This window comes from Brassica napus, unplaced genomic scaffold (genome assembly GCF_020379485.1).
Source record: "Brassica napus cultivar Da-Ae unplaced genomic scaffold, Da-Ae ScsIHWf_1320;HRSCAF=1886, whole genome shotgun sequence".
Classification (NCBI taxonomy): Eukaryota; Viridiplantae; Streptophyta; class Magnoliopsida; order Brassicales; family Brassicaceae; genus Brassica; species Brassica napus.
Window position 1 is genome coordinate 37186 of NW_026014737.1, and position 130188 is coordinate 167373.

At 36.0% G+C, this 130188-nt stretch overlaps 19 protein-coding genes and 1 pseudogene across 22 annotated transcripts; 13 read left to right on the forward strand and 7 right to left on the reverse strand.

Moving 5' to 3' along the window:
- Window positions 1-4239: 4239 nt before the first annotated feature.
- On the reverse strand, window positions 4240-17163 carry LOC125596913. The gene is made up of 2 exons (XM_048771915.1): window positions 16662-17163; window positions 4240-16225 (listed from the first exon to the last, which is right to left on the reverse strand). Exon 2 carries the CDS (start codon window positions 14555-14557, stop codon window positions 13478-13480), a length of 1080 nt encoding a protein of 359 aa, XP_048627872.1. The 5' UTR covers window positions 14558-16225; window positions 16662-17163; the 3' UTR covers window positions 4240-13477.
- A 184-nt stretch (window positions 17164-17347) lies between these two features.
- LOC106357494 (glycine-rich protein 5-like) lies at window positions 17348-18121 on the reverse strand. Its single transcript, XM_013797155.3, has one exon. The coding sequence runs from the start codon at window positions 18072-18074 to the stop codon at window positions 17523-17525; it is 552 nt and encodes a 183-aa protein (XP_013652609.1). The 5' UTR covers window positions 18075-18121; the 3' UTR covers window positions 17348-17522.
- Window positions 18122-37436: 19315 nt separating this feature from the next.
- On the forward strand, window positions 37437-39144 carry LOC106356082 (tubulin beta-4 chain-like). The gene is made up of 6 exons (XM_048771909.1): window positions 37437-37461; window positions 37511-37548; window positions 37706-37752; window positions 37864-37945; window positions 38491-38632; window positions 38711-39144. Exons 1-6 carry the CDS (start codon window positions 37437-37439, stop codon window positions 39142-39144), a joined length of 768 nt encoding a protein of 255 aa, XP_048627866.1.
- A 6879-nt stretch (window positions 39145-46023) lies between these two features.
- Window positions 46024-53532, forward strand: LOC125596906 (DNA mismatch repair protein MSH5). Its single transcript, XM_048771900.1, has 34 exons — window positions 46024-46324; window positions 46644-46675; window positions 46860-46954; window positions 47172-47252; window positions 47328-47400; window positions 47564-47627; window positions 47872-48026; window positions 48135-48236; window positions 48328-48355; window positions 48431-48462; window positions 48555-48612; window positions 48809-48895; window positions 49185-49241; window positions 49478-49579; window positions 49690-49734; window positions 49991-50068; window positions 50148-50198; window positions 50276-50357; window positions 50695-50768; window positions 50864-50963; window positions 51053-51149; window positions 51297-51386; window positions 51488-51552; window positions 51639-51697; window positions 51802-51878; window positions 51965-52051; window positions 52225-52286; window positions 52383-52444; window positions 52547-52600; window positions 52688-52773; window positions 52860-52891; window positions 52974-52997; window positions 53101-53216; window positions 53304-53532. The coding sequence occupies exons 1-34, from the start codon at window positions 46289-46291 to the stop codon at window positions 53382-53384; spliced, it is 2424 nt and encodes an 807-aa protein (XP_048627857.1). The 5' UTR covers window positions 46024-46288; the 3' UTR covers window positions 53385-53532.
- A 601-nt stretch (window positions 53533-54133) lies between these two features.
- On the forward strand, window positions 54134-56856 carry LOC125596907 (purple acid phosphatase 18). The gene is made up of 5 exons (XM_048771901.1): window positions 54134-54477; window positions 54865-55533; window positions 55745-55933; window positions 56044-56132; window positions 56382-56856. Exons 1-5 carry the CDS (start codon window positions 54343-54345, stop codon window positions 56605-56607), a joined length of 1308 nt encoding a protein of 435 aa, XP_048627858.1. The 5' UTR covers window positions 54134-54342; the 3' UTR covers window positions 56608-56856.
- A 3343-nt stretch (window positions 56857-60199) lies between these two features.
- On the forward strand, window positions 60200-61767 carry LOC106356079 (protein FATTY ACID EXPORT 6). The gene is made up of 3 exons (XM_013795917.3): window positions 60200-60571; window positions 61229-61316; window positions 61461-61767. Exons 1-3 carry the CDS (start codon window positions 60373-60375, stop codon window positions 61531-61533), a joined length of 360 nt encoding a protein of 119 aa, XP_013651371.1. The 5' UTR covers window positions 60200-60372; the 3' UTR covers window positions 61534-61767.
- Window positions 61768-62113: 346 nt separating this feature from the next.
- LOC106357490 (glycerophosphodiester phosphodiesterase GDPDL5) lies at window positions 62114-65073 on the forward strand. Its single transcript, XM_013797152.3, has 9 exons — window positions 62114-62270; window positions 62353-62613; window positions 62695-62804; window positions 62874-63375; window positions 63462-63503; window positions 63588-63872; window positions 63947-64089; window positions 64176-64659; window positions 64737-65073. The coding sequence occupies exons 1-9, from the start codon at window positions 62183-62185 to the stop codon at window positions 65000-65002; spliced, it is 2181 nt and encodes a 726-aa protein (XP_013652606.1). The 5' UTR covers window positions 62114-62182; the 3' UTR covers window positions 65003-65073.
- Window positions 65074-65142: 69 nt separating this feature from the next.
- On the forward strand, window positions 65143-68294 carry LOC106356078 (probable serine/threonine-protein kinase PBL23). The gene is made up of 4 exons (XM_048771910.1): window positions 65143-65146; window positions 65705-65886; window positions 65971-66160; window positions 66393-68294. The coding sequence occupies exons 1-4, from the start codon at window positions 65143-65145 to the stop codon at window positions 66854-66856; spliced, it is 840 nt and encodes a 279-aa protein (XP_048627867.1). The 3' UTR covers window positions 66857-68294.
- Window positions 68295-69666: 1372 nt separating this feature from the next.
- LOC125596908 (DNA polymerase I B, chloroplastic/mitochondrial-like) lies at window positions 69667-79380 on the forward strand. Of its 4 annotated transcripts, none has more exons than XM_048771903.1 (10): window positions 69667-69937; window positions 70268-70880; window positions 70978-71169; window positions 71283-71962; window positions 72053-72533; window positions 72627-72722; window positions 72930-73022; window positions 73107-73301; window positions 73417-73597; window positions 78745-79380. In XM_048771903.1, exons 1-9 carry the CDS (start codon window positions 69825-69827, stop codon window positions 73558-73560), a joined length of 2607 nt encoding a protein of 868 aa, XP_048627860.1. In that variant the 5' UTR covers window positions 69667-69824; the 3' UTR covers window positions 73561-73597; window positions 78745-79380. The 4 variants fall into 4 exon arrangements, with proteins under 4 accessions (XP_048627860.1, XP_048627862.1, XP_048627861.1 ...); XM_048771905.1 differs by having other exon boundaries at window positions 79114-79380; XM_048771904.1 differs by having other exon boundaries at window positions 73417-73569; window positions 78717-79380.
- Window positions 73938-80144, forward strand: LOC125596911. Its single transcript, XM_048771911.1, has 5 exons — window positions 73938-78703; window positions 79427-79436; window positions 79522-79728; window positions 79800-79889; window positions 79983-80144. Exons 1-5 carry the CDS (start codon window positions 73938-73940, stop codon window positions 80142-80144), a joined length of 5235 nt encoding a protein of 1744 aa, XP_048627868.1.
- Window positions 80145-81446: 1302 nt separating this feature from the next.
- LOC106357488 (protein LHCP TRANSLOCATION DEFECT) lies at window positions 81447-82311 on the forward strand. The gene is made up of 2 exons (XM_013797150.3): window positions 81447-81815; window positions 81903-82311. The coding sequence occupies exons 1-2, from the start codon at window positions 81540-81542 to the stop codon at window positions 82158-82160; spliced, it is 534 nt and encodes a 177-aa protein (XP_013652604.1). The 5' UTR covers window positions 81447-81539; the 3' UTR covers window positions 82161-82311.
- Window positions 82312-83749: 1438 nt separating this feature from the next.
- Window positions 83750-85173, forward strand: BNAA05G20370D (vascular-related unknown protein 3). Its single transcript, XM_013797124.3, has 3 exons — window positions 83750-84725; window positions 84904-84966; window positions 85063-85173. The coding sequence occupies exons 1-3, from the start codon at window positions 84507-84509 to the stop codon at window positions 85171-85173; spliced, it is 393 nt and encodes a 130-aa protein (XP_013652578.1). The 5' UTR covers window positions 83750-84506.
- A 1310-nt stretch (window positions 85174-86483) lies between these two features.
- LOC106357486 (protein disulfide-isomerase 5-3) lies at window positions 86484-90701 on the forward strand. Its single transcript, XM_013797148.3, has 15 exons — window positions 86484-86705; window positions 86891-86981; window positions 87055-87149; window positions 87374-87431; window positions 87882-88066; window positions 88154-88211; window positions 88568-88608; window positions 88697-88771; window positions 88961-89017; window positions 89230-89296; window positions 89494-89637; window positions 89726-89947; window positions 90017-90178; window positions 90268-90345; window positions 90433-90701. The coding sequence occupies exons 1-15, from the start codon at window positions 86665-86667 to the stop codon at window positions 90508-90510; spliced, it is 1452 nt and encodes a 483-aa protein (XP_013652602.1). The 5' UTR covers window positions 86484-86664; the 3' UTR covers window positions 90511-90701.
- Window positions 90672-91551, reverse strand: LOC106357487 (early nodulin-like protein 3). Its single transcript, XM_013797149.3, has 2 exons — window positions 91290-91551; window positions 90672-91217 (listed from the first exon to the last, which is right to left on the reverse strand). Exons 1-2 carry the CDS (start codon window positions 91474-91476, stop codon window positions 90787-90789), a joined length of 618 nt encoding a protein of 205 aa, XP_013652603.1. The 5' UTR covers window positions 91477-91551; the 3' UTR covers window positions 90672-90786.
- A 178-nt stretch (window positions 91552-91729) lies between these two features.
- LOC125596904 lies at window positions 91730-95419 on the reverse strand (annotated as a pseudogene).
- A 4250-nt stretch (window positions 95420-99669) lies between these two features.
- Window positions 99670-100552, forward strand: LOC106356077 (protein NDR1-like). Its single transcript, XM_013795915.3, has one exon. It carries the CDS (start codon window positions 99864-99866, stop codon window positions 100512-100514), a length of 651 nt encoding a protein of 216 aa, XP_013651369.1. The 5' UTR covers window positions 99670-99863; the 3' UTR covers window positions 100515-100552.
- Window positions 100553-102612: 2060 nt separating this feature from the next.
- On the forward strand, window positions 102613-105166 carry LOC106354870. Its single transcript, XM_013794914.2, has 6 exons — window positions 102613-102858; window positions 103014-103640; window positions 103732-103866; window positions 103962-104305; window positions 104388-104469; window positions 104546-105166. Exons 1-6 carry the CDS (start codon window positions 102613-102615, stop codon window positions 105164-105166), a joined length of 2055 nt encoding a protein of 684 aa, XP_013650368.2.
- Window positions 105167-107903: 2737 nt separating this feature from the next.
- On the reverse strand, window positions 107904-109239 carry LOC111201274. The gene is made up of 2 exons (XM_022692945.1): window positions 108751-109239; window positions 107904-108623 (listed from the first exon to the last, which is right to left on the reverse strand). The coding sequence occupies exons 1-2, from the start codon at window positions 109237-109239 to the stop codon at window positions 107904-107906; spliced, it is 1209 nt and encodes a 402-aa protein (XP_022548666.1).
- A 304-nt stretch (window positions 109240-109543) lies between these two features.
- LOC111201348 lies at window positions 109544-112239 on the reverse strand. Its single transcript, XM_022693065.2, has 5 exons — window positions 111908-112239; window positions 111335-111773; window positions 111017-111265; window positions 110329-110748; window positions 109544-110244 (listed from the first exon to the last, which is right to left on the reverse strand). Exons 2-5 carry the CDS (start codon window positions 111771-111773, stop codon window positions 110021-110023), a joined length of 1332 nt encoding a protein of 443 aa, XP_022548786.1. The 5' UTR covers window positions 111908-112239; the 3' UTR covers window positions 109544-110020.
- Window positions 112240-114845: 2606 nt separating this feature from the next.
- Window positions 114846-118757, reverse strand: LOC125596905 (F-box protein DOR-like). Its single transcript, XM_048771899.1, has 3 exons — window positions 118101-118757; window positions 116266-117408; window positions 114846-116156 (listed from the first exon to the last, which is right to left on the reverse strand). Exons 2-3 carry the CDS (start codon window positions 117377-117379, stop codon window positions 116125-116127), a joined length of 1146 nt encoding a protein of 381 aa, XP_048627856.1. The 5' UTR covers window positions 117380-117408; window positions 118101-118757; the 3' UTR covers window positions 114846-116124.
- Window positions 118758-130188: the final 11431 nt, after the last annotated feature.

Genomic DNA, 130188 nt, shown 5'->3' on the forward strand with positions numbered 1-130188 from the left:
GCTATTTAATGTTCGTTCGTTTTCAGATATATACTTATAGTACTTTTTTCTATTTCCAGTTCCTTTGTGAGCTGTCAGACATTAGTATTAGCAGGTCCAACAACCGTTTCTAGCTTGGGTTTTTTTTTCAAAAGAAAAAAATAATAATGAAAAAGAACCTAAAAAGAGAAGATTGGATCTTCAGGTGTCATTTGACAACTTCTGATTGGTTTATTCTTCAAAGAAGAAATAAATTTTAATTCCAAAACTCCACATGATTAAATTATTATTTTTGACATTAGAACCTGTTTTAAAATAGGAAAATTTAGAAGATAGGACAACTTTCAAGTTTGAATTAGAAATTTGGGCAAGCCCATGTTTTAATTAGGTTGTTGGGCAATCTAGTATGAGAGAGAAGAAAAAGTGGACAGTTTTAACCTTTTTGCCCAACAATTTTGAGCTGAAATTCGTGGGACCAAGCTGTCTTTTGCCCAGAAAAATTTGCCTCTGGAAAACCGACACACGCGCGCCGGATGTGCGTGTAAGAGACGATTTTAATATTATGTTATTTTAATTTCAGAAGGAAACATGGTATTGGGCTTCGTTTTTGGGCTATTTGACCCCAAAACTTGAAAGCCTTATATGTGATGATTTCTCGCGAGAAACAACGGCTCCAAGGTGGACGAATGGCCATTAATGACTGGTGACTTTGGAAAACATGTGTTTTACTTTAATTTATTAATTAAAAACAGGGCAAATATTAATTATTTAATACAAAAACGTACGAACCCTATCTCTTTGTCTGTCTCCTTGTTGATGAGTAAAAAAGGCTACCGAACTCGGGAACTTGAGGCAGCGAATTTTACACACAGAGGCATGAGCTGCATCCGATATGGTGAGGGAGGAAAGGGTATGGCGGATGGTGGGTGTTCTGTATCTAGCATCGAAGGTAAATCATATATAAGCCGTACACCATTGCATTTATGACATTATAGTTATGGCTGAAATCATTTATTACAGATTTGAGGGTGTTCGGAATTCAAGTGTTTTTTTGTACGAAACTATATTTATTGCTTCTGATTAGCACATTGAATTTTTAAATTAATTTATGTTCTATTTTTCGTAGGTGTTCACGATTCATACATCGTTGTAATCTTTGGACGGTGGATTATGTACGACACTGGTGACTGGGATTTTAAACTTGATAGCGACCGTATGGGGAGGGCTGTCTATGCGAAGTTGATAACTTCTGTTGAAGCCTTGAAGCGGGCCATTATTGAGTCATACGGTCTAGTTGGAACGTCTGTTGCCGTTGAGATGTCATATTGGCTTCGTGAACACGGATCTTGTGCTGTTGGTGAAAGAGAAGCTCCTGTTCAAATTTCCAACGACAAGGATTTCGACTTGTTCACTTTGGCACGTAAGGTGGACAAGTACATCAACGTATTTGTCACATTCAAAGAGGAAGTAGATGGGAAAATCCTTTATCTGAGGCCAATGGGGAATCTTTTGAAGTCCAAAGAAGTTGCCAGCAGCAACGAAATGCAAGTTGGGAGTACGTCTGCTGATGTGCACACCCGGAATGAAGTTAATGACGGTGAGACTGATTTGACCGAAGTTGAAATAATTCTGATGGGAGTTGCGGAAATTGAAGCAGTTTATGCCTCAAATGGTTTTGGGATGCGTGAAGTGGATGGAACTACATGTGAAGTTCAGAATAAAGTGGACACGACTGAAAATGCTGCGTTAGGGGAAGGCGAAGATGACGACGATGAGGATTATGATTACAATTTATGGCATGATTTTGTTGGACGAAATTGCGAATGGGACGATGATAAGGATGATGATGGAGGGGTAGGTGGTGGTTGTCGAACGAACGTAACATATGGAGGTGTACGTGGTGAGGTGGTGACTAAAACGAGGAGTGGACGAACTAATACTTCTTCAAACAAAGGCAGTGTGGTCCATCTACAAACAAACAGCGTACCGCAAACCCACCATCAACTTTCGAAGATTACGTAGATGAGGGTAGAGATTACATAGGTTCATCTAGGATTTCGATGGAGAATATTGAAGAAGCAAGTAACAATTTAGGTGTCAAGTCAAGTGATCAAGTGGCCGACACTGAGAATCATTCAGATCCAAATCAAGAAGAGGACCCAAGTTTGGACAACAACTCCCAAATGTTGGTTCTCCAGACTCCTCCAAAGCCGTTCAACATGCATACTCGGGAAGTTGACGACAGTGATGATTTCGTTGGGCAGGTCCCTCAATGCGTTTCGTCTAGACCGACACATGATACCTCTGATGGAGTATACGAGGATGACGACTTTGTCGAACCGGTACCTATGTGTGTTTCGGGTGGTCAGACACATGAAACTCCGGATGGAGAAGACGAGGATGACGACTTTGTCGAACCGGTACCTCAGTGTGTTTCGGGTGGTCAGACACATGAAACCCTGGTAAGAGAAGACGAGGATGACGACTTTATCAAACCGGTACCTCAGTCTCGAAGCCGTGAGGAAGACGCAAGAAGACGTCGTGAAAAGGATAAGGCTGATGACGAATCAATCATGAAATCCGTTAGAGCCGTTGAGCTATATGGATTTGAGGATGTAGAATCTTCGTCTAACAACGAAGCAGTTAACGACTATACCGTCGATGATATTGACTTCACTCTAGCAGATGCTGATATGTACACTGGGAAACTATTCAGTAGCAAGCAAGAATTCAAGATCAGTTTGCACATTTATGCCTTAAAGCAGGTGTTCAGGTTCAAGTTCCACAAACATGCGTTTAACTACGTCGCAGCGAAATGCATTGATAAAAACTGCAAATTTTATGTTATGGCTAAGCAATTGGGGGAATCTTCGGCATATCAGGTGAGGAAGGCGCAACTGAAGCATGTCTGCACATCTGATGCTAAAGCGCAATATAAGAAACATGCGACGTCGAAAGTAATAGCTGCACTAATGAGATCGAAGTATGAAAGGCTCCAAGCTGGACCGCGCGCATCTGAATTACCCGAGATGCTCCGGACTGAGTTCTTGTTTACGGCCACATATTGGAAATGTTGGAAAGCAAAAGAGTTAGCAACTGTGGCTGCACAAGGAACTGAAGAGAGCTCTTACAAGCTCCTGCCGAAATATTTTTATGTTGTAAAGTATGCAAATCCTGGGTCCATTACTGATATCAAAACTGAAAAAGATGATAAGGGTCGGACAAGGTTTAAGTACGCGTTCATGGCGCTGAAAGCTTGCATTGACGGGTGGAAGCATCTACGGAAGGTTATTGTGGTGGATGGTACTCATATGTTTGGGAAGTACAAAGGGTGTTTACTAACTGCAAGTGGGCAAGATGCCAATTATCAGGTATTCCCTATAGCGTTTGCTGTTGTAGACAATGAAACAAATGAGTCTTGGAGTTGGTTTTTTGAGAAGCTGAAAGAGATCGTAGAAGATGGCTCCGATTTAGCTATCGTGTCTGATAGAGCAAGTCAAATATGTGTTGCTAAAGATAAGTGGTATCCTCTTTCACACCATGGGTGCTGCCTCGTACACCTACAGAGAAACGTCGACGCAAAATTCAAGAAAAGGAATCAGAAGCAAATGGTTGGCAGGGCAGCAGAGGTATTCAAGGTAACTCACTTTAAGAGACTTTACGCGGAGATCAAACTTACAGATAAGCGCTGTTGGGATTATCTTGAGAAGATCGATTCTAGGCATTGGACAAGGTCACACTTTGAGGGCGAGCGGTACAATCTAATGAGCTCGAATATAGCTGAGTCTCTCAACAAAGCACTAGTTCCTGCGCGCGATTCCCCGATAATGGCGTGATTTGAGTTCATCAGACGCATGATTAGTCGTTGGTTTGTGAGTAGACAGCGAAAGATATCAAAAATGAGTGGTGAGATCCCCCCGGCTGTTGACGAGTTGATGGAGGACAATCTAGAAGACGCAAGAGCGTACGCTGTGATGCCTCTGTCTGCTTTTGAATTTGAGGTAACTCTAAAAACAACCGGCTTCGGGAGTTCTGTTAATTTGGAAACCAGGTCTTGCACATGTCTTGAATTCCAGAAGGTTTGAATACCATGTCGACATGCCATTGCTGCGGCTATGTTTCGGGACTTGAAGCACTCAGAGTTCGTTGCAGACGCCTATCTAAAAAAGACATGGAATGAAACAACAAAGGGTGTTACACTCCCGGTTCCAGATCCGCAAGATATTTTCATACATTCGGAGGTTAGTGACCATATCATGTTACCACCAAAGACGAAGAGACCACCAGGACGTCCACCGACCAAGCGTAAACGTTCTGCAGGAGAAATACCGGTACGACCTAATCTCATCTGACTGTAGTCATGGATATTTTCTGAATAAAGGCTGTTATGTTTTTTTCAGGAGGGGCCGAAGAAGAAAAAAACTAAACACATGTAGTCGATGTCATATCTCAGGTCACAACAAAAAGTCTTGTAAAGAACCGCTACAATGACGGGTTATGGATGGAGGAGATTTTATGTATTGTTGACAAGAGAGTTCTTGTTTTTTGGAAATTTAATATGGTTTACAACACATCTATAATGCTATTTTGCGATATATTTTACGCAGAGCTTCTTCTTGAATTTATTAGATATGTATGGTTTTATTGTCATTCCTTAATATGGTTTACAACTTGTTTACAACTTGAGGTAAACATAGTTGAAGATTTGATGACTTTTGATTTGATGTAACTTGTTTACAACTTGAGGTGTACGATATCTGTGTAGCCAATCTAGCCGTTAGAAAGACATTTAAATACAATGTAGCCGTTGTATTGTAATCCAATAATAATATAGCCGTTACAATCTCAATCTATTTAAGTATGAGTGCTTGTGTCGTCTATATTTCAGATTTTTTGTGATTCTCTCTTTACTCTCAATTTTATACTAAAGATGGGACTTGATTATAGCTATAGCCAGCCTTCGGAATCAGAGGACTATGATGGGCATGACTCCAGCGACACAGAAGACCGTGAAGTTGAAGATCTTATTTGTCGGGACCAATCTGATCTAAATTACAATTATGCTTCGACGGTTCAGTACCCTCCGCAACCCGAGGTCGAATTTGGATTCCCGCAGACATGCTACTGTGGTGGTCGGCCTAAGCTAGCAACATCTCGCACTGTAAATGATCCAGGTAGAAGATACTACACGTGTGATAATGTTAATGATGGAGACTGTCATGTTCATAAATGGTGGGATGATGCGGTTATGGGGGAGATGAGAGCCAGGGATACGCACACACTTCAATTGTCTGAAAAGGTAGAATATCTAACCTTTTTGAATGACTAAGACCCACAACTTAACAAGTTGAAGGAACTCCAGAATGAGACTGAGCAGAAACTGGTTAGGCTAGAGAAGGTAGTGTCTGAGTTAGCTGAAAAGAGAACAAGGTTAACCAATGGCTTCAAATACTTTGTTGGTGGAATGGTTATTATATTAGTTTTACTTGGGTTTGTGATCATATTCAAGTAACTCTTTATTTTGTAATGTAATAAATCGGATGAGTAATGAACTCTTGATGTGGTTTTTTGTAATGTGTCATTTTTTATGATTCTACTAAAATTCTATGAACCAATAACAACGTTTGAAAAAAAAAATGATAAATATATCCCTCTCAATATTACCGTTAGAAATGCTTTTGAAGTAAAATATAGCCGTTACAATCTTGCACTATTTAAGTATAATTCAGAACACCCAACAATCTCTCTTCACAACACTCAACAATCTCTCTTCACCACACTCACCAGTACCACAAAATGACGGATCCTTACTATAAAGAGATGAAACATCACAAAAGGGAGTATGACTGGGTGAGCAATTGTGTCTATGCCAATTACAAAATTCCAACGAAGTGTATCTGCGGTGGAGCTATCACCGTGGAAGCTGATGACAGAGGAAGAAACTATTACGTATGCAAAGATCTTAAGGTAACATTGGAGTTCACAATACTTAAATTTGCCTCCATTGTTAACGGAAATGGTATTGTTTTTAGCTAACAAATCTAATATATTTTCTTGTAGAACGATGGTTTGCACATCCGTCATGACTGCCTTACTGCCCTCGAGGAAGAGCTGGATTGCTTGAGAAGTCAGTATGCTGAGGAGGTGTCGCTCCGCCGTGAGCTGCAATTTGAACTTGCGCAAATGCGTGAGGAGATCAAAGAGCTTAAGCAATTAATTATGGTGGATCGCTGATCTTAGCATTTCTCGGATCTATTATGTAATTTTCGTACTCTTCTATCAAATTTGTACTGTTTATGTTAAGGTTAATTTGTACTCTTCCATCAAATTTTAACTGTTTATCTCAAAATGGGCCTATCCATATCCAATTAAAAAGCAAACCCATTTGAATTAATTTAGTTTCATAATGTGTACAAAAGTCATCATTATACACTCTCGGTTAAGGTGTACGAAGTCATCATTATACCCCCTCGGTTACGTAAGCTTCATAATGTAGTTTGAAATTAGGGCTACTTTCTGACACGGAGAAGACATCTTCTTTATACATATTTGTACTAATTAATGTATGAACTTAGGGTATTCTCATCTCTCTCTTCGTTGGTGTACGAACACGCGTACACTTATGGTTTTAACACGAAAATAAATTTAAGTAAACTCTTTCTGCGACAATAAAGTTTCCTACTTTATTTCGTATGGTCAAATCAGTCGGAGATTAAATTCTACGGAGGAGTCGCAACGATTTAATTCGCATGGTTTAAACCGAAGAGTAGTAATGGAACGCCGCGTCTGTTACCAAAAAATTAATTAATTATTTTCGTAATATATATACTACTCAGTTGACATTTAATATCTTTTCATCTTTCTAAACATATTCTCTGCAAACCTCTTTCTCTGCAAACCTCTTTCATTCCAAAAATGGTTTATGATATCAGCCAGGGCAAAATGACCGTCGCAAAATACAAGCGATTCTTTTACAGTTTGCCTATAGTCGGCGAACGCACCGAGCAGCAGTTGATCGAGTTGGCCAAGGCCGGATTGAAGGAAGAGATCCGCTACGGTCTGGAAACTAATGAGTTCGCCACAGTCGAGGCCCTGTTCGAGGAGGCGGAGGAAGTGGAGGAGGGATTAAAGGAAACACCCCCATCCACCCCTCGCAAACGGCGCCGCACAAGCCCCGATCCCCGCAGTAGCAAACGTGCTCGCAAGGCGGAGAAAAAAGGTGACCCGGAGGATGAGGGTTACGGATATGACGGCGAAGGAGCGTCGGGGTTTAAGGACGATGAAGAAGGTGAATACTGGGAGTGGATGCAGATGGAGACGGACGTGGATGACGACGCGTCCGACAGGACCGGCGACACGTTGGGTTCTGGGCAGTTCAGGATGGACAACTACCCAGACAGCTCCGGCACCGACTCCAGCACCTCCGACTCCGACTAGGAACCTCCTCCTCTTTTAATATTATTATATATTTTGAATTTTAGTGTTTTTTTGTAATTATTTTGAACTCTCTTTTTTTCGAACTCTTTATTATATTTTATTTATAATATAGTTTATGATTTCTGTTTATTATTGCTGTCTTTTATTGCATGTTTAATATTGGTAAAATTAGGATACGAATACCGACGGTATACAAATACGGTATACTAATACGGACGGTATACTAGGTATTCGAATACTTAAGGTCTACGAATACTGAAGGTATTCGAATACCTTCAGTATTCGAATACGGACGGTATACGAATACTTAAGGTATACGAATAATTCCATTAATGGGCTTTAGATGGGCCCAAAATTTAAAGTTGTGAAATTGGACTGAAACCTATTAAGTCCAAATTAGATGGGCTAAAACCATTTGTGAAATGTTATGGTTCTATTTTGGGTTTGGACAATTTGGACTACGTACAATTTGGACATACCCATTGGACATGGACAGCCCATTATATTTTATAATATAGTATATGATTTCTGTTTATTAAAGCTGTCTTTTTATGTATGTTTAATATTGGTAAAATTAGGATACGAATACTGACGGTATACGAATACTTAAGGTCTACGAATACTGAAGGTATTCGAATACTGACGGTATACGAATACTGACGGTATACTGAAGGTATACGAATACTTACGGTATACGAGAGAGAGCATATAACATTGACAAATACTTTAGGTATACGAGAGAGAGAACATATAACATTGACGAATACTTTAGGTCTACGAGATAGAACATATAACATTGACGAATACTTTAGGTCTACGAGATAAAACAGATAACATTGACGAATACTTAAGGTATACGAATACTTAAGGTATACGATAGAAAACAGATAACATCGAGGATAACATAAATAAAGTCCTAGAGGATGTTTGCAATGTTGACGCAAAGCCAAAATAGCCTGCAGTTTTTGCAATCACCTTCTAAGTTGTCTGCGTAATCATGGCCATACACGCACCTGGGTGTCTTGATAACGCCATCATCCGGGAACTTGAAAGATTCTCCATACTTGTTGCAGTTCAGGTCTTCCGCTCCAAAGGCTTTCAATTGGTTCTCTATGGATTCTCCCATTTCACAAGTATCATCCGATCGAAGGTCATGGTGATATGCTGCGAACAGCTGAAACACTTTGCTCGCTTCCTTGTCGTTGCCAAGACAAACATTGAATATGGCGACAGCTAGGGTTGAGAGTCCATGCATTGGGACATTTGGTTCTAATATTTTAATATTCTCCTCAAGTCCTATGCTCGGTGCTGTAAGGAGACCTTCATAGTAGATTGCCTTTCTGTTGCCAGCACTAACACATTTGAGATGAAACTCCCGGAACTGACAACCTTGGCGTATTTGACATGTGACGAACCCCTCCTCCATTTCACTAACATCGCACTTCTTCAAGACTGAGGGCTCGTGTGCGAGGGCGTAACCGCGTTTTCCAGCCCGCAGAAAAGGGCCAAGATTGTAAAATGATTCCTCTCCGACAAGCTCAATGATTTTGCACACAATTTCCTGGGGAAGATTTGGGAGTACGTGAGCTTCCATACTATTAGGGTCACTTGTTGGAGTTTTTTGTGGTCTGTTTTATGGTTGGTATGAGAGGGATTATAGAAATTTAATAGACAGGTTTGTAGAGAAAACGTGTGAGGTTAATACGAGAATTTATTGTCCCACCTACATTTGAAACCTAACACTGTCAAATCATGGTTTAAAGGGTTAATAAAAAATTCATTATTTCGTTTGTCTCGGTATAGGTTCAATGCGTCTCTTCAATATAATGACTTATACGGGCGTGACCATCGTAAATAGACAACCCTTCGCTTGCCGCCGTCCACTCACTATAAAAACTGAATTTTGGACATCATTAGCACAACGCTGAAAACACAATCTGGCTATAATGGCAGAGATGACTTTTCTAGATCTCCCTTCCGAAATCCAACAATTGATTGTCTCCTGCGTCGCAAAAAATTCCTTTCAAGATCTGTATAGACTCAGATCTACTTGTAAGTCAATGCGTGCGCTGGCAGACACGTCTGACGTCTATTCTTCGTTTGATCTGTATAAATACCCTTGGTGGACAGGCTTGCGTAATACGTTGTTGAAAAGATGCTACAATGTCGGAAACCCAAGTACTCTTTACATCAAGGGTGTTGAGTATTTCTACGCCCTACAACGCCACGAAGAAAGTCTTGCTTTGATGAAGAGAGCAGCGGATGCTAGATACGAACGAGGGTTGTATACCTATGCAATGACTCGCAAACTCTACTCGGATGATGAGGAATACTTCGCTAGGTTTACGAGAGAAGCAGTTGGTACAATTGGATGGCTTGTTAGAATGGATGATGTTCCGTGGGTGCCGGTCGTTAACGAGTGGTTCTTAACAAAGAAGTTCATGTTCATGTCAACAGATCGACCTTTGTTTTATAATTGCCCCTGTTCACCTACGTTGAATTTCGATTGGGATCTGTGGCACATGGAATTAAGCAAGACAGAAGACATGTGTAACCGATGCTTCTGGATAAAAGAGGTTGGTCTTTTCCTCCGGGATTTTCGTTGCGCCACGAGTTTTGCGCCCTTCGACAGTTGGCAGTAATTATTATTTGTTGTAATGCATTTACCACATTAAGCATTGTTCTAATTCCGTTGTCGAGTATAACATTAGCTGTTATTTTGGAAAGTGACGTATACCATCAAAACTAGGAGACAAACTCCAACATCGGTTTATCGTTTCTTTACTCATACAGTTATCATGAAAACATAAGACTCGGTGTACAAAAACTGACGGTATTCAAAAAATGACGGTATTCGAATACTGACGGTATTCGAATACTGACGGTATACGAATACTGACAGTATACGAATACTTAAGGTATACGGATATTTACAGTATACGAGAGCCCAAAATTTAAAGTTGTCCAATTGGACTGAAACCTATTAAGTCCTAAACCCTAAACCCTATACCCTAAACCCTAAACCCTAACTATATAAGAAAGACGATGTAAAACCATCAAAGATAAACTGATCTGTTTGAATTATAGTGTCTGGATGAATGGAAAGATACAATAACCGTTTAACAATTCGGTTTAACAAACGAAATGAAGCAGGCAGTATACACGTCTTCAACCATCGTTTTGAACTTTTGCGTTTCCAATAAATTCTTCATAGGTATCCATCGCGTATTTCTGACGGAATATGTCCACCATTTTGTCATCGATCTGCCCCATATCCTCATAGGAGTATCCCGCTGCATGCATTTCCAGAAATTTGACCGCGCATGGTCCACAGTCACCAGACCTTTCGTTGAAGTAAATGTTGTCTGGACGCACCCATGAAAATGCTTGGTCTTCTTCAGGATGACTACTATCGGAAGGAGGCGAAAACGCAGCTAAGACATGAGGCAATGCGCGTAGAAGATAAGCCATGTGCTTGTTCACCTCATTATCGGACTCATTATGGGGAATGTTGCAGTCCAAAATCTCCACTTGTCTGCATGTCAAGTTAATCACAAGACCAACCCAATGATCTTTTCCCCACATCATTGGGGCGTACACCCTGTCCACATCAACCAACAACCCCTTCTTGTCATTCCGACGCCGCGTTTTTCCGGTGAAACTGTAACTGACAAGCCCTCCCCAGTTGAATCCCAATTTATCTAAGGCCTTCTCGAACTCTGCAAACTTTGATATGATGCCCGCAATACTGAAGTAGTCTACAAATCTGCACCTCCCACTCAGGTAATTGCGTCCATGTCGCCTTACTAGCATACCAATTAGCACAGAAATGTGCTGAAAAATATGTACAAACCATTAGAACATTAAATCGGTTGAAATCCGTGTTGTAACTTGAATAAACCAAATTAAGTTCTGATGATTTGAATACCTCGGTACTGACCCAATTTGTTGGCCTCGCCAACGACAGGAAGAACTTATTTGAGACATGGATCCCAATAACAATTTCAAATTCCCTGAAATTTGAAAACAAACCAAAAGTCAATATTAAACATTTGACAGTCCAAGAATTTTATACAGTATATCCAAACAACTTAATGTGCCGGATTCTCGCGGAGAATTGACTGAAACTCTTGAAACTGCGCTATCTCCAAGTCTGCTAAGGGCGTATATTTGGGTTTCCTGCAGCTTTGGAAAAGCTACTTCAGTCTCCTGTCTGGGGTGTACACTCCTCCAATCTTTGTTGAACGTCTCGGAATACGCTTCGTCGGGATGTCATCTTTTTTGGTTGAGCTTATTGGAATACATTTCCCTCCTAGCTCTGCTTTTTTTAATGACCTAGTCAGATATCGACTCAGCTTCGAATTCCCAACGTCTGGTGTGCGAGATTCAGTCATCGGATCATCCTCTGGCGGTGTCTTGTAATCTTCAGAATTTGTCGGTGACGCTTTACCACCTTGTTCCTCCGGCGGAAGGACGTAAGATTCAGGATGAGACCAAACGGTAAGCATCCTACAAGTGTTCTCCTGTGTATCTTTATACACATTGTCACTCCGTGTCCCCTTTTCAACCTCTTCTGCTAACAAATTTAGCCCTGATATTGGAGACCCATCTCCCCCCTCGCCCTGACAACGTTCAGATATAGCTCATTCAAATTCTTCGATTCTGATGTAGTTTATATGTTCACCTAACAACTTGGATGTATACCTGACAAACTCAACTGAACTCCTGATAAAAAAATCCGAACACCTAATCAACATAATCTGTACACCTGGTAAAATTAACTGAACACTTGACTAACTAAGATGAATACCTCTGAAACTCACCTAAAAACTATCAAACAGATCTGTAAACCTGACTACTTAAGCAAAATACCTCTTAAATTAACCTGAATACCAGACCAAACAAATCAGTATTCCTGTACACCTCATAAATTAACATGAATACCTTAACTAAATAACCTGAATACCTGACCAAACAAATCAGTATTCCTGTACACCTCACAAGCTAAAACGAACAACTGATAATCTACGCTGAATACCTGGCCAAACCAAGCTGAACAGCAAACATAATATATCTAGAGCCTATAAATTCATTGTTATAATCTATTTACCTGCAACGGTTCCGGGAGAGTTGGTTTAGCTGGCTTTGATACAGTTTCTGGTCCAATAGGCGTTGAAACATCGGCTTCTGGAATCTTTGCCGACTTCGAGAAAGAGGGGCCTTCGCCCGCCATTGAATCTACCTACACGTTGAATTTTCCTCAAAAAAGTTAGACCGGGATTCAGACATTGTTTATCATTACAAATTGTAGGAGCAGTTTGATTACCTTTTCCCAGAAGCGAGCATTTGGCGTGCGACCATCACAATGATTATCATGCATTCTCATCGTCTCCTCATCGCTAAACCCATCGCCGTTGTTCTTCTTGTGTTTCTTACTATCAGACCCAAATATTTCAGCTTCATCATTACCATCACCACTGACCGGACGTCGTTTCTTTGGAACTTCCATGCCGGTTGGGTCAGCGTGACCGTTGTCTCTGTTTGTTTTACCCGCTGCTGTGTTTTGCGGAACCGTGGACGAGCCTCCCCTATCATGATGCAACCAGTCAAAAATCTCGTTCCGCAATTTACCCAACTGGGTTTTCAGTTCAACTCGTATCCACTCTTTGAGCTCTTGCTCCTTATCTGATAAGTTCCCTGGTTCAGCCTGTTTACATATCCCACGACGAGGTCGAATAGGACGCTCAGGCGCCTGAGTCGAACTTCCAGGTTCATCACAGGCTTTCCCAAACCGCCTAAACGGCTTTTGACACTTTTTTTTTACACCAACACCTTCAGCCTTTTCTGCTGCCTTCAGAGGTGGAAGGGATGAATCACCTCCTCTAAAGTCTGTTGCTTTGAACTCGTGCCCTTCCCGCATTCGACGAACTAAGTTATCTATTCGGGGATCGATTATTTCTTTCTTCCACTTTGGATCCCCACCTTCATCTGGGATTGAATACGTAACAATAACCTCAAACAAAGAACACAAACATTCATAAGTACACAAAGTTTGAGCGTCTTAACTTCTGTTTTGCAAATAAGATAGACAACAGCATTGTACCTCTCTTTGGGTTTCCACCAGAAGTATGTCTTCAAAATTCAGAAGTGCATTTGTTGAGTCGCATCCTTCTGGTTCTTGCAAGAAAGAAGTGGTTTTATTAGGTTCGGAAATTTTCTCAAGCAATGAGGGGATAGCTTTAAAAGCAAAAAGTTGCAGCGCCAGAGGGAACCCATAACGCGCTGTTGACTGCTGTTTCAAACGAAGGCGCATGACCGAAAGGGATTTATCCATTTTAGAAGGATCAGAAGGTTGAGGTGGTGTCAATCTAGACAGAGTGCTGACGAATGCCTCTCTCCCCCATGGATATTGAAGAAATGATCCGGTGTCTTCTAGCATCTCGACGTAAGCAGGCGTCACACGAAGAAGTTTGTGACCACAAACCAGGAGCCCATCTACAAGCGCAATGAGAGCTAGTGGCAACCGCTTCCACTCAGGAAGACTAGGCTGTTCAAGCATACGAAGAACATCTGGTACAGTCACGTCTTCATCTTCAGTTTCAAACAACTCTTTCCACATACGTCCAGGTGTGGCATCGATAGATTCTGACCCGTTTCCTACTTTTTCCCTTTCAGGCTCGCATTTCAGTCCGGTGATGTCTCCGAACTCACGCAGAGAAAAGCGTAGTGGCTTGTCTGCAAGCAAGAACCAGAGCTCATATAGGCGCATCGTAACCAACTGACGGCTGAGGAGAGAATGTACAAGTTTCGCAGAGTTAGAGCAGCGCGCTACAGGTAAGTGGAACAGAGCTCTAAACTGACTTCCTAGCAGACAATTCATTTCAGGGGAGCCTCTTAGCAACTTCACTAACGATCCAATGATACTCGCCTTTGAATAGATGTTCAGTCGAGGTTTGGCAGGATAGCAATTACGTGCGAACAGTCTTTCCGGGAAAGTCGGCGTGGTGACAATAAATTCCGGCTCGGTGGATGCAGCTTCGTCTTGTTCAGTGGATGCAGCTTCTTCTTGGTCGGTTGATGCAGGTTCGTCTACTTCTGACTCCGTGGTCATTACTGAAATACAATGACCAAATCCAGACATTTACCCAACGCTTTATTTTTAAAAACTTTTCCCAAAGAATTTCACAGCGGAGCTTAGCGAAAGGAGATACCTTCATAACGAGTTCTACTTTTGCCTTCTCGGGGAATTTTCTTGGGAATTGCTTCTCTATCACTAGCGGATTGACTACGAGTCACCCTCCTCGAGGGCGTTACGCTGGACGGGGATACCATGCCGATCTGGGTTCAGTCGAGGGTGGTTCTTATGTGAGAATCTTCTTATGTTTGGTTCTCAATTGCAGCTGTTTAGAGGTGGTTCTGGTATATTTTGATGGGATGTTTTTGTTTTTCTAATTTTTAATTTTTTTTTGTTTTTATTAAGTCTTTTTTTGATTTTTTAAATAAAAAAATATGCGGTGGCACGGTCGTAATATCAAGAACCACGCGCGCCCTCTGTCGACATTTCACACTTCTCGAAAAGGCGATTTACCCAATTTGCTAATTTAAACTTGAGGTGTCCCAACTCCCTAATATCAAACTTGCGATTTGCCCAATTTGCCAATTTTTTCTTTAAAATACTTGCCGATGGGGTTGCCCTTAGAGCATCATTAACCCACAAACCCATTTGAGTCTCTTAATGAATATTTTAATAATTAAATGTAATTAAAAACTTTAGTTAAGAGACACATTGATTTTTCACTCCAATGCTAATTTCTTATTTAGGGTTTCTTAAAAACAAAAAATTTAACATTGCAAATCAAATCAGTATACAAACTCTTTACATCGCAAATCCAACACTACATCAACCTTACAAGAGTTTAGTTGAGTATATAAGAATCAGGGAGGAGCATGATTTCTCGTTTTAGAGTATATAAGACCAATGGATACTATTAAACTCAGAAAAAAAAGAGACAGAGTGAAGAGAGAAGTAGTGTACTTGAGCGAGTTTGGAATGGGTGAGCTTCTTCTCCCCTCGGGCTTGCATGATTGCTTTCTTCAACTCAGTAGGCACACGTTCATCTGATTTAAAATAAAGCTGAGCGATTTCCAACCATCCCTTGCTAGCAGCATAATGAAGAGCAGTGCCACCACCATTGTTTTTTGACACTCACATCAGCACCTGAACACAGACAAAAAAAAACAAATCCATCATCAAACGTTAATGAGTAGAAGAACAACAAACTTTAACATAGAACTTATATGCAACAAATCTATCGAACTACAGTTGGTGAGACAAGATCACAAAACTTATTTAAAGGAAGCTAACAAGATTGCAACACAAACCTCTAGTCAATAAGATTTCAACGAGCTCCCCCTTGCCGATGCTAGCAGCAGAATGTAGAGGAGCCCATCCTTCATCATCCTTACTATTGATTACAGTCTTTGATTCATCTACACTTGATAGCAACTTCACTATCTGCAAATCCCACAACCATATGCTTTTAATATATGACTTTTTCTCCTTTGTAAAACCCAAATCGCTAACAAACTTGCAACAACACAATCCATAATGCTTTTGTCTAACTATAGATTTTATGTACTTGAGGTAAAGGAAGCAAACCTGCGAATGACCGAACGAAGCTGAGACAAGGAGGAGGGAGCGGCTGTCTTCGTTTCGGAAACACAGAGATTTCGCGACCGTCTTCCTCCGCTGGTAGATTCACTTCCCACGATTCATTCGGATGTCCACACAAACACAAATTCTCCTTCTCTACACAAACAAACAAAAAAAAATCAAATCTCTCAAACAAAAAAGACAAAAACTTTTGTAACATCCCGAGTTGTGATATGTGAAAAGGTTTAAGATAATTGATTTGGCTACTTATGTCACCAAAATTGACTTACCTTTTCCGGAGCACATCCTGAAAAAACTCCAGAGTTAAGCGTGCTTGAGCTGGAGTAGTGGAAGGATGGGTGACCTATCGGGAAGTGATTCGCGATAGCGTGTGAGTGAGGCCAAAGCACGGGAAAAGGTCGGGTGGTGATTGCACGGTCAGTAAACAATGATTTCGGGCCTTGGAAAATTAATGACCGACCGTCAGATGGGATGGGCCCACAGGCCGAGAGAGCGGGCGTGGGTGGCCCATTAGCCGTGGGCGGATCGGGACGTTATAACTTTCTTGTCCTGAATGCTAAACCAGACTTACCCGGATCGCATTGAGAGTAGAAATCATCAACATCTGCAAATTCGAAAAGAAGCTCTAAGGAATTCGGAAGATTGGAGAGAAATCAATTAAACCCTAAAAGATGAGAAAATGATAACCTGGAAGGATTTACAGAGGAAAGAAGATGAAGAGATTACACCAGAAAAGTCCTACTCCTGCCACGGCTTCTTCTTCTTTCTTCGTTCTTCACGATAGAGAGAGCGAGAAGAGACGTCTCTTCTTTTGCTTGATTAAGAGACGTAGTTTCAGGTAATTGCTATTTTTTTTTTTTTTAATTCTAAAAACACTAAGAGACAGGCTTAAAAGACCCCGTTAATGGTGCTCTTAGGTTTGCCATTTCCGTGTATATTTAGCTTCATCTATATATAAGTCCATGTCGAAATTTATTTATTTGCTGGAGTTCGTATCAGATATAACTACGAGTATGTTTGAGTATGTCGGAATAGGATGATTAGACATTATCCCACACATTTTTTTACTACGGCAAGGTTTTGGAGAAAGGAGGTTTTAGTTATTGTCGTGCCTCGTCGTCACATTGTTAATGTTACATTTACTTTGTTTAGGGTTTTATAAGTTAATTTTTTCACTTTGTGCGTTGACAAATAGCCGATTGAAATAAATGATCAAAGAAACCATTGAATAAGGCTAGTATACTATAGCTCGATAAATTATTATTTTAACTAATTCGTTTATTTCTTAAGAGCCCGATAATAATGACAACGTAATGACACAAAATGATGGAATGAATGACTTAATTTAGGTGAAATTGTTTTTTAGTGTTGTTTTTGTAATACGTTGCCATGCATTGCACTCCATCCTTTAACGTTACACATATAGATCTCATCATGGAAGTCCGCTGGCGCCGAAACCACCACCAGCACCCGCTCCACCACCGAATCCACCACCTGCTCCTCCTCCAAATCCACCACCGGCTCCACCTCCACCTCCGAGTCCACCTCCACCACCAGCTCCACCTCCAAATCCACCACCAGCACCTCCACCAGCACCACCTCCAGCTCCTCCGCCAAATCCTCCTCCTGCTCCACCACCAGCTCCTCCACCTAAACCACCTCCACCTCCAGCTCCTCCACCTAAACCACCACCGCCTCCAGCTCCTCCACCTAAACCGCCACCAGCTCCTCCGCCAAGGCCGCCTCCTCCGCCAAGACCACCTCCTCCACCAAGGCCGCCTCCTCCACCAAGGCCGCCTCCTCCTCCAAGGCCACCGCCTCCACCAAGACCACCGCCTCCACCAAGACCACCGCCTGGATGGTGGAAGAACGTCTTTTGATCCTCGAGACCACTCTTAAGCTTCCTGTTAGGGACACTAGCAAATGAAGTGAGAGCTAAAGAACTGACAAGTAAGGCAACAAGAAGCATTGACTTGGAAGCCATTTTGAACTTTGTTTGTGTATGTGATGATGAGGAACTCTATCCGCTGAATAGGCCTTTATATATAGATCATGTAGCTAGAGATGAAGAATTTAAAAATTAAATAAAAGGTGAGAATAGTAAAGATTTAGAGTGAATAATGATCATCATTAATTCATCTGCCCATCTAATTCATGTTGGCAAATTTAATGCAATCTCTAACTACCAAATGTTGACTAACTAGTCACTCACCCACATGTAGTAGACCCCTTCTTCAGTCTTTGTGCTAGTACTACTTAACACCATGGTACTAAGTTTCTTGCCTTTCACATTTAAATTTGTCTATAGGGTTCTTTGATGCGTCCGAGTTTTTAATTATTCTATGTTCAGAGTTATTAATTGTCTTCTTAACATGTTTATTATATTTTGTAATATCCATATTATACATGTGTTTATACATTGTAATCTTGACGGTATTTCTTTTGGGAATTTGCCAAATATGACTTAAAACTTGATTTTAACTCCAAAAGTATCTCAAACTTGAATCAAATACAAAACTAACTCAAAAAACTAGTGAAATTACAATCAATTCGTTATGACCAAACAAAAAATCAGAATTTATTTTTACGAATATAACCTCGTAAAGTCTTATGAGATTTTGCAAGTCTTCCGAGATCTGTAAGTCTTCTCATATAGTAGATTTTAATTTTTTTTTTATAAATTTTGTAAAAAATATTTTGACGGGGAAAAAATTGAAATCATATAAATATAAACAGTTGTAAGTGATATAAATTAAAATATAATGAAATTAAATTATTTTCAATATAGTTGAGTGAAAGTAGTGAATCATGATATTCTTTGGTTTAGGATTTGACAACATATGTTGTAGTATCGTATGTGTTCTTGGGTTAGATTTTGGAAGCTTAACATTTTTTTGAAAAATAAAATTTTGACATATTTTTTTTAGTTTTGTGTATATTAAACACTTTTTAATTTTAATGAAGTGTTTGTTTCTATTTAATTAGTTATTTGAGTTTAAGATTTATATTTAGGGTCTATACGACTTCCAGGAAGTATTCTGGTGATTAGTATTTTATCAGTTAGAAGACTTCCCTGAAAGTCTTCTAACTCCCGCTAAAAATATTTTAGTTTCCCGCTAAAAATATTTTAGTTTCTAGAAGATTTTCAAGTAAGTCTTCTAGGAAGTTTTCTATTAGAAGACTTACTTGAAACTCTTCTAATCGAAAAACTTTAACCTTATTGGCATTCTTGTCTCCCTTTATAAAGAAAATTACACATTCTCTTTCTTCTTTTTAAATGGCTGCACGAAAATTTATATCAATTTATAGTTATTTCATGTCTTCTCACTGATTTATGTTGTTTTGCAGGTTTTTCATTATATGGTTCTCATCTTTCACTCCTTTAAAGGTAGATCTATAAATCATATTTTCTTATTTGGTAACCTATTGTTGCTTAAAGCTCTTATCTTTTGAAAACTCTTTTGGTTGTTTTAAGCTCTTACATTATTTTTGAAGTTTTTCTATGTTTTGAATCCATTTGAATGATTTTGGATATGCATGTTTTTCAGATCTGAGACAGATGGAGAAAACTTCCAGGGAAGTCTTCTTGGAAGTCTTCTAACATTTAATGCACTAGAAAACTTTCTGAAAGTCTTCTCCCATGTCTCTTCTTTCAATTCAGATATGAGTGTTTTAGTAAGTTTATATGTTGGGGTTTCTTCAGTTGGTAACCTCTGGTTGCTTAAAACTCCTATCTTTTTCACAATTTATCATTTTTTTTTGTAAACACAAAACTTTATATCAATTTATCTTTTTTTTGTCTCGTGTCATTCTCACTAATTCATCTTATTTTGTAGATTTTTCATTACATGGTTCTCATCTACCACTCCTTTAAAGGTAAATCTATAAATCATATTTTTTTATTTGGTAACCTCTTGTTGCTTAAATCTCTTAGTTTTTTAAAATTCATTTGGTTGTTTTAAGCTCTTACCTTATTTTTTGAATTTTTTCTGTGTTTTGAAGTCATTTGAATGCTTTTAGATATGCAAGTTTTTCAGATCTAAGACAGACTTGGAAGACTTTTAGGGAAGTCTTTTTAGAAGTCTGCTAACATTTAATGCACTAGATGACTTTTTGGAAGTCTTATGACAAAGTCTTCTCCCATGTCAAGCGGAGTTTAAGCTTGTCTTTGTAGAGGAATGAACTATAATAGTTTTGTTTATGGTTTGTTTTGTAATTTGTATGTGTACTCTTTTAGTTGTGAATTCTTTTGTAAATTTGAAAAGATATTAATGAAAAAATTTGGTAAATATGTTCATGTCTACAATATTATCTTGCCAAAAATACTTGACATTATTGAAATTATTGATACAACTTCAATAGCAAAACACAATAACACAAAAAAATTAGTCAACTTTACTACAACTAATTAATAGAGAAAAATTCACAAGAACACATAGTCAAATTCACAAAAGAACAAACATTACATTAGTTCAAACCTATAACAGTTTCATTAGAAGTTTCCTGAGAAGTCTTCTAGAAGACTTTTCAGAAGACTTAACTTTCAAGCGGAAAATTTAAATATAAGAGAAAATTTAAGCGGAAAATTCAAGTTTTAAGTGAAATTAAAATTTCAAATTTCATGAAAGTTAAAAAGATATCTTATAATCAAGGAAGACATATTAAACCATATATGATTTGATATTCTTGAGGTTACTTAACACTTTTGAAAGTTAAAAAATATATATCTTTAAGTTGAAAATACAAATTTACTAAAACTAACGTAGAAGACTTTTGGGGAAGTCTTCTTTCATTAGCTAGAAACATTAATAAGCATGAATGTTGTATGTTGTTAACCTCATAATTATCACCCATTAAGTTATTAATTTCATTCACGAGCCCCAATATTGACTAATATACATGAACTAACAAGAAAATGTTTAAAAGTCTTTATAGTTTTAGAGAAAATGAAATTTTATTAAACGTTGACGTAGACGACTTCTACGGAAGTCTTCTGGTCCATGCATAGGTTAGTTTGCAATTGACTTTATGTCAGAATTTTGATTTTTCCTAGACGACTTATATGTTTTATTTTTCTGTTGGATGACTTCCGTGTAAGTCGTCTACGAAAAATCATATTTCTAACACAATCCGGTCAAATGCAAAACTAACATGTGTATCCTAGACGACTTCCATGTAAGTCGTTTCAGGTTAATTACTTTTGCAATTGAAAAATAAACAAATATTTTATTTTATCCGGACGAATTCTATGTAAATCTTCCAGTAGACAACTTACATATAAGTCTTCTGTAATAACCAATGTTTGACCATAATCTCAGAATAAAATCCTAGAAGACTTTCGTGTCAATCGTCTACCGGAAGACTTACATGGAAATCGTCTGGATAAAATCAATTATTTAAGTTTTATTTTTCAATTGCAAAAGTGACCTGGAACCACTTACTTGGAGTCATCTAGTAAAATTAAATATTTAATTTTTATTTTTCTGTTGGATGACTTTCGTGTAAGTTGTCTAGGAAAAGTTCAATTTCTGACACAATCCGGTCAAATGCAAAATTAATATGTTTATCGTAGATGACTTACCGGGAAGTCTTCTCTAATTTTTTTTAAGGCAAAGAAAAACGGAAGACTTCCAAAGAAGTCGTCTCTAAAAGACACACATAAAGTCAATTGTAAAACTAATCTATGCATTGACCAGAAGACTTCCGTGTAACTCTTCTTTTCGGAGATATGACGGAAAGATCTGGAAAAAAATGATTTCATAGCTTTAACCAGAGAAATAACTTGTTTAGCTTTTCCAACCACACAATACTTCACCACCAAAGCAACCTACTTGTTAATGACCACGAAGTATGAGCTTGAAAGGTTCTATAAACCTTAAACATTTTAGAATCAAAATCTTGAGTTTTTTTTGGATGAATATAGAGAGAAAGTGAAAGATATGTTATTTTTAGTTCATAAAAAATGAGATAGAAGGAGTCAAAATCCATTTTTATGTGCATTAAGAGCATCAAATTGGTTGTTCATGGTGGTTGGTGTATTGATGGCAATGACAATATTGTAAATACTTCAAGAAGATGAAGATGAGAGAGTAAAAAACTTAATTTCAAAAAAATAAAATAAAAATAACAATGAAAGTTCCGAAAAAATTATAGGTTGGTTTTGTGTTTGCTTTGAGTTTTGAGTTTTGAGTTATATTTGCAAAAAGCCAATTTTTTTTAATATATTTTCCGATACATTGTAATGTTGACGGTATTTATTTTTATATATTTACCCATATTATATAGAGGAGTATAATATATGAAATCACAATTTTCACTAAATTTACTCTTCTCATCTTTCTTGGCGTGGAAGAGGTAGAATCGGCATCTGCCTTACACTGCTGCAATGCATAAAATCATTCTCGTTTTAGAATTCTATGTTGAAGAAAATTATTCGCGGTGACTATTTTGTGAAATAGAATAATATGCTATAAGCCAAGAAGTTTTCAAATCTTGGTGCTCTTTTTGGATTAAATGCTTTCTTCTTAGTTAATCTACTTTCTCATCTATAATTTTAACGTCCAATAATAGTTGTCAAAGTCATGTGGTCCCAACAGTTCAATATATGAAAACAACTTTACACCATTAAATTAAAGGGTTAATTAAATCAGATCTAGATACAATTTAATAAGTTCTTTTTAATCGATAGAAAATCTTAACAAAAAAGGCGAGGAAGAAGTTTTAATCATTTTAATGCTGGTGGTTACACATGAAGGCATGGCACATCTGCGTAGTGATATACAACATCTTTTTTCCTGATAAATATGTCTTACAAATTTACAATCACACAACCCGTGTCAGTATTGCAATTCGTATTACTAAATAACCAACATAAAAAGACAAAAAATTTCAGGGTCAAGAGTTGAAGTGACAGAAAAGACACAGAATTTAACCAGTTGTTTAAAGATGTTGGATCTCCGGTCCGAGTAGATTTATGAAACTCATAAATTTCTGGTTACAAAATAAAACTAAAAACGAGTCTTCACACACTTCAGAGAACAAAAGTATGGAGCGGTAGTTTTGAGCCGTTGGTGGATTGAATAAGAGTAATTTCTGTAACGGTCGCACATATTTTTCTCTTTTGCAGATCGACTACAGTTCATTAAATCGATAATTTTTAGCACGGTCAATTTCTAGAGTTAGCATACTTGTTTACTGGTTCACCAAATGATATGCATAAGGCTAAAGCATTCTGAAAGGATATTGTTTATTTATCCAAAAGCAGAAGGAAGTTTTGTATTAGTCGACTTTGGGATTCTTCCAAGGTTTTTTTTTGTGTTAACTCTGATTTAGGTAGCTTTGAATTACTCTATCTGACTCAGATTATATAGATTAGATACAAACTGTATATTTGTTCTCAGATATGGATCTTTTGGAAACGCTAAATGAGGTATAAAAAATCTTGGGTGAGAGAAAATTGTTAAAGATCTAAGTATCTAACTAACGTATTTATCTTTGGTCTGACGACTAGCTAAACATAAAATCTGGTACGGGAGACGTCAAAAAAATGCCGTCCACGTGCTTCATAGGTTATGTATCTGTTGAAAGGCTACTATTTCTGAAATAGTGAATGGAACGAGTTGGGGTATTACAGAAAGCGAAAACCGCTCTTTGCAACCTCTAATAGCAAAACTACTTGATCAGGTCTCTATTATATATGAGGAAGAACAGGAATAGCTCCCTTTTCATTTTTGGGTTTCATGCCAAGTTCTTTTGCTGAGTTTGAGTCTTGAGCTGTGACAGAGGTTTTTCTGATCCGCAAGTGACTTTGTGTGAAGGTTGATTGTTTCACCACTAACTATTGGTCACGTGCTGCTGAAAATAGGGTTTCACCGTATTTAATTTGTTTCGGATTTAACTTTTGGTTTATTTATGTTACAAGTCTATCTCTTGATTGTTGGTATATAACCGGGGCTTCTAGCTCTAGTGGTAAAGGACTTACAGCTGTGAGTACCGCCACCTGGGTTCGAATCCCGGCCACTGGGGAATTAACATTTCGGCATCGCCAGGGACAGAGGACCGACACGTGGCAACACGTGACTAGTCTGGATCACTTCTGTGGGGCCAGGATACCTCTGTATAATTCAAAAAAAAAAAAAAAGATTGTTGGTATGAGCAATTTTTTTTGAATTACAAACATTTTTTTTGGATAATATTATAAACAAGATATTATCCTTGCTAACAGTATTTTAATTATAACAATTATATTTCTAATAATTATTTGAGAATTTGGTATATACACTTTACAAATTGATTATTTTAAAATAGAATGTTGTAGGAAAGCAACCTATTAAAAAAGGATTGGGATGATCCTCTAAACAAATTGATTGAAACAGTCTCTTTTAGATATTTCAAATTTTTGTTTATCAATATAATTTCTCATGGATTGATTATGGTACATTAGTGTCTTAGAGTGGAATTTTAAAGACTATATATATGATGAATCATTCAATTTTATGGTTGAACATACATTTAACAACTTTACATGCTGAGGTGAAAAAATTGCTCTTGACAACTTTGTGCGCGGGAGATAAGCAAATCTCTGCGATCCGAGTCAAGAATTATTGCTCTACTTTAACGTATTTTCAAGAGTTATTCTCATTTTATTTTCCTTCAAAATGATATAAATTCAAAATAAGTTTGAATTTTTATCAAATAATTCCTTTCATTTTTCTCTCAATTTTTTATTAATATTTATTATTAAATTCTAATAATGCTTCAATTTTTTTCAAACTTACAAATTTTACCCAATTTTATTTTAACTAAATCATTATTATATACATAAATTTAGTTTTAATAGAATATATAATAGTTTATATAAGTTTGTACTTATATTAATGAAAGTACTAATAATTTGCTTTAAATTTAAAACACATTTATTGATATTTTAAGTTTTAAAAACCTATTTAAAAGTGTAATGATCTCTTGACAAAAAGAAAAGTAAAAGTGTAATGATCAAATTGTAAAAAATAAATTCAACATTGAAATGAGTTTGTGAATAATATTCATTCAAATTTGAAGTCTATTCACAAATCATCTTAGTTACACTTAAAACCATGATAGATAAAAACACAATAAAGATTAAAGATGAGATAAACATAAAATAAAAAGTACTAAATTGCATAAAATCCAAAGATGCCAAAGGTTTTAGTGTTATACAATAGATTAAAGGATCTCTTTTCTTAACAAATACAAGTTCTAATGAGTTTTCTTAACAAAGACAAGTACTAAAAACTCAAAATCCAACAAGATTAAGTTGTCGTAGCGGCCTTGTTGACGCCGCAAGGGTACCCTCTAGGAATGGTTGAATCTAGCGGTTGCTTCTTAGCTGCTAATTAGACCGATGTATCCCTGAATAAAATGGAGTTTCCTTGGATTAAATGGAAATTTCCTTCATTTTCTCTAGCGGCCAATGTTGAGGCAGCTAGAAGAGGCCGCTACAGATAGGTGAATCTAGCAGTCTAGGTAGAGGCCGCTAGGAGCTCCTCCAACTCTTAATTCTTCATTTTGTTTACTACATCTCTCTAAATGATCCATTTTTCTTAAGTTCCTTGTTCAAAGGTTCCACAATGCAAATGCAGGTTAAATGGACAAATACATTAAAATAACAAAACTAAAATTATGCAAAATCACAATACATCAACATAAACAAAATTAGTGGATTTCTCGAATTCTTTTGTTTGAGAAGAGTCATTTTTCTTTTCTTTTTCTATTTTGTTCTTAAAGTTAATATAATCTGAGAGATCCCCAGCTATGTGAATGTTCTTACATCCAATATTTTTATTTTCTATAAGTCATGAAATTAAATTTTATGTAATAGTCATACTCATACAAACTTTTGTTTGTAATCATCAATTTCATTATACAGTGTATATATATTTGGGAGGTTTAATTTCATCCCACATGCTAGTTAATTTAATTTGAGGATTTGGATAATATACCAAATTACCAATCGACACCTAAAACACAACTCAGAGTCATATACTAATTAAGAGTTTTTTTTTGCGCCAAGCACATAAATAATATTTTTAAATATATTATTGTCTTTAAATATAATATATATAGTCTACACTTAGACATTATTATTTTTATGTTTTAATTTCATCTGTTTAAAAAAAATAAAACCATAAATATTTTTTTTGTAGTCTTGTTTCGTTTCATTTAGTTTCACTATTTCATTTTTTTTTTAAATTTAAATAGAGTTTAAATTACTTTTCTCAAAAGATTTTTTATATTATATTATACTTAATAATCTATCAATATTATATATGTTTTATAAATATATAAATTCTAGGGAAAATTTGGATAAGTACACTCACATGGGATTATAATTTGAAAATTACATCATTGTTTAATTTTTTAACAAAATACACTTATAGTATATATAAATTTACCAGATTGTCCAATTTTAATATTTCTCAATTCTTAATTTATCTTATATTTAAAGTAACAGTTTTACAAATAAGGATTGTTTACAAAAAAAAATCTTTGGAGTATCTATACAATATCTTTTAGTATATTTTAAACTTTTTTAATATTTGAAAAAAAAACTCAAGACAAGGTCTCGTCTCTCAAATTTCTGAATTTTTTTCTTTCTTTCTCTAGTTTCATAGATTCTTCCTCTCATCTCATTAAGAGGTTTGTTGATATAACAATTAAATCATTGGTTCAAACAAATTTATCGGGTTATCATGTCACGTAGAGAAAAAGAATAAGCGGATGAATGAAAATCAGTGTTTCTTAATCGAAACAAGTGAATAGAGTTTAGCTTTTGATGTTAGGAGTTTTCAAGGCTCCTAAGACAAATGTTGTAGTATAAATGATTGTCGAACCAGTTCTGAGAGATATCAAAGCACCGAGAATACAAGTAATCACTTAATCTAAGTGCAACCAATGATTTAGATGGGTTTTTAAACTATGACTAAATAAAAGGAATAACTAAATGATATTTTCTTAACTATGGGAAAAGAGAACTCATGGATATAGGGATTAGACCTCGGGTGATCAAGTTTCGAACTAAGGATGGCAAACGATCAATCAAACTATCAACCTTAAGCTTAGACACAATCCTAAACAAACTCTATGTCTAGATGAATGTTCATTTACTAACACAATTCAAACGTCAAATGTCTTTGGTTGAATAATATGAAAGCAATCATAACTAGCAAGTCCAATGGCTATCTTAGCACCTCTAACAACAAATGTCTTTGGCAAAATATGCTAAAAGCTTAGAAGAGTTGTCTCGGGCATTTTCTCGAACACCTTTCGGGTGAGAAATGCCTAAGGATCAACAACTGAGTGGCCAACTCAGAAGATGCATTATGTTCACTCCACTAGCAAGGAGATATGAATGATCTACACTAAAACATCCTAGCTCTAACCTAATCACTCTTAATCTCCCTAACCCATGAATTCAAAAGGTGATTACTCACTAATCTCCATGATTCCTCTTAAACCCATATTGGATTTCAGATTAATCATGTAGAGAAACACATAAAATAGATATAAGAACACATAATTTCAATAACAAAACCGATCAATTGATTCAAAGAGATCACTTTCCAAAGGTTTTTGGTGGTTTTCTTAAGAACAAAGATAATCCACCTCCTGGTGGCTTACAGTGTATTAAAACATAGGTTTAGAAAATAAAAACGTGCACAATGAAATGACCAAAAGACCCTTGAGAAATCATAAGTTCGAGCAGAAATAAGACGCGCAGCGACCTCGGCTCATCGCTCCGACAAGTCGCTCCAGGCTTCGGGAGCGACCTCGCTGTGTCGGTGCGAGAGGTCGCTCCGGACTCGTTCTCGTGTCTCTGGGTGATGAAAACGCGAGCGACTCTTCCCTGTCGCTCTGATAGGGAGATCAGAGCGACTTGATTGTGTCGCTCCGGACTGGTCGCTCCGGACTCGTTCTCGCGTCTCCGAGTGATGAAAACGCGAGCGACTCCTCCCTGTCGCTCTGGTAAGGTCGCTCTGATAGGGAGATCAGAGCGACTTGATTGTGTCGCTCCGGACTGGTCGCTCCCATGCGCTGCTCGCCCAATGATCACTTTAAACACTTCTTTTGAACTCCAAATGCATCCAAATGTCTCCAAGAACTCCATGTGATACTCCAATACCTGATAAGGACTCATGTATGCAAAATGCAACCTAAACATGGCTAAATCCTAATCTATATGATCAAAATGCACATGGGTGAATGGATAAAACAATAGAAATATGCAAGATATCAACTCCCCCAAACTTGTTCTTTACTTGTCCACAAGTGAACTTTCTAGAACTCATGGGGAGAGAGGTTGAAGGTGGGAGCTCATAGCCAAAAGAAACACAACTAGCAAACACAATTAGCACACTCTCTTATTACACTCTAGCTTCTCTAGGCCTATCTCAACTCCTTTTGCCCCTACACTCATCATCAAGCATCCACACATTCAAATCAACCAACTCTCACATTCATTAAGCATAAGACATCAAGTGAAATTCTTGCAAATGGTCAATTGGTCCGAATCATTTGGTTGAGTAAAGGGAAGGTTTTTATTCTAGTGAGTCAAACGGTTAAAAATCCATGATCTTTTAAAGTGGTTTACTCTCAAAACAAGTAGCCTTGACATTGCACATAATATATCTAAGAAAGGGACCAACTCATGCATACAATGCTCAATTTCCATTGTTCTACCCTTTTCCCAAACATATAAGTTACACAATCACTCCCCAATGTCAAACCCAACTCACACCTCTCACCAAAAGATTCTAAAAACATCAACTCTTTTTCCTTGAAATTTATAAGGGATTTTTCACAACCTCAAAACGTCTCTTAGCTCCTAACAACTTTGCTAGCCCCCTTTTCTTTCTTTTCTTTTTCTTCTTTTTTTTTTCGTTTTTTTTTTTTTTTAGGTTGGGGGCCAAGACTTTTCAAAACTTGAGCTTGAGCTGGAGGTTCTCTACTTATCCCAATAAAACAATTCACTTAAGCACAAAGAGTCTATTCTTTTCATTTTTCATTTCTCCCAAATCATGATCACAACACTCACCCCCACCTATAGCTAGACAATAGAGTGTCCAATCTAGCAAGAATGAAGATCAAGCATTGTCGTTCCCGATACTCTTAACATTATGCACATGTAAGACTTTCCGAAAAAGGCCTCACTCATCAAACAATGAAAGCTTAAAAGGAAGGAAAGGTTTTGGGAGTGGTCTACCACTAGAGTTTGTCAAAAAAGATTGGCATAAAAGATGTGACAACTCAAGTGTGTATAGCCATGACTCAGTACACAAGGGACCCTAAGCAAGAAGCATTAAGTTCATTCAGTTTAAATAAGGTTGTAGTTGGCTTCAAAGACTGAGTTTCAGCAATCAACAAGTTTCAAGAAGAGTTTTTTCAAGGCTCGAAACATACAAGTCTTTTCGAGAGGTGCATAGCTACTCAGGAGCAACGTAGTGTTCTTTACAAGGCATTTAAAATCATTGCTCCCAATGCAAGTGAATGCAACCTATATGCTCTAGACTCTTCTAGAAATGCAAATGATGCAAACTAAATGATTTTTTTTTATGCAGATAAGTATGCAATGCATGACTTCATGAAACAACATCAAAGCAAACATGATCAAATGCTTGGTACCTCCCCCAAACTTGAGTTACACAGTCTATGTGTTGTCAAGTAAAGAGAGAGATAGCAAAAAGAAAACTAACATGCAAGAATGAAATGGTATATACAAGGGAAAGAAAGAAGTACCTCCTATGGATAGTAGGTGGGGGCAGATGCCCCAGCATCGTCGTCGTCAGGTGGGAAGGTGGTGTAGTAACCACCGGATGCTGAACCGGAGTCCCCATACCATGGCTGGCTCTCAACCTCGTCAATCTCGTCCTCACTATCAGAAGAAGCGAGGGATGGGGATTTGTTACCAGAAGTGGAAGGTTGAGTGGGTGGGTTCCTTCACTTACGCTGAAGCTGCACAGCAGTGAGGGGGAAGCCAAGAGCATCAGGCGGAGGTGGAGGCTGGGGGTTTGAGGTGTTCACGAAAGCGAAATCTGCTGAGCTACATCCAGCTATTCCTCCCCTGGTTAAGACATCAGCTACTTTCTTCATAAATTTGGCTGAAGTCTTTGCCTGCTTCTTTACTGTCTTGCTTAGCGCCTTGCACTTATCATTCAGCTTTTCTATCGTTCTGTCCTGAGCCTTGTTCCACCTCTGAAGGCGGCCAATGTGGTCATGAGCATCACGAAGAGCTCCAGGGGGAAGAACTCCGTCATGTGGCTTGAAGTAGTAGCGCGGAGGTCCATAGATATGCTCAGATGTGTCTGCAACAGGCGAGTCAGGTTGTGTAGGGACACTCCTTCTCCTTGATGGAGCAGCATGAATTGGATCGAGAGGCCCGTGTTCTCCAAGAAAGTACTCCTGGGAAATGTTGAAGCTGATAGCTCCAGATATCTCTAAACTCGTCAGGTTACGGTTTGGAAGAACCACCTCGACTGGCTTGCCCTGCAAGTAGTAGTGGTAGACGTAGTCCTTCCCATACATCCCACTAAAATAGGTGGCAATCCTCAAGTAGGTGCCATCAATGAACTTAGGCCCCGCTGCGTCCTTTCCCAAGGGAACATTCAGAAATTGGAGCAGTGGTGTGATCATTCCACCTATTCCCATCTTTGGGCGCGAATCAGTGGTGTACCACGCCCAGTCTCTGTAGTGCTGGAGACGGTCCACAAAGAAGCTGACCATCCCGAAGGTAGCATAGATGTCTGTGCTGGGAAGGGGTAACACTCCAGGTTGGGCGTAGGGACGGATAGCCGGACAGAGCAGTCGCATGTCTTCCTCAGTAACCGTACCAGCTTGCTTCCGTGGGTAGAAAGCATGGACTAGCATCCTGTGGAGGTAACGTACAGACGGGTGTCGGATGTGTGAGTTCTTGTCAGCCCCGGTAGAGTGTTTGTTTCCAGTGATCAACTTCCAAAGCTCCGTGGGGAGGTTCTCACACTTGGGTAGGGAGTGGTCTTCGAGGTCTTGGAACCCCATGACCCTCCCAATGTCCTTGAAGTTCATGTTGTATTCTCGTCCATTGACCTTGAAACTGATTTTGCCCCATCCTTGCCTCACATGCGCGGTGTCATGGTAAGTGACCGCAAGAGAAGATAAGAACTGACAAGTGACATCCTTGTAGAAAGGATATGCCATGGTGAGGAGTTTTGGCATCTTCAAATGTCCTAGCATCTCCTTAATGTCAGATTCAAGACCCAACTCCTTCAGCAGATCAAGGTCGGCGAACCTGGTTGGAGTCCAAGTGACCCCATTCTTCAAGTGATCATACAGCTCCTCCACAGATGGAGTTTTCGCCCTATCTAGATCAACCGCAACCCCTTTGCCTTTTGACATCTTGGCTTTCTTCGTAGGTGCCTGCTCATCACCACTCTCAGTTTCACTTTCCTCATGGGTGGGAACTGCTACACTTTTCCCTGCCCTCTTCTCATGTTCTTTCGATTTCCTTGCAGCCAAAGTCTGCTGTCGAACAGTCCTCTGCGTCCCTGAACCAGTTGGCTCGCAGGCTAAAGCTTTTCCTCTTAGTGCAAACTCTTGTCTTTCAGCTTCTTGCCTCTCAGCTTCCAACTTTCTCTTTGTCTTCTTAACCATTTTCACCTGAAAAATTAAAAACTTGAAAAGGGATAAGTAGATGGAAGTAAAGAAGGACAAGACTTTGCAAGTGAAAATTGCAAAAGTGAACTTAGCAAATGAATTATCAATTTAAACTCAAGTTCAACACAATGAAACAATTCTCACTCTTGTAACATCTTAACGCATCTAGTTCACCCACAAACACACCCAATTAAGGTCAAATTCGAAAACCCCCAAATCCATGAACCCTGATTTTGCCAAAGTGCAAATTAAACTCAATTTCACCATTAATCCAACAACCCAACTTGATAGATAAGCTTTCCCTAGTCTATTTCACCACAATCTAGCAAGAAAATGACCAAATTTCGATTTTCAAATCCTAGGGTTCATGGACCTACGAATTTGAATTTAAAAACTCAATACCTTGCTTTGGATGAAAGGAAATGGTGAATGGGTGGTGAGGAATAGGCTATAGGGGCGAAAGCTTGGATTTAGAGACAAGAACTAGTTGATTTGGGTGAGAATTGAGAAAGTTTTGGTATTTTTGGTGTGGGTGAGTTTGAGGGAGTTTGAGAGTTTGTGAGAGGAGGGGGGAGTGAGAGAGATGGAGTCGCGGGTAGAGACTTCTCCCACTGACGTGCCTTATCCCCCAAAGAGAAAGGGAATAGCTTGAGCTTTAAGGCATCTTCGGACACACCATTGGTTTTTGACAACCCACAGTAGCTGTCGAACATGTCCAAGTGATCAAATGGATCCTCTAGAGCCAAGCCATGATACTTGTTGTTCTCGATCACGTTGAGGAGTCCTGATTTGATCTCAAAGTTGTTGGCTGCCACAGCGGGTGCTCGGATTCCCAATCTATGACCATGAATGTTGGGACGGTCGTAAGTGCCAATGGGTCGAGCTGCTCGCTGCTGGTTAGCTGGAGCATTGTTATTAGCGCCATTGACGCCCGCATCATGCTGATGAACGTCTCCCATATCAATGTTCAATATTTGCAGTTGAGCCTGTTGCTCTTCTTCTCTTTTCTTTCTAGCACACTCTCTCTCTAAAGCTCTGATGTCTGCAGCTCGTGGAACTAGGTTTGATGGACCCTTGCTCCGCAAGTTCATACACCTGTAGATTAAAGGGAGGTGAAAAAGAATCAGTAACAAAAGAAAATAAAAATGACTTAGTCTCAAGCAATTGACTAAATCTCAATGTTTAAATCTACTCAAAATTTGGCAACGGCGCCAATTTGATGTTAGGAGTTTTCAAGGCTCCTAAGACAAATGTTGTAGTATAAATGATTGTCGAACCAGTTCTGAGAGATATCAAAGCACCGAGAATGCAAGTAATCACTTAATCTAAGTGCAACCAATGATTTAGATGGGTTTTTAAACTATGACTAACTAAAAGGAATAACTAAATGATACTTTCTTAACTATGGGAAAAGAGAACTCATGGATATAGGGATTAGACCTCGGGTGATCAAGTTTCGAACTAAGGATGGCAAACGATCAATCAAACTATCAACCTTAAGCTTAGACACAATCCTAAACAAACTCTATGTCTAGATGAATGTTCATTTACTAACACAATTCAAACATCAAATGTCTTTGGTTGAATAATATAAAAGCAATCATAACTAGCAAGTCCAATGGCTATCTTAGCACCTCTAACAACAAATGTCTTTGGCAAAATATGCTAAAAGCTTAGAAGAGTTATCTCGGGCATTTCCTCGAACACCTTTCGGGTGAGAAATGCCTAAGGATCAACAACTGAGTGGCCAACTCAGAAGATGCATTATGTTCACTCCACTAGCAAGGAGATATGAATGATCTACACTAAAACATCCTAGCCTTAACCTAATCACTCTTAATCTCCCTAACCCATGAATTCAAAAGGTGATTACTCACTAATCTCCATGATTCCTCTTAAACCCATATTGGATTTCAGATTAATCATGTAGAGAAACACAGAAAATTGATATAAGAACACATAATTTCAATAACAAAACCGATCAATTGATTCAAAGAGATCACTTTCCAAAGGTTTTTGGCGGTTTTCTTAAGAACAAAGATAATCCGCCTCCTGGTGGCTTACAGAGTATTAAAACATAGGTTTAGAAAATAAAAACGTGCACAATGAAATGACCAAAAGGCCCTTGAGAAATCATAAGTTCGAGTAGAAATAAGACGCGCAGCGACCTCGGCTCGTCGCTCCGACAAGTCGCTCCAGGCTTCGGGAGCGACCTCGCTGTGTCGCTGCGAGAGGTCGCTCCGGACTCGTTCTCGCGTCTCTGGGTGATGAAAATGCGAGCGACTCTTCCATGTCGCTCTGGTAAGGTCGCTCTGATAGGGAGATCAGAGCGACTTGATTGTGTCGCTCCGGACTGGTCGCTCCGGACTCGTTCTCGCGTCTCCGAGTGATGAAAACGCGAGCGACTCCTCCCTGTCGCTCTGGTAAGGTCGCTCTGATAGGGAGATCAGAGCGACTTGATTGTGTCGCTCCGGACTGGTCTCTCCCATGCGCTGCTCGCCCAATGATCACTTTAAACACTTCTTTTGAACTCCAAATGCATCCAAATGTCTCCAAGAACTCCATGTGGTACTCCAATACCTGATAAGGACTCATGTATGCAAAATGCAACCTAAACATGGCTAAATCCTAATCTATATGATCAAAATGCACATGAGTGAATGGATAAAACAATAGAAATATGCAAGATATCAGCTTTACAAAGAGAAGAATCAAAGAATCATCAAGTTAGTACACCAATTTCAGAATGGAAGAAACCACGAGAGGGTATTATTAAATGCAATTATGATGGAAGTTGGAAAAGTATACTGAATCAAGTGAAGACAGGTTGGATATTCAGGGAATGTTATGAAAGATACATCGGAGCAGGTCAAAGTATGTTTGGTCACGCATCGGACAGTTCAGAAGCGGAGTTACATGCACTCATTTGTGCTATATGCAGCATGCATGGAGTAAAGGTTATCAAGAAGCCATGTTTGCAGGGGACTGCAAAGAGTGGTTTGATTTGGTTATGGGGAATAAGCAGAACTTCACACTTCATAATTGGGACGAGACATTGGGTTTTGGTCATCAAAATTCAAAATTTGCAACTTCATTTGGATATCACGGAACAGCAACAAAGTCGCAGATCATCTTTCGAAATTGGATGTACCTAAAGCTTGTTCTTTTATTAATAATTTTTTATGTGCCCAGACCAATTACTGCTGCAATAATATAGATCAAGTTGTCAGAAAAAAAATCAGTGTTTCTTAGTGTTGTTGGATCACATCATATTCAAAGTCAAACAAATTAAGCACATATATGAATAGACATTTAGAACTTGCTTGATAGATAATAACTTTTATGAAACGAATATTTTGTAGATAATGCAAAGAGACATGACTTGTTTATATAAGATTAAGAAAATAAAATAAAAAATATATAAACTTCATGAATCCTGATAACATCAAAACAAATCATAATTTGTTTATTTTATAATATTTTGTTATTGTAAAATTTTAAATGGTAAAAAGAACATATTTATCTCAACCCACAAATTTATCTTAAACATAATAATAACAATAGTATTATTCTTAATTTCGAATGTACATCATAATTTCATTGAAATATTTAATCTGGGTAAAAAAGTCAATTCAGATTTAAGAAAGTGTAGTTTTCAAAAAATAAAATAGAAGGTGTAATTTTCAAATTTAAAACTGTTAATCGAGTAATTTACAAATTATCCCTAAATGCTAATAAATTTTGGTTTTTGTATGTTTTAGTTAAAATATGTTAAACTGGTAAAAATAAATATGTTAATTAACATAGTAGAATGATAAATAAAAATTTAATCATTCAGCTATCAACAATTTTATATTTGATTAGTATTTCTTAAATTTTGCATTTATCAATGTACACTTACATTTAATTTTGATAATATATATATATATATATATATATATATACGAAATGTGATATATAAGTTGATGTAAAAAATATTTGTAATTATATTTAGTTGTTTTTTGTTAATGTGATATATATATTTTACTTTAGTTGGTGACACTGATATTTGAGTTATTAGTTATTAATATATTTCAAAAGTCTTTCAAAAGTAAATATTTATACAGAAAATTTATTTCAATGATGATATAAGAGTAATTAGTCATGCCATATTTAGAAAACATTGTTAAAATATAAATATAATTAGAATATACCTTAGGATAACACTAAAAATTTTTTTATCACAAAATAACTCCTAAGGACCAAAATCATCAAAATATGTTTTGATTTTAACTCGCACATCTGTACGGATATTTTTTTTCATTTTGTAAATGTATTTGATATTTTTACAAATGTTTTAAATATATAATTTCTATTTTAGTATTATATATTGTTTAGCTCTATAATATTATTTTTTATATTTCTTATTCGGTTTAAGTAATATATATAGTGATTTGTTTAATACATATTACTTTGTTATTAATTTTTATTACTTACTAATATATTTTCGAGTCAGTTACAATAAAGGGGAATTGCCACTAATACCACTTTCCTAATACCACTTTTCAACTTTACACTTTTTAATTTTACCATTAAAATTTTAATGGCTAAAGTACCATTATACCCTTATTTAATCAAACATACACCTATTTTCTTTCTCCCACGATTCAAACAGTTCCCAAATTGAATGACGAGATTCACGACTCCGAGGAGATTCTACGATTATGATGATTTCTCCGGCGAGATTCGACGACTCCGGCGAGATTTGAAGACGCTGACGTCCGACGAGATTTGGCGAAGACTACAAGCTCAAACGAACAAAACATGACGAATGCGTAACAAAGGTGAGAGGATAATAATATATGGTGATTTTCGTCTCTTTCTGTAGTTTAATCTTTGATTTCTCAAAATCGATCAATTTCTGAGAAGGAAGACGAAGTCTTTCTCATAAAGTTTTCAAATCTCAAATTTATAAAACTTTATAAATTTATCGATCAAGAACATAGTGCTTATGAATGAAAGACGACTAACCACCATCAAGTTTTTTCGATTGTGTTTATGAATTCCATGGAAGCTCCACTGTTTCAATCTCCTTCTTACTTTCTCGATTCAACTTAGTTTTACAATTTATACCAAAATTCCGTAAAAGCAATCACTAAAGCTTTTGGATATCGTTTTTGGTTTCGGCTTAGAGTAATCAGAAGAATGCTGAAAGAACCCTCCTTTATCCACTTGTAAGTCTAAATGAGACATATAAGCTTGTTTGGTAGTTGTCTCAGTGTGAGATGCTTTTATCTTTGGGTTGCTTATGAATTCTTAGTTTAGTATGTGTCTCTTGCTTCAGTTTATCCATTGATATTCCTTGTTAATTTGGAAAAGTTTGTTAATTTGGTGAATATCTTGTAGTTTCAGGGCTAACTGCAACTCGATATGTGTATATTTTATGTTATATAGAAGTTTATACTACTTTTCTACTAGTTTAGCTAATAGAATGTTTTCATTGGGTAATTATGCATTTTGTGTACTTGTGCTGTGGGTATATATATGCTTTGGTTCCGCCGTTCCAGTCTTTAGTAGTCATATACTTTGGTTTTCAAAGCAGGAGCAATCCGTTTCTTTTGCTCTAATATTTTAATTATCAGGTGTGGCAATGTCAACTGGGCTAAGCGTTTAAAATGTAATGTCTGCAACACCAATAAACATGGTCAGAATGAATGTGGTGTGCGGTATGACTCAATGTCAATGACAACTTTCATTTGTATTGTTCTTTAACAGTATTCGAGCTGAGGATTGGTATTATAGATGCTTTTGCGGTGAATTTAGGATACATTTATAAGATTTTTGTTCGATAATAGTAGTCTTCGTGTCAGCTTATTCATCTTTAAACATGGCCTCGTAGATAACTGGAAAAGGGGAAACAATATTATCTTCTGAAATTTGACCGAATGCTTTCTTTGGTAATATGTTCAGTATGACAAAGCTCCTAATGCATCAAAATGTGCTTTCTCACTTGAAATGTTTTGGCCAAATTAGTTTTGCATTAAGAAACGTTATGTTTCAGCCTGATAGGCTGTTGTTCACTGTTCTCTTGAAAGACCTGTGCTTATTCATTTATTTTCTCCATATAGGGGAGGTCGTGGTGGTGGCTACAAGGAATTGGATGAACAAGAATTAGAGGAAACAAAGAGACGAAGGAGTGAGGCTGAAGAAGTAATAGCATATGCTTCTAATGCAGAGTTCTTTGTTACTTCTTTTGTTGCATTTAGTTCTTTTATAAATGTTTATAAATCATTTTTGAGTTCCTTGTACTCATTTTGCCTAGCATTCCTCAAAGACTTCCCAAGTTCACACATTTATATGTTTTTTATAGACATATGCGATCCACTTTTGTTTGAAAACTTCTTTATAAAAACTTATAAATAGTCCAGTTGTACTTTTAACAATATCCTAAAATTCAGATTTATAAGGAATTATAGTTCTGTAAAAATGTAGTGTTCACTATCCGAAAATCTTAATCTTAACCAGAACTATTCAAATAACAAGTTAAGCCTTATTTGTTTTTTTGGATAACAGAAAGAAGCAAATCCTAAAATTAATTGAACTCTTGTTTAAATACTTCTTTATAAAGATTTATAAATCGTCGAGTTGTACTTTTAACAATATCTTGAAATCTAGATTTATATTTATAAAGGTGTAAAAAAATATTTGGAACAAATTTAATTTTTAGTAAATAACTCTTGTTTCCTTCTCCTAAGGTCTCTGACACTGTTGTTGAGCCATATAATGCAACGCTCTCTGTGCATCAGCTCGTTGAAAACGCTGACGAGTGTATTGTTCTCGACAATGAGGCTCTCTACGACATCTGCTTCCATACCCTCAAGCTTTCTAACCCCTCCTGTGAGTAAAAGACTCTGTATATATTAACCTTAATGTAACATTTGGGTCTTGACTTGTTTGTTTTGTGTGATTTGCTAGTTGGTGATCTGAACCATCTCATCTTGGCTACAATGAGTGGTGTTACATGCTGTATTTGTTTCCCTGGTCAACTCAACTCCGACCTTAGGAAGCTCGCTGTGAACCTGATCCCTTTCCCAAGGCTCCACTTCTTCGTGGTGGGTTTTGTTCTGTTGACATCGAGAGGATCACAGCAATACAGTGCCTTCAGTGTCCCTGAGCTGACCCAGCAGATGTGGGATGCGAAGAACATGATGTGCGCTGCTGACCCTCGTCACGGACGATACTTAACTGCATCCACTGTGTTCCGTGGAAAGCTGAGCACTAAGGAGGTTGATGAGCAGATGATTGACATCCAGAACAAGAACTCATCCTACTTTGTGGAATGGATCCCGAACAACGTCAAGTCCAGCGTCTGTGACATTGCAACATTAACTCTTATAATATTTTTATAAACTCTTATATACAGATTTATAAGCCTCTATAAAATTTTATAAGACTTCATAACAGAATTACCTTTTGAAATTCTACAAATCCTCATCAATGATTTTATAAACCCTTATAAATAATTTTAAACATTCTTATAAATGATTTATAGACCCTTATAAAAAGTTTCTATATATTCATATAAATGATTTTTAAGACCTTATAAATGAAATTACCTTTTTAAATATTTATAAATGATTTTATAAAACCTTATAAATATTTGGTATATTCTTATAAGTGATTTTATAAAGGTTTATAAATCATTTATAGGAATATATATAAACTATTGATAAAGGTTTATAAATGATTTCTAAATTTTCATAAATGATTTATAAACATTTATAAATTATTTATTATCTTTATAAAGCCTTATAAGGATTTTATTATGATGATATAATTTGATATGGTTTCTCTGCCTTTTCTTTATAAAACAATTATATCATTTCTCATATTTTCTTAGCAAACAGAGGTACATCATTAACATCATCCACAATCAACTAAAGATTATATATATAGACTCGGTAAGGTTCAATCATGATTCATGAGCAAATCTACACTCAAGAACGATTCAACATCCAGAAATATTCTATAATTCACCACAAAACAGCCACGAAGATCGTCTGATCCACATCTAAAGCCGCCTCCGGAGACTTCTCCAACACTCCCCATTCTTCTTGGAGACACTCGCTCTTATTCTTAGCTAAGAACGCAACGATATACAGCAAACTCAATATCCCCACGAACCTCTGCTGCCTCATCTCGCTGTTTTCCACCACATGAGAAATATATATGAACTATTGATAAAGGTTTATAAATGATTTCTAAATCTTCATAAATTATTCATAAATATTTATTAATTATTTATAATCCTTATAAAGCCTTATAAACTGATTTTATAAACTCTTATAAATGAATTATACTTTAATAATATATTTAAAAAACTTTATAGACTGATTTTATAAAGTCTTATTAATTGTTTTATAAACCATTATAAATAATCTTTTATTTATTATAATAATTTACAAACATTTATATTAGAATTATAGACACTTGCTTTATGAATATTTTACTACTAAATGTTTGTAAAGATTTATAAACTCTTGAAAAAGATTTATTAACTCTTATAAATTGTGGTATGAAGATTATTAAACTCTTATAATATTTTTATAAACCCTTATATACAGATTCATAAACTTTTATAAATATATTTGCAAAACCTTATAAATGATTTATAAGTTCTTATAAATAGTTTTATAAACCCTTATAAGAGGTTTCTAACATGCAAGATAATATAGATTAGCTAGAACCAAAGCTGCAGCAAGACTACCTTCCTTTCCCTTGTATCAGAACTTTGCAATTGATCAACCTTCTCAGTGGGAAGATAAGGGCCAGTTTCATCCATCCTTGGACCAACAGAGCCTCTCTCACGTTTGTCTAACAGATGCTGGAGAAGGAGGAACATGCGAGTGGTTCCTGTTTGCATTTCGAGGAGCTTTGTTTTCCTTCATTGTTTCGTTTGCAAATGAACATCCCGCATAGAACTTATCCGAAAGACCATCTTCTGGATCTTTAGATTCCACTTCTGCTAACATCTCAACGGCTCTGTCGTAAGACTTCGTGAACGGTTCATCTCCGAACTCAATCTCTGCAGAAGAATCTCTCACAGCATCAATCAGAGATTTAGCTTCTGGGATTCGACCCATACGCATCAAGCAGATGGCCAGGTTGCACTGTTTGTTTTTGTCTGGCTCCAAACACAAAGCTCTCCTATTCATAGATACATAAGTGCATATAAGGAAAAGACTCGCAAGGGCAAACACAAACTAACAAGAACCAAACCTTGTAAGCATTGAGTTGTACTATCAACAATATCTTAAAACCCACATTTATAAGAGGTTATAATTTTTTTAAATACAATGTTCACTATCCGAAAATATTTCTCCTAACCAGAACTATTCAAATGACAAGTCTAAATCAACCTTATTTGTTTTTGGAATAACAGAGGAACGAAAATCCTAAAATTACTTGAACCCAGATCGACCTTTATAAACCAACCTTCGTTGATTTTTTTTTATAACAGAAAGAACAAATCCAAAATATTACTTGAATCGAACAAAACAAATACACAAATTAAAAACATACCAGTGTGAATCGTGGAGAGGAGCCAACATCTTTGAAGTTTTGAATCGTGATTCTCGTAATTGCTTATCGCTAGATGCGTGAGAGAGAGTGACGATGGAACTCAACGGAGACGACGATGGATCTCGTCGGAGATGACGACATATCTCAACGGAGAGAGAAGAACGATCTCCACAGGGAGAGAGATGATGGATCTCGGAAAGAGAGACGGCGGATCTGACGGAGAGAGAGACGGTGGATCCGACGGAGAGAGAGACGGTGGATCCGAAAGGAGAGAGAAGAAGGATCACGACGGTGGAGAAGAAAGAGACGATAGATTGAAGTAAAGATAAGGTTAGTTTAGTCTTTTACCAATTAATGAATGTGTTATTTATGAAAATGTCCTTTGAGTGGTGGTATAAGTAAAAAGTAGTATCATGTAAAGTGTATAAGTAAAATTTCCCCTACAATAAAATAACAATATGAAATAATCAAATAGATAACCTACTTTAGAATATGTTTTCTCTTTAATATATACATTTTGCTATGATACTTTTTTAAATTTATTTATTTATATTATAGAAAATTAATATGTTTAAGATAATTTATATTTACATGTTGTATTTAAAAAATATACTTTAAAATATATTATTTTATTATTTTACGAGATTTATAAGTAGAAATACATTTTTTTTTAATATTATAACCCTATTATTTTAGTAAATTTTATACATAGTAGCATCTATCATATAATTTTAGTAAATTTTGTTGATATAAGATTCTTTGATGTTATGATTTTAAGTTTTCTTTTTATTTTAATTACGAGTTCAAAATTTTAGATTGCTTTAATTTTTATTACATAGATAGTTTGTTTTTTTTGTAGTGCATTTCCAAAAAAAAATATTCTTTATTATCTATGATTTTATATTTTGTAAATTTAAAATATTATAATTTTGAGATTGAATATTTATTTTCAAAATTTTATATTTTTTCAAGAAAACTATGAAAAAATTACATTACAATTGTTGAGTTTGGAAGATTACGTCAATTGTGAATTTATTTTGTTACTACATTAATACTTTGTTTTATAAAAAATATTTGAATTTTTGTTGGTATTTTCTAAATTTTTCTCAATAGATTTTGTGATAATTAAAAAAAAATTATAATTGAAATTTGATTTTTCAGTAATATTTTTAATGGATTACTAAAATACATATGTTGAGAGTTTCAAAAAAAAAATGATAATATATAGTTGTAGATAGAAAAGTTTAACCTATGTTAATAAATTTAATTTTTGTATAAAACTATTATATATTTTACAAATTTTAACTCATTTTAACGATGGATGACAATTTATTTAAACAATTTAAAAAATAAAGTTTTTAATTACCTATTTAACATAATTTTGTCATATTTAATTCATATAGCATTTCTATTTTTTAGTTGTCAAAAAAAAAGCACTTCTATTTCTATATAATACAGAATATAATTATAGAACTAATAAAAATAGTAAATAATTTTATTTTCTTGTTTTATAATAAAATTTTAGTTAACATTGATGTATAAAAATATTATATTACTAATTATGAAATTAATTAATCTGTTATTTTATAAAAATATTTAAATTTGTAAATAAGGTTTTATTAGATTCTTTCTCAATAGAATTTTTTTATAATTAAAATAAAATAAAATTTATAGTTGGTTTTTTATTAATGTAAATATTCAAATATATAATATTAACTAATTATCTAAGTGGTTATACTATGACTTATTAATGGTAGATAAAAATAAGACCTTAAATTAATAGATTAGATATTTAGAATATTTCCAAAAAATTATCGTATTCTGAAATAATTTTTTTAAAAATAATTTGAAAACTGATTTCAGGAATTGTTTTGAATTTTGAATAAGTTTCTTTTTCTGAAAAAGTTATTTGAATTATTTATTATTTATTTATATTTATATATGTTTAGAGTAAGTATATAATTATGGGAAATTGCCACAAATAGTACATTCATAGTACCACTTTTACCCTCACTTTTAATGAAGGGTAAAAAACAATTATATCTATAGGGTTAACTATTGTAGACTTAGGGTTTAAAGTTGAGGGGTGGGGTAGGGTTTTTCGAATGTGAAATTTAGGATTCTAATAAATATATAAATAAATATTTAAAAAATATATAAAAAATTTTAAAAAATAGTTTCAAACATAATTTTTGTTTTTCAATAAAAAAGTAAAAAAATTCGAAAAAAAATTTCAAAAAAAAAATTATAAAAAGTTTGAATTTGAAAAAGTATAATTCGAAAACATAATTTTTTTTACTTTTATTTATTTTTTCTTTTTATTTATTTATTTATTTTATTTATTTATTTTTTATTTTTATTTAAATAATGATTTATCTATTCTATTAAAACAGTAGTGTGACCCATTGATAAAAGTAGAGTCCAACCATTTACTTTCCTTTATTTAAGGATTCTCTAATTAAGTAATTTGCTTAGTGGACACATATTATGTAACGCCAATTTCCATAACCGTTTCTTTTTAGTTAATCTTAACCGTTTGATATTAATGCCAATGGAAAATATCAAATGCAGTTATGTCCTTTTTACGGTAATTTATTATTTGGACAGTTGGACCACGAAAAATTAAATCATACATGTAACTACATTAAATTGGTGACTAATTAAATCATACATAATTACATTAATCTGGTTAGTACACGTAAGATAGTTCACATTATATTGATGTTTCTTTGCATACAAATAATTTCTGGTCTAAATCGGTCCAGACCATGCCTATTCACATGTAACTCCAGTTGTATAATAATGTGTACACATCTCAATAAATGTAGAAAATATGACATACCATAGACTTACAATATAACTTTATCCAACAAACATTGGTTGAATTTGGTAACAATATGACTTCAGATTTTCAAACCAAAAGTGATACCAAGATGAAGGAACACAAATATATGTGATTGTGGTAATCAAACGAGATCACCGAATTCGAATTACATACGTGTTTGTTATTTTATACAAAAGATATATACAAACATGAATCAGTTTATCATATTTTTATTCAAATATAATATTAGATAAGATGTTTTCTTTTCAAATCTGATATTTTTTTTCGTTTGATTTTGGTGGACATATACTCAAATATTAATGGCCTTAGATCTTAAAATTATATAGTTCCTAACGTATTTATGATTTTAATGGAATGAATTCTAAACATGAACCCCTTATAAATAGAACAAATTAATTTATGTAACGAAGTATTTAATTTTTTTAATTAAATTTAGATATAACCCTACGTTTTTCTATAAATATACACTACCCACTACATTACGATAACCATACATTATATAATTGTATATAAATATTTTTTAATATATAAGAAAAAATTACAGAAAAATATTACATATTTATAGAAACATAAAAAACATAAAAAATTACAAACCAATATTATACCCGCGGGTCAAGATCTAAAACAAATAAATATGATTACAAAAAAACGGGTATACGTACATATGATTACAAAGAACTGAGCGTATGCCGAATCAAATTTTAAATTGCTATTATTTTATAAAATAAATTTTGATTAAGATTTATATATAAATATAATTACAAAAAAAACACAAATATGATTACATAGAAAAACACAAATACGAAAATCAAATTTCTTAAAAAAAAAATTAAAACAAAAAATATAGTTAATATAAAAATATACCCGCCCTTTCAAGGGCGGGTCAGAATCTAGTTATATATATAAATAGCAAGAGCATAAGAATCTTTTGCCACTTAAAGAAGAATATTTTTGAAAATATATCTTTAGTGGTGGTAAAAATGAAAAGTGATACCATAAAAATAGTAAACATGTAATTTCCCCTATAATTATCCTTTTTAGTAATTTTTTGATTATTTTTCCGTTATGTGTTTTTTTGTCAAAAAACATTTATTGGCTCATTTTAAAGAGTTGTCCGTACTTTTAAAAGAAATTATAAATGTTACAATTAAATAATTGCTATGTCATATTTGTCAAAAAAAGACATGTCATTTTTTGTTAAAAATGAATATGGTAATTAGCAACTAGAGTTTAACCCGCACATTCGTGCGGGTATTTTTTTTATTTTAAAAATGTTAAATGTTAATATTATCATTAATATTAGAGTTTGATTTGGTTTGAAAATATATAGTTGTCGAATAAAAAAGTTTAACATATGTTAATAACTTTATTTTTTGTATAAGAATATTACATAGTTAACAAATTTAAACTCGTTTAAATGGCAGATAATAATTTAATCAAATGAAAGTATTTTCAAAAGTAAGTAGGTTAATTTACCAAACTAATATAATTTTATCATATTTAATTTATATAATACTTCTATTTTAATTAATATAGATTATAACAAAATTTATAAAAACATTATATATTTTTATTTTTTGTTTTATAATAAAACTTAATTAATATGAATTTTAAAATAATAATAAATTATTAATTACGAAATTATTTGATGCTTTATTTAATTAAAAAAAATTAAAAGTTTAGTAAGATTTTGTTAGATTTTCTCTTAACATATTTGTTATAACTAAAAATAAAATTTAAATTTATAGTTAGAACTAATTTATAATTAATTGTTTTTGGATTATTATGTCATATTTTATCATGTAACTAATAAAATGGACTTACTATGACTTTTGTATAGTAGATAAAAAAAATGACTCTATTTTAATAGATTAGATGTTTAGGGGGTTACATTTTCTGTGACAAAAAAAAAAAGGGGGTTACATTTTAACACACAAAATAATATTATACAGAAGTTTCGTTATTTGCAATCCGGAACACAAAATTCGAAATATTTCCTTAAAACAACCATTCAGAGATATTTTGATTCAAAATCCGTCGAGACTTGCGATTCCCTCTCGCGCCCTTCTCCCGTCATCATCTTCCCAACGTCTCTACTCTTTCCTCTCTCGCTCTAATTCACAGCAATGGAGGAAACTGACGAAACGGAAACCGAATCGCAGGTATCTCCGATTATATTATCTGATTTTGCTGTTCGTCTCTCCCGAGAATACGTTTGTTATGTCGTTGTGATCTAAGTACGCAAGTTTTGATATCTAGCTTTCGCCAATTTACGATTTCGAAGATTCAAAATCTGTTCCGGCTTCGATTTACGCCGATCTCGATTGTAAAGAGCTTGACGAAACCCTAGCTGCTCCTCTTTGAATCTTGATTAGCCTAATCGGAACTAGTGGGAGTCTAATCGTTGCGTCTGAGTTGAAAAGTTTGCAGATCATCAGAATCATTCGTACTTACACTCTGCTTATTTCAATTGCAATGTAGGTTTATATGGCTTGCATTCAGCACGGTCGTCGGTTAGTAATTTAACTTCACATTCTTGTTTGAGATGAATATCATTGTGAAAATATGCTAAGAGACTCAACAATTTGTCAATTACATCTGAGTGAATGCTTATGTAATTCAGTTGGCTTCTTTTGTTAGCTGGTTATCAGATGGAGAAACTCATATTTAGCTTACAAAATCTGTTTTTTTTTCCAGAGTTGGAGTTTCTTACTACGACTGTAGTGTACGCCAGCTTCATGTGCTTGAATTTTGGGAGGAAGATTGCTCTGATTTTACTCTGGTCAATATGGGTATAAATTTTCAATACGATATGAAGTTGAATCTTTACATGTAGTAGTTGCCTGCATGCAATCCCATATATTGATCTATCACATTTTTAATGGAAAGTTTGAGTCAAGGAGGTTCTTGATTTTCAGCTACTTTTCTGCAGTTTTTGTTCTGCTACACTTGTCCTCTGGTCTCATTAGGTATTTGTTTGCTTCATTTGTGTTGGTTGTATTTCTTCAGTCAAATATCAAGCGAAGCCATTGGTCATTTACACAAGCACCAAAAGTGAAGATTCCTTTGTATCTGCTCTGCAGAAGAGTGGTATGGCGCCATCTATTTTCTATGATTATATGGGCCCTATAATTTATGGACTTGCATAATTATTTGATTCTGCAGATGGAACTGAAGAGGATACCATGGTGAAGCAGGTAAAGAGCTCAACATTTAGCTACGAGCAAGCGTGGCACAGGTAAAGAAAGTGTAATCAGCTCCACTTATTTGCGGTGGTTTCGGTTAGTCAGATGACATGATGAATGTAGTAGGAAACTGGTTCCTGCAGTTCTAGTTGTAATAGCTTACCTGACTCATAATATCTGCTGTTTTACACTGATTTTTACCCCAATATTCTGTAGGCTTGTTTATCTTCGAGTAACAGGAATGGATGAAGGGCTGAATATCAAAGAACGGGTTTGTTATGTAAGTTACAACAAGGAATTGTTATTTTTTTTACGATGGATTCTCTTTAATCTCATTGTATAACGTGCTAGTATAGAGCTTATTGATACTTTTGATGCCAAAATGAAAACAGTTTGGCATCTTCAGTAATTTTTCTGTGTAAAGCAAAACAAAGCTATCTGTTGGTCTTGCTACTAATTTAGTAGTTGATAAAATGATTCATTTATTATTGTATGATGTTTCTTCATTATCTTGTAAATTGCAGCTGAGTTCAATGATGGATGTAGGCAGTGAAGTCCAAGTTCGTGTTAGTGGGGGTCTTCTTGCTATATTAGAAAGCGAACGAATTGTAGATACCCTGGAACAAAACGAATCTGGGACAGCGTCAATTGCAATTGACTCAGTCATGGAAGTACCATTGTATCCTCCAATGTCTGTGTTCTTTTTATTTTCGTCTTGGTGAAAATATTTTCTAAATTTTTTCGGATGGTAGTGCTGCCTCAAAATCCTTGACAAATGTTTCACTAGGAACAAGTTTCTCAAACTTGATGCAGCTGCTCACGAGGCACTACAGATATTTCAAATAGATAAACATCCAAGCCATATGGGCATTGGCAGGGCAAAAGAAGGGTAAATGGCTAATGGTTCAACTGTTAAATGTTATATCTGTTTTCTTCTTCTCTGCCTTATGAATAATCTTCACTGATTTTTTTAAATGAAGGTTCTCGGTGTTTGGCATGATGAATAAGGTTTGCTTTCCTTGCATTGGGCATTCTAGTTGTTACTGCTTGTATATATGATTTAACTTACCTGGCCTATTTCAGTGTGCCACACCAATGGGTAGACGGCTTTTAAGGTAATAAATCTGAATGATAGGTATATAAAACTCTCCTGCAGCTAGTGATATGTGTAATCTTAAGGTATCAGTTTCATTCTCTCTATTTTCAGAAGCTGGTTTATGAGGCCAATTCTGGATCTTGAAGTGTTAGACCGTCGTCTCAATGCTGTATCCTTTTTCCTTCGCCTTATGCCAAGTAGAATAGGAGTTGGGAATCAGTAAGAAAGAAGAGAAACCAATTGACAAAATTTGAAGTCTGCTTTCCGAAGCCTTATCAGCATAAAAAAAACCCAATCATCATTTGTTCTGAATGACAAATAATGTTTTCGGTTGCTTACTAAGAAATTTCTCTTGACTGTATGAGATTACCTTTTTCATATCTTCTATAGAGCTGATGACATCTTTGCGGGATACACTGAAATCTGTGAAGGACATATCCCATTTGCTCAAGGTAAGAAGGTACCATTGTTCTGTATTTAAATTTTTTTTCGTGGTAGGCTGGTAGCATGCTTATTTGCTATAGTCGTAAGAGCCTGTGAAGCAGATTCTTGAATTAGAAGCTGATGGCACAGAGAATATATTCCATATAGTTTGTGGTGTATATGTTAATTGTTAATCTGTTGGCAGAATCAGTGTTCTCTTTGCATGCGATGTGTGAACTTGTATGCCGATCATGTAGATTCTTTATTTCTTGTACACATTTGGTTTTGCTAAATATCTCATTCTTATGTGAAAACAAGAAATTCAACTCCCCGACGTCCTTGTGCACCAGTAATGATTGGACAGCTTTTATGAAGGTAATTGTTTCACTATACGATCATCTTCCATATCTCCTCTCATTTATTGCTTGCAGGCCTTTCTTATATTTTTTTCCTTCACTATACTCCAACTACTCTATTCGTTAGTTTCTTTTAAAAATGGTTTCTGTAACTAGATTTCCTATGAAGTCTTTTCGGGCAGATCCTAGCTGAAATTTCGATTGAATCCTACAAAAATAGTTTCAGAAGCTAATGCCCTCTTTTGTGTGCATTAGAGTATAGGTGCCCTCTTGCACGTGAATAAGATATTTGAAGTTGGAGTCTCTGAAAGTCTCCGAGAGCATATGAGACGCTTCAACTTAGACATTATTGAGAAGGTTGCTAATATTTCTCATAACCAAACAGCTTATGAAGCTTCAAATGCTATTTTCTCATTCGTTTATTCAGTTGCATGGTTGTTTTGCTAAGTTCTCTTGCCATGTTGCAGGCTGGCTTATGTATCAGCACAGAGCTAGATTATGTATATGAACTGGTCAGTTGGTTGTTTTTTGCCTCTCTCATTCCATTATAATCCGTAGTGTCTTCTTCAAAAGAGCATATCTTAACATCTCTCTTTTCCTTTCCTTGGAGAATTACAACCTTTATGAAACATTTAAAAGTGGCAAAAATTCTTAAACGTCTCAATTCAAAGTTACTCAGAAGTTGGATATTCGTTTAAACAAATTCAGCAGGCCTCTGAGTGAGAGATGCGTAGGATATGTATAACAATCATGGACTTACTTCCGCAGGTACTTGGAGTCATTGATGTAACTAGAAGCAAAGAGAAGGGTTATCAAACATTGGTTAAAGATGGATTCTGTGCTGAGGTATTACAGAAATTTGTTTTCGTTCAGGCTGTCATATCTCAAATTTTTCTTTCAAGTAATTCATTTCTTGTTTTACCAGTTGGATGAGCTGAGGCAAATATACGAGGGGTTGCCGGAGTTCCTGCAAGAGGTTATTTCTATGTGATAATTTCTCCTAATTGATAACTGAAGTAAACGTGTCGTTTGGATGATTCCGTTTTCTCACAGGTTTCATCGATGGAGTTTGAACACTTACCTCATCTGCATAAGGAGAATCTCCCTCCTTGTATTGTCTATATTCAACAAATTGGTGGGTCTGAAGTTCCACGATTTTGTTTTCACATAAGTTCTATACAGTGTTATATACTTAAATGTTTTGCTAGAAAGATTTTCTAATCATAATTGCCTTTTACGAATTAGAATCACTCCTAACAAAAGTGAGATACAGTTGCACACTTGGAACCATAATGCCCTGGGGTTATCAGTTCAACTATGGTGACTTATGCTTCTAGATTGCTGCGTAGCATTTCAATTTGTGATGTGTATTTAAGAAATCATGACCATGCGTCTTTATCCACACTTGGATAACGGTTCACTCCTTTATGTAAATGAAATATAACTTTTCCGTTGATTTACCTGTTCTGCAGGGTACCTCATGTGTATTTTTGGAGAAAAACTTGATGAAACTGCACTTGATAGGATTAACGAATTTGAATTTGCGGTACGTTGTGTTTGTGTTAAAATATTTCGAAATTTATAATTTGGACGCTATGCATAGCATAACTTATTTAATCTAGAAATCTCTCTTGTAAGTAGTTCTCTGATCTGGACGGGGAGACTCAGCGATTCTTTTATCATACTCCAAAGACAAGAGAGTTAGACAACGTGCTTGGAGATATCTACCACAAAATTTTAGGTATGCTCTTCGTGCAGGTTAATTGTTTACCTGGCACAGTTCTTCTTGCGTAAGATGATGTATTCTTTTTAACAAAAAATTGTTGACAGATATGGAGAGAGCTATTATAAGGGACTTGCTATCGCACACACTTTTGTTCTCGGCACACCTGTTGAAGGCAGTTAATTTCGTTGCAGAACTTGATTGGTAATCAATACATTCCAAAAGCTACTGATATCCCATTTCATTATTAGCCTCTCCTACTCTCCTCTTAATATAACACTTTTTCATAGTAACTGATTGGCTGCTCATGAGTAATGACTAATTACCATTTATTCTTCTTGGCATTTGTAGCATTTTATCGTTGGCTTGTGTAGCCCATCAGAATAAGTACGTAAGGCCTGTTCTGACAATGGAATCATTGCTTGATATTCGGAATGGAAGGTGAAGTTGCCTCTTTTAGCTGCATTTACGTCTTATTGTTGCATTTATACATAAACTCCTAACAAAAACTTGTATCGGTTAATATCTATACTGGAGGGCAGGCATGTTTTGCAGGAAATGGCAGTGGATACATTTATCCCCAACGATACTGAAATAAATGATAACGGTGAGCTGATTGCTGATTAAATTGTTTTGAATAACTTGTTAACTAGTCTGTGTTCATCACCTGATTGCAAGCGTTTCCTGCTTCAGGTCGAATTCATATCATTACCGGTCCTAATTACTCAGGAAAGAGCATATATGTGAAGCAGGTCGGCTTTACTTTTGTTTCTCTTCTTCCAATGAATGTGTATATCATCTCCATGAATTGACAACTAAAGCCGATGATTCTTTCTTTCTGGCTTGCTATTTCTAGGTGGCTTTAATTGTTTTCCTATCTCATATTGGAAGCTTTGTACCAGCAGATGCTGCAACTGTTGGTTTAACTGACAGGTTGAACGTCCTGGATTCTTTCACCCTTCTAGAATCTCTTTTTAAAGGTATATCCGTCCTTGCTAAGATCAGTCGTACAATAACAGGATCTTTTGTGCAATGGGAAGCAAGTTCATGACCGCGGAGCAATCTACATTTATGATTGATCTACATCAAGTGGGAATGATGCTAAGGTATCTCTGAACTGCCGCTATATTAGCTTTATTCCAAGCTACTGATAGGAACTTGTGAGCCGGTCTCAGTTACTTTTATCAGTTAGTGACTTCTTGTTCACGAGCTCTGTTATTCTAAAGTTCATGGGTCATGATCATATTTCTACTGATTGTGATTGGCTTGCATGCTCCAGGCAGGCAACTTCAAGATCTCTGTGTCTCTTGGACGAGTTTGGTAAAGGCACTCTTACAGAAGGTTTGTTGTCTGTTTATGGACTTACCTGCTCTCTGCTTTGCACTTAGAGGCAGGTGGTGTTTGTGAAAAACTCCTGCCTTACATAAACTCGTACAGATGGTATTGGCTTGCTTGGTGGGACAATTAGTCACTTTGCTTCATGTAACGAGCCACCAAGGGTATAGCGTTCTCTTGTCTGTCTTTCCATAAAACCTTATATGTTCTCTTACAACCCTCAAATAGCATGTTACATGACATGGACTATTGCTGCATGCTTTCAGGTTCTAGTATGCACCCACTTGACTGAACTACTTAACGAGAGCTGCTTGCCCGTTGTATATACTCCGAACCAACATTCTCAAATTTCGAGTTTCTATTATTGCAGTATCTCTAAAGATTCCTGGTTTTTTCTTTTACTCCAGTCTGAGAAGATACGATTCTACACAATGAGCGTTCTGAGGCCAGATACAGAATCTGCAAACATGGAAGAAATTGTCTTTCTTTATCGGTACGAAGTCTCGACTAGCAATCTACCTAAACTGTCTACATTATCAAGACTTCACGTCATTGTTTAAGGAAATGGTCTTGACGCAGGTTAATCCCGGGACAAACGCTGCTGAGTTACGGTAAGCATTTTAATTCTTTGCATCATTGTCTACATACGATAATGCAAACACCAAATGACATCAACCTATTTATGTAATGCAGGTCTACATTGTGCACTACTCGCTGGTACATTTTTATATAATCAATTAATGGCAATATCGTTCGGATCTATTTACTAATGTTGATTAAAAAGTAACAGAATAAATTTCACTGTTTATTGATTCGCAAGGTGTCCCAGAGGAAGTGGTGAAGAGAGCAGCCATCGTGTTGGACGTCTTTGAGAGTAACAACAACGTGGATAAACTTAACCTTGACAACATATCGTCTCAAGATCAAGTATTCAAGGTCTTTTTGCTACTCTCTCACTTACCCTTGTCTCATCTGTCCTCATGGCTTTACCAAACTTCTTACCGCACGGAATGAAACTGGCAGGATGCTGTTGACAAGTTTATGGAGTTTGATATCAGTAAAGGTGATATCCGTGCTTTCTTTGAAGACATGTTCACTTCTTAAACTAGTCTCCATAAGGTTGCATCTCGTACTTACGAAAGCTAATTACCAAGATGGATATGCTGATTTCTAAGAATAAACTTAATTCATCATCAAAATTATTTGTTTTAAAAGAGGAAAAAGCAATACAGGAAGACATCCTTGAATCTAATTAGAAACCAGTTCTACTAAAACAACCAAAATGAACTGATGGCAGGGAGAAAATGCTAATAACTAAATATAAATCACATGTTTTTTACAAGATCATGTATCAAACTTGTGCACTTTTAACAAACAGAAATGCATACCCATCAGTGTGGTAGACAAACTTGTTATACAAAAAGTGAAATAAAGGTTTCGAACGTATCAACTATATTATTGTTTCCTTTTTTATATTTGTTTTTGGTTTTCAAATACTGGTCGACGTTTTGTCTGTGATATCTTTTTTGTTTTATCTTCTTTGCGTATAAGCTAAGGATTTTCCTTTTGTCATTTGCTCATCTTGACCACATCTTGGTCTCACCACCCACTTTACCGGTTTTACTTTTTCTTTAACTTTCCTTTTTTATATCATTTAGCTTTCTTTTATTTTTTCTTTTGTTAGTAATGGTTTCACGATTTTAGTCGGCAAACAAAAAAAATGCTTTCACGATATGAATTAGTAATGGTTTCACGATTTTAGTCGGCAAACAAAAAAAAAATGCTTTCACTATATGAATTAATTTTAAAAAAAAAACAATAAATAGCCGAAAATTAATATTAGCAATCATAAATAATCAGTTTTCTCCATAGACAATAAGCCAGTTACGCTTATACCCTTGTGTAAATCAAAATCAAAATCAAAATCAAAATCATCACATTCACACGAGATACAGCGAGGGCAGTTTGGTCATATAGACATCCGTTTCTTCTCCCCGCGTAGATATACTAAAATTCCATTTCTCCCTTCCCCACTGAATCTGAAAGCAGCTCTCTCGCAGAGATGGAAAGAACGCTTCTTGTGACCTTCTCTGTGATACTCTTTGCTTCTGTGGCGGCAGATGACTATGTCCGACCAAAGCCTCGTCAAGCCTTGCAGTTTCCATGGCAACAAAAATCCACTTCTCAACCCGAGCAGGTAACTTAGGCTCCCCCCCTTGGGCTCGTTCCTCTGTTTTTCTTCTGATCTGATCCGTTTCTGTGAAACCCATGTTTCTTCTTGTCTTATCTCTGTCTGTTCTTGTATTGCATGTGGGTCTACACTTGTTTTTTCTCCGCAAAATCCGATCTTTTTTCCAAATTTAAGCAAAAAAATAAAATATAAAAATCTGATTTTGGGTTAATAATACTCTTACTCCATAGATAATCCAATATAATCGTGCTCTGCTTAGCCAATATGTTTACTGTTTCCGAATCTTTAAAACTATTGCTGATCATGAAGACAAAACTGTTGTCTGAAAGCAGTTAGAGGGCGATGATACAATTGATAAAGAACATCATTTGTTTTTTTTTTTTATGCTTGAAGGTGCATATCTCATTGGCCGGAGACAAACACATGCGAGTGAGTTGGGTCACCAACGACAAATCTTCCCCTTCCTTTGTTGAATACGGAACATCGCCAGGGAAATACTCCTTTCTTGGTCAAGGAGAGAGCACCTCTTACAGCTACATATTCTACAGATCAGGGAAGATACACCATGCCGTCATCGGCCCATTGGAACCGGACACCGTTTACTATTACCGTTGCGGTGGAGGAGGACCTGAGTTTCATCTCAAAACACCACCATCTCGGTTCCCGATCACTTTCGCAGTGGCTGGTGATCTTGGTCAAACCGGTTGGACCAAGTCGACGCTAGATCATATCGACCAATGCAAATACGAAGTGCATCTGCTTCCCGGTGATCTTTCTTATGCCGACTATATGCAGCACAAGTGGGACACGTTTGGAGAGCTGGTTCAGCCTCTGGCGAGTGTGAGGCCGTGGATGGTGACTCAGGGGAACCATGAGAAAGAGAATATTCCCTTTGTGGTGGATGAGTTTGTGTCGTATAACTCCAGGTGGAAGATGCCGTATGCAGAGAGTGGATCAAACTCGAATCTGTATTACTCTTTTGAGGTTGCTGGTGTACACGTGATCATGCTTGGCTCATACACGGATTACGATCGGTACTCAGATCAATACAATTGGTTAAAGGTGAGAGTTTCTACTAATCATCCATTTGTTATGTGTATCTTTCTTTATTACCACATTAGGTTGAAGCAGTTAGCAAAATGTTACAAATGAAACTGTTTTGTCATTTTAGCTTCTTAGGTTCTGCTGTTGCTGTTTTGTTGTATTAATAAGTACTATCAGCCGTTTATGTTACATTGCATTCTCTAAAAGGTTGTTGTTGTGTATTGTGTAGGGTGATCTCGCAAAGGTGGACCGAGAAAGGACTCCGTGGCTAATAGCCTTGTTCCATGTGCCGTGGTATAACAGTAACGATGCCCATCAAAATGAAGGCGATGGGATGATGGCTGAAATGGAGCCTTTGCTTTATGCGAGCGGTGTTGATATTGTATTCACTGGTCATGTCCATGCTTATGAACGCACGGTATGATAATATTTGTTACCTTCTCTCATGAGTCTTAACAGAAAAAGTATATGTCAGATTGTCTTCTTGTTTATGTCTGATATTAACTTGTTTTTGTGCTGCTTTGACAGAAACGTGTCAACAATGGTAGATCAGATCCATGTGGTCCTGTGCATATAACCATAGGCGATGGAGGAAACAGAGAAGGACTAGCTCGCAAGTAATACCTCAAACTGATTACTTCTGTTTTTTATCGAACTTATTTTTCTATGTTATAAGTAAATTCATTAAAAAAAAAACTTCTGATGTGTCCATTGCTAAACCTGCTTCATTTTAGTTGTCTGAATTTTGTTGAGCTAATTCAACAGATTATCTACCAGGACCTAATCACACTTTTGAATGTCTTTGTCATATGATGAAAGCAGTTGATACTTATTTTGAAGAGTATCTCATGTTTTTTCGCTTTCAGGTATAAAGATCCGTCACCAGAGTGGTCAGTCTTCAGGGAAGCAAGCTTTGGACATGGCGAACTTCAGATGGTGAATTCAACACATGCGCATTGGACCTGGCATAGGAACGATGATGATGAGCCAACAAAATCTGATGAGGTTTGGTTAACATCCCTCGTGAACTCAGGATGTTGGACGGAGAAGAAATGGAATGAAAACCTCAGGAAAATGCTAATGGAACCTTGATGGATATCCCATAAAGTGAGCGTTGCAGTAAAAAAATAGTCCGAAGTATATATATATATAAAAACCTATTAAGGTTCTTGTGTTAGCAATAGGTGTGTTAGACTATTATTGGCCACACCATAGTAGAAGACTTTCACAAGCTGCATAGAATTCGTAGTTCCAACTTTGAAATTTTGTAAGCTTGCACTTTGTTGTGATGTGTATGTGTTGTATTGTTCTCTGATTAATTGCATACTGTTTTTATCTTAATATGTTTTATATCGAATGTTCTTCTCCAGTGTAGACGATATGGTCTCAGTGACTGTCAGTACTTTTCAAGATTAAAAGCCAACTTCTTTGAAGGAATGCCAAAATAAAAGCTCATATGGTATTTCTTTACTAAAGCTTTGAAACAATGTCAATGTTAAAAGCTCATATGGTGTTTACTAAAATGAAAAAGAACCATAAATTGTTGTTGTGTGTTTCAGAATAATTAGAGTTTATACTAATTTTGGATCTCAATATAAATATAATTAATAAAGAATTTTCAAAAGTTCTAGAGTCACAAATCTTAGGGGCTGTTATTGGTTTACAATTTAAAAAGAGTTTTGATGATTTTGGAAAATAAATATTTTACTGAATTTAAAAAGAGTTTTAGTGATATTTAAATTTCTTAGATTATTTTTTAAGAAGTTTTGTAGATTATTACTTATTCTTTAATTGAAGATAATTATAACTTTTTCAAAGTTTATCTTCAAGTATCACATTAGATTGTGTCGTTTTGTTTTATAAACTCTTGTTCTGGGATTTTCTGATGTTGTTTCATATCATCATCAACCGGTAATAAGGTTTTGGATCGTACACAGTTTTTTTTTTTGATAATTATAAATCTTCTGGTAATTAAAGAAACAGATTATGGAAGTAACAGACTGCAACTTTTTACTGAGGAAAACAGAGATATAAGAACGTGATAGAATTTGAGGTATGAATTATTGAGAAAGAGATGTAAAAATGGAGACGTTTTTGCTAAAGTTCATACGAGAATAGATGCTTCGTGAGATGTGATATGTGTTATAGGGTAGTTTAGGACTTAGGAGTATAAATAAAAACAATTCACCTCGGAAGATTTGGGAAGGAGAGTTGAATTACACATTTTATTATAACAATTCAATTTAATAAATAAAATCCTCTGAGAATACATGGTCAAAGCAATACTTTGATAATAGATTTTATGAAGAAAAACTTGTAAAATCCATAAACAAATAACCACAGATTATAAGAGATTGGCAAAATCAATATTTTTAAAAAAAATTGAATAACACAAGACTTTTATTAACTTTGTAAAATTCTGAATCTAATAACACTAGATTTTTAACACAGTTTTGAAAAGTCTTTATTGAATAACACTAGAATCATTACAAAATATAAATCTTTATAATTCTTTACAAATACATAATCCAATAACACTCTTTTAGACTTGTCAAAGAATTTAATAGCGCCACTTCTCAGATAATAACCATTCTCGACCAAATTTTTATCTTCATCCAAAACAACAAGACTTAAAACTTTCACACGAACCATTCATCTAACTACACACTACGCGAATCATGGATACACCGTTAGTAAGAGAACACTCAAGACTCACGAAGAATCCCACTTTGGCAACGAGGAAAATTGATGTTCTATTAAAAGTTTGTCTCACTAGCTTATCATCTCTTGATTAGGGTTTGAATCCTTATAAATATATTTATATTTTATTTTATTGCAGATGGTTCCTTGTCTATTTTATCTTTGCATAAACCATTCAGATCCAGAGTGTTTTCTTCAAATCGGAGTCAAAGGATTCAAGGAGAACTGTCAGATACTCCAAGCTTCAGTGAATAATTGGAAAGGCGTGTAGCTGAACCCATTCAGGGAAACAGAATCTCCCACAAGTCTAGGATAATGAGAAGGAAGTGTCTAGGTAATTATTCCAGCTATAAATTTGGTGGATTGATAAGCTTCTATCTGTTGATTATGCGATTTGATTGATCTTTATGTTGAATGGATTAATATTAAAATTCCATTTCCCTTTCTCCACTGAATCTGAAAGCAGTTCTCATGTGGCATTATCCATGTTACTCTTAATATGTTTTATATCAAATGTTCATCTTCAAATGTTTTAAATGTCATGTTGACAATAAACAATAAAATGAAATTCTAGAAGTATGAGTAAGACTTGTTTTTTTTTTTTTTTTTTTTTAACTCAACTTCAACTTTCATTCACCAAATATATGGATACAAGAACTTGACCACAAGAAACTTATACCACACATACATTGAGCGATCTAGTAACACCCTGGATCACTTGCTTGGACCCAACGCTACCTAACCGAAACTCTCAATGTACATTGGACCACAATGAGTATGAGATCACTCCACGACCCGGAATGACCCACCTCTTCAACCTCCTAATTCGACCTCTTGGTACAACAACGTCTACTAACCCAACAAGATTACAGACTTCACCGAAACTAATTAAGAACTAGTTAAGGATCCTAATGATCGACATTAAAGCTCATGACCCAATAGCCTCTTCACCAAAAGGTGCATAATCGAGAACTCCTCATCCTCCTGGTCTTCGAACGTTGAGACCCTCAGCCTAAAAAACGGACACAAGATCCGAATGAAATTCGGGTTTTGGCTATGTAAAACGCGGGTCGATATAGCTCATCGGGTTTTCAGAGAAGTGGGACTCAACCCAAAAGATAAGGCTTTCAGGCGCTAGGGTATAGAGCCACCACCACGAACCACCGCTAGAATAGCTTCCTCTTGACCATTTTTTATCCGCGGGAGTCATTGTTCGTGTGTTTCCCAGAACAGAGAAACCATACTCTGTCCACTCGCAGTCGAATCTTCCTCTGCTTGTCTCACCGCCGTCTAGGGATGTAGATCCAAGCAGCAGAGGGTGTCTCCCGAAGCCACGCGCCATCGCCGGTCTGAAAAGGGGAAAACTAGATCCGGTTTCTCCGATAACCCTAAAAGCCGACTTTCTTCCTCCCCACCGTCTCGTTGACCTCGCCGCGACTCCAAGCACGCCGGATCTAACCACCGTCAGTCTCAATCAGAAACTTTAAGAGGATTTTCCGACCCAGAGCACACGAGCATATCGGTCAGGATTAAGTAGGAAGACAGAAAGCAAAGTAAAAAAGAGAGAGAAAGGAAGGAGAGACGCCTCCGGCGCCGGATTAACCGGGCCGGAGCTAGGGTTCCGGGTTATGAGAAGGAGAGATGCGAGAGGTTTTTTGTTTTTAAACAATAAACAATAGTAAGACTTGGTTTTACTAATGTAGACAACATGGTTTCAATGACTGTAATTATTGTGCAAGATAAAAAAACAACTTCTGCTTTGACTATGTATATATCTATTTATATTTTGCTTTTGGTTTGAAAGAATGCCTATGATAAAGCTCATAAAATGAAAAAGAATCACAGTGTTGTTGTGTGTTTCAGGTTAATTGAAGTTTATACTAAATTTTGATCTAAATTATTAATTTGATTGTCCAAAATAAATAAATTATTAATTAGATAAGGCCGTATAAGTAATGGGCTGGTAAGTGGGTTCAGTTGTCTCAAAACGATCGCTGACTAAAACAAAGACGGACTTCTTCCACGCGCTCGCCACTCATTATAAAAAACTCTATCGTCCTCCTCCTCCTCCTTTTCATTACAAAACATTGTCTTCATCCCAAGTTTTCTTCTTCTACTTTCCCGGAAAAACAGGAATTATTCGCAAACCCAAAGAAAATGCATGACTTCTGCTTCACAATACCCTATGGGATGCTCCTAATCGGCGGTGGGTTCATCGGGTACATGAAGAAAGGAAGCATTACATCTTTCGCCGGCGGTGCAGTCGCTGGCTTATTACTCATCCTCGCTGGATATCTCAGTCTCAAAGCTTTCGAGAAGAAGAAAAATTCTTCCATCGCTGTTGTTCTTCAGACAGGTCTTGTTCGTGTTTCCCTTTTGGTTACTGTCTTTCTCAGGTTTAAGATGACTTTAATGTTTAGAAAGATTTCGACTTTGCATCATATGGTTCCGTTATGTCTTGATCGATAGGGTATAGAGATGACTTTTTATTTAAAAGACGTGAATAGCTTTTTTTCACTGACTTGTCAATTGAGTAAATGAATGTTTTTTTTCTACGGTTCACTGTTTGGATCAAGAACTTGGGTTTAGTTATAGAGTAGGACTCTAGCTATGATATGAAGGTTAAGGATCTTAATTAGACCACTAAGATCTGGATCTGAACAAATAATTTTATCTGATGATCTGATTGGTGTGATGATTGATAATCAAATATGAAAAAGCCAACGTTTTGTTGTGTTTGGATCTTTAGGTGTATAAAGTACTTGAATTGGGTTTGCTAGTTTCTTAAAACTCTAGTGTCTCTCTTAAAAACAAGATGATGGTGTGTTAAGTGCAACCAACCCAAGGGTGTTGTCATACTTGAGTTGTAACATGTTGTACTTGAGTAGGTTCCTGATTTTAAACTAGTCTTCTTACCAACCTTCAAGAACATTTCAAACAAGCTCACAGAATCTGTTTTCATTTTGCTGTTTCAGTGACTGAAACTCATCTGAATGTTTGTTTTTGTATACAGTTATCTCAGCAGCACTCACACTAGTCATGGGACAGCGTTACTTGCTCACTCAAAAGGTTATGCCGGCTGGTCTAGTTGCTGGCATCAGGTGAACATTCCCTCTATTCTCATTTCCTTTGTGTGAAAATATCTGGCTTCTCTATTTATCCTTGTTTGTATCATCCAGGATTTGGTATTTTGCGTTTCTACTACATTTATTTTTTAACAGTAGAGTACAATATCTGTATTGCAGTGCTCTCATGACCTGTTTTTACGTATACAAGATCGCTACTGGTGGCAATAAGATCTCATCAAAAACTGAATGATGGCTATGCAACTCTGTTTTTTCTTTTTTTTCTCATGGATGTATATGATTCTCTCCTTTGTTGAATTTGTGGATTAAAAGTCTCTTGTGTGGTTCTGAAATTAGTTTGTATTAGTTGAAGAACTTCATATAGTCATGAGTGTTTCTGGGATTAGTTTCTTGTAATCATGTTTTTGTTAACTACAAACTGGTTTGAGTCATCTTAAATATCAAAATATCTGACGTTTTTGCTACACATTCTTTGTACATACGAGAAGGGCAAATCTTGACCGTTAGCTGATCTATTTCTAAAAGCATTACATGGTCCATAAATGGAGGTGACACAGTTTTAGAACTTGGGCGTCTCTCAAGCTAGAAATGTTATGGAGACCCAATGAGATATGTGGAAATATACTCACATGCTAGCTATCTTCACCTAAGGTCTCCAGCTAAGATTCCCATTTTCCACATAAACGACATTGTTCTCAACAAAGATAGAATAAAGTTGCAGTAAGTGCTGCTGCAGAATAAGATTACGTTTTGAAGCTGAACTTTCCATTTTGAGGAAGTGGTTGTTAGTGTAACTTTATTGATAAACAGCTCATAAGTACAATTATTCACTCCCATCTTCAGCAAGAAAAGTGTCAAGGAGAGAAAAATCTCCAGTAACCATGGCGTTCCCTAGGATGGTTTTTCTGTTTCTGATCAACTTTTTCATTTTGCAGACTGCTTCATCAAGCTCTTGGCAGACATTGCATGGTCAGAGACAGTTTATTTCACTTTTCTAACACATGAATCTTTTATGATGTTATGACACTTTCTTTTGTGTTTTTCTTGGCAGGGAAACCTCCTGTTGTGGTTGCTAGAGGAGGGTTCTCTGGTTTGCTTCCAGATTCTAGTGAAAATGCATATAAGATGGTGAAGTTGACAACTTCTCCAGACGTAACACTATGGTGTGACCTTCAGCTAACAAAGGACGGTGCCGGAATCTGCTTCCCAAACCTGAATCTTGATAACGCTTCTAATGTCAAGGACGTTTACCCAAATCACAAAGAATGGCTTTCTGTTGGTTTCACATGGAAGGAACTCTCTACTGTGACTTGTAAGTGGTTCTTTAACTATCTTGTTTCTTTGAACCCTCTTCTTGATTCTGATTGTATGCTAAAAATTTTCCTCTCAACAGTGGAACAGGGTGTTTTCTCAAGACTACAAATCTTCGATGATGTTTCCAATATATTGCGTATTGAAGAAGTAGCAAAACTAGGGACTTCAGGCCTTTGGTTAAACATTCAGGTAAAATGTATATACTCTTTTATATACTAAGATCATTACTAAATCTTCTCCTTGTTACTGTTCTTACAGCACAGTGATTTCTACACGCAACACAATTTAAGCATGAGAAACTTTGTTCTGTCTATATCAAGCCACATGAAAATCAACTTCATATCTTCTCCTGACATCAGTTTCCTGAAGAGCGTGAAAAAAGATGTCAAACCAACTAAGACAAAGCTCATCTTTAGGTTTTTGAGTCAAGACCAGATAGATCCCTTCACCAACCAATCTTACGCCTCTCTTGCCAAGAACCTAACCTTTATAAAAACTTTTTCATCTGGCATTCTTGTCCCAAAATCTTACATATGGCCTGTAAGTTCAGATCTTTACCTGCAACCCCACACGTCGCTTGTCACTGATGCTCATAGACAAGGCTTGCAAGTCTTCGCCTCAGAGTTTGCCAATGATGCCGTATCTGCTTATAACTACAGCTATGATCCAACGAATGAGTATTTATATTTCATTGACAATGGAAACTTCTCTGTTGATGGTTTCTTATCAGACTTCCCTCTGACTCCTTATAGAGCCATCAGTAAGTAAAAGAAAACTCTACTTGTAATCTTTTATCTTCCCATTTTTCATACTAAGTAACCAAAACACTTGTTTGGTTTTCCACAGATTGCTTCTCTCATTTAGACAAGAAAAAAGCTACAAAGCAAGGTACATGCATGAAGGAAACCATACTATTATAAATGACCTTTCTACATCTCTTAGTTTCAGTTCTGACCCATTTTGATATTGCAGCTAATATAACTATTATCTCCAAGGATGGGGCTAGTGGAGACTTCTCTGGCGGTACTGACTTGGCATATGAGAAAGCTGTTAGAGACGGCGTTGACTTTATTGATTGCAATGTCCAGATGTCCAAGGATAAGATCCCGTTTTGCATGAGCTCCATAGATCTTATGAACAGCACTAATGTCATTTACACAAGCTTCAGAAACCTGTCGTCAACAGTTTCAGAGATTCAGCAGGGAAGTGGAATCTTCACTTTCAGCCTGACAATGTCTGAGATACAAACCTTGAAGCGTAAGAAAGAAGCTACAAAAACTGAAAATGAAGAGTCAATATATGCACTAATAATGTCTTCTTTTCATTTGCAGCTATCATTTCTAATCCTCATAGGGTGTATGGTTTATTCAGAAACCCAAGAAACAAGAACCTTGGAAAGTTTCTTACATTATCTGAGTTCTTGTTACTTCCAAACCGTTACAGCTCTCTCTCAGGCAGCTTGATAAAAATAGAGGTTAGACTTCTGTTATTGCAATTTTTTTTTCTGAATAATGTGCAACACATGGTTCTTTTCTTAATATAGCATTCTCTGTTTCTTAGTATGCAGCATATCTAGCAACACATCAAGGAATCAGCATAGTTGATGCTGTACTATATGAGTTGAAGAGAGCTACTAGTCAAGTATTGATCCAGTCTACTGATAAGGCTGTGTTGATAGAGTTCAAGGAGAAGGGGAAGATGACTAACGAAGAGCTGGTCTATGCAGTCGATGAAGACATCCATGATGTCGCAGATTCCGCAATCAAAGACATCAAGAGTTTTGCAGGCTCCATTGTCATCAGTAAGAAGTCAGTTGTTCCCTACAGCGAAGGGATAGCCAGGCTTGAAAAGGAAACAGATGTTGTCCCAAGGCTCAGATCAAGCGGTCTTCGTGTGTACGTTGAGACGTTTAGCAACGAGTTTATAACTCAGCCGTATGACTTTTTCTCTGATCCAACTGTGGAGATAGACTACTTTGTCCGAGGAGATCCTGAGGTTGATGGCATCATTACTGACTTCCCAGCGACCACTTCAAGATACACAAGTAAGTAATGTCTCCTCTTTACTATCTTTGCTTCTTTAAATGTTCTTGAGCCAGTCTGAAGTAATATTTGACTGCAGAGAACCCATGCTACAGCAAAATGGAGCAGATAAGAACCGGAGAGCTCGTATCTTTGGCTAATCGAGAGATGCTTTCACCAGCAGAAGCTCCATATCCACAACTACTTGACTCAAATGTCACGGAACCACCTCTGCCTGAAGTAAGAATCCAGCCTCCTGCACCTGCACCAGCAAAGGAAGATGTGAAGTCAAAGGCAAAAGCAGTACAAGTTTCCTCTACGGTTAGAGCCATGGTGGTTCTTGTGAGCATCTTTATCATAGTTTAGTTTTAAGTGCTTGTAACTGAATTCAACTGCAGTATCTGCAAGTAAAACTATGAAGCACAAAATTTAATTAAGTATGTCAGACTTCTATAAGATATCTGAAAATTTCAACTCTAGAAGAGGATATTAATAGAAATATGGAAATGGGTAAAAACACATAACAACAAATCCAAATTTAGATTATCTGATCTCAGTTCTGTTCCAACGGATTCTTCACCAACACTCATCATCATTTGATGTCAAGAAAACAAAAAGTAAACAGTCAAACATAAGGAAGGGTTCTTGGTAGCAAAATCAATATCTCATTTGTTGTGTTGTTCCTTCTTCTTTTGAGGCCAAAAGAGACCAGATTCTTCTTTTGGTTTCTTCAAAGGCCAATCTTATGTTCTCAGCAAACCCTTTTGCCATCTTACAACCAAAGAAAATATAAAAATCTTGGTCGTCAAGAACATCCATGAACCTTTAGTAATCAAATCATATTCTTGAAGTAAAAAAAATTCAGGCAGATACATATAAACAACATACATTACAGGATGAAAACTTGCTTGTTCTGCTGTATGTCCGAGAGACGATTTACCAGACGATCATCATCGAGACAAAGCATCAAAGAATTTGACAACATCTCTTTTAAAACAGGTCCTAGCTATCATTCTCAGATTCCTTAGAGCTTTTCTATCTAAAAGAAGCTGACATATGTACATGTAGATAGTAGTAGGCGAAGATACATATACGAGGAGATAACAAAACTCGGGAGAAGGAACATCAGTGCTCAGATCTTTACATTCCAAGATCTGAGCGTCGCCACCAGGAACTTTGATCCTGAGAATCAGCTCGGTGAAGGCGGTTTCGGAAGGGTTTACAAAGGGTACATAGAAACCAATGATAAGGTAATATATATACATACTATTTATTACAACATCTCCTTCATATTCCTGTTCCGGTTTGATGTTCTGATTCTTTGCATTATTCAGGTTGTTGCAGTTAAGCAACTAGACAGGAATGGCTACCAAGGGAACAGAGAATTCCTTGTTGAAGTCATGATGTTGGGTCTCTTACATCATCAAAACCTTGTTAATTTGGTTGGTTATTGCGCAGACGGTGATCAACGCATTCTTGTCTATGAATATATGCAAAATGGCTCATTAGAAGATCATCTTCTCGGTATATATACATCTAAAACATTACAATTCATCCGTTTCATATTACTTGTCGTTTTACAGTTAAAATTTTGTTTCATTTTAAGTGTTATTTTATTTTTTCAATGAAAAATTTATTAACAATATTCACTATTTTTTTATTGGTTGAAATATGGTAAATTGTATAGTTAATGATATTTTTAAAGTGAAATAAATGGAGTATAGTTTTGTAAGAAAGTTAATCTTTATTATTACAGAATTGGTGCGGAACAAGAAGAAGCCGTTGGATTGGGACACAAGGATGAAAGTTGCAGCAGGAGCAGCGAGAGGGCTTGAGTATCTACACGAAACAGCTGATCCTCCTGTGATCTATAGAGACTTCAAAACCTCCAACATATTACTTGACGAAGAATTCAACCCGAAGCTTTCGGATTTCGGTTTAGCTAAAGTCGGTCCGACCGGTGGAGAGACTCACGTCTCGACCAGAGTGATGGGAACGTACGGCTACTGTGCGCCTGAGTATGCTCTCACCGGACAGCTCACTGTGAAGTCCGATGTGTACAGCTTCGGAGTAGTGTTCTTGGAGATGATCACGGGAAGAAGAGTGATCGACCCGACAAAACCAACTCAAGAAGAGAATCTAGTCACTTGGGTAATTATATATAGTAACATACTTCACATGCAAAGTCTCTTGTTTATAGGCGTTTTCTTGAATGGATGATTGCTAAAATGCGCAGGCGAGCCCGTTGTTTAAAGATAGGAGAAAGTTCACGCTAATGGCGGATCCTTTGCTTGAAGGGAAGTACCCAATAATAGGATTGTATCAAGCACTTGCGGTTGCAGCGATGTGTCTTCAAGAAGAAGCAGCAACGAGACCAATGATGAGTGATGTGGTTAGTGCGCTCGAGTACTTAGCTATGACCAAAGACAAAGTAGATGCAGAAGCTGTAGAAGACAAGGGGAATTATTATAATTAATAAACAAACTAATAAAACATATGATAACAGAGAAGAAGGAGAGGAAAAATCTAAGCTTTAAGCAATATGTTGCTTATTTGTAATTTTAATGATCTGTTTTAGGAAATTTGAGGAGTTTTTGCTGAGAATATTTATTTATTTTTGGTTTCAAGTTTCAAACTTTTCTCCTTTTACATTGCACAAATTAGGCATGGGTAGGGTGTGTTCATGTATGCCTTGAGGTTTTTAGGTTTAGTTTTCTAGTTCTCATCAGAGTTTTATATCTGTATGGAGGATCAATGTTCTAAAAAAATTGGTCCTACATCAACTAGATGTTCGCTTAGATGGAAAATTAGTCATATTCGAAATATTTTTATAAATGTTTGATTTAATCGATTTAAATTGGTTTAAATTTAGTTTAAACAATTTTAGTTGTCTAAAGCGATCCAAATTAGTCTAAATCAATTGAATCAAATGACTAAATATATTATATTTACCAATAATTTATCTAAATAAGTGATAATCTTTTCTTCTCTCCGGTTTGTTTTTAGTATATCCATTTTTTTAATATTTCATCAAAGTAATTTTTTAATTAAGTACAATTGAAAGAAATATGTAATGTAATTATGTAATATATAATAGATAAACAAATGATTTGTTAACGCCTATGTCTAGCATAGGTTCTGAATAATACGTTTAAGCGCTAATACTCTATTAAGCGTCTAAATACCACCTAAAACTTTTTATATCCATTCATATTTTTACTAGTGTTAAAAAAAATTACTATGCGCTAAACGGAAACTCAATATCTAGCGTCTAAAATGATTTATCACACGTCTGGATTATTAATTAGACTGATTAAATATATAATAACATTCATATTTTTATTTTGATAAGATTTTATACTATAATATATTAATTAATATAAATTCACAAATAATAATAATTATTTTTTATCATATTATAATTATTTAGACGTTTTATAAAGTAATCACCATGGTTCACTGAGCTTAGCGCCTAAACACCAACTAAAACGATTTTTAAAACACTGATTTTTACTTTTAGATAGGATTACTTTTGGTTTGAATTTATTTTGTATTTCAGGTTTTATATTTTTTGGCTAGACCTAGCACAAATCGTCAGAACACTAGAATCAGATTTTAGAATTAAAAATGGTTTTTAGTGATAAATCTCCTCAACTAAAGATTTTTCGTAAAAAATCCCCCCAACTTGTTATCTTGTAATTTATCTCCTCAAGTTCGATGTTGTTAGATTTTGTTACCCTCCGTCTATTGTTTCGTTATTTATTGGACATATATCGTTTACGCAGAGTTTCATTTTAGTGATGAATCCCCCCCCCCCCCCCAACTAAATATTTTCGAAAAAAATCCCCTCAACTTGTTTTCTTGTAATTTAACCCCTCAAGTTCTATTTTGTTAGATTTTGTTACCTCGGTCTATTGTTCTGTTATAAATGAACGGATATTGTTTACACACAAACGCAAAGTTTCATCTAAACCTAAAAAAACATGTTTTCTTTTTAAAATGTGTTTAGTCGAGTTAATTTTTATTTTTGTTCTAGTTTGGTTATGAAAATTTAATTTGTAAAAAATAAAAGAAATCATCGTTTGACACTAAATCATTAATTTTTTTTGTATTTAAATGTAAAACCAAACATAAAGATGATATTTTCATATTTTAGATTATTATCTTTGAACCTAATATAAATATTATAAGTTGTAGGACTGGCACTTTGGTTTGGTTTGGTTAATTCGTTTCTAGAATTTTTTTTTCAACCAAAGTAAGTAAACCATAATTAGTTTAGTTTGGTTTGAATAATTTTCGTTTTGGTTCGTTCGATTTGATTCGGTTCTGTTCTGTTTTTTTTGCCTACCCCTAACAAAACAAAGCATTGAAAAAGATCATAAATAAAGAGTAGACAACGCTATTTTTTTTTGTCTAAAGTAGTGTTATCTTTTTCAATGTTCTGTTTTATGGTCTTTTTCAATGTTTTATAGTCTTTTATGGTTTTCGCATTGCTATTTTGGAACATCTAACTTTCGATTTGGGATTTTGAGCTTCATTGTCTGCTCTATTTCATTTAATAAAGAAAACATGTTTTATAATTTAATGAAACTCTACGTTTGTATGTAAACAGTATCCGTTCATAAATAACAGAACAATAACAGAGGTAACAAAATCTAACGAAATAGATTTGAGGGGTTAAATTACAAGATAGTAAATTGAAGGATTTTTTACAAAAAATCTTTAGTTGGAGGATTTATCACTAAAATGAAACTCTGTCTTTATGTGTAAACAACATCCGTCTATAAATAACAGAACAATAGACGGAAGGTAACAAAATCTAACGGAATAGAACTTGGGGATTAAATTACAAGATAATAAGTTGAGGAGATGTTTTACGAAAAATCTTTAGTTGATAAATCTTTAGTTAGGAAGATTTATCACTAAAAACCCAATTAAAAATCCAAACTTTTCGGACAAGATGTTCTGTTTTGTGTGTTAAGTGGATAATAAATACAGACAATTAATTAAGGAAAAGGGGGAAAGTAAGGGTTTAAAGGGTTAGCCATGGAGGTAATGGCGACCAGCTCAGCTCTGTGAGAAACGACAAAACTCGCCACCACTAAACCCTTTTCTTTTTTTATCCCTTCCTTTTGAAGAGACGACGCAAAATCCCTTCAAGCTGGGAAGACTATCTTCACTTGCGGCCATGGGGGTCTCTCTCCGCCACTTCTCTCCCTCTTCTTTCTGGGTCTCGCGCCGTCCTCGCGCTTCTTCTTCCGTTCTTTCGTTACTCGTTCCTCACCATAGAATCCTTACCAGGTTTCACACCGTTCTATCTCTTCTCCCTCTCATTTCGTGTGCTCTTGTTGAAGGGTTCATTAAAAAGAACTCATCTTTACTTATTCCTCAATAGCGTCTGTTTGATAGTTTTATAATTGAAGAAGCATGTAAAGCTGTATTTGCTATATTGGGTACTTAGTTTCTCATTTATAGGCTAATGTGTTCCTGTTAAAGTTTCATACTTTGAATGTTAAAGTTCTCTGTTTCAACCCTTTTGGTTAAGTAGAGCAATGTATCTAAAGGTTAGAGCTTGATGGTGTTCTCTATATGTTGGTAATACCATTTTCTTTGGTGCTTATGATTTTGCAGAAAAGTAGTTATCACAAATGGAAATGCTAGATATTGCACTGCTACAGCTTCTGGTGGTTCCCATGGGTTTCAGCACTCAGGTCGTCAAGGGTCTTCTACCGTTGAGTTTAGTGGAGAGTGGAAACTTAGTGTTGGATCTAAGACTGCCATAATGGTTCCACCAACTGTGAAACTAACCGGAGCTGTAAGTGCTTGGAGAAAAGGGGAAGTCAATCAGGATGATGCTTCTGGTAACGGCAGTAACTATTTCAGAAGCTTCGTCCCAAAGATAGATTATGGAAACTACCAGACCTTGGAGAACCAGCTAGAATCCAGAGGTGACGTTGTTACAACGGTTGATAGAGAGATGAATGGCTTTGCGCTACAGAAGAGTCAAAGAGGACCTCTCGTAGCGTTGCCAAGGAAGAATGTTAAGGCTGGGGAGAAGATAGATGACAAGAATACGGTAACCATTTCCAAAGTGGGAAAACGGACCGACCTGTCCAAAGTCCGTGCGAACCTCACAAAGATATATAACAGGGTTCGTGTTGTGGATAATGTGTCTACCGCAAAGGAAATTGTGGCTAAGCTCGTGAATCAATATAGGGATCTTGTCCATGCTTGCGATACAGAGGTATGTGGCCACTGTTTGCTGTTACATTGCTAATGCTCTTGGCTTATAAACGCATCTGGTAGTAATGATTTTGTTTTTCTGATTATCAATTCCTCAGGTGTCGAGGATTGATGTAAAGAGTGAAACACCTGTGGACCATGGTGAGCTTATATGTTTCAGTATATATTGTGGATCAGAAGCAGACTTTGGAGATGGAAAATCATGTATATGGGTGGATGTTCTTGGCGAAAATGGCAAGGATGTCTTGGCTGAGTTTAAGCCTTTTTTCGAAGACTCATCCATTAAAAAAGTGAGCTTAAACTCAAAAACAACTTGCTGCTGTTCTTCAGTTTGCCTCTCCTTTGTTTAGTTGAAGGCCCTCACAACTTCTGACTCATGTCTTGTTTTTCTTTGAACTTATAGGTATGGCATAACTACAGCTTTGATAACCACATTATAAGAAACTACGGAATCAAGCTTTCTGGTTTTCATGGTGATACAATGCGCATGGCACGGTTGTGGGATTCGTCTAGACAGACATCGGGTGGTTATTCTCTGGAAGCACTCACAAGCGACCCAAGAGTTCTCGGGGGAACTGATACAAAGGAGGAAGCAGAACTATTCGGTAAAACATCAATGAAGACGATCTTCGGCAAGGGAAAACTGAAGAAAGATGGAACCGAGGGGAAAGTGGTGGTCATCCCACCTGTTGAAGAGCTGCAAAAGGATGATCGAGAAGCTTGGATTTCCTACTCTGCGCTGGATTCGATAAGCACGCTAAAGCTTTACGAGAGCATGAAGAAACAACTGCAGGCGAAGAAATGGTTTCTTGATGGGAAGCTAGTTTCGGGAAAGAACATGTTTGATTTCTACCAAGAGTATTGGCAACCTTTTGGTGAGCTTCTCGCTACAATGGAAGCGGAGGGGATGCTAGTAGATAGGGAGTATCTTGCGCAGATTGAGATTGTAGCCAAGGCAGAACAGGAAGTTGCTGTTTCTAGGTTCAGGAGTTGGGCCTCCAAGCATTGTCCTGATGCAAAGCATATGAACGTTGGCAGTGACACTCAATTAAGACAGCTATTTTTCGGTGGCATTACTAATAGGTATGCTTCTTCTAAATCTTCATCTGAAGTGCACTGGAAGTTGACATGTACTATATCTAACACTAGTTTTGTTATATTATTATGTTACAGTTGTAATGGTGAGGATCTTCCATATGAAAAACTTTTCAAAGTCCCCAATGTTGACAATGTGATTGAAGAAGGCAAAAAAAGAGCCACAAAGTTCAGGAATATCAAACTGCATAGGATTAGTGACAGTCCTTTGCCTACTGAAAAGTTCACCGCCTCAGGGTGGCCTTCTGTTAGTGGAGCTACTTTGAAAGCCTTAGCTGGGAAAGTCTCTGCAGCGTATGACTTTACAGAGCTCGCTGCAGATGATAATTCTCTAGAAGAAAACATCGGAGGAGATGAGGAGTTTATGTCGCTACCAGATGAAATTTTGGAAACGGAGAACTCAGATACATCTGTTGAATCAGACACATCTGCTTTTGGAACAGCGTTTGATGCGTTTGGTGGGGGTGAAAGTGGAAAGGAGGCTTGCCATGCAATTGCTTCATTATGCGAAGTTTGCTCCATTGATTCTTTAATATCAAATTTTATTCTTCCCTTGCAGGTATAATTTTTCTTGTAAAACTAATCTTAATTCTTTCCAATAGCTTATCCTTACAGGTTACTTGATTAGTTCCCTGATTTTTCTATATTGCAGGGAAGTAATGTGTCTGGCAAAGATGGTCGTGTCCACTGCTCCCTGAATATCAACACTGAAACTGGGCGGTTGTCAGCTAGAAGGCCAAATTTGCAGGTACATGGCATGAACTTTAGACTTAGCTTGAATGAATCAATTAAGTAACTAAGCTTCCTACTCTCTGTACTGGTGAAACCTTTCATAAAATTAGAAAATGTTGTGCTCTGATAAGCAACTAATCTTTGTACATGGAGTTATAGTACTTATGGTCTTGTGATTATATCCTAGAATTTGTTAGTAAAGTTTTCTGTTCTCGCTGTCTAGAACCAACCTGCGTTGGAGAAAGATCGGTACAAGATCCGTCAGGCCTTTATAGCGTCACCTGGAAATTCTCTCATTGTTGCTGATTATGGGCAGGTGAAAATATAAAGCTCTTATCTTCTATGATGACTAGTACGTTGACATTCGCTTCTTGACTGATGCGATATATCTATCTAACAGCTGGAACTTAGGATTCTGGCACATCTTGCTCGTTGCAAAAGCATGATGGAAGCTTTCGTGGCCGGTGGTGACTTTCACTCAAGAACAGCCATGAATATGTATCCACATATTCGTGAAGCTGTCGAAAATGGTGAAGTGCTCCTTGAATGGCATCCACAACCTGGACAGGAGAAGCCACCAGTGCCATTATTAAAGGTTACTTCTCCTTCATGTGAAACAAATAGATTCTAAAGTTTTAAGTCTAATATCTATGGTGCTAAGAAACTAAAATTTGTGCTTGATTTAACAAAATGTTTTGTTACTTACTCAGGACGCCTTTGCTTCCGAGAGAAGAAAAGCTAAGATGCTCAATTTTTCGATTGCTTATGGGAAGACTGCTATTGGGCTTTCTGATACGTATGGAATCATCAAGCCTCCTATTCTGTACCAGTACCAACGCAAAGGCCGAAAGTGAAGCGTTTGGGTAAGAGGCTTTGGCCCATAACGGGTTGGTTCGTTGTGGAGCGTTCATTCTAGAAGTAAGCAAGTGAGAATAAAGCTTGGAGAGGAGGAGGATCTTTCACACGTGTGGGCAACGGTATCACGTGGTCTGTCGAGTGGATGTATGACCTTTCCTAGGCTATAAAGTAGGAGGGATAAGGGTGTGAGGGTTTTATGCTTTTTGTAGGATTTGAGTAGTGACAAAAGAGAGAGAAACTTGAGAGAAGAATATCTTTTGTACGATTCTAAATCCGTAATACAACGAGTTTTCATCTTTCTTTCTGATTTCCAACAAATTGATACGTAAAACGTATCAAAGTGGTATCAGAGCCGTACGTGACCGGGAAGATCATGCCGCCAAAGAAAGCAGACATGGAACAGGCGCTCGAAAACCTGCAACAAGAAGTAGGGAAGCTGACATCGCTGGTTGTGGAGCAACGGCAGGAAGGGGACAGAGTCAGATCCCTGGAACTGGCCATGGTTGCAGTCCAAGAGCAGATGGGCAGATTCTCTTTTCTGGAGCAGATGGAGAAGCGGTTCCGTGAGGAGGAAGAAACGAGGAAGAGGTTGAAGGAAGCGGAAAAAGGGAAAGGGCTTCAGATCGAAGGAAGTCCTTCTCTGGGAAAGACCGGAGTGGAAGATTCCGGCGAGGGTGAGGCGAGTAACACGGGAAAACCCATCACGATCAAACACCATGACGTAGAAGGGTTGAAACAGAAGGAGGTTTCCGTACGCGAGGAGACCCTTACGAGTCAAACCATACCGGCGGAGGTGTACCAGATGGCGATCCATCCCTTAACTCGTCGAATGAAGATTCCAGAGTTCGATGGTGAAGGAGTCGAGGGGTGGGTTCTGCGAGTCGACCAGTATTTTGAGATCGAAGAGTTCTCGGAAGAGGCCAAACTCAAGGCGGTACGGATGTGCTTTGTCGATGACGCTCTTATGTGGTACCGGTGGGAAAGGGATCGTTACCCATTCGAGAGTTGGGCCCAGATGAGAGAAAGGGTTTTGGAGAATTTTTCTGAAACTCCTGACACGACGGCCGGAGAGAGGCTACTCACACTCCGACAGGAAGGGTCGGTGAAGGACTTTTGTCGGGAGTTTGTGTCGCTAGCCTCCAACGCGCCAGAGTTGACGGAAGCAGTGCTGGAGATGGCGTTCATGGTCGGGTTGAAGCCTAAGATCCGAGCGGGGGTGAGGATGTTTGACTCGAGAGGATTGAAGAAAATGATGAGTGTGGCCAAGACGGTGGAGGAATGGTCGACACCGGAGGTGCCTGGTGGGCCTCAATCGTCTGTGGGCTCTCATTCATCTGGAGGATACTCAAAGGGGTCAAGGTCCACTTATGAGAAGAGTACTGGGCCGAATTCATTTAAGCCCAAGAGCAGTGGGTCTTATTCTCAGCAATCAAACACCTCGCGAGGAGCAACCCCTAGAACGCAGACTCAGATGAATCACGGGAGATTGAAGCCACCTTTCCGTCGATTAACAGCGGCGGAGGTTGCCAAATGGAAGGCGGAAGGTCTGTGTTTCAAGTGCGACGAGAAGTTCACCGCAAATCACATATGTCCAAGGAAGGAGCTGTCGGTGCTGCTAGTGAACGAGAATGGAACGGAGATAGAACTGCCGGAAGAGATGACGGAGATGAGGGATTCAGAAGAAGAAGAGTTCACCGAAGTAGCGGAGCTGTCGGTAAACTCCGTAGTGGGTCTTTCATCACCGCATACGATCAAACTCAAAGGGAGAGTCGCAGGCGAAGAAGTGGTGGTGTTGATCGATAGCGGCGCTACCCACAACTTTATTTCGGAGGAGCTGGTCAAGAAACTGTCAATCCCTCGCAGTACCACTAAAGGCTACGGAGTGATGGTGGGAGCAGGGTTAACAGTGAAAGGAGGAGGCGTGTGTGACGAAGTGGAGCTACAACTTCCAGAATGCACGGTGACGTCCAGCTTCTTACCTCTAGAGTTGGGCATGGCTGATGTGATTCTAGGGATACAATGGTTGGAAACGTTGGGGGAAACTCGCTCTAATTGGAAGCTACAATGGATGAAGTTTCAATTGGGTAAGGAAACTGTGACGTTACAAGGAGATCCTAGCCTTTTCTCTGCGCAGGTGTCTCTTAAGGCATTGTGGAAGGCTATGGAAAATGAAGGAGAAGGATACATGGTGGAGTTGAGCAGTATGCAGACAGTCGGCGGAGGAGAGCCTGAACGGTTGAGGAGTGAGTATCAGTGGGTTGAAAGTGAGTTTGGGGGAACCTTTCAAGAGCCGCAAGGACTACCACCGTCTAGGGGAAAGGAACACGCGATAACTCTGGAAGCAGGAGCCAATCCAGTGAGCGTGCGGCCCTTTAGATACCCGCATGTGCAGAAAGAAGAGATTGAGAGGCAGATAGCGGTAATGCTGGCAGCAGGGATCATACAAGAAAGCAACAGTCCTTTTTCTAGTCCGGTCTTATTGGTAAGGAAGAAGGATGGAAGCTGGAGGTTCTGTGTGGATTACAGAGCACTCAACAAGGTGACAGTACCAGACCGATACCCAATTCCCATGATCGATCTTCTGCTTGATGAGTTGCAGGGGGCCAAGGTGTTTTCGAAACTCGACCTCAGATCAGGGTATCATCAGATCCTGGTCAAGTCAGAAGATGTGCCGAAGACGGCGTTCAGAACTCACGATGGTCATTACGAATTCCTCGTAATGCCCTTTGGCTTGTCCAATGCACCGGCTACCTTTCAGTCCATCATGAACGATGTGTTCCGTCCTTGGCTGCGCAAGTTTGTCTTAGTATTCTTTGACGACATATTAGTCTACAGTGAGAATGAGGAAGACCACAAGGCTCACTTGAAGATAGTCTTGCAGCAGCTTGAGCGACATCAGTTGTATGCTAATAGAAAGAAGTGCACTTTCGGGAGTAAGAGGATAGAGTATTTGGGGTATATAATTACAGAAGAGGGGGTAGCTGCAGACAAGGAGAAGGTTCGAGCAATGGAGGAGTGGCCGTTACCTAAGAATATCAGGGGATTGAGAGGGTTCTTAGGGCTAACAGGTTACTACCGGAAGTTCGTAAGAGATTACGGGATCATAGCAAGGCCTCTTACCGAACTGTTGAGGAAGGATCAATTTTTGTGGAGGGTTGAAGCTACATTAGCCTTTGAGGCTCTGAAGAAGGCGATGGCTACCACCCCAGTCTTGGCTCTGCCGAATTTCGAGGAAGTATTTGTGTTGGAATCTGATGCCTCAGGCGTGGGGTTGGGGGCTGTTTTGATGCAGCAGCAGAGACCGTTGGCATATTTTAGTCAGGCCCTATCAGACCGTCAGCGCCTCAAATCCGTATATGAGCGAGAGCTCATGGCCATTGTGCTAGCAGTGCAGAAGTGGAGGCATTACTTGCTGGGGAGGAGGTTCATAATCAGAACAGACCAGAAGAGTCTCAAGTTCCTGTTGGAGCAGAGAGAGGTGAACTTGGAGTACCAAAGATGGTTAACTAAATTGCTTGGATTTGATTTCGAGATACAGTACAAGCCAGGGTTGGAAAATAAAGCTGCTGATGCTCTTTCAAGGAGAGAATGGGGGCCGGAGTTATTAGCTCTTACGATCCCTACATCAATTCAACTGGAGGAGTTATCTGAACTGGTGGACAGGGATCCTGAGATGCTGGCCATACGAGAAGCTGTTAAAGAAGGATCTGGAGAACACAAGGATTACTCAGTGGTACAAGGGAGGCTCTTGCGCAAAGGCAAGCTGGTTATTCCTCAAAACTCCAGTGTCATCAAGACCATAATGGAAGAGTTCCACTGTGGGAAAATAGGAGGGCATGGAGGGGTTCTAAGGACGCAGAAGAGGATAGGGGACGTGTTTTACTGGAAGGGGATGATGACAGATATTAAGAGATTTGTGGCTTCGTGTCTCACTTGTCAGAGGCACAAGTATTCAACCTTAGCTCCTGGGGGATTGCTACAACCACTACCAGTGCCAGAGAAGGTTTGGGATGACGTATCGATGGACTTCGTAGAGGGTCTTCCGCGTTCTGAAGGGTATAACTCAATCATGGTTGTCGTGGATAGGCTGACGAAATATGCGCATTTCATCAAACTCAAACACCCATACTCTGCTGTAGACGTGGCAGGGGTGTTTGCGCAAGAGGTCTTGAAGCTGCACGGGTTTCCAAGGACGATAGTCTGTGACCGCGACAGGGTATTCACGAGCCAGTTCTGGAAGGAATTGTTTAAACTGGCCGGGACGAGACTCTGTTTCAGTACTGCCTACCATCCCCAATCAGACGGACAAACGGAAGTAACCAACAGAGGACTGGAGACCTACTTGCGGTGCTTTTCCAGTGACAAACCGAAGGAGTGGGGCAAATACTTGATGTGGGCGGAGCTAAGTTACAACACTGCCTACCATTCAACCATTCAGATGTCACCATTTCAAGCCCTCTATGGTCGAGATCCTCCTGCTTTAATCAAATATGAGCAGGGATCGACTAGTAACGCAGAATTGGAAGAGAAACTGTTGGAGCGTGATGCGATGATTGAGCTGCTGAGAGAACATTTACACAAAGCCCAACAGACCATGAAGAACAGGGCTGATGGGCGTAGGAGGGAAGTTGAGTTTGAAGTGGGAGATAAAGTCTTTCTGAAGCTTAGGCCATACCGACAGCACACACTGGCTAGAAGAAGTAATGAGAAGCTAGCTGCCCGGTTCTATGGTCCTTATGAGATAGCATCAAGGGTAGGAAAGGTTGCCTACAGGCTACACCTTCCGGAAGAAGCAAAGATCCACCCAACTTTTCACGTATCACAGCTAAAAAAGTTGGAAGGAGAGGTGGTGGATTCAGTTTCTATTCCACCACAACTGACTGAGGAGGGAGAAATGATTGCTGAACCAGAGGCAATACTGGGAACTAGGAAGAACGTGATCTCAGGTCAAGAAGAGGTCCTTATCAAGTGGAAAGGATTACCGGCATTCGACAGTTCTTGGGAGTGGAGTAATGTGATCAGGGCGCAGTATCCTAACTTCGACCTTGAGGACAAGGTCAATTTGGTTGAAGGGGGTATTGATACGTATGGAATCATCAAGCCTCCTATTCTGTACCAGTACCAACGCAAAGGCCGAAAGTGAAGCGTTTGGGTAAGAGGCTTTGGCCCATAACGGGTTGGTTCGTTGTGGAGCGTTCATTCTAGAAGTAAGCAAGTGAGAATAAAGCTTGGAGAGGAGGAGGATCTTTCACACGTGTGGGCAACGGTATCACGTGGTCTGTCGAGTGGATGTATGACCTTTCCTAGGCTATAAAGTAGGAGGGATAAGGGTGTGAGGGTTTTATGCTTTTTGTAGGATTTGAGTAGTGACAAAAGAGAGAGAAACTTGAGAGAAGAATATCTTTTGTACGATTCTAAATCCGTAATACAACGAGTTTTCATCTTTCTTTCTGATTTCCAACAAATTGATACGTAAAACGTATCAAAGTAGTCTCGTCCCGGCCGAAAGTGAAGCGTTTGGGTAAGAGGCTTTGGCCCATAACGGGTTGGTTCGTTGTGGAGCGTTCATTCTAGAAGTAAGCAAGTGAGAATAAAGCTTGGAGAGGAGGAGGATCTTTCACACGTGTGGGCAACGGTATCACGTGGTCTGTCGAGTGGATGTATGACCTTTCCTAGGCTATAAAGTAGGAGGGATAAGGGTGTGAGGGTTTTATGCTTTTTGTAGGATTTGAGTAGTGACAAAAGAGAGAGAAACTTGAGAGAAGAATATCTTTTGTACGATTCTAAATCCGTAATACAACGAGTTTTCATCTTTCTTTCTGATTTCCAACAAATTGATACGTAAAACGTATCACTTTCTAGAGACTGGAAGGTACTATAAACTAACCTCTTTGAGTTGATACCAACATGCTTGAGTTCTGATAATAAGCTTACAAAGGCTCATTTCCACACTTCAGGTTTCGGTAGAAGAAGCTCAAGAGACAGTTAATCTCTGGTATAATGACAGACAAGAAGTCCGGAAATGGCAAGAACTACGCAAGAAAGAAGCTATACAAAATGGGTATGTGCTGACTTTGTTGGGAAGGGCTCGTAAGTTCCCTGCGTACCGTTCACGTGCCCAAAAGAACCATATCGAACGAGCAGCAATCAACACTCCTGTTCAGGTCTGTTTGCCCCCATCATCTTTTCTTTAACCGTCTTCCACTTCCTAGATTTTAAACCCTCATTACTACAGGGAAGTGCGGCTGATGTTGCTATGTGCGCTATGCTGGAGATAACAACAAATGAACGTTTAAACGAGCTTGGTTGGAAGCTGCTTCTACAAGTAAACACTAGACACACAGACTCTTCACATAACCATGTTTAGGCTCAAATCATAACTAAATGATTGTTTTTTGGATTACTCTTGTGGAAACAGGTTCATGATGAAGTAATCTTGGAAGGACCAAGTGAATCAGCCGAGTTAGCTAAATCCATAGTTGTGGACTGCATGTGTAGACCATTCAACGGCAAGAACATTCTCTCAGTCGATTTGTCTGTTGATGCCAAGTGTGCTCAGAACTGGTATGCTGCTAAGTAAGATGAATGGAGCTACGCTATTCTTTTCTTCTCGGCTAACTGAAAGCTTAACTACGAGGCGTTGCTCTAGGTTTGTTTTTGTTTAGCTCATCAGCTTTGTAAAAAATATGTTCATATGCGGGAAAAAAAGAAACGCTCACTTTGCTTATCACTATGAAAGCTAACTGTATTGAAACAGTTTTGTTAAGACGCATGGCTCGTGTAAGTAAATGTTAGGCTTTTGACAGTTTCTCCAGCCTTCTAGTGTTAAACGTTGATGCTTGTATGGTTTCACATAGAGATGGCAAACTGGTTTATCCGTCTTGTATCGCAACACCGTGGGTCAGGTCCACGCAGGCTGCAGTCTCTGAGATGACAAACCCAAATCCCATACCGCAATATTAATAGACCTTTGCGGATCAGCCCGTCGGAATATTCTACTTCTGTCTGCACGACCAAACATATTACAAACATGATCAATACAGTTTGATGTCTATTCTAGTCTATTGATGTAACGAGACATCAATGATCAGTAACGAGAGAACATGAAGAATAAAAAGCACATCGAAGAAGGCTCTAATCAGTAACGAGACTAACTCTTTCAGCTGAACAACATCATTGTTATAGCCTAGTTTTTCAGCTGAACGGTATCATTGTTATAGAATTAAATAGCTTAGTCGACAAGGCTCTAACCATAGCTTAGTCTCGTTACTGATTTGAGTTCATAACCAATGCTTATAACTCATAAATTTATAATCAATGCTTTAGTTTGATAAATCCAAAAATTAATAAAACCAAACACTAAATCAAAACTGTCTATCCTAAAGTAAATAAAAGAATATTAAACGTATCCTTTTGAAATTGTTTTAACTAAAAGTATCCAAACTAATGAAATTATCCAAAAGTAATCGAAGGTATCTAGATATTTTTATTAAAAACATTCAAAATAATTTTATTATCTAATACTTTTATCCGAATCATCTTAATTATTTGATAGTTTATCAATATACCTTTTTCCGAATTATCTGAAATAGCCGAAACAGAATAGGAACCAAATGAAAACCAAAATTTTCGGATATATTCATGTTCTTATTTCTACTATCCGAACCAAGCTGAACTGAAAACTATTCGAAGTGGATCCGAACCGAAAATAGGTCATAATTGATACTTTAGCCCTATCCAAACTACCGTATACGTGAAATAACCAAACCTAACTGATACGAGAAATATCCAGGCCTATTAACTTCCAACGGAGCCTCTGCAGCGAAGAGAGGGTTCACCAAGCTTTATGTAATCCAACGGCAGAAAATTAACCAATAAGAAAACAAGTGATCTTATCAAGAAAGAACAAAAACATAAAGAGGACAAACGAGTGGATGATATTGACTAAAATCTCAGAAGAAGCTACGAGGCAGCCATGGCTTCCATCTCATCATGCACAGCTCCTTCTGCGAGCTTATTCTCCTCTACCACCAAACCTATCAACAGTTCTTCTTCTTCTTCTTCCTCAGTAAGGCTCTCCTCTCGGTTTCTTGGAACTCGAGTTGTGAAGCTCCGGATAGGACTCGGACCCTCCAACGGGTCTAGAGCCACTTGCTGGTTCAAGTTCGGAAAGAACGGCGTTGATGCTGAGAATGCTGGAATCTATGGCAGCCAATCACGTGATGATTTCGATAGAGATGACGTCGAACAGGTTTTGTCTTCACTTCTAGGTTCTTGAATCACTGTCGTTTGTACAAAGATGTCTATAAAGCTTTAATATGTTCTTGGTGATTTGTAGTATTTCAACTACATGGGGATGCTTGCGGTTGAAGGAACCTATGATAAGATGGAGGCTCTTCTCAACCAAAACATTCATCCTGTAGATATTCTTTTGATGTTAGCAGCCTCAGAAGGAGACAAGCCTAAGATCGAGGAGCTCCTCAGAGCCGGTGCTGACTACACTGTTAAGGACGCTGATGGAAGAACCGCTCTTGACAGAGCCAGCAGTGAGGAGATCCGTGATTTGATCCTTGGATCTCTCACTCAAAAGGCTTGACAAAATTTTCACTACTAGCTTCTTAATACAGAGAAGTGATGTCTGTTTTTGGTACCTTGGAATCTCAGTCGTTTCAGTGTTTTGTTACTTTTAGCGTTTGGTCCAAAAACCTAAGTGAGCTGCAACATTGAAGTATAGATTGATTTTATTACCAGAAGCTTTACAAAACCAAGAAAAGAATATTAAAATGTCTTTTAAATCAAGAAGGAAGGCAATTCAGCACTACCAACATTGACGTAAGTCTCGTTAGTGCTGCCAAGATCCATAATGTAAGGCCTGCAAGATGACATTAAGGCGAAGTGAAATTTAATTCACAGTCTCACACCATCTGATTTCTCCTTTTCCATTTCCCTGAGGCCTGAGATAAACACATTCACGGTGACATTAATATTGAACTTAACCCTCCTTCTCATTAGATATTTGGTCATATAAAATTTACTTTCGAAGAGGAGAAGAAGTCTAGCGATACTGGATAACAGCATGCTGCTTGCTGCATGAAGGGTACGTAATCAGTAGGAATGTCAGCAATTCTTCTCTCACGTCCATAGCGATAGCAGCTTTGGCAATCGAGATGAATTGGCCGGGTCCTCGACATAAGCAAGTGAAACATTAAGATATGACCCCCAAAACGTAAGAGATCATTTATATAAAATAGATTCCCAAATTTGATGTCCAAAAAAAAAAGGGATTCCTAAATTTGTTAAATTTTTTATTAGAACATTTAATAAAATTATCGAACACATATATCATATGTACAAAAATCATGCATCAAGAATACTGATTCAGGCCATTTACAGTTGGAGCAAATAGAAGAAACAAAATGATAAATTTGTGTATGCATAGTCGCTAAACTAAAATACAGTCTTCAAAGATTCAAACTGAAATAGACACTAGAAGCAAGTTACAATCATATCATCATATAATTATATTCATTTTAGTTAGACTGGCAACTTTTAATGACTACCAGCCAGTAATTTGGCTTTTATTGCTATTATTCCATCAAATGGATACTCAATCATCAACGACCACGGTTTTTGAAGTGTTCACGCTAAAATGCATCATACAATTTCTCATATTTATTAAGAAGAGTGGTGTGATACCTGCAAAGGGTTCACAAACTAGGGACGCATATAAAATTTAAGAAAAGATGCCAACTAAGAAGAAACCAATGTTTGCTTTGCTCATATTTTCGCTGGCACATCATGTGAAAAAACCAGCTCGGATCTGCAAAATCTTGGTTAGACTACTATCCATATCATCACTATCTTTCATATCATCTTGTCAAACTATTTATTATGACAAAGTCCAAGTTGATTAGTCAAATATTTTAAAGCTTAAGGAGCCACTTATCCCATACATGGTTGATGGAGAAGGGACACAATTGAGGTAACAGTCCCAAATCCATCAAAGATTCGGTTCAAAACTTCATGGCTCACCAACAATATGTTGTACATGTTTGATAACAAAAATACTAATGCAATAATAAAACAATTATTATCCTGCTGGACTATAAAAGGTTCAAGAACGTGGACTGCTATATACGACCATATATTATATACGCTTATCATTTGTTTTTAATTAACTAGCTATTTTAGTTTATAGCCTAGGGTGTAATGTTGCCTTCATCACGTTTTCTGTTTGAGATAAACGAAGACTAAATCTGATTGCCACGTTATAAACCATATTATCGCTAAACACTTAGTAGCAGTTCCCCACGAATTACATGTCTCCATCATTGACTGAGTTATTATATATATATTTCAAGAACACTTTCCCTCAATCAATACAAATGTTGTTCTTTTACATACTTGTAAATTTGATACCTAGCTAGCACATAAAAGAGTATTTAAAACGGAATACAAAAGAAATGAAGTAGGACATTATGAAATGTAATCGTTCCTTAATATTGTCGCAAAGTTTTGATTATTAGTAGGAATTTTACACACAACAAAATGTATTTATTAGAGTTAGTTTGTCTTAACTTTTAAATAATGAGATTTAAATAATGTAGGAAGTCTAGGCGGTGTGTTACAAAATCTATACAAGCTTGTATACCTTTCTTTGTTATTGCACGTAAAGAAATCAAACTGTTCAACTGACATATATAAAATATGAAATCAACAAGTAGATAAATTAAACAATAATTAGACTAAAGGGCCAAATTGTTCCAGACCTACAAGCTTCATGTACCCCCCCTCCTCCTACATTCATATATATATAGATGTCATATTTGAAAGGATTTGACAAACAAAAAGTCTAAATTAATACGATTTTTAGCTTCTCACGTCTTTCTTTTCAATAAGATCCAACCTACTCTTCATCAAGCTCTTCTCTCAGAAAGCTCAAATGGAAAACTCAGCACTAAGCAATGTCGTGAGGCGAACAGTAATCTCTAATCAACAGAGAACAATACAAGAGGGTCTAGAAGAGAGTAGTTGGGATATGTACGTTGAAACCGAAGATGGTATCAGCCATTATGAAGATTCTTCCATGATCTCAGATGCTGCGTCTCCTATAATCTATGTCGAAGAAGACACGGCTTCATCTCCGTCTAACAGAACCAAGGTTAGCCCACAGAGAAGACAAATTTGATGTATTTGCATAATACATACATTGATAGGCCTCATCAATGGCAATGCACACACACACACACACATATATATATATATATATATATATATGTGTATGTTGTCTCATGTGTTATATATATATACATTAATCTTAGCCATGTTTGTGTTTTTAGGGTTGCAGTGAAATGGAGAACAATACGACAGAAGGAAAAACCATGAACAATTCTAAAACTGAGGTAAGAAACTTTCAACCACCTTCATGTTTTTATATATATTCTTTTTTTTTGGACAGAATATATATTCTTAATATATAAATTATTGTTTATTTATAGGAGAAAGGATTGAATAAGAAAGGGATAATGAATGAAGAATATTGCGCAGAATTGAAGAAGAGAGGACTTTGTTTAGTGCCTTTGTCGATGTTGTACAACTACATTGGTTGATACTTCGACTGTTTTTAATCGTAATCTTTTATTCTTTTTTTGTGATTATTTTCTGTAAAATCTGTTGAAGGCTAGTAAATTTAGTGCAAGTCGAAATAATGATGGATGATGTATTGTATGTGTAAATTGTACAAGCAAGAGTGAAGATTTGTAAAACATGTCCAAACATGTTAATATAAAGTTAGCATGTTTCCATGTGTAATAAAATGTTATCATGCCTTCATGCGTCATATTTGGTACAATCATGTATATATGACTACTTTTGGAACGCCTTGTAGTTCAAATGACTGAATTTTCCTGACTTTTTAAAAAGTTCCGATTGATTTGTTAATGTGCGATTGTGTCAAACAAATTTATATAACATTCATAGCATTTATAGAAATTTCTTTTTAAATTATTCAAGTTTCATTTTGGGAGATTTGTGGACAATATATAAACATGTGGTATTCTTTCATTTTTATTTAGTTCTTAGATGTGAATTATGATACTAAAATGGTATAAAATCCCAGAAGTTCAAACTCTCACAATTATTGTCCATATATGGATGTCCATTTCCACAAATTTTACATACAGATATCCATTCTTAAACGTAAAGAAATTGTATTAAGTTTCACACAAAGCTTTTGAGAGATTTATAGACAATACAAATTAAAATATATAGCCATATATATAAATTTTAACTTTTTGAATTAGCTTTTGAGAGATTTCTAAAAGAGCTGATTTAAGAAAATCTTTTTAATTGTAGACACCTTTAAAATATTTGAATTGTTTCTGAAAACTAACAAGATAATACAATAAACATAAAAAAAAGTAATTTTTTCAGATAGTTTTTTTTTTTAAAGTTTTTGTCACAAAAATAGCTCATTTTTGTTTTGAAAATTTTAAAATTTATTTTTTTATTTTTAAAAATTTGAAACTCTATCCCCAAACCCCACCCCTTAACTCTAAACTATAATTAGTTAACCCAAGGTTAAAAATACATTTTTATATTTTAATAAAACTTATTTTGGTCATTTTCTTCATTGAATATTATTTTTGTGACAAAAATTTAAAAATATTTATCCTAAAATTTGTTTAAAAAAAACTAATTATAGTGTTAGACGATTAGTTATTTTCCCGCAAAAAGAAGACAATCTGAATCTTTTTGTTTTCTAAAGTAAGACAAATTAATATGGGTAGATTTTTTTTTTTTGTGCACATTTAATATGGGTAGATTAACTATTCATTGTGCTGACAAAAAAAAAAAACTCTTAATTGTATGTATGAGGTGGACCCAAAAAAACCAAATGCTTAAAGAAGGTAGAGATTTGAAACGCAAAGCGGTTTCATTTCCTTCACTTCACGGTGATTCACGGATTCCGCATTACAGGAGAAAGCGAGAAAGAGAGATAGAGAGAGAGAGAGAACTCATCTTCTTCCTCTTCACATTCTTCTTCCCTATCACACTAGATCGATCTCCTCTCTTTCTTTCACTCTCATCCATCATCAGCTATGGTTTCCCCTACCAAACTCAAATCCATGGATTTCTACAGGTGCGTGATCCTCTCCTCTCTCTCCCGTTTCCACAATCCTCTGTTATCTCTGTTTCATATACATACATTTTTTTTATTGAATGCCTTTCGCATTTTTGGTTATTCTGAATTGTTGAGAAAGTTCGATTCTTTTCTCTTAATAATACATAAAGGATCTGACTTTCGAGGTGCCCCTTGTTGTTTAGGAAAATCCCGAGAGATTTGACAGAGGCGTCTCTATCAGGCGCTGGCTTATCCATTGTTGCTGCTCTCGTTATGATGCTTTTGTTCGGAATGGTATTATCCTTTTTTTTTAACAACATCATCTCTGTCTCTGTTTGATCAAAGATGTGACATTTCGATCTTTCAGGAGCTGAGTAGTTATTTGGCGGTCAACACTACCACAACTGTCGTCGTTGACAAGAGCGCTGATGGCGACTTCTTACGCATTCATTTCAACATCAGGTTCGGTTTCGTGTTTAGATAACGAATCTTCTCTGTGACAGTCACTAGAATCATGAAGATGTGTTTTTTTTTTGCTTGACAAATAATTTGCTATGATAATTTCACATTTTCAACTTGTCTTCTTTTTCTTTTTTTATTGTCATAAGCTTCTGAGTCATGTGAGGGGATGATAATGGTTCTCTATAAGCTGACATTGGTGTTGTATCTTCATTCTTTTTTTGTAGTTTTCCTGCCCTTTCATGTGAATTTGCATCCGTTGATGTGAGTGACGTCTTGGGAACTGTAAGTCTCTGCTCATACCTCTCTATTTTGATGTATCCCTTCCTCACTTTCAAATTGCATTTTGCTATAAAGCAAAAACGCTGAAGAAAAAGCTTAAGTCTTGACATTTCTTCAGTTTCAGAATATTTATCTTTGGTTATATGATACATGGTAGACTATACTTATAAGCATTTGAGTCGGCTGTGCTGTTATGATCCGGATTTAATATAATGGTTATCGCTTCCATTTATATTAGTAATTGTCATCATAAAAGTTAGGTGGAACTTAATAATACCTTGAAGAAGTGTTGTTGCCATGTTGCTGAACACTTGAAGCTTGTTACTTTTTCCATGAGTCCCTGTTCCAGTTTGAAAGCAACATTTTCTGAATTTAACCGAGCTATGATAAATATATATGCATATTATTTATATGGCTTGCTCCTAGATCTAAATTTGATGTTTGGATTTTCAGAATAGGCTGAATATAACAAAAACAATTCGCAAGTTTCCAATTGATCCGCATTTAAAGACCACTGGTGAAGAGTTCCACTCTGGCCATGGATCACATGACATCAACCACGGAGAAGAAACTAAGGAAGAGATTCCTGATGGTTCCATACCACTTGTCAGTAGTAGTTTTGATTCATTTTCAAAACAGTGAGTATGCAGTTTCTTTTTTTCTATTGTTCTAGTACTATCTGAGGATTTGAAGATGGATTAACGTAAACTGGCTTTCTTTTGCAGCTTTCCTCTATTGATTGTTAACTTTAATGCACCATGGTGCTACTGGAGTAACCGTCTGGTAATTTTCTTCAGTAATTTCTTATGCTTAGGCTAAAAAGTTCCAATGGTCTTTTCATCTGTTATGCAAGCACTAGTGGTCCAGTACTGGATGTACTCATCATAGTTTGTTCTTTCTGCTTGAACGAGGGAGAACGAATCTGCCTTATTACTTTCTTGACTGCCATGTTCATGTCATTTTCAGAGGGACCTTTACTTTGTTTTTATTTTGTGTATTTATGTGTTACAAATTGTATGTGAAAATCTCTTTTTTTTAATTATACGTTGGTAGCTTTTACGTATCTCAGTACCTGTCTAACATTGAGAAATTCGTTCATGTCTGGTTATGCTGAGCTTCCTTATTGTGTTTTCTTTCAGAAACCGTCGTGGGAGAAAGCAGCTTCAATTATATACCACAAGTTTGCATTAGACTCTTCTTCGTTTTTTATTAAGTTGTGAATTTCGCTATTATTTCTGAACATGGTTATTGCTAATATTCTGCTGCAGATATAATCCCGAAACTGATGGGCGTGTTCTTCTCGGAAGCGTTGATTGCACAGAAGAAGCTGAGCTATGTAAGAGGTATGAAGTAGTTGATGGTTTCCTCAAATATTCTTGTTGTATGAAACTTGCTAAGAAAAAGCTAGTTTGTTACTTTCTTGCTTGTTCACCCACCTTTCTCAATTCTCATAGCTGCTGTTTAAGGATGCATGAGGAGCTAATTTCTCGTTTGATATCTGACACATATTTGGATTTTATATTTTTTTGCAGGAATCATATACAAGGCTATCCATCTATTCGGATTTTCCGCAAAGGCAGCGACCTTAAGTGAGAAACCATCTGATAAGATGTTTAAACTGCCACTAGCATAGTTATAGTTTGTCATATCTTCTGCTTAACCTTATGTTGCAATGCAGCGATAACCTTAAATTTATATTTTGTTCTGTTGCATTTTTTTAGCTTCCTTTGGGGGTCTGTGAACCACATATCTGCTTGTGCAAATATTCTTATTAAAGTGTTACCTGTTTTGCTGTATTCAGAGAGGACCATGGACACCACGAACATGAATCTTACTATGGAGATCGGGACACAGATAGTATAGTTAAGGTAAGATAAATCCAAATTTCATTTAAGGGATTAGGATGTTACGTGTGTTTTTGTTAGTTAGTCTAGTTATATAAAAACAGGTATACAACATATACATATACATGCACATCATCATATCTTTTTGCTGCGTTTTGAGTAAGTATTGAGCAAATGTTCTTCTAAAAGTTTGATACACAAGGATTATTTCTTTCTTCCAGATGGTGGATGAACTGGTGGCACCTATCCACCCGGAGACCCACAAGCTAGATTTGGATGGTATATCCAACAAGACATTGAAACATCTTAAAAAGGCACCAGTTACAGGAGGTTGTAGGGTTGAAGGTTATGTGCGTGTAAAGAAGGTAAAATCAATTCCGACTACTAAAAAAAGTGAAGACAGATTCAATGTCCCTTCTGTAACTGATTTGCGGCATGTTTGATACGTTTCAGGTTCCAGGAAACCTTATTATCTCAGCTCATTCAGGAGCTCATTCGTTCGACTCTTCTAAAATGAACATGTCGCATGTTGTTAGCCATCTTTCATTTGGGAGGATGTTTTCACCTAGGTTGTTGACCGATATGAGGCGCTTGTTGCCATACATCGGCCAAAGCCATGACAAGCTCAATGAAAAAGCATTCATTAATCAACACGAGTTTGGTGCCAACGTTACTGTAAGTCCCAGCATACCTATTCTTGAAACCTTTACTGACCCTTATCTAATTGTTTCATACACTGTACAGATCGAACACTACCTTCAAGTGGTCAAGACAGAGGTCATTACAAGAAGAACAGCTCAAGAACATTCATTGGTTGAGGAATATGAATACACCGCTCACAGCAGCATAGCTCAGACTTACTACTTACCCGTTGCAAAGTTTCACTTTGAGCTCTCTCCCATGCAGGTTCAGTCAATATCTCTCTTAAATTTCTTAATATATATATACTCTCCTCTTTATAATTAACTCCTTGGTTGTTCTGTTTTTTTTGGCAGATTATGATAACTGAAAACCCAAAGTCCTTCTCACACTTCATCACAAACCTTTGCGCCATTATTGGTGGTGTTTTCACGGTTTGTATATTCTCAATCTTTCTTCATCATACTACCATAGATTCTATGGTGGTTTTAATGTTGATTTTTTTTTGTTTTTTATTTCAGGTAGCGGGAATACTAGATTCTATTTTCCACAATACAATAAGACTGGTGAAAAAGGTGGAGCTGGGGAAAAACTTTTGATTGGAGACTGGAGGTTAGAGTTTACCATTAATCTATAACACCATAGAAGAACCTCAGACTGTTTTATTTGGAACACATGTTCCTACAGAGGAAAAAACTCAGATAAGAGAAAGAAGTTTTGTTTTGACACTTATCTTAGTTTCTTTATGTTTGTTGAGAAATAATACAACCCAAGTGGAACTTTTTATTCATTTACCTGATAAACAAATGTTTATAAATCAAGCAACAAACACCAACTGAAAAAAGATTGAAAAGAGAAGACAGAAGAGAAACTACTTAGTGTAGGAATAGAGTGGAAGCAAAGGCAGCTACAAGAAGAGCAGCCACAAAGGAAGAAGATGGGGAAGCTGCACTATTTGGAGTTTCTTGAGTTGGAGTAGGTGTGGGTGCTGGTGTCTCAAAGGGTCCTGTCATTGGCGGTGGAGAAGGAGGGGACTCTACCGAGGGAGCAGGAGCTGGAGACGGCAGTGGTGGTGATGATGCGGTGGTGTTTCCGTTTCTGTCAGCCATGACGATGACCACTAGCTTCTCGTTTTTCTGGCAGTTGTTTTTGTTTCCGCTGATGAAATAGTATGGTCCAGAGTGTGTTAATGCGAAAGAAGTTTTGCCATCAGCGAACTTAGCGGTTGGTGCATCTGTGTTGCAGCTGTCGTAAGCGTCTCTTGTGACTTGGAGAACTGAGTCTTGGTTTGGTTGGTAGACGAACACTGCAATTGCATACATTGTTAGTGTGTCACATGTGAAATATGGCTATGATTATGGTTTAATTAGTAACTTACGCAGAGAGTCGCCGATTTGGAATCTGCTTTGCTCTGCCCATTGACTGTAAACTTGAGCACCTGAAGGGACGGTCCAACCTTTTGCACCACCTACCGCAAACTCTCTAGCGTAGGCCTCGCTAACGATCATGAACAGACACATAAGACCGAACCCATGAAGCTTCATGTTCTTTAGGTCTCGAGCCATTTTTTAAGATGTATGTATGTGAATTTAGTGTGTCATAGGGGTTGATGAGACATATGAATATGATGAAAGGCGTTTGAGTTTATATAAAGGTGTGGCTTTTGAGGAAATGTTGCAGAGAAACTCTTTTTATTATCTTTCTCAGATTCTAAGCAAAGCATTGCTTTCAAGAAGTGTTTTAGTTTTCGAATCTCTCATTCCTTGCTTCTCTCAATAGCTTTTGTTCCTTGGTTCTGCATCTTTGCTTTTGTATCTAAAAGACAAAAGAGAGATCTCAAAAAAAAAAAAAAAAAAACAAAAATTGAACAAAACTCCAAATCAAAAGACTAAGATCTTCTTCATGTCAAAAAAATAGCTGACATTGTTCTGAGCTTTTTGGGATCTTCTTCATGAACACTTATAGAGACCAAACAAAAGTTATTTCTTCAGTAATTAACCCATCATTAGTGCGAAAGCCACTGCCATAGCGAAAACAAGTGATATCATACCACCCCTATGTCCTGAGCTCTTCTTTGGGAAATGTTTGGAAGCGCACACTCTTCTCCATTGAAGAAAACTTTTGTCGGAAAACCGTCGCCTCCAGGTATATTCAGTCCATGAATGTTCTTCTTGGTGAAGGAAATAACAGACTGTTGCTTCCCAGGCACGGCAGGGTCTCGTAGTGGATTGGTTCCGTTAACTTGACCCACAAGATAGTTCAAACCAGGCAAGCCTTGGAACATAACAGTCCTATTATTTGGTGGAACACGTGTGCCGTTAAATGAGTAAACGTTTTCATACCCTGGACCTGCTTTACCCATATCAACCGCTACAAACCAATCCTCAAACGCGAAATCTCTCCAGTTGAAAACGGTTAACCTAGCAGTCCAACCGTCTCTGTAATCAGTGTTAACGTGCCAGTTAATACTGACTCCACAGTTATCAGGACAAGGGAGTTTCTTAGGTATTGGCATGTGGTTTTGTTTGGCCCATGCTTTAGCTTTTAGGGTTCGGTTTTTGAATGGGACAAGGAGGGCGTCTGGAGGGAGGAGTAGCGGGTTACAGTCAGCATTGCAAGTGTCGGTATCTATGTCATTGCATCCGCAAGCGCAAGTGTTACAAGGCACTGCAGAGTTGTTGTAATAGGCAGAGAAAGAGACCGCAACATCTTGAGGCCTGAGCTTTTGGTTTGGTTATGTTGCATACAACTTGCCAGCTGGCTATGGCATATGTTATAGCCGGTAGCCCGCTGGAATCCGGGAATGACGACGGGTCAACCCAAACTGTAACGCCCCGACCCGCCCACGGCTAATGGGCCACCCACGCCCGCTCTCTCGGCCCGTGGGCCCATCACGTCTGACGGTCGGTCCGTTAATTTTTCAAAGGCTCGAAATCATTGTTTACTGACCCTGCAATCACCACCCGACCTTTTCCCATGCTTTGGCTTCACTCGCACGCTATCGCGAATCACTTCCCGATAGGTCACCCATCATTCCACTACTCCAGCTCAAGCACGCTTAACTCTGGAGTTCTTTCAGGATGTGCTCCGAAAAAGGTAAGTCAACTTTGGTGACATAGGTAGCCAAATCAATTCTCTTAAGTCTTTTCACATATCACAACTCGGGATGTTACACAAACGGCCAAACCGGTGGCCCGCATTTGTACTGAGGATTGAGAACTCCATCGATCTTCCAGTGTTAGAGCTGTTTTGTTTAGGTCAGGAGGCAACTTGAAAACCTAAAAAAAATTGAGAGAACAAAAATAACTTCAAAACCTTAAATCAAATTATGAGAATCCTTACCTAATTTTTATTTATTTTTATTTTGTAACGGTGTGTCTGGACCGAGGCCAAACTAATTCTCAAGGGAACAATACTCACAAGTAGTTCGGTTTTTATTGTAATGAAACCTAAGACATGATCCCATGTCCGTTTTAATTCCTGGTAGATATATTGTTTTAGACAACAGAGATTAACTACTTACCTGCAACTGGAACATAGATCTAGCTTTCCAAGGATCCATAATAGGTGGCAAAAGAGTTCCGTTTTTGCAACAGTAAGGTAACTTTCCTGTAACGTTATCTTCCTTCCTCTCAGGAGGCAAATCGGAAATGTCTTGCTTCTTCTGACAGTTCATGACCTGAGAGAAGTCTAAGTCTTTGTAATACTGTCCAGCTTTGCTGTTAAGGCATTCAGATGGATCTCTCTTGTGAGTGTAAGCTCCTCTCATCGTGTTTATAATCTCTCCTCGCATCCATTCCCAGGTCAGGTTCCAACGGTCCAACCGACCGAGCGGACTATCGTTGTCGATGGTCACTTGGGCTAAGTAGTTGCTGCCAAATGATTGCAGAACATCGTATACTATGTTCAGATCACCGTACCTTCTCGGTGCAAACTTTGTCTTTGGTCCGGTCTTGACCTTGAACTTAGGGTTTCTCTTGCAACAAACCTGCATATTTCCTCCTGTGGAAGAAAATAGAATCATCATGTAAAAATCATAATTATTTTTTTATTCAATCATCTTTATAATTAAATTCCCTTGAGAGATTATATTCTCACACACTATTTACAAATTAAGGTCTATAGCTCGTTAATCTTTACATAATAAATACTTTCTCTCACCTCGAAAGTTTAGACAAATAATATTTAATATATATAAAATGTTTAGCTCTAATTAGTACGAAGCATTTTGAAAATTTTTGAAAAAAAACCCAAAAATAAATTTATGCGGATTTGTCTTGAACCCAAAGAAACTATTGTACTAATCGAACATTAACGAGTTGAACATAGCTCAAGAAATCAACCACATTTACTACCCATAAATTTCACAAACTTCTATTTTCAGATTAAAAATACTAAATTTTTATGTAGTTAGGTCTAAGAGTTTTGATATCATGTCAAATTTTATAAACTTACAAAATCAAAATAATGTCTAATATATAATAAGATGTTTAACTCTAATCAAGTTTTGATATCATATCAAATTTTATAAACTTACAAATCAAAATAATGTCTAATATATAATAAGATGTTTAACTCTAATTAATCAGTACGAAACATTTTGAAAATGAGCTCAAAAATAAATTCATTCGTGTTTACCTCTTGGACCCAGAAAGACTATTGTACTAATTGGACAATAAGAATTGAACATAGCTCAAGAAAACAATTACTACCCATAAATTTTGCAGCCTATTATTTTCAGATTGAAAATACTATTTTTTTTTAAGTAGTTAGGTCGGTCTTGATATCATGTCAAATTTTATAAACTTACGAATCAAAATCAATTGGCTATGGGTGCATCATTTCAAATCCATAATATATATCACTTATGTCACATCTGATTTCCCAGAGTGAGAGTTTCAGTTGCACACTTTTTACATACTAAAGTTCATTAATTTCTACGTAATCCCAATAGTAAACGCGAGACTACTTGATGAAAGGAACAAAACAACTAAAATGAGTGTTTCTAAAACGTAAGCAATTACATAATAAATGCATACAACTATATTATTAAAACCGAAGTACTTTTTGGTTTCAATGGCTAAATGTGTAAATAAAAAAAAAATACTAAAAATATTACTTGATGAAAACTGCTTTATACCTCTCTAAGATGATCTTCACTCACGGCCAGTTGTACATTGCGTTATCTCGAGTGACATCACCGGAGGGGCTTAAGATATTAGACGATACCTCTTAAGTCAGATGGAGCTGATGGAGTAACCAATATACTCTACAAAGAGATCTTTAAGGGCCTCCAAGACACAAAGGTTAGCATTTTTTTTGCTAAATCACAAAGGTTAGCATTGAACTGGTTTAGTTAGTATGCTATTTCCGAAACGATACGTTTTCAATTACTGACCTCATCACTATCATCGCAGGGAAAGAAGGCAATGTGGTATTGAACAATTGTTGGCTTCGACCAAGATAACATTTTCGGCTGTTGTAAGCATAATATTTACAAAGACTCGACTCTATCTTCTCTTACCGTTTTTTATTTACTACTTCGATGAAAACCATCATCTTAGCGCTTTAAAATATAATTTACTACTATATGCCTACTAAATAACTCCTAAATAAATAGAATCATCTAAGAATAAACACTACTATTTAATATTTAACCTTACTACAAAATGTAAAAAGAATAATTTACTACTTTTTTTTTGACGTCAAAAAGCCATTCTATTACTCAAACTTGAGGTGGTCTGGGTAACCAAACCGGAATAGAACAACCAACAAAATGTAACTTCCTATGAAAAGATCTAGCAGTCTTAGCCAAAAAATCAGCAATCTGATTGTGCGCACGTGGAACGTGAGTGATGTTGAATGCCGGAAAGCATATCTGTAGCGTCTCTATCCTCTCCGATTCCGTCGAAAAGCTTGGCCACGCCTGAAGATCCTTTACCATTGCAATTAACTCCTTACAGTCTGTCCCACAGTTTTGGCAGGTCGAATGTTGCAGCATATTCTCCATCGCCCACCGCAGTGCTTCTACTTCCGAGTGTAAGGCTAATTCGCGTCGGGGAAAGTTTCTTGTCCCCATAAGCTGAGCGTTCCCAGAACCATCCATCCATGCCCATCCGCTCCCACTAAAGACGGCAGAAGACGTCCAAGATCCGTATAGCCAGCAAATATTTCCCAAGCTTATGACTTGGAGTTCCTCATTTATATTATCTTGTGCCACCGCTTGTACCACTTCATTAGCATCAAACCAGGCTTGACATTCACTCTCTGCATGTCTAACCAGTTCCAAAGGATCTCTATCTATTCCCCTGAAGAGTTTTTCATTCCTGGCTTTCCAAATGTACCATATTATCCACGGATAAGGATCCCTATCTTGCTCTGGCCCAATGATACTATTTTTCCTCCAGAATAGATAATCCGTATTACTATAGACACTCGAAACCGGGAAAATATTTGGGCATGTCGGAGTTGCTGATAAAGACCACACTTGAAGAGCTGGTGGGCATTCAAAGATTGCATGTGTGATGGTCTCCTCCACTTCTCCACATCTTGGGCAATAATTGTCACACCTCATATTACGTCTAATTAAGTTCCTCGTAACTGCCACATGACCACTTAACAACTGCCATATAAGATGGCATATCTTCGTAGGAGCCTTCAATTTCCACGCAAAATCTTGGAGCTTGGTAATACTTGGCTCCAAAACTTCCTCTTCCTCCGTTAACTTTAATAAATTTTGAGCCACCCAATATCCCGATTTGACCGTGTAATGCCCATTCCTTGTAAAGTTCCAGCAGAAAGTATCACGACGGTGAGTTGAGCTTATGGCCAAACTCCTTATGAGAGGTATATCCTCAGGATTAACATAGCTTTCCAATAGTCTCACATCCTAATATTTCGATCCCTGATCAATAATATCGCTTACTCTCATATTAGGATGCATCACTGGCGCTATGGGGACAGCTGGCCTTGCGGGGTTCGATGGAATCCATGGATCCTCCCATACCTTAACTTCATAACCTGAATGTATCTTCTGTCTAATGCCCAATAATAACAACTTCCTTGCTGCAGAAATGCTAGTCCACACATAGGATGGACTGCTAGCAGCGTTTACTCTCAATGGAGAACTCAAACTATAATATCTTCCCCGTAAGACTCGAGCGACCGGAGAATCAGGGAACTGTACAAGTCTCCATAGTTTTTTAGCCAGAAGAGCTAGATTAAACTCATGGATCATTCGGAAGCCAACTCCACCCTCCTCTCTTGGTAGACACAGACTTTTCTCCATTTTGCCCAGTGTATCCCTCTTTTTGGAGGATTCGAGCTACACCAGAACTGAGCGATATCACTGGCTAAATTTTCGCATATCTCCAAAGGGAGCAGGAACGTCGACATAACGTATGTCGGAAGAGCGAGCAGAATGGATTTAATCAGCACTTCTTTTCCACATTTTGAGAGCCATCTACATGTCCATCCATTCACTCTGTGCATCAGTTTATCTTTCAGAAATGCAAAAAGTTTACATTTAGATCCGCTTATGTCTTCGGGTATGCCTAAGTATGTTCCCATTCTTCCTTCATTCTGTATCCCAAGTGCATCTTTAATCTCTTGTCTAGTAGCTACATTGATCCGCTTACCAAAGAATAAGGACGATTTGTCGAAGTTAATACATTGACCAGATGCTTTACCATATCTCCTGACTACTTTCATTACTTCTTTACATTCACGGAGCTCCACCTTACAGAAGAAAAGGCTATCATCAGCAAAGAGAAGGTGGGATACCGACTTATATAATTTACTTACATGGCAGCTAAGCACTCACTTATATAAAAATACAAATCTGATCAAATGAAGCATTCACACGATATTAGATAACAATTTCTCAAAATATGTTGTTGACTAATTGAAATACATAATAACTAAAGGCTTAACTGTTGAGCTTAAAATTTGTAAAAAAAATATTAAGTATAAATTAATTGCCACAACTGGATACTCAAAAAAAAAAAGATATTATTCCCGTATTCGAGAACTATAATTATTAAACACAATATTCAATATTCAAAAATTCGCAATCAAACATTCATCGCCTATATTGCTTTTTTTTGTTTCTTATTTCTCCATTTTTCCTCATTAATAAATTTATAAGTGCCATTAATTATATACTTCCTTCGTTTCATTAAGATATAAGTTTTAGGAAAAAAAAAGTTTTACAAAGATAGATTTTTGTATGTTTTTATACAAAAATTGAAAATTACAATAAAATTAATTGGATTTATTAAAAGACTATTGGTTAAAACACATTGAAATTTTTTATAATTTCAAATAACGATGCATGATTAATCTGTTTTCTTAATATGTGTGAAAACACCAAAACATCAATCTTTAAAAAACAGAGGGAGTAATATATAAGCAAATATAACCAAAGAAATATCACACAAAGGAAACAAACAAAAGCCAAAAAACAACCTCCATTGTTAGTAATAGATACTTGTATCTAATTTTTTAGGACCAAATCCGATAGATTCATGTATTTCTTAGTGTTATAAAATTAAAACACAATAAAAACATTATAATTTAGTATTAAAACAGAAAAAAAAAGAATGCAATAATTTTTAGTTATATAGTTGAAATTTGTCGTAGATAACATAATCAAACTCACACCCAACTTAACATAAAAGAAAATTTACAAAAAATTACATCTTTAATAAAAACCGATCTATCAAATCCCGCCCGTAGGGCGGACCTACCCTAGTATTTTATGTTATTTAAAAAAAAATTAAATATAATATTACTTTTTTGTGAACTTTCCGTTTTTTATGAAATCATATTATATATACATATATTTTCGTTTTCAATTCTCGTTTTTTAACTTCATAAAAATTTTCCTTTTTATAATATGTGTATATTTTTCAAAAATTTTTAAAAGGAAACTAAATATAAAAATAAATAATAGTATTTAAAATGTAAATTAATTTATTAAGGGTATCAGTGTAATCAACAATTGTGAGAATTAACGTGAGAGCGACACATAGGAAATTGACTTCTGAAATAATATTATAGATATAAGTACGCTGAATTTTTCGTTTAAACAAATATATTTTTGTTCCTCAAATTGATTAAATCACAGAAAACAATAAATATCTTTATAAATAGTAAAATTTCAAATATCTTTATAAATAGTTAAATTACTGTAGTTGGCAACTTGGCATACTCTTAATCTCTTATCCAAATTGAAATATTCTTCTCAGCGTGTTTTTTCAAAATCCATCTTTAAAAAATTAGGGAAGTTCTTTATTGAGTACACTCGTCTAACTGAAATGTGTTTGAATATATCACAAAAAAAAAAAAAACTATAATCGAACTTACCCTGAAGACAGGTGAAACTCTTTTACCTTTACTTATTAATAAGATAGTAATTAATTATAACGTATAATCAAGTATTTTTAGTTAACTGGAAAAAATATATTAAATATGAAGTCTAGGGATCACACGATCAGGTGATGCTTATAATGAAACTACTATTGGATACTTGATGTGATTTCAGATTTATAGGAATTACATATGGTTTCAGTGCACAATCATTTGGTATTATTTTTTTTGTTAAAGGATTTCGATCTTTTGGTAATTAAGAAATGAGTATCCAACAAATAAAATGTATAAACCATTTGATCTTTACAATGTCAAAATTTTGGTTTGATTAATGGGATCTGTTATTGAACATCCCTTTTGGCTTTACCAAAGACGAACATTGCGTTTTAGTCTTTGTATATATATTTGTTTTGGAAACAGCTTTGGTCTTTCTATATAAGACCGTAAGAAGTCTTCGAATTATATTATTTATCATCAATCATGCATTAATTAATTTAATTTTTGTATATTTTTTAAATCTGTCTCCAGGCTCTTATTTAGTCGTGTCTTTGAGTTGCCAAAATATCAAAAGTTTGAGAAAAAAATGAGTCGTCTTGAAGCTGAAGGAAGAGCCCCAAGTTGCTGGTGGCGCTTTGGCTTTTGGTTAACCATCTTAGCTGGACTTATCATTCTCATAGTTTGGATAAATCTACGTCCAACGGGTTCAGACATTCCAAAATGCTCAGTCGAATACTTTTACGTTCCAGCCCTCAACAAAACCCTAAACTCACGACTCAACACCACTCTCAACTTCATGGTTCGTCTAGCTAATCCAAACAGTGAACAAGGAATCTACTATGACGACGTCCACCTTTCCTTCTCCAGCGTCACCTATGTATTCATCGCTAACTACACGGTGCCAAGATTCTACCAGGGACGCAAGAAGAAAGCCAAGAAGTGGGGTCAGGTTGTGCCTCTGAACAACCAGACAGTTTTAGAAGCGGTTTTGCCTAATGGATTGGCGAGTTTTCGGATAAACCTGAAGACACAAGTGAGGTACAAGAACTCGTTTTGGAAAACTAGGAGGTTTGGGGTCGACGTTGGTGCTGAAGTTGGAGTCAACGGGGATGGAGTTAAAGCTAATAAGAAAGGGATTAGGTTGAAGAAATCTGACTCTTCTTCATCTTCTTCATTAAGAAGCTATTTTCCTGTTTGTGTTTTGACGAATCTGCTTGCTTTCTTTGCTATTTGTTGAACTGTTTGGTGCTTTTGATTTTCATTTGCTTCTTTGTTGTTGTTGGTTTTATTTACTCTTTTTTTTGGGTCAAATTTGGTTTTATTTACTCTTTCATTAGAATTGCTTTGAGTTTTTTTTCCTTGAACTTTTATTGTTTCTTTTTTGTATTCTTCCGTCTTTTTCTTTGTAGCTTCTCAAGTCGACCAAGTACTTCATTGAATAATTGATCCTATTATTGTTTTGTTTTGCGCGGGATGTGATTATTAGTTTCGTTATTTTTAAGAAAAAGATATTAAATCTGTTTAATCTGGATATTCGTTCGGTTTTAAGTTTTGTTTTTGGTTTTTAATCTTTTAAAATATAATTATTATTTTAAATTAATATTCATTTTAGTTTATTCGGTTAAAATGTTTGATTTCTTGTTTTTTTCCGGTAAAAACCAAAAATTAATATTATTTATTTATTTTCATGTTATGAATTTTAGATAGCCGTCATGTCGAACCAATAATTTCATATTATAGTTTCTAAACAGATAATAGTTTAAGAAAAAGAAAAAAAAATTATTAAGACAAATCATTTCAGTACAATTTGGTTGGTAGTGAAAAAAGCATTAAGAAAAAAATTTCAACTTTCAAAAAAATTAGATTTTTCAGTTGTGATGAATACTTAGTTGCAAAGTGCTCACATCAAGGTGCACATGTATGTGTATATAAAAAATATATGAAAATAGTTGACAAATATATAAAGATATTGTTAATTAATATTAAATGACATTTTTGTTCAAAATAATACATGAAAGATAAAATTAAAATTAATTTAAAATAAAAAGGCCTTCACATTAGTCATTTTTTCATATAAAGAAAATAAAATTGTATCCGTAAATAGGGGTGGGCACATATCGAATATCTGGGTATTTGGAAGCATTCGTGTCGATTTGATCTTTAGCCACCTAGATATTCGGTGACTCGGATATCCGAAATATTTTAGAAATTTTAAAGAATATCCGATTTGATCCGTAAATAAAATAAAATTTTAAAAATAATTTAAAAATTTAATAACAACATTTTATTACAAAAATAAAAAATTAGTTAATTTTTTAAATTCTAGTATCTAATATAATAAATTTAAGAGCAATTGCACCTGATATACACGGAAAAAAGATTAATTCGTCGGCTGGTTATGTACTGTTTGAGGTTCTATATATTCCAAAAATAACCCTATATATAGGTGTTCGTACTCTGTATCGGCTACGATATAGGGAGCTAGAAATTCAAGATGTTGCTTTAATAATGAATGTTGTCTACTGTAGCAAGTTATAGAATATATCGAACACTGCAAACAATCCAGCTTCTCCATTATATCTCACATTACTAAAGTAAGAAGAACATTTTTGCGGAGTCTACGAAGAACACCTCTCGATTAATTACCGGAAGAAAATTCTTGTAGTTATGGTTTCCGCACGGCTTGTTGACTGTTCAGAAGAACCTGAAGAACCAGACATGCAAAAAATTCCGGAGATGATGTTTGCCGCCGGCGAAGAACCAGTTGGGGTTCGAATTCTTACTTATCAATCATCCACTGCTCCACAACGCATCTTAAATGCGTTAGATGAATAGGAGGTTGATATTATTAGGCGATCTTCATTTGGGAAGTTGATAGAGATAGCCGACAAACCCGTATTTTCCGGAAGATTTGCGCGATATATGTTATCAAGGCAGCTGAAGACAAAGAAAAAGCATGAAACTTGGTTCCGATTTGCAGGTAAACCGGTAAGATTTTCTATTAGAGAATTTGCGATTGTGACGGGATTACCTTGTGGGAATTTCCCGCAGAAGTCAAAGATGAAGTTGAAGGCAACAATAGCGGAGCAACCTTATTGGCCATGTTTATTTGGAAAACTTGAAGTGGTTACAGTGTCCTCTGTTATAAAGATGCTCTACCGCAAAACGGTTAAAGACAGAGACATCCGTATTAGATATGCATGCTTGGCGTTGCTTGAATCAGTTCTTCTTCCAACTAGTCTTAATATGAAGATATCTAGAGATCATGTTGAAGCTATTAAAGATCTAGATGCCTTTTTTCGTTTCCTTGGGGACGGGTAGCAGTTGATATGCTGATGGCTAGTATCAAAGAGAGAGATGAGATAGCTTTGTCTCAAAACACTATCGCATTAAAAGGATTTGCTCTTGCAATACAGCTTGTAATGGTTGCAGCGGTTCCGGCGTTGACTGAGGTTGTGCAAGATTCGTGTTCTTCATCTGATTCTGATAGTGAAGATATTGATGGAAGTGGGCGAGATATTTTTACAAAGAAACGGACTCTCAATCCGGCACATGCACGGAATTTGGACAAGAGAACTGATGTAAGTCATTTTATCTCCCAATATTAGTTGTTTCTTGTCTATATATAGTAGAAACTTGCAATTGGCCATATATCTTATATTAGTTCTTATTTCATATTTGGTTACAAATTGATTAATGTAGCCCTACTGAATAACATATTTTTGTTTGTGTGAAGGTTATTGTTCATAGCATCTTGGTTCAAGATCCAGAGCGACCTATTGATGAGGCCATTTTAGTTCGGCATGATGAAGTTCATGATTCAAGAGTTGATAACTTGGTCGAGGCCATCAGGCGTAACTATCAATTCAATAATTCGTGTTTCCGCGGTGGGATTAGAAAGATTGATGTTGTTCATATGCGAGAAAAGGTCAAATCATCTGCAAAGTGTAAGAGACCAAAGAAGGATATTACTACTTCGTCGGAAGCTGAGAACAGTGTCATCGTTGACCTTGTGCTTGACAAAATCAAACCTCAGATTGATGTACTGGAATCCAACATTAAGATAGGTTCATCTCGTGTTGATGCCATAGAGGGGGGTGTTCGTAAACAAGTTGAGACGTTGTTGGGTAAGTTTAAGGGGGAAATGCTTTCATCTCTTAAGGATATCGTTTCAGAAGTTTGTAAAGACCACCTTGCTGCGCATAACGGCCCGGGAAATTATCAACCGTCTTCTCCGACAAATTTAATCGTTCCCAGATGTCATACCAGCCATGTTGCCGACGCAAATGCAAAGACAATCGAAAACGTTCTACGTGACACTAGTCAATACTCTACACCTCCCCGCTCGAACCGTATATGTGAGGTATCAATTATGTTCACATAATTTTTTGGAAATTTGTATAACCGTTTATTTCTTGTCTTATGAACTAACAACTTATTTTTATAACATTCAGTCCGTTAATCCTACTCCGACGAAGAAACAACAGGTTGAATCCGGCAATGTATGTGGAACTCCGGTAATTCAGTCAGGTGCGCAATCAGCTAATAGCGAGAATCGATCGAGGCAACAGTCATTCCAACAAAAGTTGGTAAGATGTTTGAACTGTTATCGGATTGACTTAGTGATCTATATTATATGGTAGAATAGTTTTAATTTATTACATTTATTGTTCTTCTAAATCAGACTCCGCAAAATAACAAAGACAACATTGCAGATGAACCTTCCTTTTCGCTTGGTCTAACTCAGGATGAACAGATTCAAGAAGACATCCCTATTTTGGGACAAACTTGTCCTGACCATGTACAGTTGTCTCACACGAATGTGGATGACAATATAGAAGGAATTTCATCGTCACGTAGAAGTAAGAGGCAAAAGACGGTTCCATCGGGTCTTGTAGAGGATTACCTTTGTGGGCCTCATTTATTGTCAAGGGCTAAGGAATCTCAGAGGAGCATATTTGCGACACTTGATATTTCAGAGTTGGTAAGGAAGTTCACGAATCTGGAGTACAAAATGAAGTCAAATTTGTAAGTTTTGTTCGTTCTTTGCATTAACATCAGTTGGAAATATTGAATATATTACTAAATGTTCTTTGCTTTTGGTTTTTAGTGTGATCAACGTTTCTGGTTTAGCTGTGTCTAGAAGGGAAATTCTGCTAATTTGTGAGAGGCAACGAAATTACACTGCCAAGGTATTTTCCGGATAATAGCAGTATTCAACTATATATAATGGTGGTATATTTGTTCTTATATTATCTACGTCTACAGGTTGTTGATATTCTTATTAGAGTTTTACGGTCGGTTATTTTGGATCAGTTACCTTCTGAAGGTTCACAGAGTGCTGAGTTTCTTGATACCAAGTTTGGTGCTGCTATAATGAAGAACTTTCCCAGGTTTCTTAAGAGTAAGAACAAGGAGTCCTACATATTTCCAAAATCATTGAGTGGTATTTTCCCAACCAAAGAAGCTCCAAAGGTCAATCCAAGAAAGTATTATTTTCCTTTAAATGTTGGGAACAAACATTGGGTTGGTATTTGTTTTGACGCTGTGTGTGGGACTGTCACCATCCTAGATTCATGCTTGGCATTGCACAAGCAGAAGGCGTTAGAGAAGATAATTACCCCTGTCATACAAATGTTACCGTATCTTGCTAGATATGCTTCTCTTGACATTGAAACTGATCCGGTTATTCAGTGTTATGATGTTGCTAGGCCAAAATCAGTCGTCCAGATTAAGAATGAAGCCGATTCTGGTTTGATGTCTTTGCTCTTTATGGCGAGGCATGCTTTATATGGACCAGAAGCTTGTAAGAATATTGGTGATGATGTGCTCGTAGAGAAGAGTAAGAGTGCAGCAATACTGGCGTATGAGTTCAAGGAAAAGTTATAGGGTATGCTTGATGCTGAAGTGTTTGTTTTTCTAAGTTTCCTTTTTAATTCTTGTAATGAGTTGGACTTGTATAATTGAGACAACTTGTATGTAATATGTTGCTTGTGTACGTTTCCTTTGGACTTTCAAACTCTGTTATGTTCTTGAACTATTTTCATATATTATATTTGGCTGTGTTAAATAATTTTTTTTAATACATTTCAAATTGTTCTCGAAAAAGCTATAATTTAAAATTATTGTATAAATGGGAAGTAATCCGGTTTTAATAATTGGATTTTTTAGTTCAGTTACCTGATTAAGCCATAAGAACATCCTATTTATGTTATTAGAGGAAAATATTCTTAGTTTTGATGTTGGAAATACGACAACAAGTGTTGTTGTTGATGTTTACAAGTAGTGCACGCGTATAGAAAGTTGTGTGAGTTGTCTTATCTTTCCTATACAATTTTCAGCTATGTGTCGTGTTCTATGAAGTATCGAATATCATCATCATACCTATAGTAGAGTAGGCAACTTTGTCCTTCAATTATTTTTGTGGATGAATTATTGGTTTATCTTATCCATGGACTTGTTACCACAATTCGTCTATATATTACGATACTTGTTTACAAGTTATCATCCATTTACTTACAGTCAGAAGGGAGCAGTGGAATAGATTAATATTGTTAAAAATTTTGGTTTAAATACTTGTAACAAACTCGGTTTCTAATTCCTCCTTTTTATTTTCTAGATGGCAATTCCACTGAGTGTAACTTTACATCACGGTGCATGGCGTTGTGCCGACGATGGACATTGGACTTTCCATAGGAACCCAAGTGATCTCGGCTATACGGTTATGGTCAAACCAACTGAGACGGTGGAAGATTTGGAGACCATTATCCGTGAACGCTATAAATTGAAGCCTGAGACACCCATGGTACTGGCCTATCACCTACCTGAATGGATGCTTGAACCTGAGGGAACTCGTACACCGCCTATTACATTGACAACTACCCCACAAGTTGAAACGATGATGCAAATCCGTTCTTGGTGGTCTGAACTAAAGCTATGTGTTTCTTCGGGTGCTGAAAATGTGGCTCATTACCAGTTTCTTAGTCAAACTACTTTCACTATAAGTGGTGCAACTTTTGTATTCAAAGGTTAGATATATAGTACTTATATATTGATACTTTCTATTAGCCAATATTAAAAAAGTACATTTATTAAAAAAATTGTTTTCCTAGGTTATAACGAGAAAGAGCTTCTTGCAAGCAATGAGGTCCTTGAGGAATGTTTTAAAGAGGAAGAGATGGTTCCAATCTACAGGGTTCATTTAGAAATTGAGAAGGCAAAATCCGAAGAAAGAGGTGCGCAAGGTTTGCCCTCCATGGCTACAGAAGCTGAAGGTTAAAAACATTTTATATGTTAATATTAATTTGTAAGTTTGGTTTTTTAATAACTGGCTAACACTATATTTGGTTAGGTTCGGGATCTTCTCCCTCTGGGTCACAAGGGTAGAAGTTGAGGTGGTGAATGTGTCTGAAACACTTTCGGAAGAATAAGCATGCTACTATGGTTTGCGAATGAAGTTGTATTTCCTTTCATCTTGTTATCTGAATAAATGTTGGTTGTTGTTCTTAAGTTTCTAAATTTCGTGGTTTCTTTATTGGTGTGTTTAAAATTTCTAATGTAATGTATGCTGGAAATATTTATGTAACATATTTGAAAATCGTGTTTACTAATTGTCAGTTTGGAATGTAATATATTTTATGAAACCAGAATATGAACTGCAACTCTATAGTATACGACTAATATAGGACCGTCCTAAAATATAGAATATCGTTTAATATGCATCAGTTTTGAACGACACTATTATTTGGTCACCTATGAAATTACTGGTGCATGTCTATAGTATAGGACTCATTATGGTAATATCATGTTGTTGTATTAGTTTAATTGGAAACCGGAAAACATACCATTCTTATTAAGGTGTAGAACTCTTTTAAACAATTACCAATTATTCACACCAATATGAATATTTGGGTCGATAGATTGGGAAGTTACTTGTTACGATGAATACTACACATTTGTGCTATGCTATAATATATAGTTAGTCTCACATATCATATAATATTACAAAGCTCGCTATAAAACTTAGGCTTTCGTACTAAATTCCCATATACTGGATATGATTCACTATATGTCATTGTCTATTAGCTATAATAGCCGATGGTTTTCTTATCTATGTTTTCATCTTATCAACTTGAACGAAACAAAGGGTAAGTCAGTTACTATACATAGAAGTCTTTAACGACTTATATATTTCAAACTTAGACATTGGCTTTTATTTATTTCATAATCTCGGGAACAAGTACAAACCTGCCTCTAACCGATCATGGATACAAATATTTTACAAAAGCATGTTTAACGTTTTTTAGTATTTCACAATCTTTTATTCTTATCAAACACCTTCATCATCCGAGATAAGCCAACTTTAACTTCATGCACATTCTTTTTATATTGCCACTTTGCATGTGGCTTTGTTATGACCCACACCTTTACAACGGCTACACACATGTCTCTTCCTTGGAGTCTTCATCTACGGAAAACAAATTGTGTAAGACTTTCATTTTATTTGAATAGTTGAAGGTAAGCTGCTTACCCTTATTTCTCCAGTAGACAATATCCGGCTTTTCCGAGGTCTCCCTGGTGGACGACGACTTGTGGGTGGGCATATTTGGATGGACTCACTTTCACCTTATGTCCCTTCGATACTTGGATTGACCTCGCTGCTTATAGGCAATATATTCCCGGCATATGCAGCAACTAGAGTGTCCATTGTGTAAAAATTGGAAACCAGCGATTTAATACTTGATTTCTCTTTGATTGCCGCCGCAATGGCATGGGGGCAAGGAATGAGGAGCGTCTGAAATGAGAAACAGCTGCAAGATTTGGTGTGTAGGTTAACATGGTAAGATATTCTGTCTTTGTCTTTTACATCGAACTCACCAGTGTTAATCTGGCAAACAAGCATCCCACCGCTGATTTCAAAATTTTCTTCAACAATACTGGTCACACGTGGAGTTAACATACGATTCGGATGTTGTGTTACATCACGTCTTTCTGCGTACCATTTCATCAGTTTAGAACGGATGTACTCGACCAAATGTAGTATCGGATACTCTCTTGCATTTCGAAGAACAGAATTCCATGTCTCTGCTACATTGCTTGTCATGAGGTTGTACCGATTTCCGGAGCAATGAGCACGGGCCCAGTGCTCTAAACCGATATCTAATAGGTATTCAGCACATGAAGGATTGATGTTCTTAATTTCATTGAAGGTTGTGTAAAATTCGCTGAGTTGAAAGGCCCTGGCTGCCTTGCCCACCAAGTAACCGAGATGTTTGTTTTTGAAATAAGTTTGGATGTTGCGTTTCAGATGTAAAATACAAGCGCAATGCTTTGCTGCTGGATACACCTTCAACCATATACAATACAAATTCATATTATTATTTGTTACCAATAAATATGTTTTAAAAAAACAGCTTTTTCTATGTAAGGAAGTTAATGTCGTGACATATTTATATATAAATTATAAAGTATACCTTTGAAATTGCTTTGTATATGGATGAGTGTCTGTCTGAAATGAATACAACATTGTCCTCGTTTGTAATGAATTGCAAAAGCATCTTTAGGAACCACTCCCATGCATTGTCATTTTCACCGTCAACAATTCCCACCGCAATAGGGAAAACCTGGTAATTTCCATCCTGAGCTGAAGCGGTTAGTAAGCAACCAGCATATTTCCCTCTCAAATGAGCTCCGTCAATTATGATAACATTACGCATATGGCTGAATCCATCAATACTGGCACCAAGAGCTAAAAACATGTATTTGAACCTATGACCGACTCCAGCATCGTATATTGTATGGATTTCGGCTAAAGTCCCTGGATTTGCTCTTACTAGTCGCTGAAGATAATCCGGAAGCAATTTGTAGGATGTTGCACATGAGCCTTTCGCATAGTCGAGGGCAACCTCACGAGACCTCCATGCCTTCCAATATGAAATCCTAATATCGTGATCTCCTAGCATTAGTTGGATAATCTCATTAGGCCGTGGTCCACTACCTTGGCCAGCAAATCTTGTCTTTATTATCTCTCCAATGACGGTATGGGTAGCGTGATCTTCATATCCTGCGGTACGGTTTTTTATTATTCAGTTATTGTACTCTTTCAGGATACCATATGTAAGAAAAATTGAAAAAAAATTTGTTCTTAGAAAGACATATTTAATATTTTATTTCTATATTGTCTTTACTCGAAAGTTATATATTTGTTACGCACTTGGCCTGATTCGGTTAGTATGGTTTACTGAATTTTTTGTTGTATACTTGCACGTTCGTCGACGGAACATGTATGGTCCAAATTTAGTTTTCGAACTTCATATTTTTCAACATTCTTCAGTTTTACTGCATAAACCCTCCAATTGCATGTTAAACTTATGCACTGAAGAACCATCCCATCTGGTGATGAACGTGAGTTTTTAAACCGGAATTTACATCTCAATGCGTAAGATGCCATTTGTTGTTTGAAATCAGCTCTATTTCTGAAAATATTTCTCACATATAATTCCTCAGAATTATTTGTTTCGTTTCCTACAATATTCGGATTTCCCGCCTTTGTTAGTTACTAATTGAGAAATATAAAATAGGATAACATATTTTACGTTCATATTTTCACATTACAAACTTCCACAAACATATAAGTTCTGCATCAGTGGTGTTCAAACAAGCCAAAATACGATATTCTTGAGCCAACTATTTCACAACAAAAGAGGCAACTTATTTATTCTAATAGATTTAAACATGCAGTTCTTAAAAGAAGGGACGAAACACACCGCTGCCCTCATCCGGATCAGAGCACGAGCCATTCAAAGATTCGACGGGAACATCTCCATTGCTTGGTACTTTATTTCCAAGAGTAAGGGTTAGATCAAGGGTAGGTTCTGCCTTGTTGGAGTTGTCCTCTGGAGTTGGGCCAATAGGAAATTCTGAAGATCCTGCTTGGTTTATGTTACCCACTACTGTAGAGATATCACCTACACAATCGACAAAAATAGAAAACTTAAGTTCAATATTACTATGATTCTCAAAAATTCCCTATGTTTTTTCTTTTACTCTACCTTCCATAACACTCGGTCCATTGTTTGATAGTTCCATAGCAATTGTTGCGATAACTTCAGATGGAGGGGCAGAAGTGATGATGTTGTTTTCGTTCAAACCGTCTGAAGAAGCGGTGGTCGAGCCATCATCATCGTCGATGATGATTATTATTGCTGGTTGGGGGGCTGCGATTCTTCGATTTGGAGCAAGAGGCAAACCAATCACACCTTCAGTTGGGTGGGTTGAATGTGCATAGTAGACTTCATAGTCATTTTCATGACCGGCTATTCCATCCCAGTATTCCTCTTCCTCCGTCATGTCTCTCCAAACATTTAGCGGCTCCACTTGTAGAGGGGTTGAATGATTCAGAAGAGATGCTGGTTGGCCAATTGGGATTTCATATTGCAACTCCTCAATATTCATCGGTTCACCGTAGAGCACTAGGAATAAATTATAAACATTAGTATTTGTTATACAGATTAAATATAATAAAATAGATTTTGGTTTATAAACCGGATGTTCTTGTATCCATTTCCACTATTACGTTTATCAGTCACAAGTGAAACCATTGATATATAAATCAATATATTACTTTAATATCACTTTTCTAACCTTCTATATATTTATGAGTGAAGAAACAAATACTATTACTAGTCATTACGGTTTAATTAGTACTACTATTAGTTAAGAAAATTAAGTCTCCTATACCTTTTTCATTTTCAGCGTAGTAGAACTCTTCCTCCGGTGAAATGGTACCGGCTTCTGCCATAGCTACAACATCGTCGACGGTTAACCGTGGAAACCCTGTTGCCTCTTCTGCTTGGACGTTGTCATTAGGCAGACCATATACCATTTCTATCTCAAGAGCAACACGAAATTCAATGAGGAGTTGTGGCTCATTGAACATTATTTTCAATATGTGTTTGCTACATACGATCGGATGGCCTCCAACCAAATCTATTAAAAATTAAATATAAAATCAGTTAACCCTTTTGATCTGATTTTTAATAATTATTATGGACTAACCAAGAATGGCTTGACGATGTTGGGCTTCTGATACGCCCTCTTCGAGGTAAGTTGTATCACCTATAGTGAAAGGCGATCGACGCAAGAACTCGTACCTTGCAACTAGTTCAGGTGCACTAGTTACGTAGAGCACCGCCTCAGACATGTAGTCTCTTACACTTGTCAGAATCTCAACATCCTTGTCACAGGATAAGGTGATCGGCAGCGTTTTTGGACCATCAGGGACAATCATCCAGTCAGGGAGTTGATAAGTCAAGGCAACGGGAGTTAGTATCCCGAGATTTAACCTTATACGAATCAACTCGACCAGACCATCAAAGGTTTCGTTGTTGTTGATTATGATGGCTTCACCGTGATAAGAAGAAGTTACCTCAAACGACCAATCTCCATTTGAATTTTTAGTCCAAAGCCCTAAAGAGAGCTTCACCAATCTTTCCATCTATACAAAATCGTTTAAAAATTTCCAGTCAATGTCAAATACTTGTGTATGGAAATCTAAAATAATCTAAAGCAGCAAATACTTTATCTTTATCAGTAAAAGATAAACCCTAAAAAAGTTATAAATTTAGCTACCTTATTTTAAGCCAATCTTCGGGATGGCACAAAGAAAACTGGATTTGGTGATGATTCTTTATATCGCCATATTGATCTGGGAGCATGTATTTATAGCAATTATTGGAGGAGAAGGTGAAGTTACTTGCACAATATCCAGCTAATACGCAAGTGTAGTCTGCACCGGCTACCTAGTGATAGGCATCATGATTATATTATAGGTTACGAAAATATCTCTGACAACTGCAATATTATATTAATATACAGCATTCTCGAATTGTTCCTTGCAACAATTGCATTGTTAAATTGGTTTACATGTTTCGGTTTGTATAATTTAAATGACAAACATGTAAAAACCGATATGGTCAGACAATTTATCTCATTAATAGTAAGCAATATTAATCGGTATGGTAAATGTTCCACTATCATATTGTCACGGTTCAAAACGTTTTACGCACAAGGTATTACTTTTTGGACTTTATTTTTAATTCATCACCTACACACTTTTGAAATTGATATTTTATTGTCCTTTTCGATTAATTGAACCGATCTTATGATTCTTAAACCTTGCTAGTTCGTATGAATTCAACACGTTGGTAACCATGTTTCCCAGTTAACCAGAACTGTAATCTCCCATTACAAAAATTTTTGTTATTATTCTACCCACATTACGTTTCATTGCCCATACTACGTACTTTTGATGTCCATTGTTTTTTTCCTCTTTAAGCCTTCCTACGAAAATGTTTTTCATTTTTGATACGAAGATCCTTTTTGGGAATAAGCCAAACATTTTCTTTTATTGTACAGATACTATCCGTGACAAAAAGAATAAATAATTGAATGTTGTTTTTTACATATATTTGTCTTCATTTCCACATAAATCAAGCTTCGAAACCTCCGATGCGCGGGAGTATAAGTGAGACAAACTGTCTTTTCTTCTGACAACAACTGACAATCATATCTAACATAGATATTCCCTACCTACGATACCGATATAGCCTACATATATATCATCACGTTTTTCGCGGGACTTGAATGTAAATTCACATGCTTCTTCCTATTCGACTTCCTAAAAAAAGTTGTTTCTGCATGCTTTACTAATAATCTTCTGTTTCGTGTTTTTGTGGCCAATTTGGCCTAAATTTAATTCATAAAAATATTATTATAACGTATATATATAATTATTTACATATATGTATATATATATGCATATAACAGATTGAATTAGATGTTTGTTTCTAAAAATATTGGTATTTATGATTTGCTTCTTTTTTGGATATTGTATTTTAGTATTTGATTTGTTTCGTAAAGTTATGGATATCCAGATTTTTTTGGTTCAATAAAAACGGATAACGAATCGAATCAAAATTTATGAATATTTTGCTCAACTTTATCCGTAAACAATAAAAATAATATATATAGTTTACCTTTTTATTCATTATATATCTTTATTCGAACCGAAAAATTCAATGTTTTATTGAAACTATATATGTGAGTTTTATATCAAAAAAAAATATAATGTGAACACATTTATGAATATAGTGTGAACACGTTAGTAGCAGTAATGCAAAAAATCATCCGCGAACAATTTGTAGAATCACCAAAAAAATTCATACACAACACGATCGTTCATATATATATATATATATTTTTTTTTTTCTTTTGAAAAAATGGTTAGGAAAGATTCGGTGAAATTTGTAGGGTAAAGTAAGGATTTTATTGTTTCAACTTTCAAGACACATTGAGAAATTGTCATAGATTTAGCAGATAGTCTTGGGGTATCTCATGATCAGAGAGTGATGGAAATTGTAGTTATGAAAAATTATGAGTTAGGTCGGCAGTCCTCCATATTTGTTCATGTGGATGATTTTTGCATTTTTGCTTTCAAAAAATATTATTATTTTTTTCAAAAAAAAAAAAAATTGTTAGTGTTAAGTACTACACTGAAAAGATATTTACCATTATCCATTTGATCTTTTTCCTAAACTTCAAAATATTTTTTTCTGAAATGTTGAAAAATTATTTATATCATGGGAAAAGGTTAAAAATCTTCAATTATAAAATTTCTGACCAAAAATTCAGGTTTTTTACTAGTAGTTTTTTTTTCTTCCAAACATGATTGATGAGACTCTAGTAATTTATTTATATCATGGCTGACCAACCCATATTTAGTGTCCATGCTGTAAATGAAAATTTTGAAAGGCCTTCACTTCCCATCTGAGGCCTCAAAGAAGAGGTTCCTCCTGCCGGCAGAGAATCATAATAAACTCTTGCATAGCCAAACGATTCTAAGTGCCTCAATTGATTACAATGAAAGCAGGAACCGGCATGATAAGCTCCTTTGTTCCAGATAGTTACTGGATGTGTTTGTAGAGAGAGACTCTTTCTTATATTCTTAAAAATGTTTCTGATAAATATTTTTGTCAAACTATTATAAGTATTTATTTAAATAAAATTGTTTACCTATTAAAAATAGAAGAATGGACTTGGGACGGTCGCAAAAGTTTTCCTGTGTAAGCCGGGCCCTGGACAAATCACTAACGCTTCCCTTTTATATAAACTAGAGCCCGTGTCCGCGCTTCGCGCGGATTACATATTTAATTAAAGAACAGTTTAATTAAAATTGGGAGTTTTGATGTTTCTGAAAGTGTAAGTTAAGTTTTGTTTCTTTTATAATGCGAAGTCGTTGGAAGCGATGATCATTTTTTTATAAACTAAAGTAAGTTTGAATAATAAATTATGTTGATGAATTTAATATTCGTAAGAGAAAATAATATTTGAGTGTGCCTATTTAATTGACGTAGAAAGCTGTAACGTAAATTTTAAAAAAGTTGACTGGTGTCGTTTGCTATGAGGTTTAGGATAGCAATTTATTCCTCTTTTGGAAGCGTTGTATGATATCAATATCGTTGTCAAAGTAGAAGCGCGATCCAGGTGTGGTTATGAGTGATAGTTTCCTTGAAAAAGTGAAATATTTGTAAGCATTTAGTTTGACATAAACTTTATGTTTAGTTTATTACCTTCATGTAACCGTAGAATGATACTTGTGATGATTACGATTTGGTTTTTTCTGGTAGATATGGGATTTAACTCCCTGAAATTAGACGTCTCCTTGTCCCATAAAGTTAAACGTACCAGTTTGGATCTACAAATAATTATTGTATTATATTTCAAATTTTTATATTTTCTATATATCTAGGGTATTAGGATCATTTTGGGCATTTTTCTACATGTCATCTCTACAATTAAAAAAATAAACATGAGACGGATAATTTTATTTAATGTTGGTAATATCTTATGCATCATCTATAAAATAAATATATATTCATATATAACATTCCAGATTTAGTAATATTATTATTTTTATATAATTATACAATTTGTATTACTAAAGCTTTTTAAAATATGCAAATTTTAAACATCTAAATATCTAATCATATGATATTTAGTTTCTTATATATCTACAAAATTTTAAAAATATTGTTTAGGCCAAATGTTTGATAATTATACAATTTTATATCATTTTTATTAGTTTTATACAATTTGATATAATATATATCAAATCTATATTAAATTTTATTAAGATAATAATAAAATCTATAACATTTAATAAAAATTATTTTTAAATATAAGTTAGAACAACACTAAGAACCTCAATTGAAATAGCATAATAGTAGGATGCGTGAGAAGCTTGGTGATTCAACACGCCTCCGGTCACTGTGACGAAAGACTAAACAAAAGCATGTAATTTCATAAAATAGAATGAGTTTTTTAGTTTCTTGGTATCATATACCGTAAATGGATATTGGGCTGACTTCAGTATTAACTGGGATTCAAATAAATTGTTTGGGCTTCATAATTGACATGGATATCAGTCCAGTCTGAGATGAACTGGTAGATTGATTGGCCAGGAATTTTTTGCCTATGTGGCACATCTTAGAAGTCTCTAAAATAGCTCTTTTTATAACGTAGGATGAAAACCTTGGTTCGGAAACAAAGCTTATTACTGTTGATAAAGGTTTACAAACCGAAACAAACGATAAAACACAAAGTACAAAACCAAAAGTTTAGGACATGATGCAAACCAGAAACGTTAAACGAAATGAGAAGTTTTAGAACGGAAAAATAAAAACAGAATATCCAGTGAGAAACACAGCCTCTGCAAGATAAATCAAGCACCACCACGCAAAGACTTTGTCCATCACCACCAGCAAGCCAGAAATGATAAATACTCTTCTTCACCTTCCTTCTAGCCTCACCCCACCATTGCCTGGCTCAATAAAACAACATATCACATTGTATTAGAGAGCAATGAAGAAGGAAACATACTATCGTACATACATGTATATATAGACTATTTACAGACAAAGAGAGCTTACATGGAAGAAGGCTTTCGGTGAAGGGGAACATAGCAGGACTCGTAAATTGAGTAGGAGGCCCGCCCCTTTCTTCCCACTTTCTAGTATTCACATGATAAGTCCACCATTGCCACTCAGTCACACACAGGATCTCCTTCTCTGATGACGTCAGGAATAATACAGTTTCAGAAAAGTTCATGAATGGCAAATAATCTTCGATTACAAGTACCCAACTAGCTTCTTTCCACTCCCATATGTCAAAGTAATCCACATGTAGAACTACAAGTGACAGAGATCCTCCCAGGTTTATCAGATACGTCGTAACTGTTATCCTGTCTTCGTAACGCAGGTCTGGTGAATAGTAAGGCAGCTCCATAACTCCGAATCTCTCTTCCATATCCACGTAGAGGATTATACCAGGATCTTCCAAAGAAACAAGCCAGTAGATTTTTCCTCCTACAAAGACATGACTGGATCTGTGTGGGATAAGAAAAACATACATTGGAAGATGAGGCACAGCGCCGATGATCCTCCACGTGCTAGAAGAATACACCTCACACTCTATGTGCAAACCTGCTCCATTCTCACCATCAGAGACTATGCGGAAAATTTTGTACTCGCTCATGTCAGGACCATATGCAACTCCGATGCTTGGTTCAGTCCAAAACGATGGTCTGCCCTGAGGAAGAAGCAGAGTCTGTTCAGTAGAAGGATTGCAGATCCATATCTGGAAATCTTCTTCATTTTCATCAGAGAGTTGGTTGATGCAGCATACTAATCCATTGAACGATGCTATCATGAGCATGTGGTGCTCAGCGTTTCTTCCCGGAGGATCAACTGTAGCGTGGTGTCGAAAGTTGAACTCCCCTGGCTTCAACAAATACAGCTCCATAGCGTTGTTTACTCTAGGACAAGCTATGTATGAGGGCTTCTTTCTCGATTGAGCGAGATGTATCGTAGCAAAATGTTTGTCCCTAACTGAGTCACGCCAGTATCTGTTAACCGTTTTCACTGAACGGATAGACCTTACTGAGAGTCGAGATAAGATGTCACGAAAGACATCTTGTTTAGATTCTACGTCATCCCATGTCAGTGATGTCACTCGCCTGCGATGCTGAGCTCGCGTCTCGACCATTTTTTTGTTTGTTTCTTGTTGCTAAGGCTCTGCATCGACAAAAAAAAAATTGGTTAGCCCATAAAAAAGTTTCAGAAACAGATATATTTGCAGCATGTATGTGTATTTATCTGACTGTAAGCAGCACACAACTGCTAACTACTCGAACAAACACATAGTCACCTCTTGGTATCCATCAGATAAAGACCAAAAAGACAGCTAACAAACACCAATCAGAACCAAGCAAAAGGGTTTAGCAGAAGGGAAAATGCATCAAACCCTTCTTTCATATCCATGCATGAGAATTTCTAACAACTGAAAACTAATCCCTAGAGCCTAGAAATATGATCTAAATCAGTGTTCTAAAAAGCGTTCGAGATGGCGTCGCCTAAGCGCTAAGCCTTCATAAACATAGTTACCCCTTGGTATCCATCATATAAAGACCAAAAAGAGCTAACAAACACCAAACACCCATCAGAACCAAGCAAAAGGGCTTAAAAGAGAGGAAAATGCATCAAAGCCTTCTTCCATATCTATGCATAAGGAAAAACTGAAAAAAAAAAAAAACAAAGAGCCTAGAAATATGATCTAAACCAGTGTTCTAAAAACCGATCTAGGCGGCGGCGCCTAGGACCTAAGCCTTCTAAAACCAATGGCTATTGTTTTCTAAACCGCATAGAAAATTATAATGTCATGATAATAAATGAGTTATTGTTAGATCGAGAAAGAAGAATCATTATACACCAACGCAAAATCAAGAATTTGTTGCAGAAGCAAAATCCGTCGCCACGGAATCAAAATAATTGTTTCATCGGCGTTTTTTACATATCTTTAAAGAATCAGAACCACATATAAATGATCATACCTAATCCTAACCAAAGGAAACAAATCTAACAAATTATCATGTTGCAAAATTCAGATCTGTTGGGTTTTCTCGAGCCTATATCAGCTGATTAGTACGATATTGTCCACTTTGGGCTTAAGAGGTAAGACCGCATGGTTTTGTTATTGGGCTCTTTCCCAAAAATCTTGTATTAATCAGAGTTGGTGGAGACTTTGTCTAAACTTCTAATAGGAGACTTTGTTTGCACTCACAACAAGATCTTAGATACACATATAAACATATTGAATATCATAATAGAGTTGCTATATACTCGAAAGCCGTCGAAAACTATAGTTAACTTGTTATTTTTTCGGATATTGACTAGAGGGAATGATTGAAAGTCTTCAAAAGTATTAATTCCGTCAACGGCTTTAGTTTAGTTGCTAAATAATTTTGTTTTAAGATTTGACTAGAGGAAAATGATTGCAAGTTTATTTAAGCAAGAATAATTTTATTCTCATGGACATTTTGATATTTCAACTTACTGGAATACAGTGTATAACAGAGTACAATGTAATACATGCATTGCAAGTATAATTTATTTATTTTGATATCTATATATTTATCATGATATTTAAAATAATTAATAAACATTAACCTATTTTACAGATATATATAGACTAATATTTTTAAAATATATATTTTAATATATAATTATCATGATATTTAGGAATTAATAAATAGATATTAACAATATTTACCGATAATATCTTCATTACTTTTCTCTCATTTTATAATTTCAGTGACTAATATTATAGCCAATTTATCTGATTTTTACCGAAAATATTGATCAAATACAGATTATGAATAAAATTTATATATAAGTATACTAATATATCAAAATTAATCGGCTTCTTTTGTTTATTCCGTTTGATCCCTTAATATACTGAACCATATTCATATAACGTTGTTTTTTTTAAAATAACATCCTCGGTACTTCCAAATCCAGACTATTTTCTTTATTTCGGTTTGGTTCAGTTTTGAAAGATTCGATTTGACCAGATTGAACACTCTTAAACTATTGGTATTTTGTTAATATTTTATATTTGTGATTTTTATAATCCTTTTAGCACCACATGATTTTTTTTTTCAGTCTCAGTCCCAATATAATATGTGTTAGTTTTAAATACAAAATTTTCTAATTTAGTTATTACTATAAAAAAGATTTTGATACAAAATCTAAATCACATAAATAAAAATATGAAACAAAATAACATAATTAATACATTAATTACCAATATGAATATTGAAGTTTTATAATTTATAATAATTTAAAGTTGTATCTAATTTAGTTATTATTATTTATAAAAATAAATTTTAAAACTAAAAATTATTAGATGTATAGATACATTAATCCGCACAAGATGCGGGACATCAACTAGTAACTACAATATTTCAAAAGCAGCAATGCAAAAAATCATCCGTGAACAATTTGTAGAATCACCAAAAAATTTCATACACAACACACAATCGTTCATAACGACGATTTACCTCAATTTTATCATTGAGATACTGCTGTCAAAATCCATTGCAATTTGTCTTTGCGTATAGAAACAGAGGGTCCTTAGATGGTTAGGAAATATGGCTTTTTTGCAGAATCGACCTACAATTTAAAGTCAACCACAAAACTAACTTCCTTTTGTTGGAAATTAATTTACCCTATTCACCCTACAAGTTCAAATAATTCATGAAAATGCCATTAATTTTTTTTTTTCGAAAATGATATTTCTACTCGCTCACCCTCATCATCTTCAAGTAATTACAAGATTGTCACTGTCATCAATACTCTAACCACCATGAACAACCAATTTGAAGCTCTTAATGCTCCCAAAATCGAGTTACCCTTCTTCTTTTTCCATTCTTATGAACTAAACACAACATATCTTTCACTTTCTCTCCACATTGAGCTTAAGACCCAAAATTTTGATTTTACATTTTTTATGGTTCATAAAGTCATAGAAGCTAACAATTCTGGGTGGGTCACTTTCGTTTGAGATTATGTGTGCTTGGAGAAGCCTTATGTATGCTAAGGAAGTTATCTCACCAATTTAAGGTATGAAATCGATTTTTTTTCCAGATCTGTTCGTCAGACGACTTACATGGGAAGTTGTCTGGCAGTAGACGACTTACCTGGAAGTCGTCTGGTCAACGCAGAGATTATTTTTGCAATTGACTTTGAAATCTGTTTTCTGAGACGACTGAAAGTTAAGTCGTCTGATTTTGTTTGGTTACAAAAAAAATCTCCAAAGAACCTAGACAACTTACATTTCAGTGGTCATAGGTTAGTTTTGCATTTGACTGGATTATTTCAGAAGTTTGACTTTCCCGGACGACTTACATTTCAGTCGGTTGGTGAAAATTGAAATATCAATACTTTATTAACACTATACGACTTACAATTAAATCGTTATAGGTTAGTTTTGCAATTGAAAAAAAAAACTTCAATATTTAATTATACCCAGGCGACTTACAATTCAGTCATCCGCCCGACGACTTACATGTATGTCGTCCATGATTTTATTCCGAGATTCTGGTCAAACCTCGTAAATCTTGGACGACTGAATTGTAAGTCGTCTATATATAATTAAATATTGAAGTTTTTTTTTCAATTGCAAAACTAACCTATGACGACTTAATTGTAAGTCGTCTAGTTTTAAAAAAAAAATATTGATATTTTAATTTTCACGAGACGACTGAAATGTAAGTCGTCCAGGAAAGTCAAACTTCTGAAATAATCCAGTCAAATGCAAAACTAACATATGACGACTGAAATGTAAGTCATCTAGCTTTTTGGAGTTTTTTTTTAACCAAACAAAAGTAGAAGACTTATTTTTCAGTCGTCTCAATAACAGATTTCAAAGTCAATTGCAAAAATAACCTCTGCGTTGACCAGACGTCTTATATTTTAGTCATCTGGAATACTTAGATTGAAGTCGTCCGCGTCGACCTAAATGAACGACTTCTCTGGAAGTCTACTAGATGACCTCCGTGGATGTCGTCTGCGTAAATGTTTAATAAACTTGCACTTTCTCTAACACTATAAATACTTTTTAACATTTTCTTGTTAATTCATGTTTGTTAATGAATATTTGGGCTACTGAATGAAATTTATAACTTAATTGGTGATATTTATGAGGTTACCAACATTCACGTTAATGAAAGTTTCTAACTGATCCGAGAAGACTTCTGTGGAAGTCTTCTCTGCTAGTTTTTAAGTCTTCTACGTTATATTTTGGATAACTTGTATTCTAAGAGTGATAAGAAACTTCAAGATATGTAAAACTCATATTTACAAAATATGTTCTCTCTCTTAATTTTACTAAATTTGACTAAGTTTTTTAACGCAAACTTATAAAAAATATGATTTGCTTTGACTAGTTACTATTGTTTGTTTCCATTTCTTAAGTATTATTGTTATAGACAATAATGATGATTATTGTTATGAGTTGGAAGAAGGGTTAAAATGTTTCTTAAAATGTTGTATCAATATGAAGCTACCAACATTCTTGTTTATTAAGATGAGAAAAAGATCATTGGAGTTTATTATTGCATATGAGAGATTCAAAGATAAGAACGAGGCTATTGAAGTCTATTATTTCATTGATTTGTAAATGTGTAAACACATTGTTAGCACATGTATTACATCTTGGAAAACATTATTACTGATTTTACAAAAAAAATCACAATTAAAAGACTAGACATGCAATTCACAAAACAGACCACAAACAAAACTATTATAGATCATTCATCTACAAAGACAAGCTTGGAGTCCACTTAATATGGAAGAAGACTTTGTCAGAAGACTTTCAGGAAGTCCAGACGACTTCCAAGAAGTCCAGACGACTTTCAGGAAGTCCAGACGACTTTCAGGAAGACCAGACGACTGAAGTGGAAGTAGTCTGGAAGACTTCCTGGAAGTCGTCTAGTACATTATATTTTAGACGACTAACAGGTAAGTCGTCCCAGAAGTCTTCCAGATCTGAAAAACCTGCATATCAAATCCAGATCTGAAAAACCTGCATATCCAAAAACGTTCAAATGGCTTAAAAACAGACAAAATGAGTAGAAGATTAGATAAATCTACATTTATAGAACACACGAAAATACATATCTAAAATTAATAGATCTACCTTTAAATGAGTGGAAGATGAGTACCATCTGATTAAAAACCTGCAAAAAAAATAAGATTCGTAAGAAAGACATGAGATAAAACTGAAAAATTCATATAAAATATGGTGTTTTCAAGTCAAAGAGATTAGAGTGGGTTTGGAGAGTTTTAGTTTGGGAAAAAAGTAAGAACTTTATATAACAAGAAGTTACCAAATGAAGAAAAATCAAACATAAAAACTTACCAAAACGCTCAACTTCCATGAAGTCCAGATTAGACGACTTCCTGGAAGTCCAGACGACTTCCAGGAAGTCGTCTGGAAGACTTCCTCGAAGTCGTCTGGAAGACTTCCTCGAAGTCGTCTGGAAGACTTCCTCAAAGTCGCCTGGAAGACTTTCTCGAAGTCGTCTCGACTTCATGGAAGTCATCTGGACTTCAAATCCAGATCGGAAAAACTTGCATATCCAAGAACGTTCAAATGACTTAAAATAGAGAAAATAAGTGGAAGATTAGATAAATCTACCTTTATAGAACACACAAAAGTACATATCTAAAATTAATAGATCTACCTTTAAATTAGTGGAAGATGAGTACCATCTGATTAAAAACCTGCAAAAGAGATAGATTAGTAAGAAATACATGAGACAAAACTGAAAAATTCATATAAAGTTTGGTGTTTTCAAGTCAAAGAGATTAGAGAGAGGTTGAAGAGTTTTAGAATAATGAACATTACATTTTTGTTGTAGCCATTTGAGAGGAGGAGAGAGAATGTGTAAATTTTTCTTTATATAGGGAGGCAAAAAATCCAATCAGGTTAAATATTTTTGATTCAGACGACTTCCTAGACGACTTACTTCAGATCCATATCTGGTAATCTTCTTCATTTTCATCAGAGAGTTGGTTGATGCAGCATACTAATCCATTGAACGATGCTATCATGTGCATGTTGTGCTCAGCGCTTCTTCCCGGAGGATCAACTGTAGCATGGTGTCGATAGTTGAACTTCCCTGGCTTCAACAAGTACAACTTCATGGCCTTGTCTGCTCTAGGACAAGCTATGTATGAGGGCTTCTTTCTCGACTGAGCTAGCTGTTTTGTAGCAAAATGTTTGTTCCTAATTGAGGCATGCCAGTATCTATTAACCGTTTTGAATGAACGGATAGACCTTACGGACAGTCGAGATAAGATGTCATGAAACACATCTTCGGCACCTTCTACCTTACCCCATGTCTGTGATGTCACTCGCCTTCGATGCTGAGATCGCGTCTCGACCATTTTTTTGTTCGCTTCTTGTTGCTAAGGCTCTGCATGGACAAAAAAAACATCGATTAGCCCATAAAAAAAGGTTTCAGAAACAGATATATTTGCAACATGTGTGTGTATTTATCTGACTGTAAGCAGCACACAACTGCTAACTACTCATACATAAACATAGTTACCCCTTGGTATCCATCAGATAAAGACCAAAAAAAAAGAGCTAACAAACACCAAACACCCATCAGAACCAAGCAAAAGGAAAATGCATCAAAGCCTTCTTTCATATCTATGCATGAGAACTTAAAATGATAATTTCTAACAACTGAAAACTAATACCTAGAGCCTAGAAATATGATCTAAATCAGTGTTCTAAAAAGCGTTCTAGATGGCGTCGCCTAAGCGCTAAGCCTTCTAAAACATAGTTAGCCCTTGGTATCCATCAGATAAAGACCAAAAAAGAGCTAACAAACACCAAACACCCATCAGAACCAAGCAAAAGGGCTTAATAGAGAGGAAAATGCATCAAAGCCTTCTTTCATATCTATGCATAAGGAAAAACTGAAAAAAAAAGACAAAGAGCCTAGAAATATGATCTAAACCACTGTTCTAAAAAGCGATCTAGGCAGCGGTGCTTAGGGGCTAAGCCTTCTAAAACCAATGGCTATTGTTTTCTAAACCGCATAGAAAATTATAATGTCATGATAATAAATAAGTTATTGTTAGATCGAGAAAGGAGAATCATTATACACCTATGCAAAATCAAGAATTTGTTGCAGAAGCAAAATCCGTCACCACAGAATCAAAATAATTGTTTCATCAGCATCTATTACATATCTTCAAAGAATCCGAACCACATATAAATGATCATACCTAATCTTAACCAAAGGAAACAAATCTAACAAATTATCATGTTGCAAAATTCAGATCTGTTAGGATTTCTCGAGCCCATATCCAACCATGCCTAGGCCGATTAGTACGATATTGTCCACTTTGGGCTTAAGAGGTAAGACCGCATGGCTTTGCTATTGGGCTATTTCCCAGAAGATCGCGTACTAACCAGAGTTGGTGGACATCTTTTTATATACTAAATATTATTTGCCTAAACTTCTAATATGAAACTTTATTTGCATTCACAATAAAATCTTAAATACACATAAACATATCGAATACCATAATAGAGTTGCTATATACTCAAAAGTCGTCAAAAACTATAGTTAAGTTGTTACTTTTTCGGATATTGACTTGAGGGAATGATTGAAAGTGTTCAAAAGTATTAAATCCGTCAACCACTTTAATTTAGTTGCTAAATAATTTTGTTTTAAGATTTGACAAGAAGAAATGCTTGCAAGTCTACTTAAGCAAAAAAATAATTTTATTCTCATGGACAATTTGATATTTCAACTGACTGGAATACAGTGTATAACAAAGTACAATCTAATACATGCATTGCAAGTATAATTTATTTATTTTGATATATATATATTTATCATGATATTTAAAATAATTAATAAACATTAACCTATTTTACAGATATATATAGACTAATATTTTTAAAATATATATTTTAATATATAATTATCATGATATTTAGGAATTAATAAATAGATATTAACAATATTTACCGATAATATCCTCATTACTTTTCTCTCATTTTATAATTTTAGTGACTAATATTATAGCCAATTTATCTGATTTTTACCGAAAATATTGATCAAATACAGATTATTATAAAATTTATATATAAGTATACTAATATATCAAAATTAATCGGCTTCTTTTGTTTATTCCGTTTGATCCCTTAATATACTGAACCATATTCATATAACGTTGTTTTTTAAAAATAACATCCTCGGTACTTCCAAATCCAGACTATTTTCTTTACTTTGGTTTGGTTCAGCTTTGAAAGATTCGATTTTACCAGATTGAACACTCTTACACTATTGTTATTTTGTTAATATTTTATATTTGTGATTTTTATAATCCTTTTAGCACCACATGATTTTTTTTTCAGTCCAAATACAATATGTGTTAGTTTCAAATACAAAATTTCCTAATTTAGTTATTACTATAAAAAAGATCTTGATCCAAAATCTAAATTACATAAATAAAAATATGAAACAAAATAACATAATTAATACATTAATTACCAATATGAATATTGAAGTTTTATAATTTATAATAATTTAAAATTTGTATCTAATTTAGTTATTATTATTTATAAAAATAAATTTTAGAACTAAAAATTGTTAGATGTATAGATATATTAATCCGCACAAGATGCATGACATCAACTAGTAACTACAATATTTCAAAAGCAGCAATGCATAAAATCATCCGTGAACAATTTGTAGAATCACCAAAAAATTTCATACACAAAACACAATCGTTCATAACGACGATTTACCTCAATTTTATCATTGAGATACCACTGTCAAGATTACATCCAAAATCCATTGCAATTTGTCTTTGCGTTTAGAAACAGAGGGAGTCCTTAGATGGTTAGGAAAAATGGTTTTTTTGCAGAATTGACCTACAATTTAAAGTCAACCACAAAACAAACCTCCTTTTTTTTTGAAATTGATTTTGCCCTATTCACCCCACAAGTTCAAATAATTCACGAAAATGCAATCAATTTTTTTTTCGAAAATAATATTTCTACTCTCTCACCCTCATCATCTTCAAGTAATTACAAGATTGTCATTGTCATCAATACTCTAACCACCATGAACAACCAATTTGAAGCTCTTAATGCTCCCAAAATCGAGTTACCCTTCTTCTTTTTCCATTCTTATGAACTAAACACAACATATCTTTCACTTTCTCCACATTGAGCTAAAAAAACCCAAGATTTTGATTTTACATTTTTTATGGTTCATAAAGTCATAGAAGCTAACAATTCTGGGTGGGTCACTTTCGTTTGAGATACTGTGTGCTTGGAGAAGCCTTATGTATGCCAAAGAAGTTATCTCACCAATTTTAGGTATGAAATCGAATTTTTTTCCAGATCTGTTCGTCAGATGACTTACATGGGAAGTTGTCTGGCAGTAGACGACTTCCAGGTAAGTCGTCTGGTCAACGCAGAGATTATTTTTGCAATTGACTTTGAAATCTGTTTCCTAAGACGACTGAAAGTTAAGTCGTCTGATTTTGTTTGGTTACAAAAAAATCTCCAAAGAACCTAGACGACTTACATTTCAGTGGTCATAGGTTAGTTTTGCATTTGACTGGATTATTTCAGAATTTTGACTTTCCCGGACGACTTACATTTCAGTCGTTTGGTGAAAATTGAAATATCAATATTTTATTAACACTATACGAATTACAATTAAATCGTTATAGGTTAGTTTTGCAATTGAAAAAAAAACTTCAATACTTAATTATACCCAAACGACTTACAATTCAGTCATCCGCCCGACGACTTACATGTAAGTCGTCCATGATTTTATTCCGAGATTCTGGTCAAACCTCGTAAATCTTGGACGACTTACAAGTAAGTCGTCTGACGGACGACTGAATTGTAAGTTATCTATATATAATTAAATATTGAAGTTTTTTTTTCAATTGCAAAACTAACCAATAACGAATTAATTGTAAGTCGTCTAGTTTTAAAAAAAATATTGATATTTTAATTTTCACGAGACGACTGAAATGTAAGTCGTCTAGGAAAGTCAAACTTCTGAAATAATCCAGTCAAATGCAAAACTAACATATGACGACTGAAATGTAAGCCGTCTATCTTTTTGGAGTTTTTTTTAACCAAACAAAAGTAGACGACTTATTTTTCAGTCGTCTCAAATAACAGATTTCAAAGTCAATTGCAAAAATAACCTCTGCGTTGACCAGACGTCTTATATTTTAGTCATCTGGAATACTTAGATTGAAGTCGTCCGCGTCGACCTAAATGGACGACTTCTCTGGAAGTCTACTAGATGACCTCCGTGGATGTCGTCTGCGTAAATGTTTAATAAACTTGCACTTTCTCTAACACTATAAATACTTTTTAACATTTTCTTGTTAATTCATGTTTGTTAATGAATATTTGGGCTACTGAATGAAATTTATAACTTAATTGGTGATATTTATGAGGTTACCAACATTCACGTTAATTAAAGTTTCTAACTGATCCGAGAAGACTTCCGTCGAAGTCTTCTCCGCTAGTTTTTAAGTCTTCTACGTTAGTTTTTGGATAACTTGTATTCTAAGAGTGATAAGAAACTTCAAGATATGTAAAACTGATATTTACAAAATATGTTCTCTCCCTTAATTTTACTAAATTTGACTAAGTTTTTTAACGCAAACTTATAAAAAATATGATATGCTTTGACTAGTTACTATTGTTTGTTTCCATTTCTTAAGTATTATTGTTATAGACAATAATGATGATTATTGTTATGAGTTGGAAGAAGGGTTAAAATGTTTCTTAAAATGTTGTATCAATATGAAGCTACCAACATTCTTGTTTATTAAGATGAGAAAAAGACCATTGGAGTTTATTGTTGCATATGAGAGATCCAAAGATAAGAAAGAGGCTATTGAAGTCTATTATTTCATTGATTTGTAAATGTGTAAACACATTGTTAGCACATGTATTACATCTTGGAAAACATTATTATTGATTTTACAAAAAATTCACAATTAAAAGACAAGACATGCAATTCACAAAACAGACCACAAACAAAACTATTATAGATCATTCCTTTACAAAGACAAGCTTGGACTCCACTTAATATGGAAGAAGACTTTGTCAGAAGACTTTCAGGAAGTCCAGACGACTTCCAATAAGTCCAGACGACTTTCAAGAAGTCGAGACGACTTTCAGGAAGTCCAGACGACTTTCAGGAAGTCCAGACGACTGAAGTGGAAGTAGTCTGGAAGACTTCCTGGAAGTCGTGAAGTGCATTATATTTTAGACGACTAACAGGTAAGTCGTCCCAGAAGTCTTCCAGATCTGAAAAACCTGAATATCAAATCCAGATCTGAAAAACCTGCATATCCAAAAACGTTCAAATGACTTTAAAACAGAAAAAATGAGTGGAAGATTAGATAAATCTACATTTATAGAACACACGAAAATACATATCTAAAATTAATAGATCTACCTTTAAATGAATGGAAGATGAGTACCATCTGATTAAAAACCTGCAAAAAAGATAAGATTAGTAAGAAAGACATGAGACAAAACTGAAAAATTCATATAAAATTTGGTGTTTTTAAGTCAAAGAGATTAGAGTGGGTTTGGAGAGTTTTAGTTTGGGAAAAAAGTAAGAACTTTATATAACAAGAAGTTACCAAATGAAGAAAAATCAAACATAAAAACTTACCAAAACGCTCAGATCTATTATGAAAGGTAGACTTCGTCAGAATACTTCCATGAAGTCCAGATTAGACGACTTCCTGGAAGTCCAGACGACTTCCTGGAAGTTCAGACGAAGTCCAGACGACTTCCTGGAAGTCCAGACGACTTCCTGGAAGTCGTCTGGAAGACTTCCTCGAAGTCGTCTGGAAGACTTCCTCGAAGTCGTCTGGAAGACTTCCTCGAAGTCGTCTGGACTTCATGGAAGTCATCTGGAGGTCAAATCCAGATCTAAAAAACCTGCATATCCAAAAACGTTCAAATGACTTAAAATAGAGAAAATGAGTGGAAGATTAGATAAATCTACCTTTATAGAACACACAAAAGTACAAGTCAAAGAGATTAGAGAGAGGTTGAAGAGTTTTAGAATGATGAACATTACATTTTTGTTGCAGCCATTTGAGAGGAGGAGAGAGAATGTGTAAATTTTTCTTTATATAGGGAGACAAAAAAATCCAATCAGGTTAAATATTTTTGATTCAGACGACTTACTTGTAAGTCGTCCAGGAGAGTTTAATATTTTTAGCGGGAAATTAAAATATTTTTAGCGGAAAACTAAAATAGAAGACTTTCCAGACGACTTTCCAGACGACTTACTTGTAAGTCGTCTGGTTTAAATTATTTAAGCGGGAAAATAATTTTTTTTTAAATTTTAGGCAGAAATATTTGGACGAATTACATGTAAGTCGTCTGTTTTAATTTTTTCACCAGACGACTGAAATGTAAGTCGTCTAGACCCTAAACATAACTTCTAAACTTAATTGACTAACTAAACACTTCATAAAATCAAATTAAATTTCAAAAGTGTTTACTATACACAAAAATAAACACGTATAGGTAAAAAAATAATTTTTCAAAAAAACATTCAAGCTTTCCAAAATCTAACCCTAAGTATACATACAATACTACAATATATGTTGCCAAACCCTAGACAAAAAAATACCATGATTCACTACCTACACTCATCTATGCTGAAAACAATTCAATTTTGTTATATTTTAATTTATATCACTTAAAATTGTTTATAAATACATGATTTTAATTTTTCGCTTCTCAAAATATTTTATTTTAAATTATAAATTATTTTTAAGATCAGCTACCAGAAGACTTATTTTGAAGTTGTCCAGACGACTTCCAACATCTTAGACGACTCAGACGACTTATTAGGGCTATATTCATAAAAATAGCTTTTGTTTTTTTGTTTGGTCACAAAGGGCTGAACTCTAATT

Bases quoted from the DNA above. Each gene is read 5' to 3' on its own strand.
- LOC125596913 (XM_048771915.1), bottom strand. From the start codon at position 14,557: ATGTCTGGATTTGGTCATTGTATTTCAGTAATGACCACGGAGTCAGAA.
- LOC106357494 (XM_013797155.3), bottom strand. From the start codon at position 18,074: ATGGCTTCCAAGTCAATGCTTCTTGTTGCCTTACTTGTCAGTTCTTTA.
- LOC106356082 (XM_048771909.1), top strand. From the start codon at position 37,437: ATGGTCAGAATGAATGTGGTGTGCG. The intron at 37,549-37,705 runs GTGAATTTAGGA...TAATATGTTCAG, and splicing joins GTATTATAGATGCTTTTGCG to TATGACAAAGCTCCTAATGC. The intron at 38,633-38,710 runs GTGAGTAAAAGA...GTGATTTGCTAG, and splicing joins CAAGCTTTCTAACCCCTCCT to TTGGTGATCTGAACCATCTC.
- LOC125596906 (XM_048771900.1), top strand. From the start codon at position 46,289: ATGGAGGAAACTGACGAAACGGAAACCGAATCGCAG. The intron at 50,769-50,863 runs GTACGTTGTGTT...TCTTGTAAGTAG, and splicing joins TTAACGAATTTGAATTTGCG to TTCTCTGATCTGGACGGGGA. The intron at 52,774-52,859 runs GTACGAAGTCTC...GTCTTGACGCAG, and splicing joins GAAATTGTCTTTCTTTATCG to GTTAATCCCGGGACAAACGC.
- LOC125596907 (XM_048771901.1), top strand. From the start codon at position 54,343: ATGGAAAGAACGCTTCTTGTGACCTTCTCTGTGATACTCTTTGCTTCT. The intron at 55,534-55,744 runs GTGAGAGTTTCT...TGTATTGTGTAG, and splicing joins ATCAATACAATTGGTTAAAG to GGTGATCTCGCAAAGGTGGA. The intron at 56,133-56,381 runs GTAATACCTCAA...TTTCGCTTTCAG, and splicing joins AGAGAAGGACTAGCTCGCAA to GTATAAAGATCCGTCACCAG.
- LOC106356079 (XM_013795917.3), top strand. From the start codon at position 60,373: ATGCATGACTTCTGCTTCACAATACCCTATGGGATGCTCCTAATCGGC. The intron at 60,572-61,228 runs GTCTTGTTCGTG...TTTTGTATACAG, and splicing joins CGCTGTTGTTCTTCAGACAG to TTATCTCAGCAGCACTCACA. The intron at 61,317-61,460 runs GTGAACATTCCC...TCTGTATTGCAG, and splicing joins GGTCTAGTTGCTGGCATCAG to TGCTCTCATGACCTGTTTTT.
- LOC106357490 (XM_013797152.3), top strand. From the start codon at position 62,183: ATGGCGTTCCCTAGGATGGTTTTTCTGTTTCTGATCAACTTTTTCATT. The intron at 63,376-63,461 runs GTAAGTAAAAGA...GGTTTTCCACAG, and splicing joins GACTCCTTATAGAGCCATCA to ATTGCTTCTCTCATTTAGAC. The intron at 63,504-63,587 runs GTACATGCATGA...TTGATATTGCAG, and splicing joins GAAAAAAGCTACAAAGCAAG to CTAATATAACTATTATCTCC.
- LOC106356078 (XM_048771910.1), top strand. The intron at 65,887-65,970 runs GTAATATATATA...TGCATTATTCAG, and splicing joins ACATAGAAACCAATGATAAG to GTTGTTGCAGTTAAGCAACT. The intron at 66,161-66,392 runs GTATATATACAT...TTATTATTACAG, and splicing joins ATTAGAAGATCATCTTCTCG to AATTGGTGCGGAACAAGAAG.
- LOC125596908 (XM_048771903.1), top strand. From the start codon at position 69,825: ATGGGGGTCTCTCTCCGCCACTTCTCTCCCTCTTCTTTCTGGGTCTCG. The intron at 71,963-72,052 runs GTATGCTTCTTC...ATTATGTTACAG, and splicing joins TTCGGTGGCATTACTAATAG to TTGTAATGGTGAGGATCTTC. The intron at 73,023-73,106 runs GTGAAAATATAA...TCTATCTAACAG, and splicing joins TTGTTGCTGATTATGGGCAG to CTGGAACTTAGGATTCTGGC.
- LOC125596911 (XM_048771911.1), top strand. From the start codon at position 73,938: ATGCCGCCAAAGAAAGCAGACATGGAACAGGCGCTCGAAAACCTGCAA. The intron at 79,729-79,799 runs GTCTGTTTGCCC...TCATTACTACAG, and splicing joins CAATCAACACTCCTGTTCAG to GGAAGTGCGGCTGATGTTGC. The intron at 79,890-79,982 runs GTAAACACTAGA...TTGTGGAAACAG, and splicing joins GTTGGAAGCTGCTTCTACAA to GTTCATGATGAAGTAATCTT.
- LOC106357488 (XM_013797150.3), top strand. From the start codon at position 81,540: ATGGCTTCCATCTCATCATGCACAGCTCCTTCTGCGAGCTTATTCTCC. The intron at 81,816-81,902 runs GTTTTGTCTTCA...GGTGATTTGTAG, and splicing joins ATAGAGATGACGTCGAACAG to TATTTCAACTACATGGGGAT.
- BNAA05G20370D (XM_013797124.3), top strand. From the start codon at position 84,507: ATGGAAAACTCAGCACTAAGCAATGTCGTGAGGCGAACAGTAATCTCT. The intron at 84,726-84,903 runs GTTAGCCCACAG...TTGTGTTTTTAG, and splicing joins CTCCGTCTAACAGAACCAAG to GGTTGCAGTGAAATGGAGAA. The intron at 84,967-85,062 runs GTAAGAAACTTT...GTTTATTTATAG, and splicing joins TGAACAATTCTAAAACTGAG to GAGAAAGGATTGAATAAGAA.
- LOC106357486 (XM_013797148.3), top strand. From the start codon at position 86,665: ATGGTTTCCCCTACCAAACTCAAATCCATGGATTTCTACAG. The intron at 88,067-88,153 runs GTGAGTATGCAG...TTTCTTTTGCAG, and splicing joins TTTGATTCATTTTCAAAACA to CTTTCCTCTATTGATTGTTA. The intron at 89,297-89,493 runs GTAAGATAAATC...TCTTTCTTCCAG, and splicing joins ACACAGATAGTATAGTTAAG to ATGGTGGATGAACTGGTGGC.
- LOC106357487 (XM_013797149.3), bottom strand. From the start codon at position 91,476: ATGGCTCGAGACCTAAAGAACATGAAGCTTCATGGGTTCGGTCTTATG. The intron at 91,218-91,289 runs GTAAGTTACTAA...ATGCAATTGCAG, and splicing joins CCAAATCGGCGACTCTCTGC to TGTTCGTCTACCAACCAAAC.
- LOC106356077 (XM_013795915.3), top strand. From the start codon at position 99,864: ATGAGTCGTCTTGAAGCTGAAGGAAGAGCCCCAAGTTGCTGGTGGCGC.
- LOC106354870 (XM_013794914.2), top strand. From the start codon at position 102,613: ATGGCTAGTATCAAAGAGAGAGATGAGATAGCTTTGTCTCAAAACACT. The intron at 102,859-103,013 runs GTAAGTCATTTT...GTTTGTGTGAAG, and splicing joins ATTTGGACAAGAGAACTGAT to GTTATTGTTCATAGCATCTT. The intron at 104,306-104,387 runs GTAAGTTTTGTT...TTTGGTTTTTAG, and splicing joins TACAAAATGAAGTCAAATTT to TGTGATCAACGTTTCTGGTT.
- LOC111201274 (XM_022692945.1), bottom strand. From the start codon at position 109,239: ATGCTAGGAGATCACGATATTAGGATTTCATATTGGAAGGCATGGAGG. The intron at 108,624-108,750 runs GTATACTTTATA...ATATGGTTGAAG, and splicing joins TATACAAAGCAATTTCAAAG to GTGTATCCAGCAGCAAAGCA.
- LOC111201348 (XM_022693065.2), bottom strand. From the start codon at position 111,773: ATGGAAAGATTGGTGAAGCTCTCTTTAGGGCTTTGGACTAAAAATTCA. The intron at 110,749-111,016 runs GTATAGGAGACT...ATTTATTCCTAG, and splicing joins CTACGCTGAAAATGAAAAAG to TGCTCTACGGTGAACCGATG. The intron at 110,245-110,328 runs GTAGAGTAAAAG...TCGATTGTGTAG, and splicing joins TGGACCGAGTGTTATGGAAG to GTGATATCTCTACAGTAGTG.
- LOC125596905 (XM_048771899.1), bottom strand. From the start codon at position 117,379: ATGGTCGAGACGCGAGCTCAGCATCGCAGGCGAGTGACATCACTGACA. The intron at 116,157-116,265 runs GTAAGCTCTCTT...TTATTGAGCCAG, and splicing joins CACCGAAAGCCTTCTTCCAT to GCAATGGTGGGGTGAGGCTA.